This window comes from Parus major, chromosome 3 (assembly GCF_001522545.3).
Source record: "Parus major isolate Abel chromosome 3, Parus_major1.1, whole genome shotgun sequence".
Taxonomy (NCBI): Eukaryota; Metazoa; Chordata; class Aves; order Passeriformes; family Paridae; genus Parus; species Parus major.
The window spans coordinates 4335976-4479490 of NC_031770.1; the positions used below are offsets into that span (position 1 = coordinate 4335976).

General features: G+C 42.0%; 3 protein-coding genes and 2 long non-coding RNA genes across 11 annotated transcripts in view; 3 read left to right on the forward strand and 2 right to left on the reverse strand.

Annotated features, from left to right (window-relative positions):
- Positions 1-23742: 23742 nt before the first annotated feature.
- HAO1 (hydroxyacid oxidase 1) lies at positions 23743-45893 on the reverse strand. 2 transcript variants are annotated; one of them, XM_015621627.2, is made up of 8 exons: positions 45700-45875; positions 39271-39422; positions 32631-32886; positions 29586-29761; positions 29038-29129; positions 26338-26496; positions 25990-26059; positions 23743-25617 (listed from the first exon to the last, which is right to left on the reverse strand). In XM_015621627.2, exons 1-8 carry the CDS (start codon positions 45834-45836, stop codon positions 25547-25549), a joined length of 1113 nt encoding a protein of 370 aa, XP_015477113.1. In that variant the 5' UTR covers positions 45837-45875; the 3' UTR covers positions 23743-25546. The 2 variants fall into 2 exon arrangements, with proteins under 2 accessions (XP_015477113.1, XP_015477114.1); XM_015621628.3 differs by lacking the exons at positions 23743-25617; positions 25990-26059; positions 26338-26496 and adding an exon at positions 26529-26872 and having other exon boundaries at positions 45700-45893.
- A 4147-nt stretch (positions 45894-50040) lies between these two features.
- TMX4 (thioredoxin related transmembrane protein 4) lies at positions 50041-70680 on the reverse strand. 2 transcript variants are annotated; one of them, XM_015621629.3, is made up of 8 exons: positions 70465-70680; positions 61910-62025; positions 58771-58816; positions 58028-58156; positions 57279-57324; positions 55747-55848; positions 54012-54075; positions 50041-53576 (listed from the first exon to the last, which is right to left on the reverse strand). In XM_015621629.3, exons 1-8 carry the CDS (start codon positions 70647-70649, stop codon positions 53290-53292), a joined length of 975 nt encoding a protein of 324 aa, XP_015477115.1. In that variant the 5' UTR covers positions 70650-70680; the 3' UTR covers positions 50041-53289. The 2 variants fall into 2 exon arrangements, with proteins under 2 accessions (XP_015477115.1, XP_015477116.1); XM_015621630.3 differs by lacking the exon at positions 70465-70680 and adding an exon at positions 69991-70158.
- Positions 70681-70806: 126 nt separating this feature from the next.
- Positions 70807-75663, forward strand: LOC107201183. 2 transcript variants are annotated; one of them, XR_004496636.1, is made up of 4 exons: positions 70807-71089; positions 71916-72086; positions 73067-73264; positions 74838-75663. It is a non-coding gene; the product is annotated as an uncharacterized LOC107201183 (long non-coding RNA). The 2 variants fall into 2 exon arrangements; XR_001520075.3 differs by lacking the exon at positions 73067-73264.
- A 4456-nt stretch (positions 75664-80119) lies between these two features.
- On the forward strand, positions 80120-107779 carry LOC117244127. Of its 3 annotated transcripts, none has more exons than XR_004496629.1 (3): positions 80120-80208; positions 80282-80365; positions 107480-107779. It is a non-coding gene; the product is annotated as an uncharacterized LOC117244127 (long non-coding RNA). The 3 variants fall into 3 exon arrangements; XR_004496627.1 differs by lacking the exon at positions 107480-107779 and adding an exon at positions 99251-99578; XR_004496628.1 differs by lacking the exon at positions 107480-107779 and adding an exon at positions 92604-93925.
- Positions 107780-114578: 6799 nt separating this feature from the next.
- The window catches only part of PLCB1 (phospholipase C beta 1), a 331414-nt gene continuing 302477 nt past the window's right edge, over positions 114579-143515 (forward strand). For both annotated transcript variants that reach the window (XM_015620526.1, XM_015620527.1), the window contains exons 1-2: positions 114579-114677; positions 125647-125724. In XM_015620526.1, coding sequence (XP_015476012.1) covers positions 114579-114677; positions 125647-125724 — 177 coding nt within the window. The remainder of the gene's footprint in view (positions 114678-125646; positions 125725-143515) is intronic.

The following is a 143515-nucleotide window of genomic DNA, read 5'->3' on the forward strand; positions in this document are numbered from 1 at the left end:
CATAACCCTCTACATTTCATCACAGGGAATACGAATAATGTGTGTGTTCATTTCACAAAAAGTATTAAATTGACAGGCTTGAGTGCCTCTGCAGCATGGAATGTGGGGCAGCACCACCAGCACCCTGATCCTTAGACTCTGCCTTATGGTTGACTCCTGGTTAAAGCTGGACTAGAAACAAACAGGGCTGAAGGCATCTGAAAAAATACTGTTCCTCAGCACTGAGGTCATCTCCTACTCGATCAGCTAGTAGGTAAATTGTGTAACAGGAAAATCCAAGTTGAAATATTTCAACTGCCAAAGATTATGAATTCTTTGTTTTGCTTTGGAAACAAATGCACAGTTGAGACCAGAGTCACAGAGCAGGGAAGACAAAACAAAGGCTTTGTTTGTAAGGGGATGGAACCACTGCTCTCTGGTCAGGGATGAGGTTGGCTGATGTGTTTTCCATAATAGTCAATTGAACAATCTCAGCCCTCAATCCCAGCCAAATACTAATCTGCTGAATTTATTACATTTGTGTTTTCAAATTAAAATTACCATCTGTAACTCTTATGGCATACAACACAGAAATGTGACAACAGAAAAAAAGCACCTCATGACAAGGTGGGCAAATTTCAGGATCTTTGAGGAGCCCAAAGATCTGCACGATGAACTTTTTCTTGCTGAGCAAAAAGTGTAGCAGTTTAATGAGGTTATTTGTTAAAAACCTCTCCGTTCACCTCGGTAATGGGCTGTGCAGCCCAGGCCTGGAAATGTAGTTGGTTTGACCAAAGTGATACTATCAACTCAACAAAGCCAAATTGCAGGGGAAAAATGACATGGTAGCCAGAAATAATACATATGCACACAGAGAGAAGAAAATACCCAAATCCCTGCTTGGGTTTTGGGGGTATTTGTCTTGTTTTAGATTTCTGCTCTCACAATCATAAACATTCTCAGGACAACGAAAACTGATTCAGAATGCTGTTACAGTGTCTGAGTTGGGTGAAAACCACTGGGTGTTTGGAGTCCTGCAGGCCCACAACGTCATCCAGCATTTCTGGCCAATCAAGCTGCTGGTGATGACTTTATGGTCTAATTCTTAGCAAGGCTGAGGGCTTGAACCTTTTTACTCTTTCACTGCTACTCTGAGACAAGTGAACTCTTTAGAAAAGCAGTCTGCTGGAAACAGCAGCTCCATTCATCTCCAGTTGAATAAACTACAAGGTATGAACTCCACTCAGGTACCCACCCCATGCTCTCAGTGTGCCTGCTGCCAAACCATGTGTTTGATAGGATTTCTGCACAGAAATGTAGATGGGTCCGGGCTTAGTGGAAATGTCACACTGCACATGCACAAAGAGGTGCAAATTACCTGCAAAATGATGCAGAGTAAAGCTGGCTTTAAAAAATGTTTTCAGAACAAGTCTGTTGCCAGAAATTCTTTTTTATTAAGCTTTTGTCCAAGGGCCTGAAAATCATGTAGGTGACTATTTGAATTCATTTTCTAATCAGGGTATCACACAATAAGTGATTCTGTCTTACTGATCCCTGGAGGGTAGGAGTCTTAGGAGCTACTCAAGATGGGGTTTTCCACCCCTCCCATCATACCACTGCTTCCAGTTCATGTTTCCCAGTACAAATAAAACCAGAGCTGGAGCCCAAACATGCAAGGTGTTGTACAGAGAGTCCAGCTTACAGTACCCTGTGTAGGCATAAGGCATTGACTGAGGGCATCGGTCTCCTTGTACAGTTGAAGGAGCTGGGCACATTCAAATGACATCAATGGGATGGGATGTAGGTGCTCATCTCTCTCTGCTCTCTGGGAAGAGGTTAACTTGGAAAAAAAACATTAATTTTTTTCAGCCTTTTAGAGTTTTATTGATGACAAGAGCTAGATAAGAAAAAACCCATGTATGAAGCCAACAAAAAGAGACTTCCTATCCTCATTTTGGCAAAGAGAACAAACAAGGCTAAAATAAAATCAGGTCATTGATCAAAGACATGTAAAAAGTTACTAGAAAAACTAGAAGTCAAAATTCATTTAGTTGTTTTTGTTTGTTTGTTGGGGGCGTTTATTTTGTTTTGTTTAGACCTTCCTCATGGTGAAGTAGGGAGGAAAAAGTCTCCCACTGTTTGCAATAAACAGCAGTGGAAAGACATCGTTGCCTTATTTCACACTTGGTGATTCCTGTCCATTTCTCTGTGAAAAGAACAGTCCCCCTTTTCTTTCTTCCTGACCTAAGCCAAACACAGAAATTTAGACTACTTTTCCAGTTTTCTTGGCATTTATTCCTCGAGACATTGTTTATGTTGTTAATTTCACTGTGGCCTGATTTTCCAACTGAGATTTGAGAAAAATTTGCAACCAGCTTGATTTAATTCAGTCAAGGTCTCAGACATTACTGCTTCCAGGCAAGAAGTAGAAACCATATCAAAGTTCTTAGGGGGAGGGGTTGTTCTGTTTTTTTTCAAGCCTCTAATGTGAATGTTGTACACAACTTTCTTGCTATTTCTGTGTTTAACAGGTTAATTTTACATGCAAAATATCTTCAAATAATGTTTTTCCCTACATAAACAGGAATGCCAAGAGGTACAACTAATAAAACACTTTGGTGGTCTTTTTGTGCATTATAGTTTAATTTTGAATGCTATCTATGTGCAGTCCAGGATGATGAACAAGCAAATAGTTAGCAGGTACTGAGTGAAATTAAATATATTTTTCATCCTTTCCCAGGATAATTCAAATTCTACCAAGTTTTAATGGTTAGGAGTCATAATGTTCTGTTAAATAATTGCTGTGCATATACATAGAGATAATACTATAGCAAAAGAGGTCAGGACCAAGGATAAAATTTAGTTGAAATACAAACTTTCAAAGATGTAAAGGTAGATATGAAACAAGGCTGAAGTGGCTTATTCAGTAGATTACTGATCCTATTTAAAATCAGAAAGGAGATCTTTGCCACACACTGTTTTCCAGCAAGCAGCACAGACTCTCAGGTGCACAGCAGAAGTTTCCTTCTCAACTCCCCACAGGCAGAGAAGCACCTCTAGGGATTTTTTCCACCCCCCAAAAAAGAAACATTCAGAAAACACAGTTCAGAGGGTTCCTAGTCTACATATCTTTTTCTCCCTCCATCTCTGGTGGTTTTTTGATCACATCTACAAACATAGTTGTCCTTCCTCTCTCATAAACCTAAAGATTCTCCCTTGTCTGTCATGCTGTTTCAAACATCTGCTCTGCAGCAATCACTCCCTGTCCCACAGAAATCTCAGCAGGAGTCAAAGGAACTTTTTCATTGCCACTGCCAGTATTTCACATGATTTTGCTGGCTGTTGTTTGTTTGTAGATGCTCTGTGGAGCAGAGAGAGTTACCAAGATTGACATTTGTGTTTTTAAGTTGCCATTAACATAATGGAAATGATGTGTAACTCCCATCTCCCCAGCCATCAAGGGGCTGTCAGCCTTAGTCAGTGTCCCAACGCCCTCTCACTCATCCTCCTTAAAAGCAAATGAGTGGCTCTGTGTCTGTTGTTTCTTCCAGAGGCAAGCCCAGCAGGGTCCTCCTTCCCTCTAACTCACTCTCATCCAGAGGTTTGTGTTTTAGTAACTTGAAACATCCTGTAAAATCTATCAGGATTAGTTTCCAGTATAGAAGCACTTGTACTTGATCCAAGCCAATCAAATGTTCCTCAGATACTAAGCCCCAGGGTTTAAGGGAGCACACCCAACATATTAAGCAAAAATGACCTTCTTAGTACGGCTACTACATTCTCCTTTCTGACCCCTTTTGACACAATTTTGGCTGAGACAAGACTGAGAGTTAAAGCCATTGTGAATAGGCCAAAAATAATATAGTAAGAGTGTCTCTGATGTCACCAGGATGTTATATCCTTAGACAAGAAAAGCAGGGTTTAGATGGAACTGGACATTTTTTACATATTAGTAAAAGAGGCTTTTTAGTAGATAACATTTGGCTTGCAAACTCATTTTTCAGCCTTTCCCAATGGAATTAGTAACCAAATAAAGGGTTTCAGGAGCTCCCATGATAATCAAACACAAGCCAGAACTTACAAGTCGTGTATGACCTGGCAGTCCAGAGGTTATGGTGAGTAAGAAGTTAGACCACAGAAAACCAAAGAACAGGAAACTTTCAGTCTAGTGTTGATGGAAAAGCTTTGGATTAGATGGATGCAGTACTGAATAACTCATTTCAAAGCAAACAGCTCTACCAGAAGTTTCTGCCCTTTTTATGGAGAAAAGGCTGAAGATGTATGATGTAAGAATTCAGGAGTTACATTAAGCTGCAAAGTCTTACTTTGAGTTATGTACAGCAAGAACTGGGTTTACACAGCTCCAAGGAGTGACTTCCCCTTCTGCTATCCGCAGGCTCCATTGACTGACTGACTTCCTCAATTTCTAACCCCAGTACTTATTATTCCATCAAAGCTGGTTTGATGCTCAGTTCATCTATAGGTACAGGCAATTTAATGGAATTTCTGGAAGGCCATGCATGTACAATACTTAAACAATTCATTCCAGTCCTCTGTCAAAATCACTCTTTCTGTGCAGCCACGGAAAGAACTTTTTTTTCCACTGGTGGCAATTCCAGAAACATCCAAATGCTGACAATTTAAAAAATAGCAAAGCTTTTCAGTGGGATTAAAATCAATTTAATGCAACATTCCCCCATTCACTAGGAGGGGTCTTAAAACTGGAATATTGCACATAAGCATGAGCTTCTCTTGCTGACAGATATCAAGGAGCAATAAAAGAACAACTCAGAAATGTCTGTATTCTCAGCCACTTATCAGACTGTGCTGCCTTAGTTTCAGTGTTAGCCTGGGTCCAGGTGAGCAGGTTGTTAATTTTAATCCTGACCACTAAAATGCAGCACAGCTTCTCAAAGAAAAAGGAGGCTAGACTGAAAACAGGAGCTGATTTCCTTGAGTGAACTTAGGCTTGATTAGATTTCTGAAAATATAACGTAACACTAAAAACAAAATTAAACTTTGACTGAGGTTAGCTCTTTAATTTCCACTGGAATAAAGGCAAAGAGATGTCTCCACAGTAAAATGAAAAAAACAAAAAAATATTATGAATTGGACAAAAAGTCCAGATCTCACTAGGGTAGTTGTACATTTAGTTCCCATTAATATTAATTGTAAGCATTCATTTATGACAGCATGTGTCATCAGCTGCTGCAGCTCAGCTGATGAGTGGCAACTTGGTGACTTGAGGCCAAAATCTACTAAGACAGCCTCTTTGTGTTGCCTGATGTTTAAAATAATGTGGATTTCAATTAATATTGAGGGAGCTAAAGGTTAAAGTTAAAGGTTAAAGAATGAATATTTAAAATAAAGCTGACAAAACTCAAGAAACATTCATTCCAAGGAGCAGAGTCCTCCTCACTCTTTCCATTTTGCATAAACCTGTTCTGGTTACCTTTAAGCTTCCACTGAGCAGGCTCCTCATGACAATGACGAGCCCCAGCTCTGCTCTCTTAGGAGGTAGAAATGAGTTACCTGAATTCAAAAGAATCCAGTCCTATGTCCAGACTAATATCACAGAGACATTTCAGTCACTCCCACAAAGCTCAGACTAACACATACTGACAAAACTGGGGACCAGGGAGAGATAAAAGAGGTTTCCACAATGCCTTGCTTGAGTCCTTATCACAGTTTAATTTTCACATTCTTAAGGGAAAAAGCCCCCCCAAAAAATGCTCAGTCAAAAGCCCAAACCACTAAGTGGCCAGATGCTCTTCTGGTGTGAATTAGCAAAGCTCAAACCCATGTAGTGCCTAGGCTTTTTAGTAATAACTCAGGTACATACAAGACATTTGAGATCTGATTCCTTATTCCAGACAATTATTAGATCCATATTATGATATACTTACAATAATATCTTTTTTGTTTTAAAAATATTTCAAGATTTTGGTCCAAGGGAAATGAAAGGGGGTGGGGTGGGGATGGGGGGGAATTGATTTTTTTATTTTAAAACCTCCGTGCTATCTTTTGGTCTTAACTTTGTGGTTTTCTGACATGACATATATTCCTAGATATCAGATGTTGAGAAACATCAGATCACATTTGGAGGCAAATTAAGTTCATTTTCTTCACAGATCTAGATCACCTGACCTGGACCACAATTACTAAAGCCAATACCCTGTTCTATCATAAAGGTTAGTATTTGCTGATTACACCGATTTTTGCCATACTCAGCCTATAAAACTTGCTTTAAAACCTCTGAGAAAACACACAGTTTGTTTGGAAACGTAGAAATTGCATACTTGGCTGTCACTTCTCTAAGCCTATTTTATAGAATAATTTAAATATTGTGGATGACTCCCTGCTTAAAATCATCACCAGAGCACAGCAGTAGTGCAGGAGGCGTTGGGATAGGAGACAGCAGGACCAACACCATGGTACAATTGAGCCACTGGAAGCAACACAGGGTTATTGTTTGGAAGGAAAGTTTAGTGCAGAAAGGGAAAGGAGGGCATTCCATTCTCTGGAACAGAGATTGGTGTCAAGGGGAAATCCTGCTGCGAGGAATGTACTGAGCCCAGAAACTGTCTCTGTTTTTATTACTATTTATAATTATAAATAAATGATGGTAAGCTTTCAAACTTTCCTTTCACAGCAAAACCCCAAGGTCATGGGAATCACCAATGCCACAAATAGATGAGTGAGATGAAGACATGAAAACCTGCCCTGCACAGGGCCTGTCAGCTACAGGCTCCCATTCCTTCACCCTTGTCCCCCTCCTCCCAGTGCTCCTCACCTCCACCTGACAGACTCACAGTAAGGTGAGCACTACCTCAACGTTAAGCTCCAGCAGAACTGGCAAATTTAAGAGTAAGCCCAGGTTCAGCATGCACCAGAGCACCAGGCTTGCTGCTTCCCAGTGAGATCCCGTTGGATTAGTGCAGACATTCATTTGAGCTCTGCTCTCAGTGCTGCTGGTGATACAACTGAGACTGAAGCTCTTTGCTATCAGCCGAGGCTGGGATGGGAGCCCATCCTGAATGAGAGCCGTGCCTGGAAGAGCACTTCAGCTGTGGCCCTTGCAGTCTCAGAGAGGAAAAAGAGGAGTAGGCCAGGAGAAAGAGACACATCTGCTCTGAGTGATGGCAAGTAGAGAGCATCAGAACACAAACACAATTAATACAGCTGGGCTTCCCTGATGGATTGTCTCCTTTGCTGTCCATCACCTTTCAACCTTTTTATCCTGCATGTCCCAGTCTTTTAAGATCTTCATATCTTTCATCATTAGAACTCCAAGACTTCCCCAGACAGTCAGACCAAGCCAAGAAAAGATTCTCCTGCCATGTTCTGCTTGCTGTTGTCCTGGCTACTTCCTTTCACATCCACCTTCCTCTTTTTCTGCTGATGGGAGGTGCAGCTGCCACTCAAACCACACATCTCCTGTAAGCTCTAAAGGTTTCTCTTTGCCAGTATTCAAATGTGTAAAATCATTTTGCTGGAAATTTGGGAACCATTTAAATTTGAGTGAGAGTAAAAGCCCACAAACTACCTTCAAATCATGTAGAAACTCATATAATTTTGCTATATGAATCAGTTTCATTCTTTGCAAAAACAACCAGAGCTTTTTTACTGCAGGCCCTCAGCAATCACAGCTGTTAGATCACACAGCTCAATACAAGGACTCACATTAAGAGAGTTATTATAGATAACAGTAAATTTATTATTGAAAACAAGGTGTTCTGTGGCTGCTCCTGAACAGCACAAGGAGTTCTGGAATGAAAATTGCTTGTCTAAAAAATAATTTGAATTTGGACAGCTTGCAATGAACACAGCCATACGCCAATCCCAGGGTGCTCTGCCTGCACAAGAATTACTGAAATAACTTCACTGTCACTTGGGAAGCTCACTGAAACACAGTTTCTTTTGAACGTGTGGAGCTGGTGGGAAATGCTTCCATTTAAAGCAACCTGCAAGTCCCCCAGTATGATCCCCTCCAAAGCTGGGCTTTGCTTTCCACAGAAAACTGCAACAACTTTCCATCAGAAAGGCTAAAATACACCCAGCAAAAAGATTTTCAGCTTTTCAAATTACAGACATTCCTCAGAAAAATAAAATGTTTTCAACATCAGCACCAGGTAAAAATTGCCTGGAGCCCTAGGACTAACTGGGCTACTGTTTCCTGCTGTAGTCATTCCCTCTCTGGAGCACTAATCCCAGCTGAGCTGCAAGTTTAGAAACTGCACCACCCACCATGAGTAAGCATTATAGCTGAATGAAAACTTCCCTCTGCATTTGTTCCTTTGTGCGTGACTAACCAGAACATAACTAAAGGTATTATTTTTCTTACCCTCTCTTTTTACAATGCAGGCAGTACAGACAGTTACATTCTAGTGAAAACATTACTCCAACCTCCACCATCACTAGTAAAGATACACATGCTCCTTTTTCCTCTGATCTGTCCTGAATGGAGCAGTTTACCAGCAAGTGCCTCTGATTATTTTGTCCTTGGAGCTGCATCCAGCTAAGAACCAACAACTGACACAAGTATCACCACAACCACCAGTTCCTAAGTCCATATTACCTTCTGTCAAAAGGCTCTTTCTACAGAAAAAGTGCAAACAAGGTGCTTGGAGAGATTAAGGATCAGCTTCTCAAAATTGTTGAAGCACAGGAAGGTTCTCAAAGGTCCTTCCAAAAGTTAAGGATCCAGATCCTTTTGGTAACACAAACATTAAGAATACCTAGATCTCTACTGAAACAGTGAAGCCACAGAAGCGTTCAGAAGGACACAATAACTTTCACTGAAAATAACATAACACTATGTAAGCCCATGTGATAAATTAATGTAGTAAAAAAAATAACATAGATGTCATTTCCACTGGAAGAAAAAATATCTACCTTCTGTAATCTTGGCAGCCAATGATGCTCAAACCCTTACAGAGAAAAGCAGTGTGATCTTTCTTACATGACCAAGAGCCTACAAACACTGGAACTCTGGAGATACAGAAAGTGACATTTGCTGTAAAACTCTGCTGCATAATCAAAGTTTATGATAATGGGGTATTTTGCTTCTGTGGCTACAAAAAGGCAGTTTAAAATGTGAACTGAACTACAAAAAGAATTTTCATTTTGTCAGGACTACAAATTTTGCTGTTTAATTCCATGTTCAATGCCCAGTTGCAGCCAAAGAACAACAACTCTGCATCTTACAGTTTGTAGAAACATGCACAGAGCAGTGAGCTCTAGCTGTACTTTTCTGTATCTGAGGTGCTTACTTCAGAAGCACCATTTTCTTCTCCATTTTACAGTTAAATTCTCTGTTATTTTCCCCCTCTGTTCCTTAAGGCAGTTTGGAAAAGAAAGTCCCTAACTGTGTCATGCACAGTGGAGATGCCATCTCAGCAGCCAGCCAGCTGCAGCTGGGCCAGGTGGCAAACAACACCTAAATGCTGCCTTCAAACTTCTCTCACTCTATCCAGGGAGCCTTTTCCTCACACCAGATAAAATTCTGGGCACAGAAAAGGCCTGGCTGAGGGAGGGAAGGAGAAATAATATGGGATTTCCAGCTTCTTTTTCAGTCACTATGAAAATATCCTTTGAAATAACAACCTTTAAGGTGAAAAAACACTTTTGCTGCTCCAAGATGTGTTTCTTACAAGTTTTTTTCATTTTTAAAGCAGAACAGAACTCTTGCGTGCTTTGGTCGTTTGTGAGCCCTGGCAGTTTTCAGAGAGGTTCAGAGCTATGGGATATATAGTTTTATCCCTGTTTCTGGAGGCTTGCTGCTGGAAAACCTCTGAGGGCTGAAGGGGCCTTTCTTGTGCCCTCACACAGGGTCCAGGCAGTGGAGTATCAGGGAACTTGGAATTGCGGATGGTACAATTAAATCCAGTTCTCAGTTCCCAGACCCACAAAGCCCAGCCATGTCACAACTGAACACCCTGAACAAAATCTGTGCTTCTCAGAGGACAGAGGACTTTGCTGTACAAGTACCAAAGCCTTAGTAGTGACTTTGTTTTTCTCCCTGTCAGCCAGGAGCTGACCCATCCATTACCACAAAGGACACTTATTCAATGTTGATGGAGAAGGAACCTACCACCTACTGAGTCACCCATGCCACATCCTGACACCTGGCTGTGGCCTTGCTGGGGCTTCCACTTCGACATGAATCTACCCTGAGTACAGATGTAGAAAAAGTCTATAAGGAAACCTCAAACCACATGAGACTCTCCTGGATGGGAGGATAAACTGAGATCTCCTAAAGTCCATGGACTTCCAGAAGAAAACTGAAATTCATCTGCTTTGCTCTTGTCCAGTTTCATGGGTAACAACTGTGCATGTCACATCCCAAAGCAAAGTACAAAATTAAGTCTCCTAAAAATCAGAAAAAAAATCATGGCTACAATTTATTTTTTCCTTTAAATTGACTGCACAAAACTATGGGCAAATCCGGCATGGTGGTAGAAGCCTAATCTATCACTTACCTTAACTACCTCTGAAAGTTCATTTAAATTATCATTCTCACAAGACTTTTGAACATAAAATACAGGGGTTTTTTTAAAGCTAAACTACAGACACCTCTTACAAATTAAATTCTCGCCCGCCGGGCAATGAATCACTCGCCATCCACAGTACACCCCATGGCTGACAAACAAAGCAGTATTTGCCACCCTATTGCAAAACATGGTAGGGCTGTATTTTGGGAAATGATTCTTCACTAAAAAAACATCGTCCAGTGCAGTACAATGCTACAAGAGTCACAGAAATATGATGCTACATCCTGTGACTGGCTCTGAAACAAGTGAAAACAGTCCCATTTTGGGGCTGGTGGAAGCACACTCTTCCAGGGAGCATCAGCTCATGGGTGAGTTCACTCACCTTTGGAGTGCCTCAGTCAGACCACAACCCTTTAACCCTACGCTGAGGAGCTCAGCCCCTTAGCAGCTCTCCCACAGGCAGGATGATCCAGCCCTCACCCTTCAAAGGCACTTTCTCCAAAATGCTGCCACATGGTTTCCCCAACAAAATCAACGTTTACCTACCTAAAGCTTTGTGTCCTTCTGGATCTTCCACATGAAGAAATGAAACAGTTCCATGCTTGAGCTCAGGTCCCAAAACCATTAATGTGAAGTATGAGGGAAGGAAGAGGTAAGCTCGGGAAGAGAAGAACAAAAGGTATTTCTGTAATTAGCTTTTTTTTTTTTAAATCTGAATTGCTTGCCTCTTTTAAAGGAATGTTTGCAACATTGTAATTTTGAAAAACCTTAAGTACTGGAAGTACCTACAACAGCGTGCTTCTTCATTTACAGAGTATCAAGAGCATCACCCAGATTACACAAAGTATCAACAGTATCACCCACACTGCTGCATCACTGCACCTTAGAGAACATAGTTCCAAAAGAGAAATTGCCTCACTTCATATGGCAAATAAAATTGTTACTAATGCTTCACTGAATATAAACTTAAGTCCTCTGGGATACTCACTGAATTTCCCCACAACTTGCCAATTTTCCTACAGAACAATTATTTTTATTGTCACTCAGCTCTATTATGAAATATAGATGTGACAAGTTAAACATTTTTTGTTCTATTGCACAGAGCTCACCTTCTCAAAACACTTAAGGTATGGCTGGATGTGATCCTGAACAACCTGGTTTAGTGGAAGGTGTTTTTGCCCATGGCAGGGGGGGTAGAATGAGATGGTCTTTAAGGTCCTTCTCTATTTAAGCTTTTTATGATTGTGCAGACCCTGCACAGGAGAAGTTCCTGCAAGGACCCATTTTTCAAATTCTGATTTGCAGCCCCTCAAACCATTTGGAGAAGAGATATGTACAGGCACGCTGTAAAAGGACAGAAAAATCACCTCACAGCCACCTTATCCTGCAAAAGGAACACTAACATCCATTCCAACACAGAGATGAAACCAAAATCTGCACCATACATCAAATTCAAGAATGGCAGAGGAGTCTGGCAAGGAGGAAAAGGTGGGATTACTTGGCAGGTTTTGCCTGAGCCACAGCAGGAGCCTCCAGCAGGGCTGCAGGCTGTGACTCTGTGAGGCCTGATTATGAAATCCACCTTCTACTTGCTAAATCAAAACATAAAGACTACAGCAGAGATCTCCCAATTTTGTCTGTAATAGGAATGAGCCACTTAAACAGCTCCTTTTTCTCTAGCTTATGGACTAACTTCAGTGGCTTTGTATGCAAAGCCAGAGCAGCCTGGCTTCAGGGGAACTACTTCATGTTTCAGCCTGATGCTTCAGACTGAATTCAAGTTGAGGGGATGAGGCTATCACGTCAGCAGCATTCTTGCTTAATGTTTTGAGTCACATATTGTATTAGTCACAAGATTCAGTAATTGTCTTTCCATCCTTCTTCTCTCACTGAGATGAATAACCTCTCTTATGGAGCAGGTTTTCCTAGGTGCTTTTGATTAGAAACAAATGGGTCACCTTCCCAAAAAGCCAATGAGCAGATAAAAAACCCAGCCAGAAGCCTCCACACACAAACACACACACGACTCCCAATGATCAAATAATCCTGCAGTGAAAAGTTTTGCTATTTACTTGTGAGAGGAACGTAGGCAGTCTCAGTCCTGGGAGCTGCAACTGCAGTCTGTGGAGCATCAGTGTGCAAACCTCTGGGTACAGCCCCACATTACCTGGATGAGAATCGTTCCAGCTCCATCAAGGCTATTCCACTTGCTCCCCTGCTGTCCAGTAAATCATGCACAGGTTATCCTTCTTGTCCCATCTGGTTATTAATTTATTTAACTAAAAGAAAAAAAGAAAGNAAAAAAAAAAAAAAAAAAAAAAAAAAAAAAAAAAAAAAAAAAAAAAAAAAAAAAAAAAAAAGAAGAAAAAACAAAAAAACTGAGGCCCTTTCCATGTGCAGCCTCCACACTGAAGTAACCTCCACATTTTGGATTACAGCAATTAAAAGATGGGAGCAGCCGGGCTTTGCTTCTGTCCTCAGGTCACTCTGGTGCAGGTCGGTGCCAGAGGGATCAGGAAAAAGGCTCCACACTCCAAGTTGTCTTGTAACTCTTCCACTTCTGCAATATTAAGCCATCAAAAAAAAACGGGGAGGGGGGGAGGAAAGTTCAATTTACACAGAATACCCCAAGCGTCCGTAAGCAGGACACGCCAGTACTCCTGGCACATCCCTTGCTTTTCAAATAATTTCTCAACTTTACAGCTCGGTGGTATAACAAAAACAGCTGCACAAGGTTGTCCTATATTGCTCCCTAATCTGTGCCTCCCTATTTGTGCCTTCTCTCCCTGCTGCTTGCTGCTGAGCAGCTCCTCCACCCCCTCTCCTCACAGCACACCATGAGTTTACAGGTGCTGGTGGGACAATCTCACAAATAAACACTTAATGTTTCAATTAGTTGCCTTTTTTCCACATAACTCTTTCTAAAAATAAGGTATCACATCCACATGGGTCTTAGTTCACCCTGCCACGTTTTGCAGGTCTCCTGCACATGAGTATGCCCTGTTTGCTCATTGTTCTTACACGTGTTCCTGCACCTCAGTCCAAATTTCCCAAGTCTCTCTCCTGTCCTTTTTTTGGGCTCTTCCTCACTATTTTCATCACAGGGTCTGGAGGCAGGTGATGGAGACAGCAATTGGGTGGCCCTCAGCACCCTGAGAGGGGAAGCACCACAAGATTCCTGCTGGGCTGGCCGCAGGGCTGGCCACAAATTCAGCATTATTTCTTGTGAGGCTTAGATTTATTTTTAAATTTTTGAGGAAAACCTGGACTTTTCCTACGCCCCAAGCACCTCCACTCCAAGCCGCGGGTACAAACCCCGCTTCGGCAAAGTGGCGGAGAAAGAGTCAAACATGGCTGCCCTCCCTGAGGGGAGCCCGCCGAAACCCTCCCCGTGAGGGCAAAGCGCCGGGGCCTCATGGCTGCCTTGCCGCCCCCAAACCCCTCCCCAGACACCTTCGCCTCAGTCCCAAAGACCCCTCCCCACCACAAGCTTTTTTGGATATTAGGAAATAGCGATGGGGACACTCGCTCGCCCTCGGGACGGAGCGGAGCTGCACCGGCTGCGTTTGCAGTTGCACGGGGCTGCAGTGGGGGGAAGGCGGGAAGCGATTTCCCTCAGGGGCTGGAAGAAGCCGGAGGCAGCCGGAGCAGATCTAGCCCAGGATTTCCCTTTCCAGGGAAGTAAATACTTGGTGTATTGCAGCACCATCTGCTGGTTCCTGTAGATGGGACACACAGGGATCTCCCAAGGGAGTAGACAGGAATAGAAGAAAGTTGGAGGGGGTTTTGCGTAGTTTGTTACCGTGAGCTTTTCCTGAAGATTTTCCTTCTTGTAAAGGCATCGGGTGTCTCTAAATAAGCGGTATAAGAATCGCCACCACTCAGAGAAAAAGTATACATATTAGTGAAAGATTTAGGGATTTTTTTCTGAAGAAGTACCGTAGTCAAAATCCAGGTTTCCCCCTATTTATTCCTCTGAAGCAGAGGGTGGTGAATCTGCAGAGCTCCTGAGGGAGGATTTTCTGAGGTGACCAACTGGTTGTGGGCACTTTGATTCTTTCTGTATATCAAACTAGGGCTGTCTGCCCTTATTTCTTTCTGCCTCCCCTTATTTCTTTATGTTTGCATTTCATGAAGCTCTAAACCTCTGACCCTGTGGTCCTGTGGAGGGGCTCAGCCCGCCCACCCACAGCCACCATCACTTTGCTAAACCCTTACTCCCTTCCAGTGGTTCCTTTTTCCAGCCGGTTTCCTTCCTGGGCTTGATCTGTCCCAACACTTGAGGTCATGTTGGTGAGCTTTATTGAAAGTTGTTCCTCGCTGTTAATTTATAGCCTGGTGAAGGCAAAAGGAAGAGGTTGGGATTTTTTCCCCTCTCAGTGGTTGATTTGAGATAATACAAATATGAAGAAATACATTACTTTGAAATTACGTTCTACAGAGAGGGATGGCGCTCACATATTTTGCTTGTTTAAAATTCAAGTACAATACTAAATTAAACCATGACTAAACAAAAGAAGATTGGTTCAACCGTGTAGAGTATTTGAAAAGAAAAAAAACTTCCCTTTACAGAGCCCAGCAAATGTCCAAGGTTCAAACAAAGTACGAGGTGCTAACGAAAGGAGTCTTGACAAACCTTGTTTTCCTGCACAGGGGCTCAGTACATAATGATTTCATTCAGCAGCTACTGTTCAAGCATGGAAAGTGTTGGTAAAGAAATCCCACAGAGATCAGACAACCATTTTCCTAACTTAAGCTTCCCCCTCCGCTCCTCCCCCTGTTTGCCTTTCGGGCCTCTGCCAGTCATAACATAAATATTCATCAGCTGATATTTGCAGTAGCTGTGAAGTTATGAATGAGGCCAAACGCCTTTCCCTCCTGCCCCATCTGCAAAATGGCAGCTTCTGGTCTTAGCTCATGGTCAAATGACACTTTCCAAAATCCCCAAAGTGCCCTTGCAGGCTTTTCAAATTCAGTCGGGCTTTTAATGCGCAAAGCAGAAATGCTGTCTACCTAATATTTACCCTGGGATTACTGAAATATATATATATATATATTACTTTGCTATGCTTTAAACTTTGCGATGCCTTGACGTAATAGACAGAAGTGTTGGCAGCTCAAAATGTTGGTTGGTTTATTTCAGGGGACATGACTGCTGCAGGTTTCCTTTCTGAATTGAATACCAGACACTTGAACCATTTGTTGTGCAGAAAAGAGAAACGGCTTTTATTCTTAATGCTGGTTTCTTAACCACCTGGGTGCTGTCAGAAGGAGCTACATGCACGGGAAAACACTTTTAATAAGACTTCTTTAAGCCTGTCTTAAGCCCTGGATCCTGAAAAATGGAATCCCCACTGCCTGTCATATGTGTTTTCTCTCTGCAGATTAGTGAGGGGCTGCTGCTTTAAAAATGTTCCATTCTCACAAAGCCTGGAATTATGTTCTCAAACCTACCGAGGGTCAGCAGGACATCTGATGAAGCTACACCAGCAAAGTCAGAAGCAGAGACATTAGAAAAACAAGGTGACAATGCAGAACTTTAATGAGTCTAATTCAGCAAGGTATCAACACTGGATCATAGAGGATTAAAAATCCTAAATTCCCAGAGCCATTGGGAAGTCCTGGTGAAGAGGCTCAGCACCATTCAGGATCAGGAAACTGGAATACCTTTTTGTAGCTTGGGTTGCACAAATCAGTTGTGCAAACTATTCTGTCATATCTGATTCTCATAGATTCAGCCATAAATAAAAAAATTACTACTAAAAACATCACCTTCTTAAAGGAAGGTGATAAGACTTAGAAAGCTTTAAAGATGTTGCAATCATCCCATTTGATTCTGACCATGAAAAAACAGAACATTTCATTCAACAAGTCTCCAATAGTCTCCAATATCTTTTGGCCAAAATAGAGCATATCTTCTAAAAAAAACAAACTATATTTCATTTAAAGACTACAAAGGACCATTTACCACATCCCTTGAGAACACTCATTCCAACACTCATAATCCTGGTGGCTAATAAAAAATCCCCTCATGCTTTGTTTTTAATACCCCATGCTTCAACTTTCAGCCACAGCACCCTGTATGTTCTTTTTTGAGATGAAAGAGCCTCAAAATTATCTCGCTTGCCCCTCCAAACCAAGACTAAGTACTCTCTCCATTTTTTACTGATCAGCTGTGTACACTTCTTGGAATATTTGCAACAGCAAAGGCTGCAGAAGTGTTGGGTCCTGCATGGCAAAAAGGTTTCACCTCTGGGAAATCAGACACAGGTTCACCATCAGGACATAAGTGAACTCTAAAATGTCGTGATCAGGGCAGGAAAAATTATAAGACAGATGTTGAATACACACCTTAGCGTGGCTGCTCTGCTCCCATATACAGGTAACTGATTGGGGTGGGCACATTACACACAAGATCAACAGGCAGCCCCTTAGCCAGACACCTGTGCAAAGTTTTGTTTTACAGACCTAAACCACGTGCTGGAATGGACTTAGGATTGCTTGATTTGGAAAATTTAAATTCACAAATGGGAAGACATTTCACTAGGAATTTCTGCTTTTGACAACAAGTATCCCCTAAAGTTACACTCTGGTTTTTTTACACTATACCCAAAAATCCAACATTCTTACAAGGCTGATGGTCCTATTTTTATCAGCTGTTTCCATACTGTCGAGCTGCTTAAAACCATCTTGTTGGGGCAACAGAAGTGCCTATGTGACAGCACAAGTGAAGAGTAATTAATTGACACACTTCACCAAACACTCAGATATTGGGATGTGCTGTTCTGGCATTTACCATGATGACGTGGCACAGCAGGCCAGAGTAACTACGGCCAGTACTACAAACAAAAACAAGGGAGGACAAAACTAATCACAGTGACACCTCCTCACACCCAGTGAGGCCATGGAGTCTATGCTAATTACAAGTAGAAAAGGAAAGAGAAGATTCAAGGAATTTCTCCATAGCCATTTTCTTATGGGACTGGGAAGATGGGACTGATAAAGGCTAGCTCAGGATGCTCTCTCCTGTATTCCCATATATTAATATCCATAGTAATAGGCATATTGCTTCTCCTGTGTTAATAACCAAAAATCTTCTCAAAGGTAATAAAAATCCTCCGAGGTAAATTATCCAGTGCACAAATTCAGAATGGAATGATTGTGCTGCAACCACAGCTCCAGAAACCAAGGCAGCAGCCACAGTGTTGGCTGAGACACACTTTATGTTGCAGCCAATATCTTTGCTCATCACATAGTCCTGAAGATTTCCAAGCACATCAGTAAACAGCAGCACAAATTTATAAAAGAGCTCAGGGGCTGGATGTGCTCTACAATTCCTTGTTCTTTGGATGCACTTGACATCCTCTATAATAACTTGACAATATGGTCCCATCCATATCAGAACAATAACAGAAAAAGGATTGAGAACCAAAACGAAACACTTTTTTCATCTTTTTATCTTTATGGTAAAAGGGCCTTTCTGCAATACATCAAAAGTATGGTTTTATGCTTGCAGAGGGGACATGTACACCCAAACCCAACATACTTGAAACCCATAAAAAGCAGAGCATGCAGATGGCTGAACTGTCTGGGTTGATGCTCATTAACATGCCAGCCAATTATTTCAGTCGGGTGTGGTTTTATAATCTGTTATGCAGCAGCTACAGGCCTACACATAACTACTTCCAAGTGACTGTCCCTAGACTAACAGGAGAAGGACTGACAGTGATACCAGAAGGTCTTCCCAGTGTCTCTGGCACCACTGAATAACCAGAACATAAGCTGGAGCTATCAGAAATGTCTCAGCCTGCTGTACAGCTGTGGCAGTTTTCCAGATTAGCAGGGAGCGCACAAAAAGCAAAGGTTGGGAGACCGAATCTGTTTAAGCTATAATTTATGGATAAATAACATGGAGAGTGAAATACAGCAATCAAAAGATATTTGGGTTCTTTGTATATTAAAGTGTGCATGTCATGCATTGGAACTGTTCATCTTTCTGTCCACAAAAGATGGATTGAGGGAAGCTCTGAGCAACCTGGTCTAATGGAAGATGCCTCTGCCCCTGGCAGGAGGGTGGGAACCAGATGAGCTCTAAGGTCCCTTTCAACCCAAGCCATTCTATGATTCTACGATTCAGTACCAACTCTGTAACAGGGCAAGTTTGTCTGGGAAATACTGGCAGCATTTAGAAGGTTACTGTGCAGGCCTTGCCAAACTAAGAACAATCACCACAGCAGCCTTCCCACAGAACTCAGTGCTTTCCTCCATCTATGGCCTCAAAATTCCTGATAAAAGCAACCTCACATTAAAGCTGCAAGTCCTACCAATTCAAATACTATGAACTTGATGGGATACCCACAGAACTTCCAGTGAAACCTATGAAAACTTTGGTGTCTCTTGGGAAGGTAGGTAGAGCTGAGCCTGTAGGTTCACTTGAAGGTCTTTGCCAGTCTCCTCTTTAGATTCCTTACCATGGCTGTAGATGGTGTATGGGAGACAGGGACTCAGCGCTTTCTCCGCTGACATAAAGTGCTGCTGAAGCACCACAGGCCACCAAAGTCCCACCTATGCAGGTCCCTTGTCTCATCTGGCAAACCTTCAACTTTAATCCTGGGTAGGGGGGCTCTTGAAAAATGAAAATGAGCTCTTCCCTTCTCACCAAAAGCCCCCCAGCAGCACCCACACCTGTCCACACCTCATATCCAACTATTTGCAAAGGACAAAGACTCTGCCTAGAAGTACCACCCATCTTCCTCATCCCAGGTTCCCTGTGTGATCCAACCCAAGGATGTGCCAGCAAAGGCTGGTGTGGGCAGGGCAGTCAAAATGCAGGATGCAGAGAGATGAGATGCCACAGCCGAGAGATGGATGCTGCCACCCCCAGTCCTGCAGCCATGGATTAGGAGCTGTGGAACAAACTCACCAGCAGGCGGTAAGGAAATGAGGTGGATCATTGCCAACTCTTACTCTTTAATTGCAAATATATTCTGTTGGTCACAGTCTCAGGAAAGCACGAGTTCCCTTTTCCTAATATACATTTCTCTGTTTGTAATTCCTTCAAAGAGTTTGCCAGTGTAGTTTCTTGTATGAAGGGCACTTCTTTAGTTTTTCCAGGTTCTTGGGTAGCGACATAAGCTTGTCAAAAGGAATTTATACCAAATTCAGTCATTTCTGCTGCTTCTAACTGCCTAATGGGAAGGCTGCAGACATGTAACTCCTAAGTCAGTGACAATTTGTATTAAAATTATAACAGAGACCCCCACCTACACCTACACTCTTCAGCCTCTCTCTTTGATAGAATATGTGTGCAGACCCAGAGGAATGAAACTTAGATATGGGAGATGATCCTGATGTTTGAATTCTCATCTCTGATCAGCGTTCAGGTCTCACCTGTTAGGAATATTGTTTATCTCACACCCATGCTAGGTTTCTGGGTCCAGGAACAAAACATGCTGAACTAATTTGATGATCATACTATAGAGATGTGTATAATACCCATCCTGAATTTCTGTAACAGCTGAGTTTATGCCATGTCACGTTTTTGTAGGATCTTCACACCTTTCTTTGAAGTCTTGGTGGCTGTTCTCAAAAATGAAACTCATCTCACATGAAATAAACCTAATGATGAGTATCTGCTTTGCAGGAACCTTTTTTATGACAACTAAGTGTTTAAAATTCACTACCTTCAGTTCTCCTAAAATTACCTCTGCTCTGTTCACCTGTGGACCTTCCCCATGGTTGTTGAGTATTTGTGGTGTGTGTTGTTCACTCCAGAGTTACCTGCCTTAGGGAGAACAGCAAATTTAAGGTAGTGGAAGGGAAAGTTAAGGGACTTAGCTGAGAGAATCAGTTTGTTTCTGCCCCTATTTTAGAGAGAGACTTTCTCTTCCTCTGCCTTTCAATTTACCCTTCTGACTGTTGAGCAGTGACTGCTGCCTGCAGAAAAGCATCTCTGCAGTGCACAGCGCTGCCTTGACATTGGCTGGAACTTACAGCTGCTGCTGTCATAAAATAATAACCAATATTAATCACTGACACTCCAGTTATATGAATGTCTTCCCTTTGGCTGAATAATCCATCTGCATGCACCTCCCAGCCTTCCACACCACAGAGGTGCCAATAGATTACTCAGTGTGGATAATTACCTGGGCACCCTGCAGGATTGTGACAGAGGTGTATTGATTGTCTCAGGGCAGTCCTGTCAGGGTGCTCTCAGACACAATTCATCCTGCCTGCCTGAAATGATGACTTAAGAGCTGGAAATCCCTACGGGGGAATCAGATCTTTGAAGTTCCCCTGGGACAACCTCTGGGTGCCCCTCTCCAGAGCTCCAGGCCCCGAGGAAACATAGAGTTGCCCTCAAGGGCATTCTTATGTTGGCACATAAATGATGTACCTATGCAAAGGAAGTAGCTGAGCTACAACACAAAGGCACTTTGCATCTGGAGGACATGTTCTCAACGCAGCAAAACATCTTTGTTATGAATGTAACATATGTGGTACTCTTCCTCTGTTTGGCAGGAGATAAGAAAAACAGAAGCAATTCAAAAATGAAAACAAAATGGAGCATATAAGCATCGTGAAACAATTACAGTGCTGTGTCTCATTAGGATCTAAATCTGGGATTGCCAGTCTTGTTTTAAAAACAGTTTTGTTCAACACCCAGTGACAGAATTTAAAAGCTGACATATCTTGCTGTATTGTGGGCCGCAGTCACAGCTGGTGTAAATCAGTATAAACTAATGAAGTCAATGGAGCTTCTCTGATTTACACTAGCTGAGGTTATGGCTCAATAAGGTTAGGCTTGCTTTCTAGGAGTGTTCAAGGAAGCCAACTTCTGTGTGTCCTGTGATGAAGTGGTTATTTATAATGGCCTTCAGTGTGGTTTGGAGCCAAATTTCCACATCAAAAGTAGCTTTATAAGAGATATCCTTACAGTGAGGTTCAGTGCAAAATCATGACTTCAGAAGCCAGCTTTCCTCATGCACTCAAGTATTTGATTTCAGCCTGAAAACCATTTGAGAAGCCAAGAAAAGCAGAGCCATTCCTGCCTACTTCCCCAGCTCTGCTTCATCTTTGAGTCGCCTGCATATCCAGCAGGCCCTGACCTACACTGCCCATTTATCAAGGCGAGTTACTCTAAGTGTCTGTTTATTTATGTTCAGAAATTCCCAGTAAGACAGACAAATTTCATGCTCAACCTGAAAAATTGGGGATGGGGGGTGGAGTTCTTACCAGTTCCAGAGCTATTTGTTGGACTTGGCCACTAGTGAAAATAAAACACAATAACGTGTCCCGGAGTCACAGCGAGAGGTGGAGGTCACAAGAAAACAGATCATGTCTTTCACAGCTCCTCAGCTTCAGTGCACTGAATTATGACTCCTATTATTTACTCACTGGATTCTCCACCCTGCATGCACGCTCCAAGCATTCAAAAAGCAGCAGGTCTCTGCTTACAAAGGACTGACAGGCAAGTGAGAGAGAGAGGAAAATCTGTCCTGAAGCTACAGTAACCTCCTCCTCCTCCACATTTGATCTGAGAGGTCAGATGTTCTCAGAACCCTCAGCTAACTCCTGCCATCTGCTGAGCCATGCCTGCAGTCCTGCACCTCTGTGCTCTCCTCTGCTGAATTAAAATGCCAGACTCTCATGGCAAAGATGTCCCCAGCACAGCCAAACCTGCTCAAGGTGGACTTTTCCAGAAGGATATTGTTCTTTTTCTTAGGAGAACCCTGTTCCCTGCATGTCCAGCCTCGATGTGATCAGAAAACATCACAGGCTTTCACTGACCTTGTCACCTTGAAACAGATTGATTTATTTAGAACTTAGTGCTAAAAATGCAGTTGTCTTGATCTCAGCTGTTGAGATCCCCAAGCAGGGCTGAAGCCTCTCCAAACCTCCTGAGTGGTTTCTACATATCCTGTGGAGAATGCCGCCCTTTTCTACACACCCTTCAGTGGGTTTAATCCTCCAGGAGCTCACTGGGGCTGAGGAGAACTTTGTGGCGATGCTTCCAAAAGGGAAACTTCTGAACTGCCAGCAGCAGAGAAATCCACACACAGACTGAACATGAAAGTATGTATGTAAGAGCCTGCCTCGCATCTGAACCTCTTGGGAAGTACCACTTTCTCCTAAAAAAGCACAGGATCATCCTCTTCTTTCATATCCTCAGGTTTTGCTTTTGGTCTCTTCTCTCTTCACAAAACATGTGATAAATATTTTCTTATTAAGAGCTGCAATCTCCTTTTCCAGGGAATGTTCCTGGTCCATCTTGGGAGGTGGTTAGAGAACCCCATTCAGTTATTGGTAATTCACCAGCCTCCCAAACCAGTTGGGATTTTTCTCAGTACCCAGCACACCAGCTGAGTGCTGTCTTTCTGGATACAGAAATATCACTCACTGTTCTCCCCTTATTAGGTTTTTTCTATGTAGATATTTTTTCTTTGTGATTGTGATTTAATATGGAGCCAGAGTAAAGCCAGAAAATAATTTCGCTATTAAACCCATCGGGTTTGTTATTTGACATTTGGGTAGGCAGTTACACTAAAGAATCAGAAATGCAAAACACTCCTGCTCCCCTCTACTTCTGTGCCTGGATCTAAGGACTATGACTAAAAGTGTGTTGGGTTCACTTGTTACCTAAGAGAAATCATTTTCTACTTAACATATTTCACAAAGACCTATTTTTTTTGTTACATTACTTATGTTCTCCTCAGAAACACTCTCACAAACTATAAAAAGGTTCCACTATCACCTGTGTGCTCTGTTTTTTTTCTCAGCTTCTCCAGATGAAGCAAGTGTGGAGATAGATTTTTTTTTTTCCTTTGCCTGGACATTGTTCAGCAAATCTCTGAAATATTTTCAAATGAAAAGTTTGAAAAGTTTCAAAAACTTTTAAAATGGTTGAAGGCACTCAGTCTTTCTGCTTTTTAACCCAAACCAAACAGAATTCCTACCTTTTTTTTGAATTTATTTAATAATTTCAAAAAGTAGTTGTGTTTTTCTGTCTCAAAATCAAAATAAATTCTCTTCACTATGGAATATTTTAAAAAGAGAATTCAATGAGACAAATTAATTTACTTTCAGTTAACAGTCTCACAGCCTTTAAGTATTTGGCTTAAATTCTAGTTTTTTATGCTTGTCTAGTCTTACTAGGGTTGAACTGGAAAGCAGTCAGAAGATTCTCAGATAACAGGCAGGAAAAAACAATGTAAACCCCTTATCCCAGAGGAACTAGAAACAGTGAATTACGCACAAGTAATGAAACCGGTTTCTTCACCATCAGAACTTCTATTGAACCACAGAGTTTCAGAACTTTCCTTGAATCTGGTTGGGGCAAAGACAGGAAACTGCATCTTCTGAGCTTTAGAAATAGATCTTAAATATGTAAACATAAGATATTATGCCCCTGTCTTTTAAGTAACATTTATATTATCTCAAATAAACAGTCTTGCCGAAGTTAGTCCGTAATTGACATCTGACAGAGTCCACATTGCAACAGATATGATAAGTGCAGTAAACAGCAGAAATTATGCTTCTCTGTGCTCTGAGAAACATTCATATTTCCTTGCACAGATAAACTTTATTTTGTTGCTACGCAACTCTCACACAACAGACCGCATTCTGCAGTAAATAAGAGTACAAATTTTACAACTGGAGGGCAAGCATGTGGCCTTTTGGGTTTTCTCCCCGTTTCGAGTTCCAGCCCCAGCTTTAGTTCACATTATAATATTCCATCATTTCATTACAAAGCTGCCTCTAAAGCTCAGCAAGGGATATTTCAAACCAAGCAAAGCGGGAGAGTCAGAATGCATGAGGCTGATGGGAAACAAATGGTGGAGCTGGTGATGTCAGTGAAACCATGACATGAGGAGTTTTTTCTCTTTTTCAGTCATCTTTAAAAATGAACATTAAATTTTCACAGCAAGATGTTCAAAACCTGTGTGGCCTCTCCCTGCTCCCTGTAATACTGCCATACCTGCAAGGGATGTGAGGCAGGTGAAGAGCTACCCTTGGTTTTACCCAAGATGAGAACAGTATAGTCTTACCTCCTTTGTTCTTTACTGTTGCAAAATTTATCCTGAATTCAGTGGATATTTGGATTGTTTAGAGAACAGAGGCACAGATCCTCTGTGTCTCTGCATCCTCATCATAAGCAGAGTAAAGAACACTAAGATTTATCTGACTTAAGGGTGTGCATGGAAACTCAATAGAACCACTAGGCTCTTCCCAGGTCATGGGTTAATGGCTCAATTATTCAAGTTTCCCTTTTTCACATGGCTGCAAATTCTACAAACTCCCCCAGGTAGCATCAGCCTTCCCTTGCCACTGTTAGCAAATCAATCCAGGTGAAAAATGTGACTTGGAGCTCCAGGTGGATGCAGCTGGCACAGTTTGGGCTACAGGGATTTGCATTAGCCTAGGAACTGATGTACATCCAATGCTTGTACATAACAGCTGTCTGGTTGCAGAGGAGCTTGTGCCAGTTAAATGGCTGAATTTCCCCAATTTTCCCCAGTTTTGCTTTGCTCTGTGGTTCCTTACAATGAAGAGTCCTCTGGGCTCCTAAAGTCTACGTGCCACAAGCCCAGATGCTTATAAAGTCACTAGGGAAAGGACACTCTGTTCATAAGAAAGCAAGATTTAATCTCTACAATCTACAGTCTAGTTTCTCTAAACACTGAGCAAGAAGCATCTTTTCCATTTAAAATTTCAGCATTTCTGTTTGCTATCAAAACATTTCTGTTTATAGTTTCACTTTAACAGCTAAATTACTCCTAGGCATGGAAATTAATTATCAGCATTTGTTGCATAACAGATTGAAGTGTCTATGCTGGTCTTGTATAAAGGTCCATCTCTAATCACACCTCCCAGTGTAGCAGCTTTCCTTAAGAGCCCAAGAGATTTGGTAACACCTGCAAAATTTGCTTTGAGTTCTTTCTTCAACAAGTGATCTCCTACAGAGGAGAGCATTCCCTCAGTCAGGATTGCAGGAGAGGGATTCCACAGAGGGAATGCAGTTGGATTTTGTCTGGAAGCACAACAGGCAATGCACAAGGCAAGAGTCTTCAGACCTAAATCTTGGAGAACAATGCTTGATGTCTTCGGATCAGTGTCCTGCCAATTTCTTCTACTCTCCGGCATCCTGGAGGAGAATTTGCAGATCAGTTCAAGCCCCTGATTTTCCAACCCACTCTAAGCCTTTTCTTTTTCTGCCTCATAAAAATCTACATTCTGTCACATGAAATTCACCCCTTACCAACCAAAGATTTGCCACTGCTTGTCTATGGATTTATTGCTCTCCTTGTGAAAAAAAATCCCAAAATAACATTTTCACCTAATCTACTCAGTTCCCCATTTACAAGGCAGGGATAACAAGTCTTTTTCCCATTTCTCCACAGACTAACCTGCTTAGATTGCAAACATTCCCCTCATGCAAGCTGCTATAGCATCTTGCCTGGGGCAAATGAAAGCTCTGAGGAAATGAGACTACGGAGAGGAAATGTTGCTGTCCCACCTGTCAGTGCCATTGCCAGGCGAAACTCTTCCTTCAGCATCTGGAGAACTTCTTTTGCTCCTTCTTCACCCTGGGAGATTAGGAGACAATGTGAACTATTATGTGTACGTGTAAGTGCGTAGGTATAGACACGTATACGTGTGCCAAGAAAAGTTTTATGCACAAACATAAATCCTGAGGGTTGGTCGTAGCAAATTTTAGCAAATAGCAAATCAGATGATCTGGATGCCCACAGAGACATCATACACACACTCCTCTGTGCACACAGACACAAATATGTGCATAGAATGAGGCTAAAGAGTGAGTCTAGGGATGTAAAGTCATGCAGCTGAGCTTTTCCTCACTTACTTGATAAGCCAATCCCCAGAGAATAGGTCTCCCAATGAAAACAGCTTTGGCACCAAGAGCCAATGCCTTGAGGACATCCGTGCCTTTTCTTACACCACCATCCAGGAACACCTCCACCTTCCCCTCCACAGCCTCCACAATTTCAGGCAAGACATCAATCTAAAAGAGAGAAACCAGGAACACAGCTTGGCTGCTCCTGAAACCCTGTTTATTTTTTGAGACAATTCTTACACACAGGATCCAAGCTTTACAGCAGCTTAATGAGCAGTTGTGTACCTAAATCTATACCCAAATAACACAGCCTGGAATTGAGAACCAGCAGTGACTTTGCAGGGTAGAAGGTACATGCAAAGGTCAAATTTATTTGGAGAGTCACATAAACAGAATGAGAATCAGCAGGGTCTCACTAAATGGCCGTCTGACCCCATGACACATACCTGACACAAGCCAGTATCTGATTCTTATGCAGAATATACGAAACAGCAGCACTAAGGAAGCCTTTTGGTGGTGTTACCTCCCAAACTTTCAGTCTTCCCTAGTTTGGGGATGAAATTGAATCAGTTCACTTTTTAAATAATCGTCTTTGCTTCCCTGTTTAAATTTCCCATTCATTTATCCTGAGGGCCATCTGAAGAACCCAGAGGCAGGTTATACCTATAGACAAGGAGTGAGAGAAACATGCCTGAAGGAACTTAGAGTTGGCTGAAAAATTTTAATTAATGTATTTTCCCTTTTGAAAATGCATCTAATTATAGGAATGACCATAGAGAAAAACTTCTTAATGTAAGAAAAAAAATAACTTTCCTCTAAGTTTTGAGCAAGGTGGGAAATAATTTCTTTTAATGCATATGTATGTTGCTTTCACTGAGCTCTGCTCATCCCCTTTCTCAACTTATCCCCTACACCAGAGATGCAAGTAAAGGGGGGAAAGTATTTTACTGCTCTCAAGTTACAAGTAAGTAACCAGGGAATTAAGTCATTCCTCTTGCCATGCAAGAGGTCCCAGTGAAAGGATGAGCCTCCTGAATTCAAGCCTGGAGCATTAATTACAGGGCAACTTTTCCTATAAGGCCACCTAAATAGTTCCTATTCATGAAAATCAGGAAAGGAACACCACCAGGAGCCAAGTATTAAGGAGACTGGAAACAGTGTGTGGAAGAGAAAAGACACACAAATTCACATCTTTCAAATACGGATGTAATTAATTTCCTTTCTAATGGATAAAAATGACTAGAAGATGGGGGGGGGGAAATACTTGAAAGTGCAGTTTGTTTTTAGATTTGGATTAAAATTTTCTCAACGTTTGGCACTTGCTGTGATTTTCCCCCTCCCTTTGGTTTTGCTCTCTTGCCAGACATATTTTGGATCTATTTCCATATCCAGAGACCACTTTCTACATCCTGACAAACTGTACCAACATTAAAGTGCTCTAATAACTAAAGCATGATGCAAACCATAATTAAAACATAGATTTCCTCAATGTGTAACTAGACACTAGAAATATTGACCAGCTTGGGTTCAACTCACGATCTGAAACCCCACAAAACTGAAGCAAATTATTATGTTTCTAAATCAGAACCATTTAACGTGATCTGATACAGACACATTATAAAAACAGCATTGTGAAGTGTTGTTCTCTGTACCAGAAATCCAGGGAACACATCAGCTTCAGCAGTTCTCCTCTGCCCTGTGGTGTGGCAATGGAGTAACCCCTAACAAGGAGTTTGCAAATTTCTCTTCTACTGCAGCTCTCAAAAATTAATTTGTATTTCTTGAGCTCTCCCATGTTCCTCAAAATGATGTTTTTAATAACCTTATACATTGTTGCTGTTGAATTACCTCACACACAGGCTTGCCCAAGAGTTTTGAATACTCTCAATGAAATTGGGAATACATTCCCAGGAGGTGACAAGAGGACCTGTTCCCCTCTCCCTTCAGGGAACCATCGTGGAAAACAGGAGGTTTTTCATCATGAACCTATTGGAAATACTCAGAGAGGCACAACTGGGCTTTGATTCTCCTCCCTTTCATTCTCTTTCTATTTGTGCAGCTTTCCCTCACCAAATGAAGCAAGATGAGTGATGACTGGAATTTTGGGGTTTTTCCTTCATCCTGAGCACATACTTTTTCATTTTCCTTTACTTCTTTATTTTTTGCCGACTGAGAAATTCTCAAATCCCTTTCACCTTTGGAAAAGTCATGGGGTAGCACGACAAGGAAAAGGAAAAAGGAAAAACTGTAATTTAACCACTCTCTCCCTTTTCCAAAGGTGAAAATACTTGAAAGGAGAAAAATGGAGAGTTTCATTCTGCCTTTAGCTGTTCCTTAACTGTAATTTTTCAGAAGCCTCCAAAGAATATTAAAAGAGGGAAAACAACCCTAATACAACCTTCAGTGTGCTGCAAATGGCAACGAGGGTTTTTCAAAAACAGAATGAGAAAGAAGAAATTAAAGAGGAGAGTGGAAAAAAATTCTGAAAGGTTTTTCAATTTGATCTACCAAGGAAAGGCTGTGTCTAGCTCAGAGTATATAGAGTGACATACATAGAGCAGTGAAGAGAGGTTATTACTCATGGCTTAAGACACAGAACACTTATTCCAGGTTTTTCCTCCAGTTTCCACATGTTCAGAGAAAGCAAACAAGATGCCAAGAGGCAGAGAAAATTAGAGATTACTGGAGCATATTGGCATCAGTACTCACAGTAGCAGGGACCCCATCAAGCTGTCGTGCTCCATGATTTGACACCAGGATCCCATTTACCCCAATCTTTACAGCTTCTTTGGCATCATCAGCTAGGAAAAAACCCCAAACAGGATGTGTCCTTCCATAAGCGGGAGCTTGTAGACACCACAATCAGGGAATCACTAAAGAAAACATTGTCAGCTCATGCAAAGCCACCTTAGGGCTTCAGCCTTCCAAAGCCTCACCTCAACAGAGACAAAGGTTTTATCTTTAAGTAATAAGAGCAGAAAAGTAGTTTGAAATGTTGGAGCAGAACATTTTATCCCTTTGGATCAGCAACCACTTTGGTTGCTAGCCTTTATTTTCTCTATTATGTTCCAGAACTCAATTTTGTCCCACTGCAAAATCACTGGCATGATCATATTAAGGGTGGTATTGGTGACAACACCAGGCACTTATTTAAACAACTGCTTCCACAAACACCTTCACTGGAGGGTTTCTAACAGTGCAGGAGGAAGTGACAGCTCTTCCTTTGCCTTGTCCCGGGAAGCAGCAGAGCTACGCACCCCTGAGGATCCCTTTCAGCACGATGGGCAGTGAGGTCAGCCCCCGCAGCCACTTGATGTCCTCCCAGTTGACGCTGGCATCGATGGCCTCAGCAACGTACACAGCCAGCCCGCTATTTTCTCCAAAGTCTTTCCCTGAGGAGAATGCCAGGTCGCTGCTGGAGAAGTTTTTTAATCTAAAGTGACAGAAGACACAGAAAAATAGTCTGAGGAAGATTCACTGTAGCCACAATCAGTCCCAAATGGCAGAATTCAATATACCTGAGTTAAAGCTTTGCTGCACTGCAGGGCAGGAGCAAAACCAGCCGGTCCCAGCATGTCAGATCCCAGTCCTCAGGGAGCCAAAACCTTTGGCTGACAAAGTATTTGATAATCAACATAAGCACTGGATCTTTGGTGTCCCTTGCAACCCAAGCCTTTCTATCTTACTGTAACACTGGGGCAAGTTTCTCTGGCCCAAGGTAACAGTCCTGCTTTAGCAAAAGAAATATGGTTGGGTTTTGTTGTTTTTCAAATCTGGGGCATTCTGTTATGAGAGGAATAGGGGATCAAGGAGGTGGAGAGGAGAAGGAGGAAATGAAGTTTTCTTAAGCTCCATGAAATAGATGGATGTGCATGAAGCCCTGCAAAGAATTCAGAATTTTCATCTGTCCAATAAGGCCAAAAGCCAGCCTGTTTACCTTGTGTCCCTTTTGTACATTTCCTTGTAAAATGTAGGGAGCAAAGGAAGCAGATGTGAAAGCATTAGCTGTTATTTAGGTTTTTCAGAACAAAATCTCACAGGTTCTAGCACATCCATGTCCCAGCTGCCCTGCTCTTCTGAAACTGTGTCCTGTTCCACATTGGGCTATTTAATACTCACATTTCACATTTTGGGAAGTGCATGAGTGTTTTTGCATGGAACCTGGCTGGTTTCACTGCTGATTTCATGCCTGCAACAAGCAACATTTCACATGGCTTCTCTGTTCAGCTCCAGGCCCAGAAGCAAACAAGAAAGGAGCGGGCTCTCAGCAAGATCCAGCTTTTCAGCTGTTGGTTTGTGGAGGGTGGGGTGCCCAGAGGAAAACAGAACCATGGATAAGATTATATAAATAACTGTTGTTTTTCTTGGCCTGGGAAATGCAGATCAACACTTGGATGAATGTTGCCTTACATACATTTCAGAGCACAATGGCACCTTGTTGTTGCTTTGAAACTTTGTTGAAAACCCGAAGCCAAGAAAAAGTTATCACATAAATGAGCGGAGCCCCGCGCTAGGAGAGTTTCACCGCGGCCTCTGCAACAAAGCGCTGCCCAAGCGGCGCTCAGGAATCTGCAGTGATTAATTGGAACCTTTAAGGATTACTCCAATTTCATGTGATTTCATACAGTTCACTCGAAACTTTGTTATACTTGGGCAGGTGGGGTCAAAGTGCTTTCTTTCTCCCGCTTTCCTCAAATGTCTTTGGGTTATTGGATTCAAAAACTCCTCAACCCCAAGCCTTAAAATTCTATTGCCTCTAAAAAATAAGCTTTTTAAATAATTGTTTAATTTTATCTTTTAGAGCAAAAGGTCAGTGTATATTGATAATATGTCAAACACTGATCTCTAGCACGATTACAACACAGGGCTTATCGGTGTGGTGGTACATTTTCATATTGGATGCTTTAGGGCTTTTTTGCTTTCTGGTGCTTTCCTCCTAAAAGTGTACTTTAACACAGAAATCAGGGTAGAGTTCAGGTTGCTCTGCCAACTTTCATCTCTTAGTTGCAAGTACAAATGCATGGGGGAGAGCCAACACCCCAAGCTCTGGAGGAGTTTTTGCCAGTGAGGTAGAGAATCAGATTCACTGCAGAGCCCCGTGGCTTCTCTTCCTTTTGAATGGTATGGAAATTGAGAAAAACCTCGAGATGCGATTCTTGCTAAGTACATGTTACATACAATGTGTGCATAATATAACACAACAGTCTTTGGAGACATAGGAAGAACAATTCAATTTCATCGATAATATTCAAAACCAGCTTTCACCCAGAACTCACCTCAAAGTTTATCTGCTTCAAAATACATTATGCTGTCTTTTATTTTTATTTTTCTTTCTCTCTCTGTTTCTCCATTTTTGTGTTCATTTTCATGCTCTAAATAATTCCAGCATTTACCATGGTAGGCTGTGGTTGTTACCAAGGCCCATGTGCAACAACCTCACAAGATTTTTAGCTTCAAGTCCTGGATATTCCATCAAGCAAATATTCTTCCAGCAAGTCTTTGGCTGCTAGAACTGAGCCAGAACTTCAGCATATGTTTATCAGGGGAGTCTCTACAGTCTATCAATTCATACTTACAAAAGGGCAAGCAAATCAGCACCCTTAAACACCATTGTAAGGTTAAAATTCTGGTTTAACTCTGCTTAAAACTGAATTCCTCATTGGCGCTGCAGTGGGGAGGAACTAGAATTAGTGCTGGTCAATCATGATGCCAGAAATTCTGAGACACAGAAAATGTCCCAAAATACACTTTGGGGTAACAATTGCCCTCATGGAGAATTTAGAAAGACTGATATCCACATGTTTCTGTATTTGAGTAAAAGAAGAGTTGAAGCTGCTCAAAAAGGAGCTCTGCAGTTGATAGCAACGTGGCCCTGGGCCCAGAGCAACGTCATAGGACAACACAGAAGGAAGCAGAACATCTTTTGGAAGGGAGTTTTGGCCCACTAGGTTCAGGGCCCTTTTGGAGCCCAGCCACTTCTGCTGCTGGATCCCAGCTCAACATCAGAGCAGACCATTCCGGGCTGTGCCCAGCTGAGGTTTGAAGATAGCCAAGAATTCATTGACAGGTGGATAAGGAAATGTCCCTCATCTCTTCCTTCAGCAGCCTGCAGCCTCACATTGCCTGGCACCGCACCTTTTACAGTGTGCAAACAGCCAGGAAAGCTTCACTTTGACCCAAAGCAGCTCCCAGCCCAAGCACAGCACGAGATACACGCACAGCTCCGCAGAGCTGTTGCCCAGGACAGAGCCCTGGTGGTGCCCAGGGCCCTGGCACGGTCCCACAGCCGGCAGCAGAGGTACCTGAGGTGCGGCGGAAGCTGGAACTTGTTGCGCACGTCGGCGACGCGCCGGCCGAGGTACGGGGTGTCCACGGTGACGAAGATCCCTCTGTAGCCGGCTCTCTCCGCGCGCCTCACCAGCGACTCCGTGACCTCCCGGTCCTTGTACACGTACAGCTGCAGCCAGCGAAGGCCGGCCGGAGCTGCCTCAGCCACCTCCTCGATGGACGAGGTGGCCCAGGAGCTCAGCATCATCCCTGTCCCCACGGCCTGGCAGGCTGGAGGAGCACAAAGTGAGATTTTCCAAACAGGAGCATTAAAATAATGCATTTAAGGCTTCCAACTTTTCAAACGTTGCCACGTTGCCTCCCAAAAATCACCGTCCGCACACGCGGCTGCCAACGCAGGCTGCACCGGCTAACCTCACACAGATATGTTTTTATGAATCTATCACTTATTCTTCTTGGAGTAATCTGTCACTTATTGTAAAATAAAGGAAAACATGCCGTAAAACTCAAAAATATTATAGAAAGCCTTGCTTTCCTTGGTCTACCACAGTATGCATATTTTTAATGTAAATGGACCTCTGTTTCAAGACGTCATCCCCAGCCCATGGAGGAATTAAAAAGTGGTCTTTATGACAACATTTTATTAAATAAGGATTACAAGCCTCTTGGAGTGGAAACTTATGAACAGCTTATTCAAACAAATTGGTTACACCCTCCCAGGGCCACCAGCTAGTTTTCCCTCACTGGAAATACAGCAGCAATCACTCAAACCTCTCTGGTTCGTAACCATTCTGTTCCTCTCCTTTAAACTACTGGACATAGTTCCCTCTGTATCGGGAATGCACGGGAGGGTTGTGAACCCAGGAATTGTGAAACCCTCACATCAGATAAGGGAGAAATGTAAATGTTTCATCTGCCTTTAGGTATGCATTTATTTCCATTTTTTCATTTTATTCCCAAGTCTACCTCTATAGCCCTATGGTTGCAAAAGCAAAAAATTTGGCCAGCAACTGCACAACAAAACATTTTTGGTGAAGAGAAGATATAAGTCACAATATATCACCACATCCTTTCAACTTAGCTGCATACGTAGCAACAGAGTAAATAGTGTTTTTCTCTTATTTGAAGCAGTTTGGTTCAATGAGAGTTCAGCCATCCCAAACGGGGTTCTGGAATTTTCATGCAGGCATGCTCACAAAATTCCCCTCGTCTCTCCTGTAAAGTTCGCAGCTCTCTAGTGAAGCACCAGCTCAACACACATAGTTTAGATCTCTCAGGCAAATCCAAAGTTCACAGACAAAATTTTTCAAAGTTTTAGAAATTCCCAGTTCCAGTTTTGGTCGCTCTATTTCTGATCTTGATAATTTTAAAGCTTATTTTGACAATTTTCTAGACTTCTAAAACCATGAGATACAGAGGCCTGCAGTGCTGCAAGGTTTGGTTGGGGTTTTTTTCCACCTCAAATTAGGTTTCTCTAAAAATACACTCCCACTTCTCACACATTTAGGTGCAGCTGAAGAAAACAGAAGCAATTAATTTCCTCTAACAACCACATTTTACTACTTCACTTTTGGGGTGCTGCAAATTATTTATTATTTCAAATCAGTCCTACTACAGCCATATTCCCACAGGATGCTCTTGCTGCAATATGTGACATTTACCAGAGTTTAAGCATGAGATGCTTTTGTAAACCAGCCTTTCCTCTTGCCATTTCATGATTGCTTTTAGTTGTTTGGCTTTTTATGTGGTTTTTTTTCCAGGTCTTCTTTTAATCCTGAGCATTGCCCAAAGGACACATTCACTCTTGTACACCCTGCAGGCTCCTGTTGGGCTCCACGACAGTGCAGAGAGAACAGCAGTAGCCACACACGGGAAGCTGGGGAAATCCATGGAATCACAGAATGGTAAAGAGTCTCTTCCTCATCTCTAATCCAAACCTGCCCTCTGGCAGTTTAAAGCCATTCACTCTTGGGGAACTCAACTGAAGTATTTTATGTAGCAACAAATGGGATAGGACGCACTTGGGAGCTCCAGTGGGGAACAGAGCAGGGACCTTTCTTAGCCCTTTTCTCATCCTGAAGCCTCAGAGCATCCTCCCTCCCTCTGATGGGGCATCACTTCATTACGTGGTTTGGGAAGGATATGGAATTTGTCCCTGTGGGCAGCTCAGAGGGAGAATACTTCAGGGAGGGCACTGGAGAGGAGCCCAGTTCAAGCTTGCAGATTTTGTCAGGGTTACCTTGTATGGGAATGGGAACTCACTTTTTCCCTCTAGCTGGGCAAATTCCCATCATTTCCCTTTTAGGGGCATTCCAAAGCCCAGCAGTCACACTGCCCCCACTGCAGGCATTTTTTCCTGAATCCACCAGTGAATCCACTGTCCCCAAGCTAAGGGCCAGAGGACATTCCATGGGATCAACACGGTGTCCTTTTGGCACAGTGGTATTTCTCAGGAGGAGCAGCTGTGTTCTTGGAGCTGCATCTCCCAAGGAACAGAGCTGTTTAAAGAACTTCACATTACTCTCTTGACAAACCACATTTGGCTGAGAGATCCCTGTCAGCCTCTCTTCCCTCAGCCCTTGCAAAACCCTGTGTGTGAGCGGTGCCTGCCCTCCTCTCGTTGACACAACGCGTTTTGTCAGCTGTGCAGGAAGGCTGGAGGGAAGGGACAGGAGGCCAAAACGGATCTGGGATCTGCCTGGCATGCCAGGCTGCCTGGGCACACTTGCAGCACGAAGTCCCCTGGCCATGCCACTCTCCAGGAGGAATCCAGGCCAGGGCAGCCCAGGCCATGTTGTCCCATGTGAATGCTGTCCCCTCCTTGACTCTGGATTGACATTCATTTGCATATCTCAAAATTAACCTCAAGTTTGATCACCACGTGGGTAATGGGTGTTTTCACTGCTGTTTTCACTGTGGCTGAGCACAAAATATAATAAATGGCCGAATGCCTCCTTCCCAGTCACAGCCATGTCTAATGGGCACAAGAAACCCAAACTTCATTGCTCTGCATCACAGAGAGAAAAAGCACGGTAGCAGCCTGTTAAGAGCCAAAGGAACAAAGGTGTTGCTCCCTCTCTATTGGGAATGACAGAGCTGCCAGAAACTCAGCTGAAACAGGGGTGGAAAACAGCTTTCCAGTCAATATTCCTGTTCTCCATTTGGCAAAGCAAACGATGCAGTCACGTCGCAGGTGATGGTGAAACCCTTCCTGCGTCAGCAGCAGCCTGGAGAGCGGCTTGAGTGCAGCTGCAGAGGGCAAACACAAAAACTTCAGCCCTGAGAAACTATCAGTGACAGTTCTCAAAAGACCTGGCCAAGAAATTTGATTTTCAGCCATTCATGGAGAAGCCAGGCACTGGAGTTTAAACTATACAGTAAGTGCAATATGGAATAAGCAGGAATATAAACACAAGTCTCAATAAAATAGTGCTACAAATCTGTTTGATTAATTAAATTAAGTAAACTAAAGTTGCAAAAGGTTGAAAAAAACTGCTATTTCTTGCTGAGCAGCTGGATGGTGCACAAGATTCTGAGTCAGTGTACTAGAGGTGGGTCCTGTTGACACGGGGATCATGTTGGTTTGCAATAACTGCATGAAGTCAGGGTGGCAAATGAATGCCTTGGCATGGAGGAACAGTGAATCTGCTGATGGACAAGCAAGAAAAAAGATCCCAGAGAATCAGAAGGGTTCTATTGAAAAGTGTTTAGAGAAAAACCTTTTGCACTTTAGTGGCTAAGATTATTCATCAAATTTGGCAAATATTTTTAGTTAAAGAGGTTGAAATTGGAATGGGAAGGATGAGAAAAAAACACCTAAGTCAAAATGTCATGTGTTGATCTTTTCAAAATGGAAATGTTTTCTCCTGAGCTGACACTTTTGTTTCAAAACAGAACTATAGCTAAAAGCATTAGCCAGTAGGAAAATGAAATAAAACATTATGTTTTGGATCAAATGAAACATTTCAGTTAATCCAAAACAATTTTCCTCCCAATTTTTCAGTTTCTACTGAACAGAAAATCCATTCTTTGGAAAATTGCCACATACACTGATGAGCTACAACTAAAATGCCAGGGAATATACTTGAAGGAAGACCTAGAAAAACTGGGACAACTGCCAAGGTGCATGAAATTGTTTCAAGGACAAGAGAGCTTTCTCTGCAAGGAAGGACTCCTTGCTACATTCAGACGTGTCAGAGAAAACTGAGGACCAACCTTAAAAACCTGCATAGATTTTTTTTATAAATTAATTTATTATTTTAAAGTCTAGCTAACAGGAGTACAAGTAAATCCAACACCTGGATTTGAGGCTGTGGAAGGTTTGCCCATGACTGCAGTTCATTCTGCTCAGAGTGGGGTCACCTAACCTTTGGATTAACTTACATGGTGTTGTCTGGCCTGGCACCAGCAGCTCCTAAAATGACAGCTGGTTGTTTTTTCTATGGAAGATTCTTTACCCATGCAAAAGAACTGCCCACAAAGGGGTGTTTCAGGTGAGCTGACAGAGCCTGTCCTGCTCTGGGAAGGTGCACCCTCCTCCCCACCACCTTGGTTACTGCAGGAGAGCATCCCTCAGGAAGCAGCAGCCCCCAAAACCCTGAGAAGCCCCAGAGCAAGGGGCTGTGAGGGCAGGGAGTTCTAAGGGACACCATGATGTGCCCTTGTCCCTAGAGGGGACATTTACCCTACAACACGTGGGCAAAGCTGCCGGGAGAGCAGAGCAGTTCCAAGCACCACGCTGTCACTCCAGGAAATTGTCCAGGAAATTGCTCGAGCATTGTTCTCCAAACACCCTGAGTTGAGGGAAGGAGCTGTCGGTGCTCTCTTCATCCCCCTGCTCTGCAGGGCAGCGTGGTGTGAGCCAGGATTATCTCTTGGGGTTCAAGGCCAGCCAGGCAGACTCGTGGCACACAGAGAGGCTCCTTTGGGAGCTGCTCACACCTGAGCCAAAAAAAGCCAGGCTTATGGAGCATGCCAGGCTTTGTGGGACTATGGATCAGACTTCCTTGGCTTGTGCAAACTGGTGCAGCTGAAGCAGAAGACGAATTAAAGCAACTAAGTTTGCTCACTTAAACTCTGTGCTACCTCTGGAATAGAAGAGAAGTTGGATGTGGCAAACCTCCTGATCCTGAGTGTCCAAGGTTTAAGAGAACCTTTAAGCTAAATGTGTACTTTACAGCTAATTTCTGTCATCTTATAAGGTCAAACCAAAAGCTTGGCATTGAGTGCCCCGCTCCACCTCTAACAGCACAAAACCAAAGCCTTTTTTTTCTCCCCCAAATGCCAATGCAATACAGAGGGTGTGATTTTAATACTACCCTCCTTTGAAAGCAATGAAGAATTCACCAGCTCCAATGGATAAGTTTATTGAACCACACATTCCAACTAGTGCCAGTACACTGAGCTGTCCCAGCTTGAAAACCCAGGAACATTAAATGCAATAATCACGTGTTAAAGTTTGAAACTGTGCTACTCAGCCTTATTATTCCACTCAACTTTGTGTGCCATTGTGGATTTACGTCTTAAAATGTGGCTGGGCTGCAGCATCAGCGTGAATCTTTGCTGAGAAACATTCTGAATTTTGTGTTGCAAATCTCGCTCTCACCATTGCATTAATATGTTTGCACTTAGTGTTTCAGAGTTTCCTCCCGGCACAAGCTGGCCCAGAACAAATCCGCAGGAGCTGCCAAAGGATGGGACAGCACCGAGGAGCTTCCCAAGCCCATCCGAGGTGCTGGAGCGCCATCGCGTGGGGTGCGCCGGCATTCACAAACAGGGAAAACAGCGACGGCTTCCTAACAAAGCTCTTGGGAAGGGGAAAACCGCGGCCCCAAACACGCTGCCACACTGGAGAGGTGTGTTTTTCAAAGATAACGCTGGAGCTGTGCTGTAACCCACCCCCGCGCACATCACAGCGATGAGAACTGAGAGCAGCTCCCGCTGCAGGGCTGAGAACTCGACTCACTTGACACCAGGATCTGCTACACTGGCCATGGAAACACTATTAGATAAAAAACCCAACCATGCACAGGATTTTTTTTTTTTAAATATCAGCTGTTTAGGTTTTTTGCCCTTTTACTTTCATCACTGAAGCACTGAAATGCACAGCCCACACCTCCTCCTCAGATTTGGTGCCATTCTTTAGCTGGGGTTGAAGAAGCAGGTGACAATTCCCCATCTGAATTCTGGTTAATATCCTTTCAGGCTGCAGCCTCTGTGCTGGCAACATCTTTGTGCAGCTTCTAGCCCAGAGGGGCCCTTATCTCACTGCTTCCCTGGGAAGCTCTCAAAGAGCTCTCTTCAAAGCAAGGATTGTTCCCAGGCAAACAAAGGCCTCAGCATTTCTAAAGTCAATTCTCTAACAGGAAGAGCATTGCTGTGACAGTGTTTATAGTTACATAGAATGTATAGGTAGGCAGATGGATGTTTTCAATTTTATATGTGAAAAATTATTCCCCTCTTGCATCCTTCATTTCCCTCCATTTCACAGAGAGAGAAACCACACTCAGGCGAGTGAAAGGGTAAAAAACAAAGGCAAGAATCAGCCTGGTTACCCTGAGCAGGAGCTGAAACCCACAGAGGAGCAAGGCACCCAGCTGGGATGGCCAGGCAGCAGGCACAGCACTGCCCTGTCCCTCCCCACCCAGGGCTCACCTCTGGCAGTCGCCGTCTCTCCGTGGGGGTGAGCCATGCGCTGCATTGCAGTGGCAGCCACGCACACGGGCACTGTGACCCTCTGGCCCAGAACTGAGGTGGACAGGTCCATCACCGACACGTCCCTGAGCACCCGGGGGTACAGCTTCCACCTGGCACACACACAGATAAACTTAATTTCAAATAGCTGCAGCGTGGGGGGAATTTACAGTTCCCAATGGGTAAGAGGAGGTTTTCCTGCTGTCACATGGTGGAAGCTGTGTTGGGGCTGGAACAGAATCCCACTGTGTCACCTAGAGCTGCAGCAAAACTCCTGCAGAGCACAAAACCTTGAGGGAGCAGGCAAGGAAGGACCAAAGAGCAGCGAGGGTGAAAGATGCAAAGACCTCTTGAACATTTTTGGGCTGGTATTGTTTGAAAGACAGGAGCTGTAAAACAATGAGGTTCATGATGAGTCTAAGCCTTCTGAAAGCCTTGGGGCAGAACTGGGTGCCAGATGCTGCCTGCAAATGGGAAAAGTCATCAGCCACCCTCAGTTATCCCATTGATGGATTAGGGAACCAAAAGACATGGGATTTTTGGATAACCAAGCCTGACCTGTGTGCTTGGAACTCCCTTTTCCAAACCAAGAGCAAACTAGACCACACTTAATCTGAAATTACAGTTTACTGCAGCCAGGCTGGACACCACATGTCTGCACACACAGAAATGTACCTTTTTTTCAACCCCCACAAAACAGCATCAAAAGATCATAATCCCTGTGATGGGGTTGCATTCCTGGGGATACCTGTGCCTTGGGACTTTTCCCCAGGTGCTATCACAGCACTATCACCACTAGAAGCCACAAGAGGAGGTGCAACACTTGGGGCTGCCTCTCATGAGCTCAGCCAGGCCAAAGCTCTACTCCCTGCAAGCACTGACCTCTCACTGAGGCCTCCCACCCTCCCTCGGGCTCCCATGGCTCCTGAACTGTAATTACAGAGAAGAATTAAAAAATGTATGGTCTAATACTGCTTAACTTGAGCAACTGCTCAGCACCAGAATGCTCAAGCTGATAATATTTTAGCTACCAGCACGGAGAGAGAACCAGAGCCACTGCTACCCTCTGACAGGGAGTAGGGGTGAGCTTGAGCTTGTGTATTAAAATTACAATCCAGGGGAAAAAAACCCAAAATTTCTGTTTTATAGAAAGATCAGGAGATGTTTCCCCAAAAAGCCTAGGGCAGAGCGTGGCAGAGACCCACCTTTCTGAAGGCCTGGAGCTTGGGGCTGTGCCAGCTCCCCAGGCAGTGCTCCCCAGGGAGGAGAAGGACAGTTATGATGCTTGGAAGGAGATGTGTGGCTGTGGAAGTCAGCTGTGCTGCTCAGTGCCAAGACACACACGGCAGGAACATCTCCTCACACTTGTTTTCATGCCATTGTAAGTTTGTTATTTTTCAGGGGAGGATGGGCTCAGGGTGGGACAAAGAAAACATGACTTCTTTCTCCCCATTTTTTTCCTAATTCCTCATTCCGAAGGCTTCCACTCTGAGGCATCTTTTCCCAGCAAAGAAAACAAAAATCCCTTTGTAACCTTGCTCATTTATACAATCAAACCCAAAAGCATAAAGGATGTGAAGCATCCCCCTCTTCCCCAGGCTCCTGGTTTCTGTGACCTGTCAGATTGTTACCTGCCACTGCCATCTCACAGCCAGCCTCTGAGGGTCAGTCCTGAGGTACAACAAACATCCCTGGTGCTTTTAGCTGGGAAGAGGAACAGGAGGAGCCAAAATCCTCCCAGCAGTGCATGCAAATGAAAAATGAAAAGAAAAATGATGCAGTCACAAGCAGAGATTCCTTATCAGGTCACATCCTCTCAACCAACATCCAGGCAGTGCTCCTGAAACAGAACTGACTTGTCCCACAAAAACACCAAACAGGTTCACTACCTGAGGATCATCATCCTTCAATAAAAACTGATTGCTTGGGAAACTCAGGTGTTTCCAGCTCTGAGTTTGACAGATACTTGAAAGCAGGCATTGTCTGGCCAGGGAAATGCCCTTAACAGCAGCAAGGAACCCTCACAGGCAGCGTTTCCCAGTCACCAGAGCACGCATTCATTCAGCTGCCACACAGCACCTGCTTCCTCCAAGTCTCTCAGTGAAATATTTCCTGCATATTTTAGAAAAAAAAATTGGATTTTTTTTTAAAAAAAATTTAATTCATCACCTCCTCATCACCCACATCTTTTTTCAGCCAAGTCCACACTCGTGTGCTGCAATCAGCAACTGAGAGTGAATGCATCCTTCTTCCCAGCTGGAAGCGGGAGATGCCGCAGTGGGGAAGGCAGCGAGCACTCCCAATTTAGGCAACTCCAGCTAAAAGCTGTTCTGAAGGAAAGATTAAAGGAAGGAAGGAGGATTAATCTTTTGGGTTTTTTCCTTTTTTCTCCATGCTCAAAAAACACTCTGATTGTAAGTTACCTTGCAGTTGGGTAAGAGGGAAGCACTGTCTGCTTTCAGCTGAGAAAAACATTGGAATTTTCAAACTGCACCATATTTTCAAGCAGCTCCTCTTGTTCCTCTGCTGAGTTGTCCCAAATCCCCTCATGTTGTAAGGCAAGAAGCACATTTAGGAAAAAGACACTTTGCTTAGGCCAAGCCTCCATCCTAAACCCAACCCAGCTTCCTGCCCTTCTCCCTCCTACAGTTCCCTTCAGAAGGAGCAGGGGCTGGTGCTGTGCCAGGCTAAGCAACAGCCGCTTTTCCTTGGGGAAAATTATCTTCCATCCCAGCACATCTTGCCATCCACACTCTTTTCCTGGTGCACTGGGAATCCCAGGTGAAAGACATCACAGCAACATACCTGAATTATTCCAAGCATTCCTTTTCTCCCCCTAAACTTCCCAAACTTGTCTGACCATGTCCCACTCTCAGCCTTGCTTTTTTAACCAGTGTTTAAATTATTTCTGTGGCCATTTTAATGTCTTTAATTGCTATAAGGTAACACCACGTTTGCAGAAATTGCATCATCTGCATTGATGCTGGCACTGCTGAAGCAGCAGCTGCTGTTCCTTGCACACAACAGAACAAGGCAGCTTCTCCCAAGGCCTGCAGGAATTCCGTGGCAGGGTGGATTAGCAGGAGCCTGCTCCTACACACACCAACATCCCCCTCCTTGGCATGCCGAGAGGGGAGACTCCAGATTGATTTCCTGAATGCCATCGAGCTAAAGGTGTCCTGACCTTGTCACAAACATCTCTTCTCCATTCAGGCCTCTTGCTTCTGTGACAACTTGAGAGGGGATTCCAGCTCCAGATGGGGCTGGGAGGACACTCAGCATTCCGGGATGCAGAGCAAAGCCAAGGTGAAGGCAGGCAGAGACCCCAGGGAATGACATATGCTCTGCCATCCCAAATCATCCTTTCTGGCCTTAATGCCTCACTTCTGCCAGGGCCATTTGAGAACTATGAATAAGAAATACTTATCTGGCCTCAGCAGGAACACACTGATATCAACATCTGAGTGCTGGTTCTTCCCTCAGTCCCAGAAGAGCTGGGGGAGAGTTGCTGTGCCTGAAACTTATCTTAAACACTGTCCTTGCAGAGGCAGTTTGTACCCTGATATGTGATTACACAAAGTACCTCAAGGTCAAAAGGCCAAGAGATTCATTTGATAATCCAATGAGTATGAATTGTGCTGCTCCCAAAATTGCATGGAGTGTTCCAAAGATACTGCAGGATCCAGCAACACAAACATCCATTAGGGTTAGTTCTTAATAACAATAGGAGTATTAGTCCTTCATAAGAACATCTATTTGTTTCTCCAGAAATGAAACCATTTGTTTGCCAAAAAAATAATAACTCAGATGAGCCCAGAACTGCTTTTCCACCCTCACACCTCACCTGACTACTCCTGCACCATAAAGGTACAGGCTAAAAGTTCCTGCTTCTGGTTCCGTTTTCTGCTTTCTCTTCCATTTGAACTTATAAATATTAAATAAACTGCAAACTTTTAAATACTTTTACTTGCAGACTGAACCCTGCAACTAAGCTTCTGACAGGGGAAATCAATGGGAAATGAAGCTGAACATACTCCTATATTTCACAAAACTATCTGACTTGGTGACCTTTGTGCCTCAGGGGTGTAAAGTCCATTTGACTTTATATTTACCCCCAAGCTGCAGTCAGAAACAGGCAGAAACAGCAGGACTGTGTGAGGGTCAGAGTGAGCAGCACTTCCCCATCTCTAACAGCTGGGCCATGCTTCTCCCAACAGCATCCAAGAGAAAAAGAAAGGTTTTTCAAAGCCCTTTGTGTCAAATTGGTCTTATAAACCAAAATATTACAAAGTCTTTATAGCAGGTTCTACCTTTTAGAGATGTATTCTGAAGAAGCCATTGCAAATATGATCTAAGGACTGTTAATGGCAGCATGTGCTGAGAAAATGGGATCTTGTTTTTCTTCAGATAAATATAAAGGGAGGGAGAGCAAAGAGAAACATCTCCCAGTCCCTTCATCCCTGAGGGGCAGGGACTCAGCATTAAGGGACTTTCAACCACAGCAAATCTCTTTGATTTCTTTTAATGTCTCAGGCCATTCAAGGCACCGCTAATGAACATCTCCTTTAGTCCCAGGCTGCCTGCAAACATCACAGTTTTGAACACCTAAAACTGGAGGGTTTACTGAAAATCTGACAGAAGATCCAGGAAAGATGAGGTAAGCCTGAACCCCACAGGCAACCAGCCCAGTGTAAGGGGGTCTCTTATCAGAGGAATCCATCCCTGTGCAGGAAACAGCTTCAGAGCAGAGCTGCCCTTATCTCCCAGCTCTGCTGATGCCAGCACAGCAAGGGACGTGCCCAGCTCTTTGTTAGCCTGTCTCTGGCAGCTTTAGATCCCACCTCATCATGATTAGCTTCAGCAGTTCCAAGTAGAACATTCACTGGTCCCAGAGTTTATTACCTACAAGTACTTCCTTGAGTGTTCTTTCCTTAATGTCTCATTTTGGTTTTATGAGGGCAAGTAGCATCAGAGCATCTGGATGCATTAAAAAAAGTACAGTAAAAATCAGGTGAGTGCTACTCCATCCCCTCCTGCTCCTATTCACTCCTCAGGGCAATCTTTTTTGTGTTTGTGCTTGTGTTTGAGCAGGGAAACTTCTGTGATGGCAGCTTCTGCATGGAGCTAGGAGGTCTGGAATAAGCAGTGGAGGTGAGTTGTCTTCTCTTAACATTATAAAGCTTTTCTATGTGTGTCCTTAAAATTAAGGTTATAGGCCCATTTCTGACCTTTGAGATCCTGCTAAATGAATTATCACAGAGTTTTCTACAACCTTCAACTCGCATCAGACTTCCAGCTGAATGGCCCATAGACACAGTGAGTAGGATTGCAGAAAAGCAAAGCAGGGAGGGAAAAAGACTGAGGATAAAACAGAAAATCGTGGTTTGGTTTGTTAAACTCAGAGGAACTAAAGACAAAGCCTTTGCAAAGGCAAGTGCAGGGGGTTAAATGTCTGCATCAACACAGCCCCTGAAGGAAAGCGGTGTCAGCAGCTGTTTCAGCAGCTTCACTGGGCTCAGCTGGGCTGAGGGGAGCAGCCTCCAGCTGCCTCCTTCTTTCTGCCCTGCTCAGGGATATTTAGGAGTAGGGAACCAACTGATGTGATGGCAGTTGTGACACTTCCACCGAATCCCACAGCAAGTGCCCACTGACTTTGTGTTGACTTTGTCCTTCTGAGGCTAAGGGTGACCTGAGCCCAAGTTTTGACAACAGTTCAGGAGGTCAGTCTAGGTCAAAACTGGTTTAGAACTGTTCCCAGCATTTACAGTATCTCCTGGTAAAGGGCTGACCTCCTGCTGGAATCCCTTGAGCACAGCTGGGCCGCCCAGGACTGAGCCCTGGATTTCCCAGCTCACTCCAGAGCTGGGAAATGCAGCTCCTTCCTGCAGGGCCCTGTGGCTCTCATCTGGGAAGGCTGTGGAACTAAATCAGTTTGGGAGAACTAAGGAAAAGGTAAAACTTACTAAGGACCTAAAAAGTACAACCCCACCCCAAGAACCCCTTGCAGGCACTATAACCTGAAACGAAGAAGTTTCAGTTTCATTAGCTGATTAAATATTGGAGCTGAAGGACTCTGGAGAGAATTTCTGATAACAAAAGAACCCAAATGCAGGCAAAGATTAAAAGGTGCTAATGGATTTTAGGGACTGCTTTTTGACAGAGTATGTTAGGTGGAGGAGTGAAAGGGGAGAGAGAGTTATCCTGAAAATCAGTTCTTTCAGAGTCTTTTTGCTAAAATAGAAAGAAGTTGCAGAGTTTTGAAGAAAAAATAGGAAGAAGTTGCGGAACTGAGTTTTGTCACAGAGAAAAATCTAAAATTGCACCACATCTACCAATAAAGAAGAACTTACACCCCCTGCCTCCCACCCCAGCCTTCAATCATCCTCCTACCTGGAAAACGCTGCGACATTATCAGCCAGTGTTTCCTGGTCATCCGCCCCAGATCGGTAATAATCGTACACGGATTTGGGCAGAAAGGTTTTAGCATACTCCTCAAAATCTGCAATGCACACTGGCTTGCCAGACATGTTTGCCAGATCTCACTGGGTTACTTTGTTCCCACTTCCCACTCTTTTAAACTCCGGAGTTTTGCCTGTAAATCATTAATATGGGACTTCATCAGGATTCAATTTGTCTACATTCTCCCCCCCAAAAAAATAAATACAGCAACTTCTTGTGTCATCCTGGACTTCAGCACCATCTTTTAGTTCATATGGTCAAGGCCAACCTAGAACATAACAGAATAAAATATGGTAAAAAGAGAGAAAATGATTAAGCAAGTTAAGAAATATGTAGTTAAACCTCCAATGACAGGAATGTACATTTCCCTCTGTCATCCAAAATATCCAGGAGACTGAAAGCAGAGTTTTCTCACACCCAAAAAGCCAAAATCTTGATTTAGATGATTTCTAAAAGCAGGTCCCAGCCTGCACATTTAGGGTAGCACCTAATACAGGTGAGATTGCAGTTATTTCCATTAGAATCCTGGATACTGAGGCCAGATGCAGAGACCCAGCTTCCAGACATCCTTGGGCAAACAGCTCCTGATTTTCAGGTAATTCCACCTCCACAACCCAAAGGGGTCTCGTTATTCTGAAAATGTTAAGAGTCAGATGCACCCATCAGCTGGAAATAAAAATATCTTACCAAAGAGACAACCCTCATCCAAAGTGTAACAGACTTGGCTAAAATTTCTTAAGTTCTCCTTGTTTTAAATTTTAAAAAATATGCAGAGTTTGCAACAGGTTTGTAGTAACTGTTTGACAGGGAAATTAAGAGTATATCATGTGTATATAATTCAGTTTTTCAGCTGCAGACTGCACATTAATATCAATTTACACACAATTACACCATGAGGCATTTGTTACTTATCAGTGTCAGAAACAATTCAAATGCAAACTGCTTTAACCTTGGCATTTCAGTGCGCTTGCAGCAAAAAACTGGGGACATGTCTGCTTGCATTTATTTAAAGTTTGCATCATCTGTGCTAAAAACAGGTATTTATCCTGGAGCATGAGACAAGAAGTGCTGCATGATAGCTGAATATTTTAATATGTGCAGCTGAACTCAACCTTAATAAACTCAAAAGGTTTTTATGTTGGGAAGCTGCAAACATTTCTGGATGTAACAACAGTGTTGCACCACTCTCTTCCCATTCTAGAATGTCTGTATTCTTCAAAACTCTTCTCACCTTGATATATCTTTTTCCACTTAGAGGCTTCTCTGCTGCATTCACAGGATATTGGTGAATTACTTTAATTGTCATTATTTGCCACTGGGGCTAAAAGCTCCTCTTCCCTCCCCCATTGTGAAGTTTTTCATGTGCCACCCTTTATGGATCCTTCCACATGTGACAGTCACATCCCAAAGCCCCTCTGTAACCACTGAATTCCTGCTGTAGTCCAGCCAACACACTTTGGGAAGCTCCACAGAGCTCAGGGGTCCAACTGGAACTGGAGTCTCCAGCAAGATCCACCACTTCCCAGGCTGGCTAGTTGCTGAGCTGGGGTGAGGTGGAAGATGCCAGCACCGACACAAGGGAAGCAAAACTAAGGAAAATGAGAAATTGAATGTCAGGTCTCCCCAGCACATCTGACACAAACACACACAGCTTCTCTCCAAGTAATTGGCTCCTCATTTTAATGAATCTCTCTGAATGAGATTTCCTCTGGCTGCTTAATGAGGCATCGCCTGTCTGACCTTTAACCCTGGAGCCAAGGAACTGAACAGCAGAGTCTGCCTGAGCAACCACACAAACCTCACCGCCACCATCGATGTCAAAACCCAGCAGAGTCAGGGTAGTGTGAACATCCCCTCCCACACCTCCTGCTTCTCCCTTGTTCTTTTGGCAGGAACTACAAACAGAATGGGGTCACACCTGGAGCTCAGCTGAACCAGGCTCTGAAAAGGAAACTTTTCACTGTGGTTCAAAAAGGTCAATCACAAATTCCGGCTAAAAAATCCCACAGAAGGTTACTGAACAGAGACACAACTTGTGGCTTAGAAAACACCACTTGCAAAAGCCAAAATGATTTCAGAGAAAAACCACAACCTGCTTTTCCTGATGTCTGTTACTTGCTACAAAGGGGGACTTTGCACAGCTTTCCACTCTGGACCTGTGTCCTTCTGCAGGAGCAGAGAAACAACAACAGTCTCACATGTCAGCACATGAAAACCTCTGCAGGGGAAAGATGACCCAGCTGGGACTTTCTCCCTTCAGTTAACTGCAGTAAAGATTAACTGGAGAAGTTAGCTACAGCATAGAATTCAAATATCTTAATGTTCAAGCCATTGCCCATTTCCCAAGACTGTTGTGCAAAGCTGTTTTATCAAGTACCTTACGTAAGTAAAACAGTTATTTTGGCTTCCTAATTCCCCACAAACCATTTCTCCAAATAAAGTCATAAAATACCCATTTTTTGAGTGCTTTGGGACAGCACCTCACATCAGTCAAAGCTAAACCAATTAATTTTGTCCCCTCCAAGCCAGCCAGAAGAACCAACAAAAAATATTTGTGGGGTTTTTTACCCCAGCAGCCATCTGGCAACTGCACTGTGGGAGTCAAAGCTGATGGATGCTGCAGGGATGAGCAGCTCCTTGGCCACTCAGCGATGAGCAGGTGGCTGGAACAGGCCCCTGGATGTCTATTTTGGGGAGTCAGCTGGGAAGTCTGGAGACTGCTGGGATGGCAGGAGAGTGCAGCATTGAGCAGAGGACTGATTCTCTTGGGAAGAGCTGGATGGTTCAGATACAATGAAACCAATCCAGGGCAGATTTACAAACAAGATCTCAGTGTTACTTTTGTCCCTGCAACCACAGCAACAAAGACATAAAAAGTGCCCTTATCAAGGGTGATCTTTTAATTTCCTGATGTGTGACTGACACTTGGAATGGCCACTGTGCTTTCTGCACCTCTGAAAGCACCACGGTGTGCAGGTTCAGCTCCCACACTCCCCTGGAATCCAGAGTAACAGATGTCAAAGTCTGAAGTACCAGCAGGCTCCAAGTAATTCTAATGAGCCATAAAAATCAAACTTTCCATATAAAATGGAAATTTGAATGAAAATATTAGGATAACTACATCCCCATTTGCTCCCTGTGTGTTTAAATACTGAGCTTTCCTTTCTCCTCAGGAAAGATGAAGTGAAAGTAAAAGCACAGAGGTTTTTTTAGGTGTTTTTCTAATGGGAGAGGAATGAAGATGTTTGGTTAAAAATAAGCAATCACCACAGTGCTCACTGGAGTAAAACACAACGTGCTCCCCAGCAGGGAAGGGAATGACAGCACACACTATGGGCAGCTGCATTCCCAGAGCTGGGACTTACCACTGGCCTGGTTCCAGACAGAAGATCAAGCCTTTCTACCACTTCAGTTCAGCCACCAGAGACTATCTTCAATATTCCTTCTACAAAACTAGAACTTGGATTTTTCTGATGGCTTGAACCTGATCAAAACCTGATCCCTTTTTGCCTGTAGTATTCCACGTGCTGTTTTCACGGAGAAGACTTCATATTCTCACGTCACAAAAGAGAACAAGAAGCAGCTGATGAAACAGCAAACAAAATGTTCACAAGGATTCATTTGATACCGTTCCAAATTCCCCTTTGCATCCAGAGATGAACACAGTGGAAAAGAAGAAAACCAGAGTGAGTGGTGAACGGCCCAGGGCCTGCAGTTGCTCCGTTCACAGGGAGAGGCAGCTCAGGTAACTCACCTGAGCAGAATGAATCCACGTGCCAGATCAGCAGCTGCTCTCATCATCCAAGGAGGTCACAGGGATGGTTCCTGGCACTCCCTTCTCCCTCTGGCACAGGTGCCCCATGGCCTATTCCTGCAGCACTGCCTAGAATGTGAACCACAACCTGAGCACGCCTCACTTAGATCTGTACATTTCTTGCTGGCTTCCAAATCCCACAGGGAGTCAGCACAGCTTTGGCAGAGTTAGGGGATTTCTCAGGGAAGGGAAAGAACCACCTCATGTGGAGGTGGAGCAGTTATATTTTTCTGCCCAGCTCCATTCTGAACCTTTGAGAGCCCTGGGTTCCTCCAGGGAAACCCTCCAAAAGGAAGCAATTCATTGATGTCTAGGTTCCTTTTAAAGATTTTAAGGAATCTTCACAAGTTACAACCTCTATGATTAACTGAAGATCAGCATTATAAAAAACCCAAACCTTTTGTTAATGGCAGAGATGAGCCAACTCTGCACAGAAGAAATGAAAATGACTCCAGGCAGGTCATAAATACAAAATTTTATGTGGCATTTCAGTAAAAATATGCCTAAGTATAAATTTGCAACACTTTCATGTAACAGACAACCCTGTGTAACATTTCCAGGAAGAAAACCCATATAACACATGCCACACCCCCACAGGGCAGTAGATACAGAGCATTCCAAGACACACATACAAGTTTCACACAGATCCCAAGGACAGGTGGTTTGGAATGCTGGATGGATTTCCAGCATCTTGAAAAAGGAATCTGCCAGATTTTTTGGGGACTTGCTGTTGAGCATTCCCATTCCAGTGGCATGCAGCCCAATTAATATTTAAATTGCTTCTCAACAATCTTAAATTAATTTTGACACACAGCTCTAGTTCCCAAGCCTTAAGGCCCTGTCCTTCATCAAAACATTTTGAACAGTGCCAGCAGCAGCTTCTCCAAGGCCCTTTTGTCTATTTTGAGGTTGCAAGAACAAGTTCAATTTCTTCACGATTAATCCTAACAGAACAGAGATAACAGAACACCCAGATTGCACAAAAGGTTGATCCCAACTTTTTGGAAACACACCAAGTTTAAAACTATTGTAATGGTCTAATTAGCACTACTCACATGATTCAATTAAAATGTGTTTTAGTGGAAAAAAACCTGATCCTGGAAGGTATATTAACATGACACTTCTACTGCACAGCTAATTGTTTTTCTGTTAAACACAAATTTTGCTTTTACAGTGTTTGCTGCTCACTGTTTCCCAGATAAACATTAGTCAAAACTGAGCATTTCCAGTATCACACTACAATAATTTTCCTACAAACATAAAATTAAGTTGGAGAGATCAATGGCTGCACAGTATCACCTTTTCTAAGCAAAGCCTTAACCACAATTTAGTGATCTTTGTAACAAGATACACCAATACACATCAAATATGGTCAAACCCAGTCAGCATTAATATTCCCTGCTTTATTCAAGAAAACACAGAACAACATCCATCCTATGTTCAAGAACCCTTAGAAGCCTGACCAAGCTCATTCCTAGATTCACAGGACAATCTAAGCTGCTGTCACCTGCTGCCTACTTATTATCATCAGTGATCTTACAGTTCAGTCTATCATGATGGAAAACAATTCACATCTTTGGTTTAAATAGTCCAAACCCAACTGTGACATGCAACAACGGAGGAAATGTGAGCAGAGAATTCAGACACACCACACAAAGGGGTTTCTGATCTCTCCCACAGCATCTCACAAACCATGTGCCTTTTAGGACAAAGTGCCATTTGTGGATTTGTTAGCTTTTGAAATCCAAAGACACCACTGGGAAACCCAACTCTTGTCAGAAGACCTTTTTGTCTTCAAAGTGCACAGTTCTTCTCTTCACACTGTAGTGGCCACAAAGTTTTCTTGATTTTTTCAGATAAAAGTGTAGCTTTTAAAAGGCTGCTGTGTGCCTCACCTACTGCTGAGTTCTGCGGCTGCCAGCTTTACAACTGCTCAGGTAGATGGGACAACACCCAAACATCACAAACTGTTCTCAAGATAGTGCAATGTATAGATACTATCAAGCCTGTTTTCACCTATGTGAAAGCACATTTAGAGGTGTCCACTATATGGAACTCAAACTCCAGACTGGGTGTATTCCTTGAGAAATTTCCATTTCAGGATATGCAGTGTAAGTTACTTCTTTGAGCAGCTCTACCAGCCAAATGCAAAGTTTCTACCTTATAGTTCGAAAACATATGTGACAGGACATAGATGGGAAAGTTGAGCTTCCCTGGAAAATATGTTCTTCATGAGCATTAAGAAACAACAAAATAGCTTTCAATACAAATTGGCCCTATTAATCACAGTCTCAAAGGAAACCAGCATTTTCCTCTCAAAACTTCTCTTCTAATGGGAGATGATCTCATCTCTGACTACTCTTTGTTCTTGAAGAACAAGATTAAATTCATGCATGTTAGCAAGGTTTATGCAACATATATATATTAAAATAATATCAAGATTAGGACACATCTTACGTTCATGTTTGTACATCAACAAAGTGGGAAAATACAGGATCTCACTGAGGGCACTCCTGACCAAAAAAGACTTGCATATTAACCCAAAGGAGTGATACACTGATATGTTTAATGACCCAAGTCTAACCACATCTAATGCTGTCTACCTGACGAGCCATTTTCACTTTACACAGTTCAACACATGCACGTTTATTCTGACAGAAGTAGCAAGACCCAAAGCTTCCCACCACTACCCACCTGTGCACCCTCTCTTTTTCCAATGTGATGATTCCAAAAGTAGAAAAGTGATCAAAGGTAAAAACCTAAGTGCCTCTTCAGATAACATCACTAAAGCAGCTTGAGTTCTGCCAAAAGCATCCTGAGTTGGCAATGGCAGGACTGCACTGTGCATGATGAACTTGTACTGGCAAGAAAAATACAACTTACTGACTCCAAAGTGAGTATTTCCTGCTACAATCTCCTGATGGGAACAAATTACCAAAAAGAAAAAAAAAAAGCAGTAGTGCTTTGGCAAAATTTCCCACCGACCAAAATAATTTCCTTTAAACCTTTCAAAAGTTCCAACACACTTTACACATTTAGCTGCCACTCTCTTTCTGCCTGAGGTTTTTAATTACTCCAACTCCTAGGGTCATACAACTCAAGCTGCACAGCCTCTGGATCACCAAAAACTGACCCATCTGGGGGTGAGCTGCAGGATCAACTTCCAGAACAAACACAAACAGAAATGGAACAGAAAGGTGCTTCTGTTTGAAAGTGATAAAAATAAACCTGTGGTACACAACATTTTTGATAGAAGACCAGTAAGGTGCCTCCTTTCACTAGTGAATCGTCTCTGTGCTTCTGTGGCATTTGGGAACAATCAACATTCAGACAGAAAAGTCATAGTCCTGCCAAGCTACCGTGGAGTTAAAAGCCCTGATCTTGCCCAGGTCAGTCCTTAGAGGAACACACACACAATGATCATTTCAGAGCTGGTGAACTGAGAATGACACCCCCTTTTTCTCTGAGAGGACATGGAACAGATAAGACACTGATTTTGATTGTCACGGCTAAGGTCACACAAAACACAGCAAATGTGCTTATCAAAGGAAGTAAGCAAGTACTAAGCTTAAAAAAAGAGGAGCCTGCTGGCAGAGCAGAGCTTTGCGTAAACACCAACGACAAATCAAGTGTAAGCTCCAGCTTCAGACCCTGAAGGGGTCTGACACTTCTTTGGTCCAAGTGTACAAGATACACCACTGGGAAAACTATAGTTCCTTCTCAGCCCCCTGACTTTTCCGCTGCCTCACTGTGCTTTCAGTCTCTGATTCAGCTAAAGGCTGCTCACTTAAGTCTTCCATTTCTTCTTCCCCTGATTCTTTTCCAAGTGCTAAATCCTCCTCCGACTCATCAGCACTTGAATTTGCTGCATCTTCTCCGTCTGAGAGATCTTTCACATCTGCAGCCTCTTCCGCATCATCCGCGGAAAGCTCTGCAGCCTCCTCCGGCTCCTCCAGCGCCGCGTTCTCCGCGTTCTCCTTGGTAATTGCTTCTTCTAAACAAAGCAGACACTGCAGTTAGACCCAATCTCACAACAAAGCTCTTGAGAGTTGCATCACCAGGGACATACTCTGAAATACTGATGAACATTATAATTGATTATTATTCCAACTGTGATTGGAACCAGATGACACCTCAAGTCCCTTCCAACATGAACCGTTCTGGTTTTGTGATTGAAATATTTTCCTTATTTTTCAGTTATTTCATTAAGACTTCAGTGGATTTCTCCTCCACTTCCATTTATTTTCCTTGCATGTCAGCCACAGATAGACCTTCATTTTATTCCACTGAGATACAAACCAAAGACAAACCAATTTTACTTGGCTCCTAAATTATTGGTTCACACCTAAGATCTGAACAGTGTATAGCCCATCCTCCTACAAATTTACACTTTAAACTACAGCCTTTCTCCCTCTTGAAGAGTTCTTACCAGGTGTTTCAGCTGTGTATTTTGACTTGGCTGGGCAGAGGCAGTCTGAAATCAAAACCAGGATCTGTGGAAAGGAAAAAGGCATTTATTAGCAATAATAAAACCAGCAATTATTAGCAATTGTAAAACACCCCGCATTCTTTTTAGATAAATATACACAATAAAATTTACAAAATTATATTATCTTGCTTAGAGATAAGAGCTAAATAAAAACATGGAAAAAAGTGCTTTCTCAGTGTGTACTAACCAGCATTCCCTGCCTTCTACTACCCATTTACTGCCTCCTACTTTCCTAAATTTATTCAGTACTGACACTGCTCGCAGCTGAAGAACAGCTCAGAACACAGTTGAGAATTTTTGTTTTCTGAAAATTTATGAAAAAATCTTGACCAAGATTTCCTGTATTTCGGGATGTTAATCCATTCCTACCCCTGGCTCCCCAATACAGATGTGTATTCCACCTTTTGTGCTCACTATTTAACCAGCCCAGTGCAGAACATGGACACTCAAAATGCAAGGAAGACATTTGTGCCTCACTGTCACATGCTAAGAATAGTGCAAAGAAAAAGACAGAGCTGACACCATGTCAAAGAAATATATTTCAATCACTGAAAAGCTTTTTGGAAAGAGCTGGGAGATTAACTTGACATTTTTTTTCAGCTTTTTCAGTTTGGGTTTTTTTTAGTGAAGGAGTAAGAAGAGTTTCCTTTAAAACATGATATTCCCTTGCTCCTAGTTATACTAACTTGTTTTTCTCTCATTTGGTGAAAATCTACTATCCAGAAAAATGCAGTTGTTGAAATTGAATAATCAAAAACATTTTCTTGTATATAACAATTCTGTATGCCCATCAAATATAAAAACAGGGTTTTGCCTAAATTCAAATTCCAATTATTCATTGAAATCCCTTCCCAGTACTAATGAGAAATACACTGACAAAATGTTTCTTTATTCCATTAATATTTGGACTGAAGGGCAGAGATCCACATCCCAGAAACAACTTTTACACCTCTTACAAGGAGAAGTGACTTAGCAGCAGGTTAAACCAGCTACCAGCAGAACTATTTGAACAGTCCTTGCAGTTGCAGAACACAACTTGTGGAACAGCCAACTAATATAAAAGAACTTAAAGCCCCAAATCTTCAAAGCTTTAAAAGATATTTTCATCCTTTGATTTGCATTAACAGTGTGGCAGAATCCTTACACTGCTGACTCCCACAAAACCAATTCCTCTGTGGTTAATAAAACTCTCCACAAAATCTGTGTTCTTAGAAAGTTGGAGTCTTGACCAACTCTGAGCACACACATTCCACCCATAAGTAGAACAGTTTTAGATACAAAAAGGCCAATACAAGAATTGCTCCTTTTAGTGGATGGACTAAACAAATCTAAACTGAAGCATTTCATAAGAATTCGATTTCATAAGAAGGTGACCTGATTTGTATTGAGGGCCCTGTCCAAATGCTTTTTAACCAGTGACAGGCCTGGGGCACTGACCACCTCTCTGGGGAGCCTGTTGCAGTCTTTAACCACCCTCAGCTTCCTAATGTCCAGTCTAAACCTCCCTGGCACAGCTTTAATCCACTCTCACACATTCTGGAGGTCACAGGGAAGAGATATAAGTATTTACCAATATATTATTAAAGCAAGGTATATTTAAGTATATCTTATGAGCGAAGTTGTTTGGGTTTTTTTCACAAGATAAGGCACAGAGAAAGAAGTAATGTTTTCTTACCAAACCCAGGAGCAGGCCAATCAGTAAGGTAGCTAAGATGAAGATGGCATAGGAAATCCAAACATGAACTCCAAGAGTGCCAGTGAGGTAGTTATGAATTTGCTGGAAATTAGAACAAGATGCAGAATAACTTCATACCTAAAACCACTTAGAATTTCTACTGCCAGCACCATTACATAAATTGCTGTCTGATTAAGCCCTTTCATTTAATAGTATTTATACTGAAGTCTTCCCCTTTTGACACCATTAAATCTTTGAGTTTTTCACTAATTTTTTTACATTAAAAGGCTTTTGAAGCAGAGGATGAACAATTTCTTCTCCCTAAGACACTCAGCATTACAGATGCCATACACAACCCTTACTGCAGATGGATGGATGAGGAGCCTCAGAGCTTGCAGGAAAGTATCACAACATCCTTCATCCTTATGTAGCATCTGTTCATTAACTAAAATTAAGCCATTCAGCTCTTACTGAAGCTTTTTAGCTCTTAAAAGGAGTCACACACTCTAAGTGTACACTAAATAAATTATTTCACTTCAAAATTTAAATATAATAACCCAAATACAGTATTAAGATTTCTTTCAAACTTTAGTATGTTCCAGAAACCTACAAATTCAACTGGCTGATTCAAGCAGCACATCGAGTCAGACAAGCTGGTAGGAAGTAAATTATGACATTAAATCTCTTTCAAAACAAACAACAATCAACATTTACAGGAGTTTAAATACAGAAATTCTAGAGTCTTCTTTTTAAATGTCAGAACATCTTTTCATATTTATAAAAGCATAAGCAAAGACAGCCGAGCAGGAGGAGTGAGGAAATGTAACATTCATCGAAGTGGAAGACAAATGGGAGGTTTTTTCACAGGATAGTTAATCTTTCAGGAAGGAGACTATAGAGAAACAACACTATTTCAGAGCAACCATGGAAAAGAAACATGAGAAGGCTATAAAAAGTAAGTATTATCCAGTGAAAGGACCAAAGACACACAACTTTAGAGCTCTGCTTGATTCTGTTAGTTTGATTCTTAGTAGAAGTGATACAAACTTGTTCCAACTCTCAACTACGTTTCTTTTCTGAAGCACATGTTACAAAAGAAACATACTTTGCCACAATCAAATACAGTCTCTCAATCTCACTGGCCAAAATCTGAAAGGTCTGAAAATTCTCAGGATTTGGATGCCATGGAAAAACTTGGATAGCTCCCAAATGAAAGCATCTTGAAATATTTTGAAGTAAAGTATCCTTTCATATTTTAATGCACATTTCAGTATAGCTAAGCATTCCTCCTTTACTTCTGATAATTACTCTATTATCCAAATTCCTCACATTCTTATACAAGTGTTGCCAGTTTGAACCCCAGATGCAGAAATTATTACTAAAAAACCCCCTTGCCCTCCCTTATCCTGGGCAATACAAGATGCAACTCTCATAAAAGGATAATAAAACTATTCAGTTATGTGTTAACTTTTAAACATATGATTATTCTAAGCATAAAAAGGGAGTATGGAAAACACTGTACAGTTACTTACCCTGATCCATCCTGAGAAGTGAAACAGTCCTGCCATGCCATGCATCCTGGAAAACAAGGAAATGGAAGGACAGGTTCACAGCAGCCCTGTAGCTCCTCTCCCCATTCCTAAATATCCTACAGCTCCTCTTCCTTCTCACATGAGAAATAAGTACCCTCTCTGGATATCTTTGATTTGAATTTATACATAAAGGCTTCTGCCAGACTGAACTGCAGGCCACTCATATGGCTGGTTCATCCTTTGTATCATACAAGCTTTCTACAATATTCCTATCCCTCTCCCTATAAACAAATGCTTCTACATTCTGCAAGCACTACGCTGCTTGCTATTCCAAAGGGAGATAGAAGTCTTTCTTATAAAGAAATAAATGAGAAATCCTTAGAGCTAAAGGCTGCCCAGTAGCCAGAAGTCATGAAATAATAATCTACATAAACACACACTTGATTCCAGGACTCAGCAAAAATTGGAAATGCCACTTTAAATAATGCTCAGTGGCTTTATTTTTTCTCTTAATCTTTTTTTCAAAGATGATATAAACAAGCCTAGCAGGCACAAACGAAAGCAAATGCAGAAAATATGCTGCCTTTATAGGTGAGAAGCTGGGAATCAGGCTGTCAATACTGATTGCCTCTGCAAAGCCTGCAAGTCTAACAAATAAAGGCCTTTTGTCTTTAAACTGTCAACAGAGGACCCTTAATTAGTAATGAGATATAAAACATTATTCTTTTTATTAAAAAACCAAGAGTTACATTATAGAAGATGGAGATTTCCATCCTGCTACAGGCTCCACAGCTTCCCATTTCCTCTCCAAGATGTAGCCTTGAAGATCTTCCAAGGTCCGGGAGCCGCGGTATCTGCGGAACACCCCATCGTTGGCACTGCAAAACAAACTCCCATCAGCACAGAGAGTCTCCAAACTCTGGGGTAAAAAACCCAGCCAAAACCTCCCCACACACATTACAGACTTCACTTGCTCTGAGCTGACTGTTTGTGATCAGTCCATGATGGAAAATGTCAGTTTTTAAACGGCTTGGGATTTTGCCATTTATAAAGCTGCTATTTTTCTTAAATACTCACTGGCACAGCAAATACACAAAGCACATGAGGTTAACAACCAAAGCATTTCTAAATACAATTCAGAATTCGAGGTGCACATACATATGTATTTGTCTGTACATCTGCACGACTCATAATACTCTGACTTAACGATGGGTTCAATACTTTAAGAATGACATCACCTCAATGGAGAAGAGATACAGCAAATATCTTCTCTGATCCATTTTTAATAGTATGGATAACAGGAAAACTTAGTAAAGTCACTTAAACTAAAGAAAAGCCTCAGATAAGGACTTCATTACGCAATCAGTGCTGCAATAACCTGAGCTGAAATAAAAAGTCACTATTCCTTCATTTTCCCCTACTTTTCAGTTACAGATTAAATAAAGTGACAAGTAGGAGTCAACAGCTGCAGTTTCCAGTATGACACACTTACTGGTAAATTGTAGGAAGTGTTGTGACAAAGAAACGACCACTCAAGCCTAGAAAGGGAAGAAAACAACACAAACAGTTCAGTAACAAGGAAATTTCTCAGCATTCTGACTTATCTATAAAAACCTACATATCTGTATTTTAGAGCAGGCTGCACAGCTTTCGCCATTGTTTTGTAAATACAGGTTAACAGTTTGTCTTCAGATATGCGACAAGCAATAACAGATACTAAATATTGGTTATAAACTAAGGAAAAATGTTTAACTTGAAGAGTGTTTACTGAGAGGTAATTTTCCTCATCAATGGATTTGTCTCCTGAATATTTTCACCCAGCTGAAGTTTTGGACCAGCCCAGCATTAGAAGCACTCAGAGCCCATTAGGAAGAGCTGAATTCTTATAGCCAGCAACTGCAATTCATATAAAGTACCAGTGTAAAGAGTGTGGTTATTTAACTTTGCCTTTTATATAATACTGTGAAAATCTTCTGGGAAATGAAGACCTTATTCAGCCTTCAATAAAGCAAACAGCTCTAGGCAACAAGAATAGCCATGGAAAAATATTGTAGCAGAAGAGTTTCTGCCTTTAGACACAAAGAAGAGCCATACTGAAATAAGACAGGTATTTTTAAAAGTTTCAGTGGTAATGTTTTCCTCAGTTTGAATTCCTCTATGGAATAGGCAAAAAAGGGTTATGACTTTTTTTGTTGTTTGGTATTTTGTTTGAAGACATTTAAAGCAAATGATCTTTATAGTTCCAGAAAGGAAAGCTTCTTCACTTCAACTTTTCAGCTCTCTGCCTTTATTGCTGTGAGAGGCAGGGTGATGAAAAATATTCTGAAACAGCTAAAAGTTGTGCCAGCACAGGGAGATCTAAAGCAAACAAACCCACAAGTGTAACAGCAGAGTTAATAAAGCAGATAGCACAGCTGGCACAAGGAAAACTGGGTGGAGAGTCACAAAGAACATAATTAGCTTAAGAACAGAGAAAGTCATGGGAACGAACACTGAAAGGCTCTCTGAAGTTCTTACAAATACCACTCAGGCAAAGGAAATAAAACAGCTCAAACCTCCCACCTGTGGCCTATCCTAGAGTGAACACCTCAGAAGCAACTCTCAAATCTAAAAGTTACGAAATGCATCTAAGCACCCCCAACATTTTAGGTTGCTGGTTATCTAAGGCCCCTCTCTAGATTGGTGAAACCAGTGTGAGTCAGCTACAAAATTTAAGAACACATTAAATTGTTTTTGTGCCTGTTCAATACAATCTTGAATTGGCTAGAGTTAAGCATCTGACTCTGCCTGCAAATCAGAAACTGACATCCACTATGAAATCAACAGTTAATCAAAACTTAAAACCCCTATTATTTAGTGTATCTGTTATCTGTCTGTACTAAAAAATGTACAGAGAATAGAGATGTCATTTAAAACTCCAGCTGCTTTCAGCCAACAACTACTCAAAGAAGACAGAAGATCCCCTTGTTGTAATTCACAGGTACATGTTGTGATCAGGAGCTTAAAAAAGGAACCAAAAATATGCAGAATTTAAGGGTCCAGAAGCATCTCCGCTATTTACTTGTTCCACACTGAACGTTTCAATGAAGATGAGGCAAGAGGAAGCACTTTAAGGCTGGAACATCAAGTGACTGAAATCTGCTGTGAAGCCATTAAGACTCTGGTGGATTTATTCTTCAGGCATCTCCTGCAATTAGGCACCATGAATGGCCACTTTCTCCTGCCGGTTTGGGAAGTGCAATTTTATGTAACTCTGCACTCATCTCGTGGTTTTCCCCTAATTTAACACATTTTGACTACTTTCAATTCAATGAAGGGGTTACATAACTAAGACTAATTAAAGTACCATTGTGCAAGCAAGAAAGGAGACAGAGCACTTAAACACAACAACTGAAAGGCTGATGCAAAGCCCGCAGTAAAAATACCTCAGTAACTTTGGAGAGCTCCATAGAAACTCCTATCTTCCAAATTACATCAGCATCAAAGGTCAAATACATAATAAATGTTTGTTTTCCAGTTTGAGCATTCCTTAGTTTTAGAAGTGCCTGCAGCGTCCAGTGCTGAACCGGATGTTTATTACATGAGCTTTGGTACAAATTCATCATTTTGGTCAGTCCTTTGACTCAGAAGTTACCCATGCTTAGGGGTTGTGACTCTCAGCAGCATTAGAAATTCAAGTATTACTTTTATATCTATTTAAACAAGGCAGTATTAAAACTAACACTTTATAAAGATTTGTATATGCAGCTTTTTGATACCAGGTTTTTTGTGTACTTGGGACTTTTAACAAGACATGAACCTACACAGGGTCCAGAACAGCTGGCATTTTCTTGTCCACTTAGATTGCTGATTTTGAGACAAGAGCTTTGATACAGTAAATCTGTTCAGCATGTTTTCAACTAATAAAACACATTTTTCACACACTTCATAAAGCAAAAACAAAGAAAAATCAATCGTTTGGCCTCTTCTTTCTAACAACATCTCATCTTTCAGTCTTTTGATACTGCTAATAAAATCTTTTATCCCCTTAAAGCCCAAATAAGCATCCCCAGGAGATGCAGAGATTTATACAATATTAATACTGCTTGTACAAAGTCACATTCAAAACTTTGAAGGGAGTCACCAAAAGAATAAATTAGATTGCACTTGTGCTTCTCTGAATAGTTAGGAAAGTGTTTATATAAACATATCTGCATATGTGCATCACCAACAGGAAACAGCAACAACATCTGGAATATAAAGCATGGCCACAATTAAACCAGTCAATAAACCAGCACCATGCTGGAAACAGTTAGAAACGTTAATTAAAGCAGGCTTGCTCTACCACACCCTGAAATTCCAGAGCTGGAATCTTCTGCAGACAGGTTGGAGGAATGAGACAGGCAACAGCTTCCAGGGAAGAAGATTAAAATAAAGAATAAGCCTCTTTTAAGTCAGTATTAAGCCAAATCACTTCCCCCCCCCAGTTCTTTAATCCTTCAAATTGAGTTTATAAACTTCAGTTCAGAAATATGAACTGTATGGAGAAACAAACTGTGGATAACATTATTTTGACTTTGAAGCCTAAATAAGTAGTAAATGGCAGTTGTATTGACTGATTCCTGTTATTAAAACACTGTTTCATGCTGTACCTGGTTCCTGAGTGACATCCACTTTTCCCACAGTGATGCCGAGCTGTTCGCTCTCCTTGGCAAAGCTCTCCCAGGTTGCCTCAATCTGCTGACAGGCTGGACACCAAGGAGCGTAACTAAAGGGGGAAGGCAGGGTAAGTATTTTAATACTCTTACACTTAAAGACATTCAAACTGATTTATCGTACAGAGAAAATACAAACACATCAATCACAAAGGGAAATAAACTAGTTTTTCTTAATTGAGTCTACTGAATAAGACAATCAAAGTTTTTTTATCAATCCCTATGTTTCTCTCCATGTTATTAAAACAAAACAATTCATTGAGAAATTCATATCCAAACTCCTCACCACTTGTGATTTATTCTATTTACATGGGAAATAAAATACATTTCCATGGCAGCTACCTGAATTATTGAAGCCAGGCTGTCCTCTGAAGCAGTATCCTTCATCACAATATTTTGTATTGATTTCCCACACCTCACAACTTCCCAAAATTGCATTTGCCTTAACCCACTACTCCATACATCACAAAATGCCCTTTTTGATAGCAGCCATTAGACACTTAAAAAGAGCACATACCAAATTCCTACTTGCCATACTTATTGTCTGGTTTTTACCCAGGATTTGTTTCAGAAAAATAGGAGTGCACTTTTCAAGAGCTGAATTTTCTATAGTCTCAATCAGAATAATTAAACTAATTTTAATATCAGTCTGGAAACAGAACACCTAATACAAAGGATAATATCAGATAAAAATCGGTGATAAAATCCCTTTCGCCACCTTTCTGTATTTTAGCCTAACTTGATTGACCAAATCTGCAAGAAACTTGCACAGCTTGCCTTGTTCTGTCAGACACACTGAAGGGAACCAGGACTGGGAGTACAGACTGAGCTGGGGCAATTGCCCATGCACAGACTCAGCCTTTTATTAATGAGGAGAGACCTTTAAGGGGTTTAATCTGATTTACCAGCAGGGGGATGGAGGTTTCCATCCAAAGCAGTGAGTCTAGGGACACCCTCCTCATCACAATGCTCCACAAATGCCAACATGCTCCCCATCCATTGTAAACCACAGAAACATATTCCCTCCTGGGCAGAGTCCAAGATCCTTAGCACAAAACCACCACTGGGAACCTTCACAAGGTTCTCCACTCCTTTGGTTTGTCTGCCACCACTGCTATCTGAGCTAGGGACTGGCAATTCCTGTTCTCTGGCTGTCAGCAGGAATGCTTACTTCTGTACTGGCTGCAGACAGAAATATCCCCAGCCACCCCCAGATGTTTCATAAAGCTTTATGTAAAACAGGTCATTTCTCACCAAAGAGGCAGAATTAAATTCACTCTGAGTGTTTTTAAATTCCTGCATTTAAAAAAGGGAATCTTGTCACTTTGTAGTTAAAAGGGCACAAATTAAAAATACTTGTTGTATTTAACTGTACTAGAAATTCATGATTTTGTGAAAGCCCATATCTTGTCTTTTTAAGTCAACATCATTCTGTGTGAAAGCAGCCGAAAAAAGGACATAAATCTTATCCTGCCAAAAAGACAGCCCCTCAGTATCTTTGCAAAAGATGCTGGAAACAAGTCTCACACGCAGCGATGTTCTCCATTGTGCTGCTGGCCCACAGAGAGCTTTTAATAACAGTCTGACAGATACTGTGTGCTTTACACACAGGATTATTTTATTATAGAAGCCTGACTGATAAATAAGAAACTGCAAACATCCATCAGATAATGCAGCTGCTATTGATCTAAAATGAGAGAAGTTTGACAGTTTTCTAAATCCAGCTTCTCTACATGTATCAAATTCACACCATGAGATTTTCAAAATTAATACATCCTTTAGCCTGTTTAATCTGATTTTAGAATAAAAATTTCGACCCCATCAGAATTTATGTTTACATTTGACATGCAGGAGCATTTCTCCTGAATGAAGTGGAATATTCAATACAAAACTAACACTCATATGACTGAAAATATTTCCTTTAGTTCAAAGAGACATGAAAATTTACCCATGTCACAGTTTAGCAGTGATAGGATGTAACAAAAAGCTGTAGTTGTTGGCCCATTTTTAGTATCAATATTGGACATGGGATGGCAATACTTCCATATAATGCTACAAGATCCAGCTACTCCAGCTGAACATTGGACAAACAGTCTTGGCTACACTTTCCTGAAATTACACATCCAATTCTTGCTTGTCCCCACATGTTCAAGAGAGAACTTGCAATAGACATCAGATTTCTGCTAGAGTTACCACTACTGTTTACCTCAACACCCTCACTTGCCTGAAGCTTTCATGTCTGCCTTTGTTGTGCACCATTTGAGGCATCAAGGAATTCATGACTGCCTCCTGGAAATAACAAAAAAATTACATTACCAAAGCTTTATTGTATCTCTTTCTCAGTCTTAAAATACTGAATGAGTAAGCGTAATGGAAGGTAAGTTACTGAAGAGTAAAATACTTCACACTTAGGACATCTTTATCAAAAGTTTTAAAAAACTTTCTGCACCCTGAAGGACTGAGGCAAGTACATGATGTCAACAGGGTCCTCTAATGAACCCTTTAGAACTGTGGCTGATTCGTATTTCCACAGAAATTATGGTACAACTACCATTCTTAAATTCATTAAAAAAAAATAAAACTCTGTAGGAGCAGGGACACAGACCCTCGTGTCTGCTGTGGAACCAGTCTTTGTTACTCTTCAAGTCACAAAACACAAGAGCAGGTCCTTGGCAAAGGCAGATTTAACCAAATTTCTTCTGCCATACTCCAGACAGGCCAGGAAACAATTAGCACTTTGTCAACACCACCAAATTTAGGGCTGTCGCTCCCATTTCTTCTCCCTGTGCACAAGGGGGTATCTCCATAAATTTGTAGGGCACAGAGTGCAGTGCAAACAGATGTGCCAAGAGAACAGGCCTTTCCAAATGAAAAATCAAAGTCTGCTGGAATTTAAATCAAGACTTGGGCACTCTGTTAGGGAAAGTGAGCTTTCAGTAGCCTGTTCCACATGAAAAGGCAAGTTGCTGATCTCCATTATAGCTAAAAGTGACACACTGCCAAACTATTCACTGCAAGCAGGTATTGCACATTCCTCAGCACACACCTCATTCCTGATGCTTCCAGACCCCTTCCACAGCACAGTTTTACAGCTGAAATGCTCTCCCACGCAGGCAGCCCTCCATAAATACAGCTGCAAATATCTATCACTGCAACGATTGACCTCAGTGGACTAAAATCACTATTTCCAAGTATCCAGGTGTTTTCTCCTGCTCCTACTCCATTACAATACCTAAAGCTTTTTGAAGAAGGCAAAAAGAAAGCAATTGAAAAGCAAAGTTTGAAGCTCTCAGACACAGACTTCTGACTTCTATTTATCTCTGATCTAAAGCATAAAAGAACAAGCTTTGGTTTTCAAATACCAACAACTTCACTGAGGCAATACAAAACCACTCAAGTTAAAACCAGTCTGAGCAAAGGTGTCATTCAGCCATATCACCCTGAGTAGATCAGTAAACACAGAAGGACTTTGCTGAGATGTACTGATACACAGTTTCCAGCTCCAAGCCACTTATCTCTCTTCTTCTACCTGCCTGGCTACTGAATTCACCATTTCACTCATTTTCAAGTACATTTAACTGGTTCTTTTTATCTGCCTTTTCACTACCACTACCAACAGCAGTGGTGAACAGATGCAACTTTGAGTACCATTCCACACTGCTCTATTGACAGTTTCACCAAGTTGCACAAATCTAGGAAAAAGGAGAAACAGCTTATGGATACAGGCATGGGAGGATTTGCTAAATAGAAAACAGCAAAACTTGCTTAAGCCAAGCTGCTTGATGGAGTTCATATTGGAAATGCTATTAAAATGAGAGCAAAAAACGTTGGGACAGCATCCAACAGAAAGGTAAAAGCAGTATCAGAATGAAATTCATATTTTCTTTGTTTTAATAATTTTGCCTTATTGCTGCAGATCTCACAAGCATAGGAAATGGAAAAAAGACACTTTCTAAATACAGCAACGTCTTAAGGCAGGACAGGCAGCTTTGTAATGCCAACAAAAGAAAAGCTCCAGATCAACTGTGTGGTTTAATGACTTTTCAAGGGAGCAGGTGGCAGCCAAAGATACAGAAGTTGGTCCCTGTCATTTACCCAGATCTGTATCACCACGACACAAGCCCTGGAAGCTGACAAGGAGCTTCCTGCAGAGTGCCAAACCCCTCCAGACCAAACAAGCTTTTTTGGGTTTTTTTTAAGGAGAAATTATTTTTAAAATAGAAAGCAAATCAATCAATGAAAAATTATGTGAATTATTCTAGAGCTTCGGCAGATTAAGTTCTACAATTCTACATATTTTTATGCCCCCTTCTGCATCTGTTTTGTAGCATCTGCTACATAGTGTATTTCAGTGTCTCCTTTCCACAGTTTTTGTCCAGCCAATGCCCAGCACAGCACTCAGCTATGTGTTCAGTTAGTAAATAACAAGTTTGGTCACTTCCTCTGGACCCAGCCAGCAGAGCAGCAGAGGCTTCAAATCCAAAACAGAGTTTTGATAACTTGATTTTCATTCCACCTGCTTTCTGGCTTTTATTGGGCTTTGGGTTGTTGGGTATTTTTAAGAATAGGACAAAGAAAAGCCTGGACACTAAAAAGAAGTAAGAGACTAGAAACCCTAAAGTGACAGAAAATTCTCAATCTTGTTGAATTCGTAACCTCACAGTAATTGTTAAATTTTAGCAAATCCTTTGGGATTTTATTTACACAAAGTATTTCAAGCCAACTGACTAAAAGCTGATGAAAAAAATAAAAACTATGGGCCTGCACTATAATAAGCCTTGGAAACATGAGTATTAACTGGTCTCCTCATTTTCACTTGGCTAGAATTAAAATGGACAATGAAGACATTCTTTTTCAGGCACACAAAGCAGTAAGTCTGTGCTGAAACAAAGGGGAACCAAAACATTTAACACCCTATGTGGGAAAAAGCACATGAAGTACTGCAGATACACCAAGAGCACAGATAGTTTACTTTGTAACCAGAGGCACGAAGACAACAATTTCATTGATGGGTTGGGGCTTTTTTGTTTGTTTTAATTTACTTCAAAAAGAAGAGGATGTTAAATTAAGATAAATGAAGCTTGGAACAAGTTTTGTTTACAAATGTAAAATTCACTTTTAAGTAAGCAGACCAGAAATTAGTTTTCTGTGCTACAAACAGACACGATATTAAAGACAAAAAGAAAACTCCTCATATTAATGAATCATTATCTCACAGCTACAGAATAGAGATAAAGAAATAGGGAAACTTTTGAACACAGCTCATTCCAGCATCACACTCACAGCACTCCAGCCCAGACCTGTGTGCTGCGATACTAACAACATTCAAGAAATGGTGCAATGTCTGGCAGATACAGAACCTTCTCCAAAACATTTTTATCAATAAAATGCAGCAGCGCTTCCAGGGCCTGTAATTTTTCCAGCTATGAATAACCAAATATCTGCAAAAAGCTAGCCAAGTACACACACCTCAGCTAGAAGGGATGAAGGAAGAAAAATCCTATTTCTGCTACTGATGCCACACACAAGTAATTTCAAATTTTAGTTTCTCTACTTGTGCACCTGGGAACAACAAAAAAATGGAATTACACAGTGATTTTCTACTTTCCCAAATAGAAAAACTGACATTAAGCAGCAGCTGTACCTGTTCCTACCAGGGCAGGAGGCTTCAAAAAGCAGCTGATGAAAATAATTTTCTTTTTCATGAAGATGCTATAGTGACATTTGCATTATGAAAAGTACTGCTCAGAAAACGAAGGTCTTATAAATAAATAGGAGGTTCTTCAAACGAATGAAGTTTTAATGAACATTATTGCAGTCCTACCAACAAGCCTGAGAAGAATCCATGAACTGACATGCAGGACTCCTGTCTGGATCACTAACTAAACCAGATAAAAATTGGTAGAAGCCAAAATCCATCAGAATGGAAACTGCTGCAAGAATTAGATTAGTCTGTGTTTGCTGTTCTCATTGAAGCTACTTGGGCTGAGAATTCTGAGAAGGAGTTTCTGCCACAAGCTTAATCAGAAATATTTAGGCAAGAGGGATGCTGCCCATGGAAAACCTCACTGGCTGTAAGACACTGCCTGCCCCAGCTTCCCTCCCAAAACAAAATTGAGTTTCCTGCCTTCTCTTACAGATATTTTGAGGATGAGGACTGAGAGCAGGGGTGGGAGGAAACCTGGATCAGATTTCACCCAGAAAGCAGAGAGGGGAAAAATCCCAGACAGGATTCTGTCCAGAAAACATCAAAAAAAATCTATCTTAGAGCTCAAACTCTCACTAATTCCACACCAGCAGCATTGAGTTTGCATCCTCATTAAAGACAAAGGTTTCTCCTCAGGAGAAAAGCAGAGAGCCCAAGTAGTGAACCACAGGAAATAGCATGGAGACCCTGAGGATCTTTCACACACCAAACACCACATAAAATTAATTAGAGTCTGATTTATGCAATGCAGCAACATGTACCATGCTCAGCTAACACTGAACTAACTCTGCCACCATCGCTATTGTCAGCAACCTCTCAGTCAGAACCAAAGACCGATTTTTCAATTGGAGTAAAGGCTCCCAAAGGATTTTAATTGCTTGATATCCCAACCACTTCTGATTTCAGCCAGTTCCTCTCTTTTTTTTTTTCTTCAGAGGCATGCACCACTAGTTATTTAAAACTTTGAGTCACCATAAATAATCTTCCTCCTTAAAACTCACCAACCTTTGTATGAATCAGTAACTTTATAACAATTGCTTCCACATTGCACTAAGATGTCCCAAGTGAAAAAACTTCAATTTAAAACATAACCTTGGAGTGGGAGAAAACAAATTTGTATTTTCCTCTACCTTTTAGATCACAACAAATGGAGACACAAAATCCATTATAAATCCTCAGCCACAGCAGTTGGCATCCCTGGGTCACTATCAGCTGTTTCAAGATTGTTACCACATATTCACTGATTAACACCAGGTGTTTTTAGCACTAAAGCCCTAAGAGAGGTGACAGTCCATCTCAATAAGAAGAGACTGGAGATAAATCAAATTTAAGAGTACAACAAAACTTTAAGTAGCTAACTAAGTATCTAGGAGGGAGCATGACTTCAGATGTTCAAACTGTTTTAAACTCAAGCATTTGCACAGAGTAGCACATGCCACAATAAAAACCTATTTTATAGCTGCACGGCCTACAGGTACCACATGACTACTGCCTACTTAACTACTTTTTTATTCATTGCTGTCTTAAAAAAAAATCCTCAAGCTCTTTTCCCGCCTTCTAAATATAAGCAGGTGAGAGAAGCTCCACCAAAAATAAAGTCACGTGCATTTCCAGAACTGTGTCATGTCACAAGCCACCACTCCAGTACAGTCAGGCAGAAGTTAATGAAATCTGATCCATCTCCCTTGAATGAGAACTCCGAGCTCAAGTCAAGGCTGGGATATTATGTAATACCTCCTTGGAAGCCTACTCCTGCTAAATATTCCACTCCAAATTCAGCCCTCTTGGAGCTCATGCAGAACCCAGCGCCAGCCCCTGGTGGGGGAGCAGAGCAAGGAGCAGTGCTGGACACTATTCCCAGAGTGACCCATTTCAGCTTGGACACTCAGATGAGAACCTGAGGGAAAGCTGCTTCAAAGAATCACTGACTGGTTTGGGTTGGAAGAGGACCTTGAAGACCACCCAGTGCCAGCCCCGTGCTATGGGAAGTGACACATCTCTCTGGACCAGGTTGCTCGAAGCCCCGTTCAACGTGGCCTTGAACACTTCCAGGGATGGGGCATCCACATCTTCTCTGGGCAACCTGTGCCCAGCTTCACCAACCCCACACTAAGTAATTTCTTCCCCAATATCCAATTTAACCCAACTATCTGTCAGGCTGAAAGCACTCCCCTTTGGTCTGTCACGACATGCTCTTGTAAATAAGTCTTTCCTTGTCTTCCCTGTAAATTCCCTCCAGGTACTGGAAGGCCTCAGTCAGGTTACCCAAAGTCTTCTCTTTTCTAGGGTGAACAATCCCAATTCTCTCAACCTTTTCCCAAAGGAGAGATGCTCCATTCTTCTGATCAACTTGGTGGCCTGCTCTAGGTTCGCTTCGACAGCTCTATGTGCTTCATTCCATATCCCTCATTCCCTTCTGTCCGGAGTGACCCGTTTAACCTTGGGCACTACCCACACAGGACGGGAACCTGCGGGGCGGGCAGCTCCTTCTATCCGGCCATCCCTGCAGAGACCAGGGTGTGCCCGCCGGCTGAGGGCGGGCAGAGGGGACCGCGGGCACCGCCCGCCGCCTCCCTCACGCCGAGCCCGGGCAGCCACCGCCGGGCCGGGGAAGCTGCGCGGCCCCTCCGCAGGGCGGGAAGGCCGGGCCGGCCCCCTTCTCCCCACAGCAGGGCTGGAGTCACCGGCCATGCCCGTCCCTCGCAGGGAACTCCTCGCAGGAAACCCCCCTCGCCCCCCCGGCCACGCTGCCTCCGAGGCGGGCGGGAAAGCGGCCGCTACTCACAACTCCAACATCCACTGGCCCTGCAACACCAGGCTCCAGTTGGAGCCGCACAGCACTCGCACGCTGCTCCGCGGCTCGCCGGGGCTGTAGATGGAGGAAGAAGAGCAGGCGGCGGGACCCAGCAGCGCTACGAGGAGCAGAGCGCAGAAGAGCGGCCGCCCCTGGCGCCAGCGGCCCGGCGCCATGTTCGGCCCGCCCGCCCTCAGGAAGTCGGGGCACGAGCGGCCGCCGCGGGGGCGGCGCCTGCGCGGGGCAGGGGCGGCTCCTCCCGCCGCGGCCCCGCCCGCGGCCGCTCCCGCCGCCCGCCCGCCCTTCACGGCCCGGCACAGGCCCCGGGCGTGCAGTGCTCTCGGTCAGGTTTTCTGACCTTTCTTGTAATTGGGCGCGCTCGCTGCGTTGTGGGAGCTCGTTGTGTTGTGGGAGCTGGTTAAACAGCGGTAATGGCTCCGCTGGGCTGCCGTGAGGCAGCGGGTCTGAGGGGTCACGTTAATGCAGGTGTTGCCAGTTCCAAGAGACTGTTGCGGACTCAGAGAATCCCAGAACAGTTCGGGTTGGAACAGAGCTCAGTCCAAGCCCGCTGCCAAGGCAGGGTCACCCAGAGCAGGTGACACAGGAACACGTCCAGGTGGGTTTGGAATCTCTTCAGACAGAAAATACTCCGTGATCTCCCTAGGCTGCCTGTTCCAGTGCTACATCAACCTGAACATAAAGAATTTATTCCTCATACAGAGATGAAACTTCTTGTGTTTTAGTTTATGGCCGTTTCTCCTGTCTTTGGGCACTGCCTCTCTGCCCCAGGCAGGCAGCCCATGCATCCCAATGCATTCTTTACCCCATCCCAGACATAACGCTGCATTTTCCTTGGCTTCAGTGAGATTCCTGTCAGCCCCATCCTTTTGCCTTGTCAGATCCCTCTGAACAGCAGCCCTGCTGGAATAAATTAAGAAAATCGACTTCTTTGGTTAGCCTGGTAAATTGACCAGGAAAAGAAAAAATTAGAAGAGATCACTGTACAGGTCTAGGCTGCCTTCTTGTCTGTTGTGGAAATCCTTGTTTGGCTGGAGATTATCTGGGCATGGAAGTAACTTGTACTGAACAATTTTCTAACAGTTGCTGAAACACAATGCTGATAAGGCCTGTTGGTAAAAAAAAATCACATTTTTATTTTCCCACAGAAGAAGAAATAGTGGTATTTACCACCTGTGAATTTTGTTGCACTTTACCAGTTTATTTTATGAGGCTCCTTTACATCACTCCCATATTTCCCCATAGGATTCTGGGCTTAATCAAACCATTCCTTAAAGCCCAAGTATTGGTCTGACTTTTATTGTCACTGAAGCATTCTCAGGGTTAATATTTGGTGACAGAAGCAGAAGATGCCCCTAGCACTGCTCTCACTATGCAGAAATAGAACCATGACAGAATTTTTTTTCTCTTTTGTTACTTCTCAGGAGTAATGAGACCTCTCCCAATGACTCAGTGATACTCTCCTCACCAGGTATTTCAACAGGACCTGCCCTTACCAAAGAAGAGTTTTGCTGACAGCTTCCCAGCACTGCAGAGATCCCTGACTTTCTGAGCCATCTTGCCACTGCAATTAATGCCAGCTGAGGATTAAATAAGTAAGAGCCTCTCAGAACACGATTCTTGTAATATTTACTGTGTGGTACAGGAACTCTGAGTCTCCATATTACAATTTTTCTAACCCTTTCATAATTTGCAAAAGAAAAAAAATTCTTTCTCTAATTTATCATTGCCCTTCCTAAATGGATAATGTAAAATTGGATGGTTTAGCAGTGTTTACACCTGGGATGTGAAGAGAAAAAAAATAGAGCAGTAGAAATTATTTGAGAAGATACACACTTGGCTGAAGTTCCTTTGTGAGAGGGTAATACAAAAAGGACTTTTTTTTTCTCTTCTGCCAGTAAAAACTTGGAAAAGTTGAGGGAAACATGCTAATCTTTCTATAGATTCTCTAGGGAAAGAGGAAAAAGTGATTGGCCAAAGCAGAGAGAGGGCTGAGATCTGGTGGAGCCAAATTAAGAGAATTTATGTGACAAAGAACTGATGTGCAAAAGGGAAGGCTGAGGAACATTTTATTTGGTGGTGGTACAGTGTGGTGAATAATTATAGTTGTGTCATTAAAGAACATGCAAATGAAGGGGCTGAGAAGGAACAACATGTAAAATGATGGCTCCAAATAAATGGGAGTGTTCCTGTGAATTCCAAAGAACAAGGAAAGAAAAACTTACTTTGTAACTAATTTATCAGTAATTTCTAGCCACATTCAACATGGAGGAGTTTCAGGCAAACGCTGATCAGGAACAAGGCAGAGTTGGTTTCATTCCTGAAAGAGAGCAGAGTGTTCCTAAACCAGGGGAGACATGTCATGGAGCTGCTAATCCCTGTGAAGTAGGTCAGGCTTGCCAAGATGAAGATGGTACACCTCATTTGAACCTGATTAGGAACATCCATTAGGAAATGGATAAAAAGAGAAAGCAAGGAAGGCCAGTTAGAGCAAACAAGTGCCTGGGCCAGACCTTCTCTTGGTTCTGTGATGTCGTCAATTACTCTGTGCCTTACACAATTTACTCTCCTTTAGCTTCAGTGGGCTTCTGTTAACCTGTACTGCTCCAAGTTCTACACTGTGTGTGTGGTGCTCTGATGGCTCTGCACAGACCTGGAGAGTTACAGATTTCCAGCTTCCATACTCCCACTGTTGGTACAGAAAAGCTTCAGGAATCAAGCTGTCACTTTAGGTTTCCACAGCTGTTTATAGAAGTGTAGCCATGAGCCCCAGGTAAGTTTTGGACAGAATTTGATTTAAAGGAAAAAAAAAAAAGAAAAAAAAAGGTAATTCTAGTCTGTATTTGTTTGCTTTAATCTCAGTTATAAAATGTAAAGTTCAACTACGGTATGGAAAGAACAAGTGAAGCTGCATGAAGGGAAAGATACCAACCTGTCCTTTTGTTTAGTGACAGCTCACAAATATTTCTGTGCTGGAATGATAATTTATCTGGGTGACCAGCCCTTGCTCTGCACAGAGGACAACACCAAAGTACATTTTTTTCCTAGACTTCCCCATCAGTAATTTCACTATTTCTCTTGAACTGTATGAGAAATACAGGGCTTTGTGTTTTGCCACTATTTTTATATAGGGAGGTTGAACTAGGTGACTTCTGAAAGGTCCCTTCCCACTCATACTTTGGTGTCTTTGTGTTCATTGAATTAAATTTGCCTCCTCTGATAATGTGGTTTTCTAGTGGAAAAAGAAGGGAGTTTAAAACTTAAGAGATTTTAGGTGTGTGCTACAGAGGATGAAGTTGGAAAATTCTTTCTGTATCTTGGTTTCCATTAGATTTATTTTCTACTTTGTTGAATGTTGTCCTATTATTAGTTTGTGTGGGTGTCTCGTGGTAAGGAAAGGTATTCCAGCATTCTTGACATCTTTTCTTTCCCTGTGTGCCATGATGGATTCATGACACTGCCTAGAGCAGAATAAATTACTGCAACACTGATTTTCCTAAAATACACTTGATACCACCAGCTACAATTTTTTTACCAGTTCTCTACTGGATTTCCAGAGCTACTCTCCTAAACTTCTGGAATTTGTTCTCGATGGATTGGTTGTGAAACTAGAAAACAAGAGGTTATCCTCACACAGACAATAAGAATGATGGTATTTCCAATTTTAATTTGTACATGTGTGTAACGAAACAATGCAAATAACAGTTGCAATATACTTTTCACTATGTGAATGCTAAAAGTGGTTTATAACTTAAATAATGTGGTAGAGAGTAAACAAGATGTGGCCAAAAATACATATTCAATGCATTTTCTAAAATGGATTTATTGAGAATAAAGCTTGTTATATTTAAGGAGAATGGCTTAGTTTAGAACAGATAAATCAATAAATACACAGCACTGTAACAGTTGGGAAGTCACCATGGCTCTGCCTTTGATGTCCAATAAAAATGAACAAAAGCTTTTAGACAAAACTTTGACTTTTGAAAAGGAACATTCATATCTGTGCTTCAAAAATCAGACTAAAGAATTCATTGGAATATTAAAAGAATATACATGAAGAGCCTTCTTGTTCATATTCATCAAATTAACGTGAATCTAATGACTACTCACCAAAAGGTAGGTATGAAATGAGAGAAGGAAATCATATCTGCAGGGTACTGTCCCCAGAATACATCCAGTTGAATGTGATACTCAGTAACATCTCTGACTAACTTGGGAGTTTTGAGAAATGTGAAGAGCTAGGCCTGCCAAGATTTGGAGACAAGTTATCAAGGGTATTCAGCATTGAAAAATGTATCTTACTATTAAAAAATATATCATCTCTCGCTTTTATACTTTTTACACAGGGAAGTTGATGTGCACCCACCCTCCTGAGTGGCTCCTCTTGATCTTGTAGCATGAAATAACATTGAAAAATCTGCTTTTTTCACCTTGCCTGCATGTCCAGAGGTGGAGTTTGTCATCCAAAGTCTGAAACAGAGGCGCAGCAGAGTACAGCAGTGCTCAGTGTACTTCCTGCAGCCAGAGATGTCCACAAGCTCCAGGGAGCAGGGATAATACCAGAGCACACCTTGTCCAGGAAGCAGAAATGCCCCCGTGGGAGCAAGAGGAACAGCCTGCTGCCTCTGGAAAGGTGGCTGCTCAGCGGGAGAGCTGGCACAGAAAGGACAAGGGTGGAGCCTGCAGGGCAGCCTGTTCCTCCGGCAATGCCTCTGTGTCAGCATCTTCCCCCTCTCCCGAGGTTCCAAGGGAAGGTGGGGGGGAAGGCATTGCCAGGCTTTATGTAACCTCCAGCCCTGGAAAGAGGTGCATGCTGGGGCTCCCTCTCCCCACACAGCACCCAGCATGCAGGCACGCCTCCACACCCTTCTCTTTGCACAAGGCAGGAGAGACCTCCCACAAGATCATCTCCCACCTCTACTGTGCATCTGTTCATTTTCTGCCTGTCAAGCCTTCTCAGAATTTAAAAGATCTTACAAGAGATAGGGGAACAAGCTTTCAAGTTTGAGTGCATCAGATCTGGACAGATCTGATATCAAATGTGAATTTTTATTGCTTTGGCTTACTTTTCTTACCTTTTTTATTTTTTCCAGAGTGGAAAAGAAAGAGAACTGCTGTGTAAGGAATTGTTGCTTGCAACGTATTTTTCTGAGCAATAAAAATACCTTCAAGACAGCAGTACAATTCTCTTTTTAGCCTTGACACCTCCAAATCCTAATACACGTGGCTGAGTTAGATGGAAAGGTATTATTAGGTTTTTATTAGATTATGATGCAAACTCAGTCTGGCTAGGCTCATCAGGCAGTAAATCTAGTGTCAACAGCTGTGACCAAATTCTGCTCCTGTACCTGTTACTGCTTGTGGTCAGTTTTCCTCTGGTTTTCTGTCAGTTGTGAGAAAGGCATGCATGTACCAGGGCAGGCTTCCAGTACAACCTGTATTGACAGAGTAATTGTGATTGTGCTCCTAAATGAAATCAGGAATAATTCTATTAAAAGAAGAAGAGTTATTCTTCCTCACACAATGCAGGATTCCAAAATTCAGGCCTTAATCACACAAATAGGACTTTTATGATACACCATGGGTATTAGACATGGCTTTTACCATCAGTGACTTCTTGTTTCAGCAATAACCTTTTTTCAGCTCCTGTGTGGCAGCCACATGTTGTGCTAAAGAAGTGAATCAAACTCTGTTAGCCAGGGAGACCTGGAGATCTGCTGTTGTCCTCCACAGAGACTGCACAAAAATTGTCACTCTGAAAGCTGCCCTGGATCCTGTGAACACAGCAAGAGCTGTTTCCATTCCAGGCAGTGCCACAGTCCCACTTCAGGAATGCCAAACTCACTTTAATCCTGCTCTGACTGCTGCAGGAGCTCAGCAGTGAAGCAAAGGTACAGATGGAAACCCAGGCCAAGCTCACAGATGTCCTGTGGCAGAGGAGCTGCTGTGCACTCTGTAACACACAGAATAGATGCTGTGATTTTAAAGGTTGCAATACACCAAGACTTCCTCCAGAAAGAATAAAAGCTCACCTGACAGGATGGCAAGTTTGAGAAAATGAAACTCTTGCATCATAAGCCAAATTCTTGCTTGTAGGCAGCTCTTGGATAGTGTAGCAGAGCCATAAATCCAGATGCCACTGCATGTAGTTCTCAAGCAAAGCTGCCAAAAATCCCAACCTCTGCAAATATCCTTATTTATTAATCTGAATTTGTGCTGAATTAAGCAACTTCTGATGAAAGCAGCAGGATATAACAGTGTATATAACAGTACCTTCCAATGTATTGCTGTATCCACACTACCTTTTCTGAGTTTGTAGCCATTCTATCCCCCACTAAGAGAATATCTTCACCTAAAAGCAGTGAAAAATAATATTCCTGCCCCCATCTGAACAATTAATGGATATTCTGCCTTAATATTTATTCCAGGTATTATTATACCTGGAATAAATATTAATATATTTATTAATATTCTCTAATAATTTTCAAACTTTGGAAAGTAATGTTAATTTCCAGGTACTTCAAAACAGGTATAGAATTGTTATCCTGCACCTCCTGTTTAACCAGATCTCCTGTTCCTTTCCCACTTACCAGTGGATGATGTGCACCAGGGACAAGTAATGCTCAGCCTCTTTTTTCCTTTTTCCCTGGCAACCATTTAAACAAGGTAACAAGTGCACAGGACGTTGCAAGGCACTGGAAAAATCTACCTGTACAGAGAAACTTACTGAAATCCCCACTGAATGTGAGAAATGTAATTATGTGACTATATCGTGACTGTAATTCTCCTCCCTCTCCCTTTCCCAGAGACTGTTGAAAATAAGTTATTTGAAAGAAGAATTACATGCAATATGATCTGAGTTTAACTCAGCACTTATCTTGAATCAGTAGTGTCCAATAGACATTTCAGGCCATTTATTCTTGGGACAATGATCTCAAATTGTTCCTGGAATTTTAGGAACAAGATCACTTTCAGTTAGAGCAGAAAATCTGTGGGGTAATTTTATGATAAGTTAGTAGAATGAAAATTGGAGTCAATCCAAAAAGTTTTTTACACTGCAGTGTAAAGCAGGTGGAGTTCCAAATTCTTGTTCCAGAAAATACCTTTTTCATAACCAAAAATCCAGGTGAATGATGAGCCAGGCGAACAAAGGTGATTTTATTAGGCTGCAGAATTCCTACAAAATGAAATTTAAAGATTGCTTATGTGTCATATTAATTTATGTGGTCACAGAAATAGCTCTGCTCAAAAAAAAGAAGTACTGTACAGATCAATAATCCTGGGCAGGGGTGCATTTACATCCCCTCTGCTGCTGGTGAGCAAATGCCTCTCTACAGGTGCCAAGGAAAATGGGCCACTCAGACAACTGCTTGCAGGCCAGGCTCCATCTGGTACAGAACATTCCCAGAGCTCGCTGTGCTGCTGCTGGGGCTGACAGTTGCCAGAGGCCCAAACACTGCTGCTGTCTAAAGAGCTTTTTAGGCTGTTTGCCACCTGGGGTGGCACTTGTCTTTCAGGTAGTAGGACACTGATCTGTGGACTGCTGTATCAGTGCCTCTTCCTGCAGGGCTGTTGGATTTGGCAGGAGTCTGGCTTGAGGAGTCACTGCTAGGTTAGGCTGCAGATCAATTGTTCAATGGAGAAATTGTATCTTGTTGCTGTGCCACATGAAAGCAGAAGTCTTTTAAAATGCAAATTGTCTGCAAAAAAAAAAGAAGAGGGTACTCAAACTTCCAGGAGGCTGAAATCCTAGTCTTTTGTTTGCCAAGGCCACAGAAGTCTTTGCATATACAATCAGCAATCAGTCATTAAATGCTACTTCCAGAGTGTCCATAAATATTTAAGCCTATTACAACTTTCAGACATACAGTTTGATAATTAAGGTGATCCCCACAAGGAAAATGTTTGATTTTGATTTGGGGGGGATTCCTGAGCAGAGCACTTGTGATCCAGCCCGAGAACATGAGGGTCTCAGTCACGAAGTCAAGATATTTTTCTTTTGAAAGAACAGGAAAACTGTAGAGGGTGCACATTTATCTGAAGTGTGGGCTGATGATACGGGCTAATTTAAAAGTTTCTTTCAGAGCTACCCTTTTGCCAAGGAATGCATTAACAAATATCTAGAAATAGCAGGCTTTATATGGAATATGTTGAAGTTGGTAAGTGCTCAGAGGCTCATTTGCCATCCTTCTCCTGTTAAGCACTGTTCAGCTCCACAAGTGGACAGTGCAAACCAGTTCTAAGAAGTGGATTATGTATGGTAACAATCTAATGGATATAAATACATCATTTTATATGGCTTATTCCAGAAAAGCCCTGTGCTGAAAGTGATGGATATTCTTTAAGCTGATATTTTATGTTTTGTTGTCCCATTTCTGTGACTTTTTCCATGATAAATGAGTAGGAAAAAACGGGACAGCATAAGACAATGATGGCATTCTCTGTTTATGTCTCAGATTCCACAGGGAGATGTTGTGCTTCTGTTTTGGAGATTCATTTGTGAAAGAAAACCACCAGGAGTGTAAACCTGAAGCCAAAGGCATCTTGAAAGGAGCCACATTCAGTGACTGAGCAGACACTGACACTCATAACACTGACAGAGCCTTGGCCACAAAGATAGGGGAAGACTGCTTCCTGATTTGACTTCATAGGGAACTGTACTTTTGGCAAACCGTTAAGGTATTACTAGAAATTTATAGTTTATTTTTGATTTAATCAGAGATCCATGCACAAGAATCATGTCCTGGTAAATGGTTCTTTCTGACAGCACTCCCAGTCCTCCTTTCACATGTTTGGGAAGAAGCTGAGTTAAATGCTTCATTGAGATAGAAGAAAAGAATACTCTGTTGCAGTTTAGAGAACAGTAAAAAATATTTTAAAATTAAAGAACCCTCCAAGCAATTTCTGAAATGCAACCATGTGATTTCTGTTGCAGAAAGGAGAAAAAAAGCCATAAGAATGTGCAGGGAGTCAGGCAAGTCCCACCACACCCTAAGAAATGAGCTCTGTTGTCATTCTCTAAAACGGAGGGCTGTCATTTGGAAATGTAACAGACATTTTTTAAGTCTTCCTGTCTGCCTACCATATTGTATTGCTTGTGGTTCATCATTTCCCAGTAAAATCTGGGCTGTGAACAAAAGGCCAGACAACTACAACTTTTTTGGCTGGTAACAGGTACTGGTTACTTCTGCCTAAGAAGAACTCTGGATTTTATGTCCAGAATTTTTTAGGGCTCAGCACTATCCCTTAACATAAGTACCAAAAAAATAGCAAATCATGGGGGATTGTAATGAAAGTATAACCCCTCCCTTAGGGTTACTGCAGCATCAATCTGCTATTTTCACATTGCATTCCTGTTTTCTAAAAGTCTCTAGTAAAAGCAGATAGCTTTTAACCAGCCTGCTTGTTTCTCAGCAAAGTAAGAACCAGAACCTTCTTTGGAAAGAAAAAAAAAAAAAGAAACTGCACCAGAGCCCTGAGAGCACCAATCAACTCTGTTGGTCCTGATCAGCTTCACCTGGGCCCCTGCCCACACCCTTCCCACTCCTTGGGCCCTATTTAAGCTCAAACTTGGGATCTGTGTGGTGGTTTTAGGTTTTTTTTGTAGGGATGGTGGTCTCTAGCTGTGCTTTCTGATTGTCTTTAGTGCTTAGCCTGCCATTTTATCTCCTAGCTAGGTGGGACCTGTGCCTGGTTCATCTTCTTGCTGTGTTTGAGGTAGGTGATGAGTTTTGTTGTTTGTAACTGGTTTGTGTTGCTCTGGTTAGTTCTGTGCTGGGGTCTTCCTCAGGTCCTGCCTCAGCCCTGCTCAAGCTTTTGTTGCTACCTGATATGAGAAGATGGATAGATGAGGACTGGAATGAAACTTTGGGAGGTGAGTGTGGTAACTTTAAAAGTTAAACTTATTTTTTCTGATGCTTTAGTGACATTGGGAAGCATCTACCCTTGCTTTAAAATCTCTAGATGTGGGAAATTCACAGTTTTCTGCATGAAGTAGTTAGGCTGAGTTTTTTTAGTTTGATTGGCCTAAGCAAGGGGATAAAGGTTCCCAGCTGGCTGCTCCTCCATCCTGTTTCTCTGGGATGTGTGCTTGTCACAGGCTCCTGTCACTGAAACCAACAGGATTAGAGAGTAGGATTTGCTTCTGTACTTCAGAATAGTCTGTTCAGAGGAACAGATTACTGGATACTAACCTAATCTTCTAAAAGAACCATTCCTCAGCCTGCAGAGAAATGGAGATTACTGGTGGTTCCTCAAGAGAAGAGAGCTGAGAAGGGAGATATTTAATGCTGTCTATAGCTAGAGCTTTTTGTGTATCTTGTATGTTTGTCCTGAAAGCATGAATACAGGTGTCATATTCAGCTCAAACACCCTTTTGCAAAGTATCTGATTTCTGTGAATTGCTATCAGCAGGCTTGTGGAGAAATCAGATACAGAATGTAGATGTTCTAGTACACCTAGGCCAGATGCAGTTAAAGATTTTGGAAGTGTTGCAGTTTCACTTCTCATTGGATTTACCCAGCTGCTTATGGTTGGATTCTAATTAGCCTCACTTTGTATTTTTCTGCAGGGTAGCATAGCAAACCTGGCATAGTTAATACAATTGCCATGCTGCTTTCACAGCTTTAGCTGTCAGCCTGCTTTTGTTCTGAGGAAACAGAAAGATTGTGAAAATCCAAGCTGGAAGGAGGGAAGGAGTTAGAGAGGATATTTGTACCTCTGAGCATTCATGCAGCATGAAAAAACAATGGGAGTGTGTAGCTCTACTTCATATGGATAACTGTCCTGTAGAAATAGTTCTTCAGATCAAAAATTTCCTTCTTCTCTGGCTGAAAATGATCATCTTTCTCTCTGCCAGTGCCTCTTGCTGTTTTGTAGCAGTTTGCAATATGTCTTGCTGTCTTTGAGACGCTTTGCAGTCTCACTTCAGTTGTTGGTTTCTCAAAGCATCCAGGGGAGTGTGTCATTATGAGGGGTTTAATGAAGGTAATGGGGAAATCAAACAGTTTCTTTTGCAGCATCTCATTTTAAGAGGCTTGAAAAGGCCTGTGTGGCCTTTTTATATAAAATACTGTGTGTACACCCCAAATACAAACATACTGTTGTCCTAATTACCTCGCTAAAAGTAGCGAAGCTGATGCAAACAAAGAATGACCGATGTAGCCCAAGGCATTCAAGTTTGTCTGAGCCGAGTTAAATGTGCTTCCTAGACTGTTCTAACAGCTCAGTTGTGTTTTCTGCATTTCATTGTGGTGCTTTATTCATTTGGACACAGCAAATACCTCCTGCTCTTCCATTTCTGATGGACTAGTCTTCATGTGAGGACAAAGGTTATATCGTTGTGTTTGGTAATAAGAATTTTGTAGTCTATTTTTTATTTGGAAAGATTTCCCTGACAGGGGCAGGGGGCTGGTTGGAAACATTCTGGGTTTTTTTTTTTAAATTATATTTTTGTGTTCAGATGTACTTGATGAGCTATATAATACTAAACAGAAGCTGAGGGATTTTCCCCATGTCTTCCCTTTATTCCTACTGGTCACAAATGCTGTACACATCACTAGTGCTTTGTACAGATGACTGCCTTTGAAAACACCTGTGTATCAGAATAACCTAGTGAGGAATGTTAATATTCTTGCTGTAATAATTAAAAATTGTAGTAAATACCCTGTGCCAACTTATCCTGAATTAATGGTGTTGATAGAGAAAAAGTTGCTAAGATTGAATTTGTGGAATTTCTTGGTTCCCTGTTAGGACTGTCAGATCAGGCCCCTCTTTCCCATCTGATTAAATTTCAATATAGGAATTAGAAGGCTGGATCTGACAAATATCTGCCAAAATAAGGGTTCTGTTTCAACACAGGTTAATAATTTCCTGAGGAAAGATTATGAGTTAGGGCTGTGTATAATATTTTTTTATGTTAGAAATACTTGGCAACAATAGGGGCTTCTGGAGCATTTAATTTATCTTTAATTATCAGCAATGGACTTATGTGAATTTATTTATGCATCTTTGAACTTGTTCATAGTTCCTGGATCCTTTAGCAGGAGTTCCAGAACTTAACTATGTTTCATATTACAAAAGTAGTTCCTTTTTTTTTTGCTTTAGCTCTGTGGTGTCTCAGATTTAGCACTGTAAGAACTTAATAACTCTTTTTTTTAAATTTCCTTTCTATTTAAATATTTTGTAGACCAAGTGCTGCTCCACTGACTGTGGTGGAAGCTGTGCTGATGTTTTATAAAATAGAAGTAAATTCCTGCTCTCCATGTATTTCCCACCTCTCTCCCAGTTAGCTGGCACTGTAATATGTTAATGACAGCTTGGAGCAGGTGTGATTTCCATTTGTGTGATGAACCAGTTGTGTACTTGTCCTTTGCAAACGTGCTGACAGATTGGGAATGCATCCAGTTAGACAACCCATGTCCTCCTCAACACTTGCTTGTGTTGGTGGATGCTGAGTTCCAGGCAATTAACAGTTTGTCAACAGCTGATTACAGGATGGCAAATTTAAGATAGAACCTCCTGCTGAGTGGATTTTGCCTCCCTTAGGATATCAGTCCCCTGGTAATGATACTGTTTTCAGGCTGAGATTGGTTTCCTTGCTGCTGCAGAGCCTGAACAGCAATTTTGTTGAAGTCTTGGAAACTCTGAAGGCTTTTTAAATTTATTTTTTTAAAAAAAAAAGGGAAAGCAACACTAGCACTGAAGTGTCTTGGTGACAAATCAAGCCTTAAGTCACTATAGAAAAATACTATTTCACAAAAAGTGAAGGGGCTGTTTTAGTAACTGAGTCACAAGAGAGATGAGGTTGGAGAGGGCCTCAAAACACCCTGTGGTCCAGCCTGTCATGGCAAAAGGAGCAGAGCAAGACCCTCAAGGCCCTGTCCAGCTTGAAAACCTCCTGTGATGGTGTCTCCACATCCCTGGAGGGAAAGGTGAGCTCTCTTGTGGGGTATAAGCTTTTACATGAGCATTACATGTGCTTCCTCTTTAGCAGGACTGCAGGCTTTTGGGAACTTGCTTGTCCTACTTTTGCCAAGGATTTATCCCAAATGTGCAGCTGTCTCTTTAACCTGAGGTATGTCTATAGCAGCAACAAGAGTGGCTGGCTCTTTCTCCTTTCATTGTTTGCTTCTAAATATCTGTTTAGCTATATCCATATTTCTAGAGACCCTTCACATTTTCCTTCAGCTGTTTTCTGATGCTGAGATGATGTTTGGGTTTTTTTATCAATGTGTGCAGCATCCTGTGTTTATTTGTAGTGTTTTAGGGTGTGTTCTTACAGATTCAGTTCTCTGTAAGGTACAGGGACCAGGCAACTCATGCATTTCCTTAGCTTGTAATGAGAGACAAATAGAGGCACAGAGTGCTTCAAGGATAAATAGTAATAAGTTGTCTTGACACTTCCATTTCTGCACTTAATGGAAAGCACTGAGAGCTGTATGTGAGCTAATGCTATGGCAAATATTTCTCTCAATGTAGGGTGGGGGGAAAAACACCACCAGATCAGAAAAGCAGGATTCAATGCTCACTTTTTCCAGGAATGCCTAAGTGCCCAGGCTTCCTGGGAGGATAATCAGTCTGAGTGAACATCATTAGCTGACTCTGTGTACAAAGGAAAGATGGTTTTCTCAACTTGCTTTGCTCCCCAGTTGTAGGTCACTAGCATAAATGGAGTGTACAGGCTCAAAATGAGATCACTGCTTTTCTGCTCTGCCTCTTCCATGTTGCCAGAGTAGAAGTGGGAGAGGGGGGAAACTTAAAGCCTGGAACTGGGATGGCAAAGGAAGACTCTCCATGGATATTTCCTCACTGTAAAAGGAAGGATCATAAGTTGGAGGCAGAATGCTGAACATTAGGCATCACTCCAAATTCTATTGTGTTTTAGAGATACTGCTGGAGTTCAGGCAGCCTCTCAAGGCCAAGTTTCCTAGAGAGCTTTTTTACATCCATCCTTCCATCTCTCCATGGCTGAGGCAAGAAGTGGGAGCTATCATCTGTGTGATTCCTTCCTTTCACTATTTATGCCATTATTACCTTCACCTGGCTTGCTTGGTACCATTTGCACTGTGCTTTTGTTTGGGAGTAGCACAGGGAAGAGAGTCTAGAAGGAATGTTGAAGGGAAATATGCAAAGAAATAATTTAGAATTGTTCATCAAATATGATCCCAAGTGTTTTAAGATTTATTCAGAAAGCTTAACATGAAACAATTAAAAATGTAAGATCAGGATGCCCACATGAAAGTGCATTAAACAAATTTGAGTGTACTCTCCTTCATGGATAAAAACCCCAAATATGGGGCTAGACCTCTTTCAAGATCCGTCAGTTCCAGAAAATATAGTATCATTCTAAGCATTGAGATTTGACTTGAGTTTTTTTTAAATGCTGGGAAATTTTCTGCCTTGATTTTGCTTTAGTAAGAGAAATGTGTGTGGTGGTGAACCTTATTTCAAGTCACTTGATAAGTGTGCAGCCCAATGCTCTCTTTATTGGGTACTTGACTGATGTCTCTCCCCTGCTCTCCCTCTCTTCCCCAGTTCCTTATGGCAGAAATCACTTCTGCAATTTACTTTAATGGGACTTTTCCAGGCCAGAGACAGTTGCTATAGGACAGATGTAAACCTGAATGATGTGTCATGCTGCGTGCTTGATGAACTCTGTTCAGAGACACCTCACCTTGACACAGCTTCACTGACTGCAGCAGACTTTCTAACATTCCTATTTTAGTGGCATCAAAGCAATGGGCTCTGTATCATTACAGAAATGAGACTTAAATTTTCATATGGACTGGACACTTTTTTATATTTGCTTTTTTTTTTTAACCATGTGTTCTGGGGAGTTGGAACTTCATGGAACAATTCCTCGTAAGTCTTGAACTGCAGTTATAGTTTGACTTGAACCACAAGGAATGTAAGAATCTTACTAAAACTAAATAATGTGTTGCTAACCTGCTGTTCTCCTCTTGGGATATATTTGAGCCCAGTACTGGACTCTTGGTGGCTGTCACTCCAATGCATATTTTGAGTTTCTTTTGCTGCCTCTTTAGAAGTAATTGACTTGTCACCTTGTGCCCTTTTATGTATTATAAGTGGCAAAACCGACTAAAAGTGAAACTATTAAAATCACAAACTGAATTACCTGCCTGCATCTTCAGCAGCATTTTTAGTTAGTTTTGAAAACGAGGGGAATAAATCAAATATAACAAAATGTGCTGTGTCTGGATTTTGGAAGTTACAGCTTTTCACAGTCAGTCTGTTCTTGGCCCAAGAGAAAAATTCAGCTGTACATAAACATGGAAATAAAATTACTTCTTGGGGGCCCTGGTGTTAAACAGCCTATGTTGGCTGAAACTTGGCAGCATCAGCCTGTTCACCTCATTTATGGAAACAAGATCTGTCATTGTACTATGTGAAAAAAGAGCTTTCTTTCTGGAATCATCTCCATTAATTACCAGGTTAAAGATCAGATTTCCTTAAAATGAGTTTGGGCTTTGATAATTACTTTAAAAGGAACAGTTCTATGCTTTTGTCTTGACTTTTCTTGTCAAAAAACTTCTTCTTAATGCATTATTTTTAATGCAGTAAATTGAAGGAAGAAAATGCTGAAAAAGGCATGGTGACAGGTTGAGATTTGAATTATTGTACCTTTTTTGGAAGGAGTGAAAATGCCTGTGTTGCTCTCTGCCACCAATTCCCTCCATGATGTGCCTGGAAGCATGGAAAATGCATTCCTGCCTGTTTCTTTTCCTTTGAGGTGAGCAGCCAGGGGCATGGAGACAGTAGGAGTAGGAAGACCTTCAAATTGTTCTTCTACCCTCTGGCCCAAGAGTAGGTGAGCAACCAGGAAGCTCCTGTGGGAATAAACTGTGGTTTTAAAATGCCCTGTGAATAATGAGCACTTTGTGTCCTGCATCTCCTTGAAACCCAAGAGAATTAGGCTCTTAGCCAGGTTTAAAAAGGTAATCAGGCTGAGCATTGGAAATCAGATGTTTTCCTATGTGAATTTAGGTTCTGAAATTTATTTTTAAATCAAGCACTGTTGACTTTGAGTCTGTTACACATGGACACAAAGGAGAAGGAAACAAAAAAAATATTGGAGGCTTCAATAAGTTTTGAGCTGTAAAGCTTCTGCAGGCTACTTGTCAGGCATGTTCCAGCTGTAAAATAACTGTTACTGAAAATATCTTAAGATCACTGTATAATTTAGTCAGCTTTGAATGTCAGATCATACAATGGAGCACATGTGCATATTTTAAAAGAAGAGAACTGGTAAAATTAGCCTGTTTCTGCTGAGATGCTGCTTGAAGAGATGCTTGCTTTGAGTTGGCATTGTCTCAGGTGTGTGGCAGGGTGGATGGAACTGCATGAGGAGAAAGAGCTCTGCTCCCTTCTGGCATGGAACAATTCCCCTCACATTTGCTTCCCTGTCCGTAAATGGATGGAAGAGCACTGATAAAAAGCTTTCTCTAAAAGATAAGAGCCAATTCTACACTCCTGAGGGTTTTACTGTTGTACTTGAATCTTTTTCTCATTAGAAAAGAGTGTTATTGATTAGCAGTGATGTGGCCATTTAGCATTTTTAAGGTAGATGCATATTATATTCTTTCAGTAGTTGTGATTCTGGGGGCACCATAATTCAGCTTTCATTGTTCTTGAAATACCTCTATAAGAAATCATTTAAAAAAGCTTCAGTACAGAGGAACTGTATTTCAATGCTTGAAAAAGTATGTTCTGTTTTATTGACATCCAAATGCTCAAAGCATCCTGTGAAAATTCATCATTTCCTAAAAGCAGCTTTCTCCAAAAACTGCAGTCAGTTTTTGGGTAAATGTAATAGCACATTTACTGAATGACATTGTTAGGCCCCACATTTTCTGAAAACCAGAAACTCTCTTTGGAAGAAGCAATGAGTTTTTACTGCTTCTCTCCTGCAAATGGATGGCACAATTCATCCCAGATTGCTCCAAGTGATCCAATTTTCACTGTTACTAAAGACAAACAGTCACCAGTTCCCTTCATGGTGTTTTCTTAGTTGAGCAATCTGGGACTGATAGTCATGCTGATGTGCTGAGCTCGTGGGAGAAAAGAGAAATACCCACTCCAGTGAAATCCTGTGTGCAGATGTTGGAATGAAAGGAGTGCTGAAAAATGCCAATTCTTTCCTTTTAGTCTACTTTTTGAATATTCTATCAGTTCTGCTTGATTTGCTGATGAAAACAAGTTCCTGCATTACACACTGTGGATAAGTACTTAAAAATGAATAAAAATTGGAAAGAGAGATGTTGCCTCTGAACATCCAAGGAGAAATGAAAGCCAGCAATGCAAATCTGTCCTGTCAGAGGCCTTGCTGATGAAACAATAGCTGTTTTTAATAAATCACATTATCTTCAGAAGGGTAGTGGAGCTTAGGGAACTATATTTTAATTGTGAATATATTAATTTATGTGCACAAAGCAGTTGCTTAAATGGGAATATCAAAGCATTTTTTCCAAACCTAAGTGAATAAATGCTTGTTTTTAATTAAGGGATTTGAACCTAATTCCATTCTGCCAAGGCTGCCATGTATTTTAGGAAAAGGAGAAAAGCACTCAAATGGTGTAGGAAAAAAAACAACCCTGGAGCACATGGGAATATATTTTATTTAATTTTTTGGCTCTTGGATACTTTTGAAGATTTGTGTGGGAGAAATAAGGGAATGAATTTTAGGTGTTCTACAAATCTCAAGAACAAGAGAGAGGAGCCAGGAGTGGAGCAGGAGGGATCAGGGTCTGATCAGACTCAGAATTGTGTTTTTTAAATAGGAAATGTATTCTGGATGCTTTTATTCTTGCCTTTTGTTTGTGTATCCACAGACACCAGTTTAAATTCTTAGCAATTGCTACATTAGTATGAGTTTCCAAGGATTTTAATATTTTGGGTATCACTGACAAACTGTAGGTCATAGTTGCAGCTCTCCTAGATTGGCCATAGCCCTGCCAGTGTTTTAGATTGTGAATGTTTAGGTGAACTGCAATCTGCTAAGACTGAAGTTAAATACTAGTTTTTAAAGCTTTGAACTTGTAATCAGTTAGACCTACAAAAGAAAAAGATTATGGGGCTCAAAAATGAGTTTTATTGGGTTTTTTTTGTTTTGGATAATGATAAACTTTTTAAAGTTTAAAAATTCCTTTATAGAAAATGTACAGGTCCAAACTACAATGATTGAAATTAGTGCTTTGAAGGTCAGTAAATTAGGCCTATCTTCACAAGGGAAGCTGAGATTTGATAAAAGCATTTCATCCCTAGATGATGTTATTTCAGCTGTGAATTGTCATCAAAGTGCCTCAAAGTCATTTCTCCCTGGTCTTTTACATAATCAAAGGTGTCTAGTGGAACTTTGTCTTGTATTTTCATTTTAGGCTAATAGTTACCATGATTCAGGGCTCATTCAGAAACTGACATTTCTGCCAAAAAGCCTCCGTGAAATTTTTCAGTTAAAGACCTGGCTTTTCCTTGAAAAATTTACCTTCTGGTGGGTTTTCTTCCAGAGTCACAGCAGCTCTGTTAGTTCTGGATAGCAACAGTGTTCAGTGTTTGTGATAGTATGGACTTTTTTTGACTACTTAGGCCACTGCAGTTGGAGTTGAAGGACTGTCATACCTAAAAATAGGAGAATGTTGATTCAATAAGTGTGAATAACAATTGGGAATTCTTGTTTCTCACCTGCTCACTGCTACACCCAGAGAAATGCAGTTCAACATTGGACCTAAAAGCAGGTTGAAAGTACTGAAGGCAAGGCAGCTCTGTGTGCATGAAAAGAAGAGAGGCCACTGGAAAATGTCTTTCAGTGGAAGTTCCCCAGAAGGAAAACCTGTTCCCACTGATGTGTTTGTAGCAAACCCAAAGGGCAATAAGTGGTTCAAGCAGGCCAAGAAAACAACAAAGGGAATTTGAACTGGAAGCAGGCCGGCAGAGTGATGGATAGCTACTGGATTAGTCAGTGCATGGAAACTTTATTTGGCATTCGTGTAGTCTTAAGCCTCAAAGAAGAACCACAATGTTCCCTTGGGAGATTATTTTAAGATCCCAAAGAATGTATGTGCCATTCCTCAGTATCGAGCAATTTCATCGTGTGCTCACCCAGCCTGGGTTTTTTTAATTTAGGAGTGAAAGTGCAGAGCATCCCCTGAATGCAGAGCTATTGCTCTTCTATGAGGGGGATGAGAAAAAGAAAAAAAAATCTCATTTCCACATCCACAATAAGTTATTTTCCCTCAGGATCCATTTTGCAGCATACTACAGTCTTTGGATCTCTCACTTATTTTGTAGTCATGAGCTTTCTACCACTAGAAGAGGGACTAGAGATCACATTTGGCATAATGCCATTTAGAGGAAATTTTTTAGCTGCTAATTAGAAATTTAATTCAAATTAATTGTAAAACTGGTTTCAAGGTTAACTTTCAAATGGATTTCTTGAGGCTTACTTTTACAACGTGGGGATTTTTCAGGTTTTGTTGTTTTAGGAATATATTGCTTGCATAATCAAATGAAAATGAGGTTTGAAGTGCAGTTATGCATAGTGTCAGCATTTAGACATGAATATCTGGGCATTTATGCTATGAAATGTCACTTTTTCTTGTGCAATACACATCCAACAACAGCTAAATTAATTATGCCAATAATAGTTTGCTATTAGTGTATAAAAACTATGTTATTGTGGAGATGATGCAAAAAAATAAATGAAAAGATTCCCTAAGAAACATCCACACAAGTTTTTTTTTTCCATGTTCTTGCAGGAATCAAATGGGATGTAGAAGCAAGCATTAAGTGTTCCTCTGAGCCATGCATGTTGTAAGCCTTGTTTTACCTTCAGATACACCTGATTCCTGAAAGCAAAACTTTCAGTCCCCACAGAGTGCAGAAGTTCAGTTTTGGGAGTTTGCTTTTAAGTTAAAATTTGGCAAATGTGCACACTGTTCCCTTTCCTTTCTCCACTGGTTCTTCTGCAGATTCAGTGACTGCCTGTGCCCTCTCCAGCAAGAGAGGTTTCCAAAGTGTGGTTATTCTCTGAGTGGCTGTATTTCCAATTCTCTGCTGCTGTGAATGTCAGTGGCTCGAGCAGAGGAATGGTATTCTAGGCAGGCAGTGTACTCCTCAAATGTAATGTTTGAGAGAGATATGTGGATTTATGATTCCAGGACAGCTGTGCTAATTTCCAGGTGCTGAATAAACTTCCCATTCTACATTTCAGTAGGTGAAGGCTCTCTATGCAGGACAGATACCCAGTGGAGACACTGTTCTAATTTTTGAAATCATGAAAGGCTTTTGACACTTGCTCTATTAATTTTCCACTAAGGACAATGAGTCCTTAAAATAACTGTTTAGCTAACCTCTGTATGGAAGGGCTCTGCCTGTCACTGCTAAAATTGGAAGCACTCATTGTGCTAATGGATTTTGGCTCTTCTCTGCAGCTTCACCTTTATCTCTAAAGCGTAGATGTTATTGTTTGAACATTGGTTTTCTGAGTAAAAAGATAAAATGTACATTTTAAATTAATCCTTATCTTCTTTGCTGCCCTCTTCCCTTAAAGTTTGCTCTTGGAAACTCAGAGCTGCTGAATGACAGTGCAGTTGCTATTGTGAGACCCTGTCAGCTGAATCACCACCACAGAGGCTTTGCCTGACTTTTCCAACATAACTGTCCCTAGGCTGGGGCATATTTTAGTTTGGCTTCCCTGAGTTTTCACTCTCAGGACATAACTTTATTAACCCAGCTCACAGAGTTGTGTATTGTGAATTGCTGAGAGGTGCATGGGCTCAAAGTTTTATGCTGTTGGTGTATTACCAATTATTTCTCTGTGTCAAGTATTTTATCCTATTTTGATTTTTCCATTACACAAGTTGAAAAGCTGAATATGAAGGCTCAGGAATGTTTTGATGGACAAAGTTAATCACTTGGTGATTCAAGCCATCAAGCCTGATAGATCAAGCTTCAAAGATGTATTTACTTCTCAGCCTCAAATCCTAAAGTCCCAACTGAAGTGTTAGCAGCAGACTTCAAAGTAATTTCCTGACTACCTTTGAGGGGACAAAAAATCAGCTGCAGCTGTATACAAGGAGGGTGAGCTGAATCTTGGAATTATGCATTTGCATGCGATAAATTTTCATCTGGTTTAAGATCTCAAAGGTTTTGAAAGGCAAAAAGATTTCCCTTTATATTTTTTTATAAAATTGCTTATCTTCCACGTGTCTCTATGAGGGGGAGAACATTTGTTGTGGAACAATCTAAGTGTATTCTGTGAAAAACCTGTATGAAGCCATCCTAGCATGACATTATTCATTGACTCAAGAAAAGTTAGATAAAAATATAGAGGATGAATCTGTTGTAATTTGGATTAATGGTTATCTAAACGTTATTTTTACATCATCCATTTGGAACAAAAAAAATCCCAAGGTGTGGCAACTGATGAAAAAATATGAAATTAAGTTATACCTACTGTTCCTGGTGCATACTCTGAGACTGTCTCAAACACTCCTAATGCCTTTTTTCTCCAAGATACCTCTTTGGAAGTGCTGACATGTTAATATTAGGTCTGACAAACTTTTTTTCCCTCCCTTTTAAGTAAGTCTTTAGTGCAAACAATACTGTGAGGAGTGTTGCTGGTTCTGTCTATGCTGAGGCCTCATTTGTTAATTTCTGTTATGTCACTGTGGAATTTCTTTCACACCTGGTAGTATTTAGACAATCAACACATGGCTGCTGCCTGATGGATTTCAAAGTGTTGATATGAATCTTTTGGGATCTTCTGGGTCTATTTATAGCAGCACTGGTTGGCTTTTGCACAGTGCTTATGGATGGCTCCTGGAACGTCCCTAGATATTGCATCCAGGATGTTCCCACTTTGTGTGGATGGGTGGTGGTATGATGGCCCAGGAACTGAGGAATTTGCATTCCTCTTCTTGCATCCATGGTGATTTTGACAGCACAGCTCTCACCTCTGTGTGCTCAGATCTGTGACAGGACATTGACCACTTCTCGAAACTCATAAAGACCTTTTTGTGAGTATAGGTGGAGGTGATGCTGAAATCAAATGGATGCCTGTATGTGATTGAGTGATAGATCCTCTGTGATTTCAGGAGGACCAGTGCTATGAAACAGGACTTTCCAAGCTGACTTTGACTGGATTGCCACTGATAAAAATATCAAATCTGAAATGGCTGCAGTACCTGGAAGGGGCAAAGGCTCACGGAGCAGTGTTGGGATAACCTGGGCCCTCTGCAGTACGTGTGCCTTGGCCATCCATTGCTGTCACGAAGTGGAGAGCTGGAAAAGCAGCTCCCTTTGGAGCAAAATCCCCCACTGGCTGCTGTGAGGTGCTTGTCATCAAATCCTGCACTGTGTGAACAGAACCAGTGCATGAATAGCTGGGCTATGAGCATATTGACTGCTTTAGGTGTGGAATGAGCACTCGGTTTCCAAAGTGAACCAGAGTACATTTCAGCAGTGCTAGCAGTCCCTTAGACACTATTTACAAAGCCTGCAGCTTCTGTGATACTCTCTACTGTTGACCCCTCCTTTTAATTGTGCCTTCCCAGCTCTTCTGTGATAAAAGAGCACTGAATATCCACTGTTCTTCCTGGAGCAGAAATAATTTGGAAAGGTTGCAAGCAAACTGCCTTAAATGTGTGAGCAGGCAAAAAATTTCTATTGGCATTGAGTAAAGAACTGCTTGACTTCTCCTGTGCAGAATGTATTTTGAGACACTCTGATAGAAAGGCAAACAGAAATGGCCCCATTATGGTGCTGTTCATTCTGAAAAACTCTGCTGTGACCCTGTTGCACCAGGAAGAGCAGCTGTTTTAGAGTCCCTTGCCCACACAACTAAAGCTGATGGAAAGATGGATTTCTTTAGAATAAAAATGTTCCTGCCTGCAGTTCAGATGGTTGATGGAGCAGATGTCATGTTTTGACTGCAAATCACAATAGGTTTCAACTGGAAGCAAACCCAGCCTCCATGGGTTTGTTGTGATAGGAAACTTTAATTCTCCAGTTGGATGTATTAAGATGCTAAGAGTAGCAATTGAGCTACTATTTGATTCTTGAAGTTTAACATCCCAAAGAAGAGGTACAAGCCCTTGACCCCTGGGTAGCTATGCATGTCTGTATTGGATGCTTTTCAGTTTTCTTACTCTGAGATTATTTTCTGAGACACTTAGTGAATGTATATACATGTTTTCATACGGTTCTTAAATCTAAATATCAAGGTGCAGTGTGGGCTGATGGCTGGCTGGGGAACCAGGAGCTGCAGGCTCTGGGCATTCCTTGTCAGCCAGGCCCTGTCCCACTGCCTCTGAGGACATCAGGTCCCTCTGGGGACAGGCCATGGGATGTCAGTCAGTGGATCAGGGTTTGGATCAAGGAGCTTCACAGCCAGGAATGGGCATGGCTGTGTGACACAGCTGAGACAGACCCCAGGCAGGGGATGAGGGTGAGAGCCTCAGCTTAGGAGGGAGCTGAGGGCAGGAGGGAGGGAACCTCTCCACAAGGTATCTTAGCAGAGCTGTTGAGGCAGCTCCAGGCTTTATTCACAGAACCTATGAGCCTTTGGAAGTTTAGGGAGGAGGGAGATGCTCTAGGTCCTGACATCAAGGGCCTGTGTAAACAGGCAGAAAATAAAAAGCAGGTTCCCTGGGATAACATCATGCTTCCTCCTTGCACAATGTGTAGAGCAGTCATTATTCCAGCAGCACAGGCACTTGGGCTGCACAACTTTGCTTTGCTAGTATTTACTGTACACAAATCATTGTTGTAGCTGTACTAATGAGCTGCTTAGTTAATTAGTGCAGCTAAATGCATTAATTAGCCACTCAGTCAATGCGGCAGCTCATGTGGCCTGGGCAGCCATTGGCTTCCAGGATGACAATCCTGTTTCCTTCAGGGTTTATCACAGTCAGAGGCTGGAGGGGAGCTCAGAGTGGCAGTGACCCACAGCTGACAGCAGTGGGTATGACCAGGGTGAGAGGTTTTGGATGGGTTGGAATTAGCACACCTGACTGGTGATACAGGTGTTGGACAGGCTGAATGGCTCCTTTCAGTGGCACTGTGCTGGAGCCAGGAGGGGAGCTGGAGCCCAGCTGCATTTTATCCACACCTCCCACCATATTAAGACTATTTTGTGTTTGTAGACCACACAATTGTTTGACAAGCATGTTCTCAGGCAGTACATCTCAAAGTATAAATAAAAGTGCCATATGGTTTGTCAGGAAGGTCTCTGCCGCCTCTTGCACATGCTGAGTCAGAAGGATATTGCGTGCAACCCTTGGCACGTGACAGGAGAAGCATCTGCTTTGTGACATGAAGACATGTGAAATGTAAGTAAATCACTTGGGTTTGTATTACTGGAATATCCATTGGCCCTGTTTGTGTTGGTGCTGCACTCTGCCAGGCAGTGCACAAACAGAACAGAGTCCCAAATCCAAGTGCTCAAAAGCCTCTCCATGCTGGATTGGAAAATGTATCAATATGAAAGCCTCTTGCATTACTGCACTGAGATCAGCTCAGAGTGCTATAAAATATTCAAATATTCTCATCTGCTGCAAACCTGGCCTAACTCAATTGAAATCAAAGCTATCACAACAAGACTTATCTCATTAAAATCAATGCTTTTTTTCTAGTGTCCAACCTCCTCTACGTTGCAGCTAACAAGTCTGCAAAAAAATACATTGAGAATCAGCCTTTCCTTAGCAAGCCTTAAGAAAGCAGCACGGTTGTTTTAGATGTTATTTATTAAATATGGCTTAATTAAAAACTGGTTTAGCTGAGTTTGGAGCCTGAAACAATTCCCATTAATTCCTTTGAGAATATTTTATTCAACTTTATTAGCAATTAAATCTAGCCCTTAACCCTTTGGAGACTGCCAACAAATTGCATATTTGGGGAAAGCAGTTTAGTGTTCATTGGTCAGCTATCTGGAGACTGTGAATGTTCCAAGGATTAAATAGTTTTTGGTTTTTTTTTGCCACTGGGCAAAATTGTCTGCCAAGTTTTCACCCAATGCCCGTTAAGCTGGGATTTATAAACTTAAAATGCAGGAATCAGGGCAACCTGAGTGACTCAGCTGCTCCTCTTAGTCCTCATTTGAGCTGAGATGTATGCTGTAAGCAAATTAAAGTATTAATTGCTAGTATTCCTTGAAAATGGTGAGGTTCAAATCCATTCTCATAGCTGACAAGAGGCACATCTCAAAGGATCCGTGTAGTTTACATTACCTGACTCTCGGGAATCCTCTGGAGCAAAAGGTCATGAAGGATTCATTTCCTTTGTGGCACCAGCAGTGCCCAGCTCAGGCTGCAGTGCACTGCCAGCAGCAGATGGGAGAGGTGCTGTTCCTGTCTGTGAAAGGTATTCTGGGCACTTGGGGTGACACTTGGGATGAACATTCCCTTCTGAGCACGGCACTCAGGCTGGAGTGGTGTTTCCTTTGCCAACAGCTGCAGACTCAGAACACCCTGCAAGGAGCACCAGTCCAGCTGAAATTTAGCAAAAGTCTGAGAAAGATAAGCCTAAATAATTCCTGCTCTAAAGGTTTGCCACTCTGAGGCTGAACTTGTAGCAGCTGTTAACTACAGATACAAACCGAGGGGAGCAGGGAAATTTAGGAGGAGCTCAGGTTCCTTTCCAGCCCATTTCTCCTGACAGGACAGCAAACCAGATGTGTGGGGGCAGGGCTGTGGAAGGTAAGGATGGGAGGAGAATTCCTGTGTCCTGTTCTTCCTTTCCAGCACTCAGAATGCCTGAAATTCATGAGATGTTTAATTGCAGTGGCAGAGACAAGAGCCTTCTGTGACTGCTGTTTTTTACTAATGGTGTGAATGAGGGTCCTAGAGAACTCATGGGAAATAGTCCAGAGCTGAAGCAAAGTCAGGAAAATCTACCCCCAAAATTTCCTGCCACTGATGGCTGCCCAAGAAGAGAAATTTAAGTTGGTAGAGGAAATATTGCTCCTGTGTGGCTCCCCAAGTGTTTATGGTCTTATTTTAGAAATGGACTCCCTCCTGGCAGCCAGAGCTGCAATTGTCTGCAATTATAAACACAATTTACTGTGCATGATTGAGGCACCAGATTTGCTTGTGTTATCATGCAAGTGAAATAAAATCAGAGCTTCCAAGATTATGCTTCCTTTCTTCCAGGATTATTTTTTTTATTGGCCTTGATAGCCCAGAGAGCTTACTGCTGGAGACTTCTTCCCACAAACATTTGTGTTCTTGTTGTAAATTCATTCTGGTGTGTTTTGTGTTGTTTGCTGCTCTTCCACTAAGTTGTCAGAGTTTTTAATATTAATAGCTACTTCCTTCAGAGCTGTCTCTCCATGTGACCATTGTGGAGATGATAATTCTTGACAAATAACAAGATACAACAATAGCTGTATCAGAAAGGAAATCCTTTTGATAAGACAGAGCTGGAGATTTGACTACTAACCAGCAAATTATGAGACTGTGTTTCTAGCTCAGTCTGGCCCTTTATTTAATCTTGGGCAATTTAATTCACTTCATTTCTTTCTGTGCCTTGCAAGTGTGGGGATAATGCCCAATCATGTGGTAACTTGTTAACTCCTATAAAGTTCTCAAGCTGTGTTGTTGCATAGTATTGAAGTAGAACTTATATAATCAGAACAGCATTATTACTCCTATTATTAACTATTTTTGCACTTTGTCTAAACTGAATGAAAGCCAATTAAGTCTTGCTGCATGTGAGCCTTTCACAGTTCATACTCATATATAATGCATAATTCATATATTAAAGAAACAACTTTTATTACCATGCTAAGTGCAAGCAAAGATAGGGGAGAAGAAAGATATGTGTTTTACAATCTATTAATTCTGGGCCATTTTAGAGAGCAAAATACTGAGTGGATTACTTAGGCTAATATCTGTTCTGCAGGCTGCTCAAGGTCATATATAATGGATGATGGACCTTTCTGTGTGTGATATGCATTATGCATAGTTTTTGGACAAGTTGTAATCAAGTCTAGGAATTATGCCAATTCATTATTGGAGAAATTTATGGCATTCAGCACTTACGTGGCATTTTTACATTTTTCAAGGGGGAATTATAACTAATTAACCCTTGCATGTCTGCAGAGTACAGTTGTCACAGGTGTGAAAATATAGTTACAAGAAGCTGTTTTTGAAAGTTAATACCAAAATCAGAATTAAAGCTAAAGTTGTTTACCTTTTGTAATGTGATCCATTTTATAGGCCTTCCTTTATCTCCAAAAAGGAGTTCCCTAAATGAGTTGAATCCAAGGATATTATGCCTTATTGGAGGGTTTGACACCCTGGATATTAATATGAAGCTAGAGGTGAGCAAGTCAACTTTAAATGTAGATCACTGGGTTTTATACTGAGAACATCCTGCTTAGCAAGGACTCACAGCTGCCAGGAGAGTGGGGGTTTGTTTTTTTAATAGATTTTCCCCTTTTGATTGACTTGTGGACTCCAAACACATGAAACCGTGAACTGCAGGTGATGGTGGAAAGTTGGAGGCTGCACCATGTAACAGGAAAGAGGGATGAGGGAGGTAGAGAGAGTTCCTTGGCTAAAAAATTTGTTATGAGTCATTATTGCCTGTGCTTGCCAAAATCTTCTGACAGTTTTCTGTTTGCTAATTACCTATGACTCTTGGAATGCAGCTCTTATAGAGCCAGTTTGTCTTCTCTTGTCTTTCTGGGGAAATAACAATTATGGATTTACTGAACTAACTTGTGCTGTACTACCAAAGTGAGAAAGAACAGCTTTAGATGAGGATCCTCGATGCTTTATTGTTCTTGTGCTCAGCACCAGCAGCCCTGCCGCTTTAAAGTAGTGCATAAAATGTTCTGAAAACCCTCTGGAGCTTCTTGCTTAGCTCACTTCTCCAAAATGCCCTGCTGTAGGCTCAGGACTGACATGGGAGTAAAAGTCTGACTTTGTGCTCTTTGTGTGATTTCACTGTATGATTGCACTTGCCTGTGGGATTATATTCTTTGTTACCTTCTATTTCTACTTGTTTGTAAATGCTCATAAGTGTTGTATCATTTGTGACTGCTCTGATTCTTTTCATCTGTGAAATTGTGTGAGCAAAGAGCTCCGAGAAGTCTCTCACAGTCTGTATTTTGCTTTTCAGTCAATGTATCTTTGGAAAATTGGGGCAGTGCAAACCAACTGTATTGGGTTCTATTTTGCTGTTTTATTGAGACTGTCACTACCCCTCTCTGGGAGGACATTGGGTGAATGGCTTTTCTTCATTAAATGCTATTCATTCTAGTCAGCATGGCTGTGGCTATTCCTCTTCCCATTCAAGTCTAATTCCTGTTTTCTTACAGATTAGATTTTAAACTAAATTGCATGGGCAGAATAAAGGAAGTTGTAATGAAAGCTAAAAGGCTCAGGTTTTGATGTGCATTTGAGGTCACTCTAACCCCAGGTGCTGATTTCAAGTTTGAACAATGAGAGAATGACAGGATAATGTTACTGTGAAAGCATAATTCATCTGGCTATCTTTCACTTCCCCACACTATTAGGCCTATTAAGAATCTGAAACACTCTGAAGAGGCATTAGGAACTGTTGATGAGAGAAGTTCCCATCAAAGTCCATTAGCATAAGTGAGTGGTCAGAGTAGCTGGGTCTGACATATTTCATATTATTTTGCTGCAAAAGTAAGTTTGAATTTCTGAAGAGCTTTCAGGCTCAATCTTATTCAAGATGATCTCACATGGCACTTAGCATTCCCATTGCTTTTCAGGCACTTGTGTGAGGAGCAAGCATTCTGAGAACAAGGCAGGCATTCACTTCAGTAGATAAAAGGAAGATGGGAGGAAGGAAAAGACCTGAAGCATGGCTGCAAGGGAAGACAGATTCCTGGATGATCAGCTGTGCATACAAAAGGGCCTTAAAATGGTCACTAGATTTTCTACAGAAAGGAAAGAAAAGCTCCCTTTCTGCTGTCAGAACTAGTAATAGCTCCTTGGATATTGGAACACCACATGGATGCAGGAAACATCAGAACTTTGTGGTTTAATAAACCTGATATTAGCCATGGTGATGCTTAGCAGTTCAAAGCAGGAAAAGGAAAAATCTTTAGCTTTTTAAAGAAAATAGAAATTAGAGTAGCCAATCATAATACCCTGCATTATTGCCTGCAATATACTTCACTTCAACCAATTTTGTTTATAAATGTCAGTGTCCACAAAAAAAGAGTGTGGTGTGTGGCTGGGCTTCCCAAAAGTGCTCAGAGCACACTGGTTCCAAACTGATTTTCTGGAAGTGAGGTGGCCTGCAGTCAGAATGACCAGGAAACTTCTGAAGTAAAGGCTGGAAAAGTAGTGTTAAAAAAAAAAGCATAAAAAACTTGCAGCATTGAGGAAGAGACTAGAACTGGATTTGGCACTGCCAGGAACTTTCCTGTGGTATCAAGACCTTCCCTCCCACCTGTCCCTGGCTGAGCATCCTTTGTGGTGAGCACCAGGAGTAGCTTCCAGCAAGGTAGGCCACTCTCATTTCAGGGTGTGGCCAGTAGGGATCTCCCCTGGTGTGGGGTGTTTGCGTGTTGGGATGTGTTCAAATTATGGATTGTGATGTTCTGGTGGATCACCAGTGTGAACACAGCCAGTGGAATGTGGAAATCAGAAGGATTTTAGAACTCCATGCTTTAAAGCAGATTTAAGTTGAATTATAGCTGCTTGCTCTCATCTTTGAGGTGGGTAGGATGGTAAATCAGACACCGAATAGTTTTAGCTCAATTTCAAAGAGTAGCTCAGCATGCAAAACAGAGCTAAATTTCTCCATGCAGTCTAGGCAGTTAAATACCTGGCTGTGTTTTCCTTTGGATATTTTAGCATTGAGTGTTCATGAAGACACAGACCTTCCTAGGGGATCCTGAACTGGGTTTTGGAGGTATTGGGAAATTTTTGGTCAAATCACAAGGCATGTGCTGATGTAGTCCAGTGTTTGCTTGATCCCACTTAGCTGCACACAGGCAGATCATTATTTTGGGCTGTTTTACAGTGATTACAGCAGGTTTTGTGCTTAGTTAAACCATGCAGTGTGAACAAATTCTAGAGGAAAATTCTCTTCAAATAACATATAAAAGGATTAGGAAATGTAATTTTTACTTTTTGTGATGGAAGTTCAGAAGTATCTAACAAAAAAATTCAACATTTTAATTGTGTATTTAAGCTGTTTAGACTCTAGGCAAACTTAATTTTTTTTGTAATTATGTATTAAAATTGTTTGCTAAAGGAGGAGAAAGGTTAAATCACTGGTATGTTAGAAGGCACTGCTTATTCATGTCAGCAAAAACTTGTGAAATAGGGAATGAAACTCTAACCTTGATAGCTGACAGTAGAACAGGAATCTCTGTAATCAGGCTGACATTTCTTTTCCAGTTGGTCTTATCATTCTGCTAAATGACATGAAACTGGAATGGTATCTTCTGTGGATTAGCTGCTGACTGGAGTCTCAGTATTCCATATGAACGTGGATACTGGAGAGATAAACATCCTGCATTTTTGAAGGGATGTCACAAAGATGACAAAAAGCAATATCAGTTACCAAATGTTATTCTAAACTAGGATATTCATCAATGTAGATAATTTTTCTTTCTCCCTGTTAACATACAATTTCATAGATTTAGGTTATCACAGAAATTGTCCCTTCAATGATTGCATATGATGAAATATTATATATTTCAGTTTCTGTTCTTTCAAGTGTAATAAATGAGTAAAAGATGGGCAAGAACTTGCCTTGGTCACTGTTTCCACTTGCATCCAATGAAGGATGGAGATTCTCCTTCAGTGTTGCTCTGTTCCTTTGTACCAGTTTGTATCACTTGGTTGGTTCTTGGCTTACCCCTAAGTGGCAAATTAATGGTGAAAGATCTAATATATTACAGGAGGAAAACTTGTGGAAAATGCTCATCCTCTCACCTCTTGCTTCCTTTATGAAATTCTGAAAGCTGCGTGTGCAGGCATTTCCCAGACATACTTTTACCATAGCTCTTTGCTCTTGCCATCTCACAATCCTGAAAATTATGGGAGTTACTATCTTCAAGTAGTTCCTCTTGCACAAGCTCTGTCCCTACAAGCACCATTTCTTGTACCTTTGAAAATACATGTGTCAGGAGTTTGTCATGTGAAGCCACTTATGGTAGAGCCTGATTAAGCAGTTGGGAAATGTGCACTGTTAATGGAAACAAGCCCTGGTTATCCATCTTTTCTTTCTCACTTCACGCTGCTTCTATGCAAGGCTTGTCTGCTCTAAGTGCCTGTTGACTGACAAGGTATCCACAGCAGATTTGCATTGACTTCTGACTTTGACCTGAAAGCTTCCTTAAGGACAAAGTGATTTATGAAAAACAGCAAGACTGGAGTCCAACCTAAAAATAATATATGTTAGAATTACCCTACTAAGACTTTGATGATTTGAGAATAAGCTTGACTGAAATGCAGGTGCCATTGCTAGGAGACTGATTTCTGAAATACTCTAGTAATAATTCCTTTTGTATTTTAGGAGTATACTGTAATTAGTAAGGATCTTTTTCTTTTAACCTAATCTATTGTGCATGACAGTTATATTTGTAATACAATACTTGATGAATATTCATATGTGACTCCTCATAAAGTTCTCCTAAAATCGATACTAAAAGGCTGAAATTGTTTGAGAGGTGGCAATTACTGACTGCAAGGAAATTATTCTCCACTGAACACTTGCAACAAGAATTACTGCCAAAATGCTGCTGATGGAAAGAGTATTAAATAGTGAGTGTAAATCACAAAGCTATTACGGTGGTTTATACAAAATAGTTCACTAATGGATCACAAACTGTGGCAGTTACATTTATAACGAGCAGGCTCTTGAATTTAGACAAATAATAGGGAGTTTTATTGCATGAGAGCTTGAAGATCACTATATTCCTTTATTACTGGGCTGTTTAACAGTTACTAGTGAAGCCTGTGAATTGTCTTCACTGGGTGAATGCTCCCTTGCCTTGGATATTTGACTATGTTGTTAAATCAGGCACATCTTTGAGACTGAACTCTTGGGGGTTGATGCAGCATTGTCAGCTGGATGTATTTTCAGGAGTGCACCAGAGCTGTTTTTGGCCACAGCCAGCCAGAATTGTTTAGAGGGCTGGTGGGGCAGAGCTTCCAAAGGCAGCCTCTCCTTTACCTGTGGGCATCCAAGCAGTTTCTACTTGCTGTGGTGAGTTAAACTTGTACAGAAGAACATCAGGTTTTCTCTTGCTCACTGATGTGAGGATGGGCAGATGGTGTGGAGATACTAGTTTGCTTTAGAGCTTCTGGCAGCATTCCACATGCACTTGGTTTGGTACCCTCTCTTTGTTCCATGTGGAGCTTAGCTGTGTCAGAATAGTTGGCTTTTAAATTACAAATTTGAGGGGGAATTTGAGTGTATTTTGCAGACAGTCAGATTTTTATCCACAAAGCTGCTTATCTGACATATGAAACACATTTTTGACTCAAATGTGCCATCCAGGTAAGGGAATCAGAGCTAATCAAGAATGAGCAGTAGTGCCATGGGAAATGAAATTGTTATATTGCATTTGTAATCTTTGTGTGTCTGGGGAAATTCATTTGTATGCCATGGCACAGACAAAGCACCCCTGGTTTGCCCATGTCAATCCTCGTTAGCTCTTGAGAGCCTTCATGGATTAAGTACTGCAGCAGAACAAATCCATGGAGTGCAGCATGGTCTCTATGCATGTAGCACACCCATTTCTGAAAGTCTGCCTTCAGGAAAGGCACAGAAATGTCTGTGTTTATTGCAAACAACTAAATACCCAAGAACAGGGAATTAGAAAGAAAACCTGTCCAAAGACATAAGGACAGCAACTCCATTATTTCCACAATATCTTCACTAGAAACAGTTTGCTCTGATAATGTTGTTATTTTTCATGCACAGCTGACCTTGCATCATTTGGCATTAAGGGACACATAATAGTCCTTTAAATATTAAATAGTATTTTCATATACAGAGACCTGTTGGTGGTATTATATATTATGCATAAGCAACCTTTCCTTTTTCATTTTCCACCTATAAAGATGTTTCCCCCTCTTGAATTTGAGATGACAGGTTTTTTTCTGAGTAGCTGTAGATATAAAATACCTAGCAGCAAGATGGCTTTTAACTCATTTTTATAGCACTGCAAGGCAGTATCTTTGTAATAGCCTTTTCTCAGACACAGAAATGCTGCCATTAGAGGAGGGCTGTGCCTGTCTCTCTCTTAGAAAGGATATTGTCTTTCACAGGGGCTAAAACTCTTCATTACAGCTTTATATATACAAGCAAAAAATGAAGTCCTGTCTGTTTGGTAAGCTATGAGATGTTTTAAAGAAAAAAGTGATGCAGAAAAGCCTCTTGAAGCAAAACTGTTGGAAGCAGTATGGGCCAAATTCAAATAGCTGTTCCATGTGGTAGGTGCTACCCAAGCATGAATCCTCCACTTTTGCCAAAATGTCAAGTAACTCCAAATCCATTTCCCAGTTATCTTAACAGGCAGCCTCTCACTCAGACTTTAACTTGATTGGTGAGACAAGAATCTCACCAATTTATTTGGGAACACAGACAAAACTTTGCAAATACAGCAGCTGTGCATTGCTAAGATGACAACACGAGAGGTGCAGCTCACAGGGAAGATGGGGCTGTGGTGAAGGGTCAGTTGCTGCCTCCTGACAAACCAGGAGGGAGGAGATGAAGAACTGATGGGTTTTGTTTCATTTGGGAAGTGGTGGCTGGTGGTTTCCTGAACTAACAGCTTTATAAGCTGCTCTGAGCTGTGATTTATCTACTGGTCTGTGCTGCAGTCTAGCTGGCTGGTTCTTTAATGGCAGAAATGAATTTTAAGAGGTTGGCAAAAGCAGCTGTAATTGGGCTTGAGGATTTAAGTGTTGCAGTGAGGGAAATTAGTGTTCCTTCTGTTGGAAAGGGATAATGTTGCAAATAGCTTGATTTAGAAAATGAAGAAAAATTTCAGTGGGATGTCTAGGAGGAATACTTGTATGTTGTGCTGAAAACAACATTTTTAGTTAAATATAAGTAGGAGTGTGTACATGCATAGAGGGCATATGTGTAACACTTATTTTATCCACATAAAGGGGGAAAAGCCTACCAATTCCTTTTTTCATACCTCAGAAAATTCCATATCCAATGTTCTTGTTAAATATCTAACAACACAGTGTGCTGAGAAAATACCATCCCAAAATGCTAATTCTTGCAAAAGATGTGTGCCTGAGAACAGATTTCAAAAAAAGGTTCAGCCACCAGCAGTGTCTAGTTTTATGCAAAATGTGGTTTTTTTCAAATGAAAGAGTAAACTGTATTTGTCAGATAATGATACTGTTAATTTTGGTTAGGTGGTCTTGAAGTCCCTTCCAAGCCATTTTACAAATCAGAAACACACAAAAGTAGCTGGGAGTACAGAATACACTGCCTTGCCAGAAACAAGCCATGGATCACACTGGAAATCTGCCGCCCAGGCCACTCGGTGCCTGCAAACCAGTGCTTCCTAAAGCTCTTCAAATTCAATGCCCACCCTCCCAGAGAGATAAAATCTGAGCAGGAGATGAGTGAGAAGTTGCTCAGGCTGGTGCAGCACTGAAGAACAGTGATGTGCCCACCCTGAGAGAATGGAAGATTTTTAAAGCTCTTCCAGCTGAAGTCTGTGGAGATGCACTGGATTCCAGAACAGTTCAGGAAGGGAATGAAGAAGATTGGTGCCCCAGTGGCACACTGGAAGTCAGCTTTCCTACCAGTGAGTGACAGAATGTTAGAGCACTGCTGGTTCATCCTCCTGGGGCTCTGAGCAGTTTCTCTAGTCTTGGATCTTTGCAGTTTGGTTTGAACTTGCTAGGTGACTCCAAAGCTTTTCCATGCTCCCAAAATAACTGAAATTATTCCCCTCTATTAATAATCTGGTATTAAAACACTTCTAGCACAAAGTGAAATGTTCTTATGCCAAGTACTGGGGCATGGACTGAGGTGTACAGGGATTTCTCCAGTGTAGGAAGGTGATGAAAAATTAAGTAGGGGGGTCTTGGGTGCAGAGACTTCACCCACAGAAGAGACAAGGCCACAGAGCTGATCCTGAGGGCATGGAATCTGGGGAAGGAGTTCCTCACCTTCAAACTTTATGTAAGTGAAAGGCCTTTTTTAAAAAATAATAACGAAAAAATAGAGGGGAATGATTTTCTACCAGGGAAGCAAACTAGTCCCAAACCAATGCCTGTACCTCCACTGCCAAAACTTGGTATATTTTTATATTTTTCTGCAATAAAGCTGACATTTTTTAGCAATATTCTGTGGTACGGTTAGATATTTGTTATAGCTTGCAAGACCCTTGTCAGGTAATAGTTATGTCCATTTTTTAGGTGATTTTCACTGATGAACAGTGGTAGAGGAAGGCAAGGAGCTCTGACTCTGAAATAGCTGCTTGGCAGGCTGTAGAGCCTACCTCTGTGACAATACAGACATGTGGTAGCATTTTGCATCTCCTGAAAAAATGGATTCTAATCATTAATGTGCATGTGAAAAGGCCTACGTTAATGGTCTCTCCTATGTCCCATTTCTGTCTGTGAAAATCACCTTTGCTGAACAGATCCTGAAAGGAAATCAGTACCTACAGCTCAGTGGAAATCAGTGAAGTGCCAAGGAGGATCAGTGCTGTGTGTGATCAGGCACTGGGGTTTGAAGCAGGACTCTATTGCATTGGCTTTGTAGTGATGAGCTGCCATTACTGAATTTGTGGTGACTTGGTTAGGAATGCCAAGCTGAAGTCACATTGCTGTTTCCCTTCTATTTTAGGTGGCATTTCTAAGTTAGTTTGCAAGGTAGCTATGCTTTAATTTAAATCCTTCAATAATGGCTCCTATTGTGCCAGTTCTGAGATGGCATCAATGACTAGGATTTTATTGACAGACTTGGTACCAGTATATTAAACACTACTCATTGATTGATATTTATATAGTGCTACTCACAGGATGCTTTTTCTGCACTGCTCTGTTGATTCTTGCTGTTGTATCATATCTAAAACATCTATTTTTTTTAATCAGTGTTGTGAGGTGTGTAGGAAAACAGAGAAACAGTACTTGATTAGGTATCCTGGAAATCTGGACTTGGGTCTCAGCTTATCAAAGACTTCTTTTAAGATCATGTTCTCTTAGGGCAGTGATAATCCTTGCTCTGAGCACACTTCCTTTGTGTCACTGAGATGGTAACAAACAGTCCAAACTGCTAAAAATGTATGTGTGCAAAAGGAGGCTGAACTCCTGCTTGAATCCTGGTGCACTACAAGCTTAGAAATCACTTTATCATATCCTTGGCACTGTAAAAGTAAATAACATCTATTATTCCTTGTTTTCTGAAATAAATAAAAAGATACTTCTTAAAATTGGTATCTACGTTCAGATTAATTTTATAAGCAGCCAACCTGCTGGTAAATGATCTGAGATTTCACTGTGGTAACACTGGTGGGGGCATGTTAAATCAAATGAGTACCTGTGCTAAGTGTTCCTTATGACTGCTGCAAATCTCACTGTGTAGAGAAATCAAGAGGTGTTTTTTATTGCAGCCTGTGACATTGACTCACCTTTGTTTTGCTCGTAGTTCTTTAGCTGCTGGCTGCTCTGAAACATGAGGTTTCCTTACAGTAATTGCTTTTCCTTATTTGAGATTATATGTTGTGATCTTTTATGTGTTTACAAGACTACTGGGAAAATGGATGTTGAAACTTAAATTCATCATCAGCTGTTTCATCAAAACTGTTGCATAATCTCAGAAAAAAAGATAATTACAAGATAATTTACTTGCTTTCAGAGCGCCTTTTTGAACTTGCACCAAAGCTCATGGAATTACTTCAACCAAAGTATGATTGGGGCCTTTCAGTTTAACCTAATAGTCCTTTTCTTTTCACTTTTCCAACCTAATAGTCCTTTTCTTTTCACTTTTCCTGGAACAGGAGGACTTTTGGCTATTGTGGAGGTGAATATCTGATCCAAAATGTGAGTAAGGCAACCAGCACTTTGGTGTGATCCTGCAGTGCTATGGAATAGGGACAGTGGCTGTTCCTCTTCTTCCTCCTCCTGGCTGTGTTTTGCTGATAAATATCAAGATGTAGCCCATGGTGGCCTTATAAAAAGTATCATTCCTTCCCCATTTAACCTCCTCCCTTTCTCTGACAATGTCTCAATGCCTCCTGGTTGGGAGGTTGGTAAATGATGTTTCTGATTGCTCAGCAGGCATCCTGTTAGAGCAGATTGCCTCCCAGCCAGCCAAGAACTGTAGTTAGTGCTTCTCCTTGCCACACAGTGACAGAACCATCAGCAGAGCCTTTCCTGAACCTGCATTTGGAGCTTTGTAGCTCTCACCTAAAATCCTAGAAAACTGTTAGTTCCTGGTGAAGGGTTCTGTTTTTTGTCAAGAGAATGCACTACATGTTGGGAAATGCTTATTGTGGATATTAATAAGAGCATAAGAGTTTGGATAGGCCATAATTGCTTTCAGCTTATTATTCAGCTTTATGATTATGGAGGACACTGTTGTGCTTAGACACTGGAGGTTGGGCTGGGACAGCTCACAGATTGGAGACTGAATCCATTCTTCCATTTGATGTGTTACTAGTGACCAGAGCTTTATTCAGATTAGCAGTATTAAGAACTGAATTAGATTTAAACCAGCTTCTCTGGAATGTGACTGGGAATTGGTTGGTTGGTTGTTTATTTTTTAACCATTAAGAGTTTTAATTCACCCCAGGAGATGTGGCTCAAAGACCTACCTCACAAGAAAATTGCTCTAAGTTTTAGAAACATAGCTGAAAGCAAGTGTTTTCAGCTATGTAAATGGTGTTCTATTGCTTTCTGACTAATGTTTTGTGAGTTGTGGAGTTTCACCCTTTACCAACTGCAGGTTCTGTAAAATAGCCAGAATGGGAATGAAAGTCTGATGATTCAGGGGAGAGTATTGTAAGAATATTTCTGAAATGAACTTAGAGAAAAGTGTTAGTGGGAAAAGCATAAAGTTTCAAATTACCTGCTTCATGAGAAGGCATAGCATGAAAATCTTTTTGTATTAATTTAGGAGTATCATGAGATAAAATATGGAAATTCTAAAAATTCAACTGGGAGATTGGAAAATTAAAAACATGTCAAATTTCCCTTGCAAGAAATTCAACACAAATTTCTCCTTAAATTTTTAGCATCTGAAAGAGTTTTAAACATTTTTTCTGTGAATGTTGAATGGAAATGCAATATTCTTGATGGTGTACAGACCCTTAATTTTTAGGGTACTTAAAGCAAGCCCTGGTGATCTTCAGAATCCAGGGTGTATATATATGCTGGGCTCTTTTCCTCTAGGAATGAAATGGGCAACAGCCATATAGAAGGACCTGAAAAATGAATTCATTTGAGTTTAAGGAAAGAGGGTTGGGCCAGATCTATGAACACTTTTTCAGACTCATAAGATCCTATCTTTCTGAAGACAAACCATCCTGCCACCAGCTTTTACATAAACATATATATGTATATATGTATTTTAACTGCACTGAACTTGTAAGCTAGGCTTAAATGAGTTAGCTACCATGGGACATGACTCCACCATAATGGGAGCAATGGGAAACACAACTGAGAGCTGTTAGTTAAATATTGCACTGTCATTGCAATACATGCAAAAGCTTTTTGGGAATTACGGATGGGAATCCAGAGAAAGCGTGTGCTGACTCTCATGATGTGCATGCTGGGTATACATGTAATATAGAAGCATCTCTGTGCCTCTGAAAGATACCATGAGATTTCTGTAATTTTCAGGCAGTGCAAGAAAAGCACAAACCAGCATTCTTCTCTTTGCATGAAGCACAGAGCTCCCATTCATGCAGCAGCTACCTCATCCAGAGCACATAATTTCTGCTCTACAAAAGGGCTGGGGATTTTCAAGGCAATTTCTGCTTTGAAGCCCATTTGAAATCTTTGTCTTTTAGTTCACCTCGCAGCTCAACCTTGATATAAATTAAAGCAGCTGAGAAAATCTGCTTTTTGAGATGGTTCTAATCTGCCTGTACAGCTGGGACAAAAGTTAAGAGCTGGAAGAGAACAAAAAAAGGCAAAGGTGCATATATTACACTGGGATAAACAAAAGCACAGCTTTGAAGTCAGTGAACCTTTGGCAGTTTACCCCACCTGTGATTTAACAAACCTGGTAGGCCATGAAATCTTTCATAATTAACTTCAACGTTCTTAAATATGTTGTATGTTTTATGGACTGGTTTTAACAATCTGTAAAAAAAAAAAAAGCATTATGCTGTAAATTTAACAGGGAAGCAGGAACAGATTATAATATATAAAAGGTGAATTAACATTTCCTAGGGAATCCATTACTGACTTTTTAACTTGTCATTTTAACTGCTGCAAGAATGGCACTAGTTTTTGGGTTCTTCTGGTAATAGTTTGGGTTTTTTTAGCAGAAGTAGGCAGGGAGGGTCAGGACTTGCAGGGGGACATGGAGAAGGCTCCATGGGATGGACCTCTCAAGGCAGGGCCCATCCCCAGTGAAAGAGCTGGGTAAGAGGTCTTAGTGGGTGAGGAATTCTTGTAGCAGCCTCTTCTGTCCAAACCATCTGGGGTTCATTCTTCTTCACACAGGGTGTTTTCTGGACTGTTTCTAGTGACAGGGAGTGCCACAGGTGCCAGCTGTGCATCAGGTCAAAATCCATTTGAAATAAAATATGGTCCCAGTGAGTATAGCGGTGACCCAGCCACTTCATTTACACAAAGACACTATTTGTGTCATAATTTCCATCATTGTGCATTAATCTTTATTCTCCCAGTATTTTAAAGCCATTGTGATTCTAATGCAAGGGGAAAATGAAAACGATTTGAACAGGAAATGGACTCTTGTACAAGATTCCCCTCCTCTTCCAATTTCTGTGTAGCAGCTGCTGTTGCCAGGCTGTCTTTGTTGCTATGGTGGTGGTTTGTGTGCCAGAATTTTATATTCACTCTTCAAGAGTTACCTGATTGAGTAGCTGTGCCACAAAAGTTATCAGGCTCACTTGCAAAGATAAAGGCTGTATCTGACTGCTGTTCTGGATGTATGGCAGGTTAAACATAAACAGATTCCAGTGGCCTCTGGCCATGAGATTAGGGAAGAATTAGCAGGTGAATTCTCTCAGTAAATGAGTGACTTCTGCATTTGGAAGGTGTCATTTCTTAGCACACAAAGCAGCTTCACCACACCTTGTGGCACTTCTCGTTGGTCAGGTGTGAGCTTTGCTGTCTGTGTGATGTGAAAAAACTATCAGGAGGACTGAGCTTTAATTGGAGAGAGAGTCACATTTTCTATATTTCTTTTCTAGAGAGTTGTTCCATAGAACTTAATGATCCTGCTCCCACTGATAATTAGAGTATAATATGACCCAATTTAAAATGCTGTTAGGGTCATAGACTTCTGGTGAAGCTGAGTTTAATCCCAAATCCTGTAAACACTTAGGTTTTACTCTGAGTAAGTTCAGTGCATCATTGCAGCGAAGCATTTGCAAGGCTGAGGCCCCTGCTTCTCTTCAAAATCTAGAATTGTATCAATAAGCTCAGGATAACATGTGAAATAGAGATTCAATATATATTTCTCTGAACCCAAATTTAAAATAGTAACTTTAGGTTTTAGTGCATTTCTCATATAGCACTTCACATATAGTCTTGCTGTGTCTTCGTTTGACCTGACTTTGGTCAAAGCCATCTGTTATTTAAATCAGTTATTGCTCCCTTCCTGATTTGTTTACACATTTCCAGATGTGTATCTAAAACCTTGTGTATTCAGTTATTCCCCTGGAAATGAGATATTGGTACCTAAGCCCCTTATAAAAAAAAGAATGCTTTATGGGTTTATTGCATTCAAACAACTAGTATTGCCTATGCAAGGCAATCATTTTACTGTCCAGGCTGAGTTTTTTGAACCTAGAGAAATGAAAATAGCCTGAAATAGTTCTTGCAGCAACACGAGACCAGCAGGTATTTTCAAATATCATACAAATACATCTGATTTGTGTGATTTGAAATAACCACTTGAATAAAAGCCTATTGCTGAGTAGGGTTTTCTTTCTAACATTACATCTTCCCTTCATTCTTGGAATGGAAAGGGGCTGAGTGAAGAAGAAACAGAAGATAAGTGTTTAGATGTTTAACTGAAGCTTTGGAGGAAGAGGTCTGGCTCTTCTTTTGCGAGGCTTTATCCAATCATTTAATGACAAGATCTTTGTACTCTTTCTGGGTGTAACAATTCTGCTGAGTGCAGCTGATTTCCAGGTCACTGATCCCAAGCTGTGGAAAAGGAACTAGATAGAGACATGAATTTGTGTTTGCAATATGTACTAGGTACCAAGAAATGTGCTCCTTGCTGGAGCAGATGCCAGTTAAGCAATAGCAGGAACACATGAGCCAGCGATCTGGGTTGAAACTAAAATTCCCACTCATTTCACAGAGCCCAGGATTTCAGCACAGGCTGAATTGTAAGCACTTCCCAGAGCTGTTGTTAAAAAGGCTCAGGCATAATACCATTTCCTTTTGTGCTGCTTCTTCCTTTTGATGGAAAATCCATTAGATACTTGCTATAGAAAAGGCATGTTTCTCTGTAGACAAATGTTATCAAATTAAAGTACTTAAGTCTAAAAAACCACAAAATTTCTCCAGACAAAACTTCATATCTGTAATGACAGGCATCAGTATCAGAGCCTATCCTAATCCATAGGCCCACTTCTTCTGTGTTCAGATTGATGGCTGCTGGGAGCCTATGGCATCATCATGAATCCTGAGGTATCAAAAATTGTGATTTGTTTTTCCCTAACAAAGACTGTAAATAAGGCCAGGCCAAGTGCAAGTAGATTGTGGATTTGTGGAGAAAACTGCCACAGAAGTGCCATGATCCTTGGCAGGTTTAGATCTTCCCAAGATCTGACTTCAGTAAACTACTGGGAATGCAAGGGCTTAGGGATCATGAGTAAGTACTGTAGCATCAGTACTCTCTGCTCTTCTTTTCTGGGGGATTTTATTAGTATTTTCATTCTTATGTATGCTATATGAAATGAGATGAAAAGGCAGTTGTGAAAATGGCCCTGAAAATCTCTCCCTTTTCCCCCATCCATGGAGCAACCCTATACATCAGTGCAGCCAAACATAGAGTTGGTTATTGTTTCTTTAAGTCATGGCAAATGGCTGGGAATTAAAGCACAGCAGGGAGAGAGAGCAGGCTCTCATCCTGACTGAAGAGACACCCACGTTTGCATGGAAGGTTAATAAGAACAAAAAATAGATCAAATGGGTTAATTGGCCTTGAAATGTGTATGCTGCGTGCATGGGCTATCGTAAAGGAGCACATTCACCTCCCACTAAAGGCAATCAAAAGTTTTTCATAAAAGGGGGAGAATCTGGAAAAGGCCCAGAGGAAAAGCTTTAGCAACTCTTTATAGTAAGAGCAAATCAGCAGTCCAATTTTGTAGCTTTTTAATTATAAAAAAATAAAACCAACATCTCCACGCTCAGATTGAAGAAAAAATAGTTAGTTTGGAGGAATGATATTTCAAAATAGAACTAAGTTAAAAATACCTACAAGGGCATTTTTTTTCTGTCATTTGCTTTGTCTGTAGCAGAAGTTTGGCCTGCTGCCCCTAAATCCCAAGGGTGAGTTGGAAATCCCTACAGAGAAATTAGAAATCTCATGTGTCGTGTCATCTGATGCTTTCTCTCTGTGACTGCACAGAGGCTCCAACAGAGAGGAGGTCATTGGTGGAGCACATATAACTTTGTTCTTCAAAAACATTTCCTTAAAACCTCTGCATTTAGAATTTTGCTGGGTGAGAGGATGTTTTGTCATCTTTATGCCTTTTGAGTTGAGTATACCTAAAACTGAATTAAGGTCACATGCCTTTGTTCTGAGGAAGCCTCTTCATCTTATGAGATCAAAAAGCTGTGGTAAAGCAATTTCTGTGTATTCAAAGCATGAAGCTTTGGGAATTGTTTGTGCCACTCTTTCAATTAAAAGTTGTTCCTCTTTTGGCATCACTGTGCAGGCTCAGCGCTGTCCCTCTGCTTTTGCCCTGCTCCCTCAAAACTGAAAGACGAGAAGTTTCGCTCAACATGAGGGAGAACTGGTGTGTTGAAGGTGGCAGAGCACTGGAACTGCTGCCTAGGGAGGCTCTGGGATCTCTCTCTCTGGAGCCATCCCAAACCCACCTGGACGTGTTCTTGGGTCCCCTGCTCCAGATGCCCGTGCCTCGGCCGGCTTTAGGGACTGGATGATCTCCAGAGCTGCCTTCCAACACCAGCCATGGTGTGACCCGGCGCTCAGCCCCTCTGCAGCCCGCAGGAGCGCTCCTGGCCGCATCTCTCAGCAGGACGAGACTCGCTCACCCTCGCTCCCTTGCCGGGCATTTCGCTGCGGTACCGGAGCCCCGCACGTGCTTGGGATCTCCCATTCCCAGCGTCTCCCTGCCGTCCTCCTGCCCCGCGGAGGAGCCGCGGCGGCTGGCCGGCACTTCGCTCTGCGGAAGGCAGGCGCCGCTGGCCGGGGAGGTGGCCCGGCGGTGGCGGTGGCCGGGAAGGTGGCGGTGGCCGGGAGGTGGCTGTGGCCGGAGCGCCGCTGGCCCGGCGGTGGCGGTGGCCGGGAGGTGGCGCCGCGGCGCCGCTGGCGCTGCCCTGGGCGCAAGGGAACCTCGGGGGCCGAGCCTGGCGGGGCGGGAGGAGGAGCGGCGAGGAGGGGAGGGAGGGAGCGGAGCGGGCAGCGCCGCGGCTCCGTGCCCTGCGTGCGTGCGTGTGTGTGAGAGGAGCGGGCGGGCCGGCGGTATATAGAGGATGTGCCGCCGCATGGCTCGCCCCGGCCGCTGCCGCGCCAGCTCCTTGGGCCAGCGCCAGTGAAGCCTCTCGCCCTCGCCGCCCGGGCGGCCGCCTCCCTGCCCGCTCCAGGCGCCTGTGCCGGCCTCTCTCCCGGGTTTCCGGCGCCCCGGCGTCCCTCCTGCAGCGGCCGCTTCCCGCGGCTTCTCCGCGCCGGGGCAGAGCGGGCGCGTCCATGCGGTGCAGATGGCCGGGGCACAGCCAGGGGTGCACGCTCTGCAGCTCAAGCCCGTCTGCGTCTCCGAAACCCTCAAGAAAGGCGTCAAATTCGTCAAGTGGGACGATGTGAGTACCCCCCCGGGTGGCTTCCCCCGGCAGGGACGCGGCGGGGTTAGGGATCGATGGGGGTGGGAGGGCTCCGGGCCCTGCCCTGCTCGGTGCGGAGGGCAGGTGCGGGGCGGTGACAGAGGTGTCCCCGCCGTGTGCCGCCCGAGCCGAGCGGCGTGTGGAACCGGCGGCTGAATGCCGGGCAAACTTTCTCCGAGGGCTCTCCTGTCTAATTGCGCTTGGCCGCTGCGAGCTGTGTCGAGCTGGCTCCTTTCGCGAGCGTCTTCCTCTCCCGCCTCCCGTGTTTCAGTGTGCGTGTTGCCATCTCTGTCCTCGTAACATAGTTGTTTGAACCTGTTCTCTCGCTCCATCTCCCGTCTCCTCCTACCAGCCTCTCCTTCTGGCTCCTGCTCCTCTCGCTCTATCTCTCGTTCTGGTGGAGTTGTCAAGCTTTGGATGTGTTCTCCAAGGGCTTGTAGTTTGGTACCCTTGGTCACTCTTACTTCCTCTGCAGAAGGCACTCTTCTTTCTTGGCTCATTAGGGAATGAGCTCAACATCACTTTTGCTTTCCCCTTGCTGCTTCCCAAGCCTGTACGTTTGTATGGCCTCAGGTAGGACAGGAGTGCGATTTCCACTTCACCTTTTGTAGAGCAGCTGTTCGGCAGCTGGGATTTCTTTCTCGGCATGCTGGCTATAGCTGGGGCAGTTTTGGAGGAATGGGGAGCTAAAAGAGTTGCCTTGTTCAAAGCCTGCAGGGAAGGAAAGCGAGATGAGTCCTCTGCTAGCTTTTGCTCCAGTAGTACAACACTGGGGGTTTGTGTCTCAGTTGTGCATGGAGGAGCAGGTGCCCCAGAAAGTCTGTGAGTAGTGTCTGGAGGTACAGAGGCATTCCCAGACTCGAGCTGTGGTAGAGAATTAGTTGGGAAAGAAGATAGGCAGTCTGAATTGTTGAGATTGAGTTGTTTTCAGACCTCTTTTATTTTTGCTGTGAGCTTGGCTGTGCTAAAGACTTCCGCGGCAACAACTGGAGGGACAGCAGCAAGGGAGAAGGAGCAGTTTGTGTGCAAGCACTGTTCTTGGTTTGTCTCGCTTTTTTTGCCATTGCTTTCAGCCTGTCCAGCACCCAAATGTGAGCCTGACCTCTGCAAACCTGTGATAAACACTCTCAAGGGGAGAGAGAACATCAGAAACCAAACAACTTGTGGTGTGAAGTTTTATTTACAGTAATAAGCTAACACATTTTTAAAAGGCTCAGCAATCTGACCTTGTCCACAGCACCAAACAGTGGCTTGATACAGGTTCTTCATGTTCAGGAACTAGGCTTGAATGACTTGATGGAGAAAACGTTTTCTTTTGGTTGACATTTTCCTTAGGGTAGGAAAAGGCAGCCTTGTCATTGCAGTTATTGTTTTATTTTTGGTAAGCTACCAAGGAATTTCCGTGTGTATACGCAGAGGTCAAGTTCATGATGATTTGAGTCTCTGGACTGAAAGTCCAAGGCATCAGGCAACAGTTTAGATTATTAGAATGCTATTTCCCAAACAGTAATGGTATAGATGGAATTAAAAGATGAAGAGGTGTTCGCCATGCACAGTGGATGTTCACTGGATAACCTGTCTGTTGTGGGCTAGTTGGTAAAAAGATTTAAATTTGTAAACCTAAAAGCTGCAGTAACAAAACCATGGCTAAATTCTGGAGAAAGACCCTTTTTTTTTGGGTTAAAGGTGTTACTCAGCAGTACACAGGTGTTACCTGGAAGGAGTGATTGAATCGAGACCTGTTGTGTTTAGTAAGTGCTTTTATTGGCAGCCCTGTGAAAGTTGATGCCTATTTAGCCATGCTGTGATGAAGAATTCAAGCATTAACTCATTGTTGACTGTGCATTGTGTGTACATCTGTGGATTTCCCACCCCTCAACCCTCCTGTCTTGCCTATAGTGTTCTCAGCAGTGAGAAACCCCACAAAATCCAGAGTTTCAAGGGAAGGGAGTCTCTTCTGCCACTCTGGCTGTATGAAGGCATTCAGACAAATGCATGGTCAGTGGCTTTGAAAAGTATTTGCCATTGAGTAGCCATTAACCACTTTGGAGTTTTAGTTTTCTATGAAATTAGTCTGCTGGAGGGTTTTTTAAAAGGATGCTGATGAATGTGAGTCTGTGGCCTCTCAGATAAACAGGCTTGCACAAAGTCACTAGTGAAACAATAGGTTCTAATAAGAAGTAATAAACTATGATATGTAACTGTAAAACACGATTGACCCTAATGAGCACTTTGGTTCTGCTGTGCCACCAGGGCTCTTCAGAACAGCCAGGCTCACACACTGATGTTTATTATGCACAGTTTCTTTTCACAGTGTGAGAGTGGGAGTTCAGTTCTTGCACATCACCTGTGTGCTGGGGCAGCCTCTGTCCTCTCCTTGTTGTTCCCATCCCTGCTGTTTTAGGTTGCCGTTTAAAGACTATCCTACTGAGTTTCCTTTGCATTTTGTGAAGCAGAAGTGGTTGTTGTGAATTCTTATGACTTGTACCAAGTTGCAGCCCAAGGCAAAGTTTTTCTAGCTGAGCTTCAAACCACTGAGAATTTCAAAGTGGGAATGCTGGAGGCATTTAAACCAGGGCATGAGAGGCGTTTCAGGAATTTTGTGTTGTGTAGAGTAAGGTTTGTTACAGAAAGTGTTTGCCAGCTTTGAGAAGGACACTGTGGCAAGGTGCGCAGACCAGTCTGACAAAAGCTGTGGTGATGCAGACTTGAAAACCATTCCATGTATGGACTGCTCTTCCTGAGCCTCTCGTAGCTCTGTGCCTGATCAGTAACTGAAGTGCTGATAGCAGATGTGGTACTGATAATTCACATGAACCCCGCTCTGAGGAGGAGCACCCAAATCTGCTACATATCTCCCATGGGCCTCAGCCGGTGCCTGCTGCCCCTGTGCTGTGGGGATGATCCAGCTGCAAAGAGAAATGCTGTGCCTGAGCTTGGTGAGGTGGGGAGGAGGTCACATCAGCCACTCCAGATCACAGGCAGGTGGAAGGCTTGGAGTTGCATTTCCTCTGCAGACCATCTTCAGTTTCTAAATTGAAAAAAAAATATTAGGATCAATTAAGAAGTTCTGGCTTTGCAAGACAAGTCACTCTTTCATGCCTTGGGATTGGATGTAATACTGCTCCAACCATCCAGTGCCTAATACACTGTTCACAAATTCCATTTGAGATCAGGGTGCAAAGCACTGAAGTCAAACAGATCATCGCTGTCCTGTAACTCTGCTTTTCCTCACACTGTTGCTGTTGTGTTCTGTAACAATATTGCAGGTCAGGAAGCAAAGTTTAGAATGATCTGTTGCTCTTGGTGTGTAGCTCTGGATTCACAAGGCACTGAGCAGAAATAGCTGCTCTTATTAGCTATGGAAGATAAATGTGGCTGGTTGCTTCTTTTTTGTGGCTGCATCCATGTGTGTGCCTGGTTCAGACAGCAGCTGGCTGAGCACTTGCTTCCTCAAGTTGTTTCTAGAGTTGAGCCTCTGTAGCTGCTTCTCCCTGACTGCTGGGAGAGACTCTGAGTCTCCTGACTGCTGCTCTGGCTTTAAACAGCTTTGTTCTTGTATTCCTAGAGAGAAATGAGAGAGGGGGAAGGCTTGGGAAGAACTGGCTTGATGCCCTCTGCTGTGGTGATACCCAGGTTACAGCAGCTTTTCCTCGTGAGAGGTTAAAATGGTTTGATAAATAAATGTAATTAAGTTAACAGGTCAAATTTTTTTGATAAGGGGTTAAGCTTAATGTAGCAGAATGTGTTGCTAGGCTGAGAAAGGTAAGGAGACTTGAATATAAAGAGCCATTTCTCCCAGGAATTATCTGTCTTGAGGGCTGAAATCTGCCCTGGCTGACTTCTTTTCTTGTTTTTGTCTGGCCTGTAGTGGGAACAAGATAGGCATAACTGAGACTTTAAGTAGCTCAACAGCCAGAGCACAGCTGAGCTGATATTTTCTGAGAGCTGTAATTGGCACGCTGTAGCAACTTAATATGATGGTGTATGTTCAAAAATAGGTTTGTTTTCATTTCTTGCTTAAAGGCTTTCTTATCTTCCCTAGTGATAATATGTACTTTGCATAAAGATTTTGACTGATCTCTCTGTGGCTCACACTATTTACTTTCACTTTTAAGTTAACTATATTGCTAAGGTGAATTCTACCTAAATTGGGGGCCAGGATTCCAATTTTCTAGCCATATATTTATTTTTTTTTCCTAAGCATTGCATTACTGCAGCAAACCTGCCAGGTAGCATTGCTTAGTGACTACAGAACTTCCCATGTGAGCAGCAAAATAGAACCCAGGTCTTTTAAGTTTTTTTTTAATGCCTTTCTCTTAGAGCACTTTGTGCTTAATAAAGCATTTTTGAGCTCAGAGTGAATGCTCTAGAAATTTTCAGTCTTCTTTATCTGTTGAGAATGTTTTAAAGAAGATTATCAAGAGTATCCCCTTTAACCTTACAAGTAAACATAACATCAGAGCATCTTTATTATGGATAAGCTGAGATAAAACAAATAAACAACTTGGAATTTTTCAGAAGTTATTTTAAGTAACTTTTTATTCCCCCCTGCCTTTTTTGTTTGTTTTTAAACTGTGCACAAACCTGCCACTCCAGTACATTAGCGAGGACATGAAAAATGAGCAACCATTGTTCTGTGTGTATAAAACTAAAACAATAAGCTGAAGAGTTTATTTTTTTGTGAGCACTTTCAGTCTGGAGCAAAGAGGTCAAATCGGACATTTTAGAGTTTTTGTTGTTTCTTCTTGGTTGCTGATCTTTATGTAGTAAACAAATGTCAGCTCTGGGCTATTTAAAAGTATTTTATCTAAATGAGTGTAAGTTGTGGTTTTTGGTATTTTGCAACACAGGAGAATGAGTTTACAATTTTTAGGAGTTAATATTTAGTAAATGGGAAAGCCTGAACTTGGTTAACTCAGTTGGAAAGCTCTTTCTAACTTAAGTGTGGTGGGAAAATAAGATTTGGGTCTGCTGAAGATTGGTTAGATGCCTGCCTGGGAAGATCTGATGTTCAAGTCATAGATAACATCTCTGTTAGTGGAGTTTTGGAGCCCTTTGGAGTATTGGTAGATAGATGGGAAAATGAAAACCAGAAAACAACTTGTAAAATAAATGAGCATTCTTTGGGAAAGCGAAGTTAACTGTGAGTTTGGGTTGTGCACTGTGTGGTTTCTTTGGTATTTGACTACTCAGTACTGTTTTGATTTTTTTGACAAAACCTGGAGTGCAATAGTTAACACACAATTAACTATTGCAGTTGTTGATCTGTTATAAATTGCTTCATATGCACTTATTAATTTATTTTCATGTGGCCCATTAAATGACAAAATGTTTCCAGTTGTACTTTTGCAGCTGCAAAGAAAGACCAACATTAAAAATCTCCTATTTTTTAATCTGTGACTAGATACATTGGACATAATTTTTAATCTGTGACTAGATACATTGGACCTAATTTTTGCCTGTGGTGCCATACTGTTGGATGTTCAGGATGCCTCCACAGTGGTTTTGGATGAGTTTGAGCTCTGCACCTCTGAAATTGAGAAAATGAAATGTAATTCCAGTGTTCTCTCAAAATCAGAATGAAGCTGATGAGCAGATTGGTTTAAGTTATATTCTTAGCATCACCCAAGAGTTCCCTGGCCATGGTCAAAATCTTCCTGGTTGGCATTTCACTGCCTTTGTTCTAAAGTTCTCCCTTTTTTCTGACTTTCTTGACTGTTTAGCTTGCAGCATTTAAGGACTCATGCAAACAAATGCAGTAGGAGGATCATTAGCTTGAGTGTGAGGATATCCTGACAAATGGGTTGGGGTAGGACAGACTTCTGAGAAATCCCACTCAAGGAAAATCTTTGCAACTTGCAGTCTTTGATCAGCAGAATGATGATTTCTGTCCTGTGGTGCCATCACTAAAGTTTCTCCGGGGTTTAACAACCCTAATAGTGAAGGATATCTTCTTGCATGTCCTCATTGAACAAGTGGAATTTCATTTTACAGTTCTGTGAGATCAATTCCAGTTTTGATTTTTTTTTTTTGTCCTTCCAGCACTCGTTTCACCTTCCCCAACACTTTCCTCTTGCAACCTGTTCATTTGCAGTAGACTTGGTTCTCTGCCCTCAGTAAAGCACCTTTACCCTTCCAGATTATTTCAGGGGTGGGAACTTTATCCCTTTCACTTGTAAATTCAGCTGTGAGCCTGAAGAAGTTCGTAGTTCTGATTGGATAATCCTATTTAGTTCCAGGCTGAGTACACTCAGTGTGTTATGGAATTGACAGCTCATGTGTCTGCTGGCCCTGTGGAAATGGGAGTTCTGCTATCCCTTCTCCTTTGCTCCTTCTCTGCTTCCCACAGGCCTGGAATCCACCTGGTTTGTGGGGTGGCAAGAGAGCCTTTTTAGGAACTGTCCCCACAACTTACACCTTGGCTCAACCAAATTTTAGGCCCTTGGCCAGAGTGAAAGCCATGTTCAAGCACGTTTTGCCTCTGGCAGAAAGAGTCCATATTTCTTGGCTTCGTGTTTCAAAGCAGTTTGGCAGAAATTTTCCACAAGATTCAAACAAGTGAAATAATGATGTATAAAAGTTTTCAGGTTGTATTTGGTGATGTTCAATGTCTCTGAAGATCTGAGGCAAACCCAGGAAAGCACAGTCAGCCTTGATAAGGCAGTGTCATGAGCCCTATCTGTTAGAAGAACTGAGGACAGAGGCTGCTTTGCTTTTCTTTTGAAAATCTGTTGATGGGAATTTTGACTGCAGAAATTTCTAAGAAACATCATCATTATCAATATGTGATTTATTAAAACAAAAGCTCTTCTGGCTCATGATCATGGAGTGAAAGATTTCCTCTTGTACACAGCCAGGTCATGGTGGTGCTCTGATATATATGGTCAGAAAAGAGCTAAACCAAAGTTTTCACCTTTTTCACTGATTGTATGATGATCTTTATTGGTCAGCAATAATGGAATGGAGGTGACACTTTGCTCACAGGTGTTACATGTAGCCTGAGGGACCCACTCTTAAAATCAGACCTTGAAGCAGTTACCTGGCAGTCATTTAATTGTGGGTTTGTCCATTGATCCTCTGTGCTTGTGTTCTGCTGGGCCTGGCTGGTAAAGATCCCAAAGCTCTTTGTGGCACTTGCTGGGCATAAAGTTGAAACCTCTCTATTTAAAAGTATAAACCAAAGAATAGTGCTAATGCAGGATCTGAGGTTGGACAGCCAATTAGGAGGCAACTTAATGGAGTAAGTATAGAACAGCCACATTACCCATCTGAGGCTGTGGAATTGGAGCGAAGTAGAGTATTGGCCCTAAGTCAGCAAATGAAAAGGTGGAGGACTTTTAAAGGTGAAATTAAAAGCCCTTCAAGAAAATTATTTTCTTAAGCTGAGACCAATGTGATACACAGCACATTGGGGCTGCCAGAATAGGGCCACTCTTTATTTCAAGGAATTTGCAGGAGCAGTCTCTTGGAAACCAGGCCAGTACTTGGCATCAGCACCCACAGGTGGCATTTATACAGCCTGATAACCCACAGTCACTTGCACCATTGACTGGGACACTCTCCCTTTCTTTTTCCTCTGTCCCTTCTGGTCACAGCTGATTTTTGCCTTGGTCATCTTCTCCTCTACCTTTATCTGCTTGGAAGTGTCCCAGGAATCCGGCCTGCTGCTCAAACAGCTGCTTGATTTGTTGTTATCCACAGGAATGGATATAGGCTGCTCTCCTTCTACACATTTAAATGTGTTTATTTCCAAACCTTTCAGCTTAAGAGATGGGCAACACATTTTTGTTTTCTGGTTTATTCTCACTTTTGGATCTGAGTGGGTTAGGGGAGATATGAATATCTGCCCCTGATCTGTTTGTCCTTGAAATTTTGTTTATTTTATTTTCCTCCTCCTCTATTGTGTTCTGTCCATAACTCTCTTCTTCAGAATTGTGTGTGGTTGGTCAATCTGTTCAGGAGAGTTATGAGGTCAGCTCTTTGGGTGAGGAAATTGAATTAATGGACTTCAGGATACTCATATAAATGACTGCAGGTGTGTCTTATGGATCATAAACCACAGCCATTCCCTTGTAGCACAATAATGTTTGTAAATAAATGTACCAGACCATTGTTGGTTGAAGCAAATACCAATTTCAGAGCCTTGAACTGCTGCTTCTCTTGAATGTGTATTGCAAAAGGAGTTTTGCAGGGGTCTTTTTAATTGCTTCCTGCCTTGCAGAGTAGTATAAAAGCAGGAGACCTGTCCCAGGTGACAGAGGATTCTGCTTTACTCTGGAGTGGGGAAAGACTTGCAGAACTAACTCAGTTTCTGTTCTTCCACACCCAGAACTGAGTGTGGCATTTGATGTCAGGGATTTACAAGAGTGATAATTAACTTGTATAACATATAAAGCGTTATGCACATGGCTTTTATTGCTGCTGGCTGTGTGGAAGAGTTCCTAAGACACGTGTTGCACAAATCCACGTGCAAAGTTATTCTCAGATCCTGTGTGACCGTGCGGGGTTCTCATGTTCATCAGCACATTAATTGCGCTGTGCCTGATGTCAGAGTAGTAGAGATAATTAAAACAAAACCAACCAAACAAAAGCCCCAGTACAACCAAACAGCTTTCTGGAACAGAGATTCCCAGACTAAGACTCATCCTGTCAAGATAAAGTTTCCCTTAGGCCACCCGATAGATATTGAAAGCTCTTTCCCTTCTTCCCTGGCATTCTTGAGTCTGATTTTAGTCAACATTTTACAGCCCACATCTACAAAAGTATTACTCTGATAGCTGTGTGTCATCAAACACACTTGGGTTTGAAGCAACTGATTTGAAATGATGAACCAGCAAAATTAGTTAATCCTAGACATAATTGCTTTGTGTCTGCTTCCCATCACTTCCTTCTCTTTCCCCCGAGGTTCCTTTCATCTCACCCAAAGACAGGAGGACACCTTGTCTTTATCTTTCATCATTTTATATTTTCATGCACAGGCTGCACATGACACAACAAAATAAACTAAAAAAGGAGAGTAATGTCTCCAGAGCAGGGATTTTTTTTTTTCTTTTTGAGTGGTGGAGGCCTAAGAAACCTTTTGTAGGTGCTTGTGGGTATAGAAAGATTTCTTCAGGACCTGATATATTTTAAAACCAAATTTGCATGTCACATCAAACTCTCAGGTGTACATAGAGTATGTCAGAAGCTAGGGAGAAATTATGGGGGGGATAACATTGTACAAATTCTGCATGTTCCCTTAGGGAGGGGCAGTGTTTTAATGGAGGGTCGGTTGTGCTTTGTGACAGAGCTCTGGGTCCACCTGGGACATTCCTATGGCACTGGCACTGCCACACTTGTTCCCAGCCCCTGAAAAGTCCTGTGGCACCATTTCAGTGTCAGTGCAAATCCAAAGCCTGCATCTTCCAGTTATAAAAAGGCCTTCTACGCTCATTGAAGGGTTTGAGCTTGTATTTCCTCTTAGTGTAGAACTTGCCCTTCAATCTGCATTTCTCTTGTGCTGAGATAAAAATGTGCTTGATGCCATTTTATTCTTTCACCTTGTTGTCCAGTAGGCTCCTGGCTGTTTCTGGGCCTGCCACTGAGCTGCCCTGGCTCTCAGTTTTTGGAGCTGGAAACAGTTCAACTTCCCTATTTCAGGAATGCCCATTGCTGGGAGTTTAGTGCTGTGGCACAAAGTATTGTACTGGTGACATGATATAGACAAGTGTTCTTGCATCAGAAATGACACTTGGAGGAGTTTAGTTTCATTTATTTATAATAGTGTCACTTCCATCAACTTATTTTGTGCTTATGCTTTGCACTTAAATATATTTGATTTAAATTTGAAACTATTACAGCCCATTTTTTTTCCTCAAAGCAATCTAGACTGACCTCACATGCTACTACTTTGGAAATAGGTGAATGTTAAAGCTGTAAAATACCTGCAGAACCTCAACAGAAATATAAAACCTCTCTGAGGAGGAGCTGTGTCTTCAGCCTGGGTTTCTGGGGAGCTGAGGCTTAGGTAATTTTTCTGTACCCTTGTCTTTTTCCTTTCTGTGCCCCTTCCATAACTTCTTAATTGAGTGTGAAAAACGGGTAGCGGTCTTGAGACAGCAGTATCTTTACAGATGTAATGAAAAATAGAAGAGAAAGAGAAGAAACCCTACTAGGAGCAGGCTGCACTGATGTCAGTTATTGTTAGGCACCAGGGAGCCCTGATGTGAGAGATGTGATGAACTCCCACCTGTGGAAAAAGCTCAGTTTAAAGCTTGTGTCTCCTGAGTCAGGTAGTGCTGTCAGTCAGAAGACATGAATTCGTAGGTAACAAGGCTGCCTTGCTCAGTGTACTTAGAAATGGGTCTGTTTTTAAATGACCTGAGACTAGACAGGTTTTCAACCACTTTGAAAGTGAGGTGGGATATAGATATATTCCCATGACTAAAATTTTCATGGTTTGATTAAAAAAAAGATGAATTTTAGCAGAATGTTATTGATAAAAGTCTTAAGGTAAAGAATGCTGTTCCGTGTTTTCTAGGAAAATTCAGACTTTGTAAAAGTAAATTTTTTAGGTATTTAGTGTTGGTGTGTGAAGGTGCAGTCAGATCAAGGTGTGGGCAGTGGGCACCAAACGACAATGCTTTACTGTGTGGGCTCTGGTTTAACATTCAGGGGTTTATGCCTGTTTAACTTCATCTTCTTCCAACTTTTCTGGGTTAACTCTGCATGTTGGCAAGCCTGGAGTTATTAGGTGCTGTCTCCACAGCAATGGAAATACATTATGTCAGGAAAATGGAGATGAGGCAGGTGATACTAAATTCTTTCAGTGACATCTTGCTAGTGATACCTTCAGGGTAATTTCTAGATGTTGCAATTCATTAATACGGATGGCAAAGCAGCTTGTGCATAATTATGTGTTCTGTGTGCTGACATGGATTTTTTTTGTTTGTCCTTTCTCTGCCAGGACTCCACTGTTGTGACTCCAATTATCCTCAGAACAGACCCACAGGGATTTTTCTTCTACTGGACAGATCAAAATAAGGTAAGAGAATAGCTTCCAGCTCCAGAATGGTTCTTCCTTTTCTCTGTGGTGATGTGTGCAGTCCTGGCACAGCAGACAAGCATTTTATCAGCATATCTTCCTCTGCTCTTGTGGAGAGCAAAGACAGTGGGCCTGTGGCTCATCCCTGCTGCACAAAACTTGGAGATGGCTGGAAGATTTGGTAAATTCCAGCCATGCTAATGCTGGGATGCCTGGTGAGGTGTGTAATTGTCCTGGCAAGGACAGGAAGGATCCATTTGGGAAGCTGTTGTTGTTGATAGTTGGTTTCTCTTGCCTTCTGCACATTGAGGATTTTGTCTGTGGTGCATGACAGGCCCAGAATTTGCAGAGGCCATAGCTCTCTTTGAAATCTTTCTCCTTAATAACCACGTGCTCCATGGCCATGCCTGATGGGCCACATCACCAAGTTCTTCCTAATCCTCACTGGCCACTTTCAAAAACATTCCGGTGTGCTGAGCTCACTCCCGTGGCTGGGGAGCAGTTGGGAAAGCTCATGGCCTGATTCATCACTGCCTGCTCCAGTTTCACATCCATGTCACCCCTCAGAGCCACCACTGCCCTGTTCCCAGCTGCTGGAGGCTGGAAACTCAAGGAAATGCAGGCAAAGCACCCTGAGCACTTGGGTACAGTTTGTTTCATACACAAGTTTGTAATAGAAAATTAGTGCTGCAATTGTTATTGTAAAACTCTGTATCGAAACTGGGGACTGAATGAGTTTCTCCTCCTTATACAGATGAATTTTCAAGTTCTTATCAAGCAAATGCTTGTACTGGCTCCCTGTTGAAAATGGTGTTGAACTTGGTAGTGCTTGAGCTTTGGCCTTGTTATGAGTATCTGCCAAAAAAACTGAATGTGTGCTTGTAGCATTCTGGCTGCAGAAACCTGGCTTACCTGTTGTATAGCTATTTTTTAGGAGTTCTTGTTGATTTGATGTTTAGATACCAGGACAAAAATAGCTTGAGGAGATAACAACCACAAAATGTGCAATTTGCTATTATATTAGGTCGTGTTTATCTTCTGTGTTTGCTTTTGAGAGGAGACGGAGCACGGTGTTGAGTGATTATATTTGTAAATCATATCATGGAGTTTATAATGAAAATCTTGTCTTTGTCTGTGCAAGGTTGTGGTGGGTAATAGAGAGTTCATCTGTTGACAGTGCAGAGTTGTTTTAAATTACTGCCCAGAGCAGCCAAGTGAGTGCCCTCAGAAGCTGAAGGCTGTGGCTGATTTACACTGACCCAGTGGCTGTGCCAGGACACAGTGCAGCCTTTTGGCTTGTTCCTTCCCTTGCATAAACTAATTGTATAGGCTAAAAAATAACGATGAACTTTGTAAGAATAAGTGGAAACCCAGAGTTGATTGGAGAGTTTATTTCACTTTTAATATGTTTGGCACTAAGACCTCCTTCAGTTTCCTACTGTTGTCTGTAAAAACAATGTCTTGAAGCAATTCTGTGAAGAATAGCTATTTATAGAATTGTTGTTCTCATATTCGTGAAAAAATGTATTTATAATGCTCAGGGCATTTTTTTAAAGGTTGGGTATTTATACAAGAGCTTTAAGTGTCAGTTTGATTTTTAAACTTGCAAATCAAGACTCTGTAAAGAACAAGTGAGATTTTTTTTTCTGGTTAATAATTCATGACAACTAGGTGAAGTTTATTTCTAAACACCATCCTAGCTGTGCCTATTTAAAGAAAGTAAATTTATATCTACTGGGGTGCTGATAGTGCAGGGACCGGAAAGGAAGTGCCATTTTCTGCTTTTACAGATTATTTGGGTTCACGTCGATTGTGAAATTGCAAATACATGGGAAAAAAAAAGGAGGTTATATAGGATATTCTCTTTCATTTCCTTCTCTTTGTGTGAAGTGATCCTGTGATGATAGTGGAACTATGTGAAGAAATATGAAGACAATACAACCTCTGTGTGATCACTTTCTCTTTTTTCCCTGGGTTATTTTTTTTTTAAGCAATTGCTTTTGTCACAAGCAAGGCCTGCTATTTTCTGTGTGTGCAAAGATAAGCCTTGCTAAACAAAGTGATGAAGTGGGAGAAACCTGCTGCCAGCTTCCTTGATCAGGCACGTTTTTCTGGGAGCTGACTAGGGAAGGTGTGGAGATGAGGCCTGAGCAGCATTCACCTCTCAAGCCATTTCTGCATCCTGTTTTCCAGACACTGTGTGAAACAGTAAATCACTGCCTGGATAATGGTGTGCTGCTTAAAACAGGAATCTGCCTCCTTTGCTTGTTGTTGCCTTATCAGTAAAGTTACAAAAAAAATTGCATGAATCACTGGGAGGGAAAACCAAAACAAACAGAAAACCACTCCCCTGTGCTATATTTTTATGTAGCTCAGAGAACTGGTGGTTGCAGCCCTGCAGCTCTCCCTAACTCGTTGGCTGCTTCTGGCATTGTTTTCTCGTTCCCTTTTCTGTTTCTTTAATGTTGCAGGGAAAGGCCAATGATGTGCAGTGTCTGCTGTCTAGCAGTGGGTCTGGAGAGTCTTTGAGGTTGCTGTTGGTGCAGTCAGAGCCCAAAGCTGTGGTGAAGATGCCTGTGGAGAGCAGCCCTCCCTCAGTGTCACTGACCCCATCTTGTAGCTGGCCATGGGCCGCTGATGCTCGCAGGGTTTGCAGTGTGGTCACTGAGCCTGGGAAATGCTGCAGCTGAGCAGATCAAGGTCCAAAAGGCTGCTGATGGTCAAGTTATGTACATGACCAGTGTGCACTGCTCACCTGCTTTCCCTTGCAGCTTTCTGATAAATAAGTTAGTACCACTTTCCAGTTGAGTCTCGGGAGCTGTGTGTTCCTCATAAACAATCCAAGATCTGTAGTTTCAGCCCCATAGAGATCCTTTCCACTGAAGAATATGTTGCCTGCGAAAGACAATTTCAGTTGGGTGGCAATTTTTGTGATGTGAAGGTCTGTTAAATAATTTCACTTCAGCTCCAGTCTTGCAGTTAGGTAAGACCCATGTGGTATTGTGCATTTTGACACGCTCGCTGTGTTTGCATATTTCAGCTTACACTGCTGTCATCAGTAAGGGAAATCCTCCAAAATCAAGGCATCCATAGCATTTCCCTATTTCCTGCTAACAGCAAGAACATTTGATACCTTTTGTTTTGAACAGATGGCAGGACAGCTTTCTGATGTTAATTGTATTTTCAAGTATGAAATTCTTTTGTTGCTGAAGATTCTGGAATATTTTCTTCATCTGTCTGCAGAGTGCTGGCTGATTCCATATTATTACTTGACTGATTCTCAACATGTGCTTTAAAAAGAAAAATTAATTAATGTGACAAGCTTATGTCTGTTACTGATCTTATTGTTTAGGTAATGTTTCTTAACTACAGCAAATCCAGACAATATTCATTGTGGCGTTGTGTTTTTATGACCTGACTAAAACATAACTCAATGTCTTGATGCTTTTTTTTCTTAAACGTGTAATGCCATTTCTTCCATTTTTTCTTATTCTAGTCATGAGCATGGAAGAAAGAGAAATCAAAATTTAACCAGGTGAAGAGAGTCTGCTAGAGTAAAAAGGAGTGATAATCAAAAGCATTTCTCAGGAGATGAGCAGAGGCTGGAAGCGTTTGGTGTGTTTAGCCCAGCTAGCAAAGCAGAGCTAGACAAAGACTGATTTCTGTCTATGGATAAATATATTAATGGATGCATAGGCAGACTAGGAGAAGAAAAAGCTATTGTCAGGCAGTTTGTGTGTTATTACTCCTGCATCCTTTGTCTGGAAGTTGTTATGCAATCAAAAGGATGTTGGGAGAAGGCACTTAGCCATTGACTCTGAAATTGTGCAAGAAAAGGAGGGAAGCAGCTAATTGCGTTTGTGGTGGATCCATTTAGAGGTTTAAAAGTATGAGGTTAATATGCTGTTCTCTCTCTCACTATCACATACTGATTTATTCCCCTTTATTTTAAAAGCTGGGCAACTGCAGTTGGCAGCACGCTGAAAACACAAAAGATGCAGACCCAGTCTCACCCCCTTGCACCACAAAAAGAGATTTAACAGTCTGTGTTGTGAAACTCAACATAAGTGCCCAGTTCCTGGGAGTCAGCAGCAATTTCTGATGCCTGTTGTAAACAGATGATGATCTTGTTTGTCCAAAGGAAGTGTTTGTTGAGAAGCTACCGTGAGTGCTGATGCTCTGTGGGAGGGGATGTGAGGCTGGAGCTTCCCTCCTCAGCCCAGCCAAGGGCTTTAGCTGCAGGGAGATCCAGCTTCAGGGTGTACATGGCACCATTCCTACCTCAAAATTTTAAGTGTATTTGAGGGAAAATGGAGTGGTGAAGCCACAAAAATATCCCAGGCAGCCATTCCTGACAGGCTGATGGTATCCTCAAGGCAGAGAGACTCAATCTGCACAGTTTTTTTTTTTAGTTTTTAAGGGAAAAAGCGGGGTAGTTTCTCCTCTAACAGGAGCAGGCCTGTTTTTATGTGTGAACATCACTGGCAGAGCTGGTGGCAGCACACTGCAGCTCTGGATGTGAGCTTGATACAAGAGCCAGAGCAGCAATCCTGTGCCTGGAGCTGGAGCTCTCCTCTGCCATGAGGGTGCATGAAGTGGTTCCTTATGATAAAGGATGAGAGGATTTTTGACTTGGAAGGTTCTCTCCCATCTTGTGTCCTGATGTGATCCCTTTGAGCCTGAAGACCCAGCACAGATGACAGAGGGAGTGTGGGAAGTGAAGCCTGGGGGCTGTAGGTAGGATTCAGGAAGATTAGGTTTGGCTTCAGCATGTTTGTAAATTCTGTGGCAATCCCATTGCCCTCATCCAAATGGAAGATGATGTGGCATTTTTCCAGCTCTGGGGGATTTTGCCTGTTACGTAAGAGTTCCTTTGTGTCTCTTTTGAAGTGGGGCTTTAAAACAATTGGATCAGTATTTGTGTTGCCCTGTGGGTCAAAAATGTTTACATTATGTCTATATATGCTTTATAGTACATTTGAGAAGCACACAAGAAAGACTGGAATTAATATATCAATATTTAAAATATGCCTAATAATTTAATGAGAATGGAATATTTGCTAGAACCAGGCTTAAAAATACCTGCTCCAAATCTCAACTGTTTGGCTTAATTTATTCAAGAGCAAGGTTACTCAGTCATGCATCTCAGAGCTGAAAACATGCAAGGAGTGCATCATTAAACATGTATTCACACTTCTCTCTGGCATGTAAGTAGAAAAAAAGCTAAATAACTTAAACCCTAAAAAAAACTTGAGATTGGAAATGCGATTGAATGAGAGAAAAATAATGCACGTGTCCTTCTAAAAGGGTGTTTTAATGTGTGCAGGGAAAAGCTCACATTTTTTGCTCATTCTTGTAGCATCCTTAGCATTTCAGCAATCGCCTATAAGTTCTGTAATTCTGTTTCATGATGAGTATTGGATACATGGGCTTCTATCATCTTTTGCCACATGAGCAGATTTGCTTTTGCTTCAGCTATAGAAGACAGGAGTTGGAATTACTTGGGTACATGTCCTGGCATTCTATCAGGCATGGACAAGACTTGTGGAGGGTTTTTTTGTTGTTGCTTTTTTATTTTATTCTGCATGAGGTGCCTTGTGTTCTCAGTGCTCTCCTACTTCAGAGGCTTTTCCATGGACTTCTGCAAAAACAAAAAACACTCTAATTTGCACCTGCACGTTCTCCAGTGTCAGATGGGAACAAGGGGTAATAATACTGAAACTGGGCAAGTTTTCTATCCATTGGACACGTCTGATATCGGATTGTAATTCTACTGAAGAGAGAGGAAAATGGATTAATGAATGGTGTTGCTCTAAACTTGCCCTATTCCTGCATGTGTGAGCTGAGTACAAAGCTGGGGAGTGGATTTGCCCTGATTTTTGAGAGCAGGGATGGCTTCTTGTTGTTTTCAGTCAGAAATGTAAGGAATAAGGGGTCTCAGGCTCTGGACAGCAGAGATGGTTCTGTGGTGTTCTTGCTAATACTTCCATTGGGAATCTGGATGAAGACTTCCCTGGGACAAGGTGTGGTGATATGAGGTTTTGCTTCCTAATGATGCTGGAAATTGGGAGTGAGCCTGAAGCAGACAGTGAAATAGTAGTGGTGGCACAGCAAATAATCTGGGTTTTTCAGTCTTTGATTCATGGATTTGAGGTGTGACATCAGGAGGCACCATGGTGGCATGAAGAACTTGAGAACTGCTCGTGTTTTTTCCCCAACAATTTAAAAATCGGCATGTGAGCGGAATGAAAGAGGACAGGGAAAGTGGTAGGGAATTGCCACAGACAGTCAAAATGGGAGGAAATATTTCATGGAGGTCAGCTTCCCATCAGGCTGCTGATTTAAAGGAAATCCCTCTGCTTTCAAAACATGGAAATTGTTCAAGGCCCATTAGGGAAATGGTACTACATCAAACACAGATCTCTAAGCATTTCCTACTGCTAAATATCTCCCTTCTTGTGAGGGAGGCAGGAATAGAAAATGAGGTGTTGGGTTTAATCCACAGCACAGGTCCAGTTGCTGAAGTGAGGAAACCAAAGAAGCTCAGAAAGGGAGGATGACTCTGGAGTCAACCAAATTTGTCCTGCTGAGGTCTCGGGCCCTGAGAACAATCCTAACATTTTATTTCATGTGAGAATGTTATCCTTGCTGTCTTTTGAACATGGGTTGTGACTTTCCTATGAAGATGAGATGGTGGGTTGTAATTTGTTTAAAAGGACTGAGACTTTGTAAGCTCTGGCTGTAGATGTAAAATGTTACAAAAATTGGAAACTTGAATTTCTATGCTGGAGATTTGTATGATCTGTCTGCTGGAGACAATTTTGCTGTTACAATTTTCAATTTAAATAGCTCAGTAAAATTGCCCAAGTTGACCAACATCCCCTAAAGTGCCTTCCTGGGCTGGTGTCTGCTTTCTAGCTGAGCAACACTTGCACTACATGGAGCCCCTGGTGTCATAAGCCAGCCTGCAGCCTCTTTTTTTTGCATCCTTAATTAAAAAAAGCCTCTTGTGTTCATGCCTGCAGCTTGTACATCGATTTTGTTGAATGTGCAGCATCAGCTTTGCTGACTGACCTATTATTAGCATAGTTCAAAAATTGGCTCCTAGCACATCGGCTTTCCTGATCTTTGGAAGGATAGCTGACCTCCTGGTGTGCCTGTTGGATTGACTGCTCTGTAATGCTTCACATCCTGGCTGTTTCCTCTCCCTATTTCAGGGTTTTTGGGTTTTTTTTTTTTTGTGTGGGTTTTTTTTTCAGCTGTGTAAGAGAGTGCACCAGAAATAACAATCTTTAAAATAAGATATATTCTGTCTCCATACATGTGATCTTCCTGTGTGAACATATGCACTCCCCTGCTAATCAGTGCTATGGGATAAATGTGTTAGAAATTTGGGCTTTTTTTTTCTTATTTGAGAATTTGGAAGATGCTCTTGAAATACAAGTGAGTGGCAATAAATGACAGTTTTGCACTAATCCTTGCCTTTATTTAGCTTAAGGCTTTTATCACTAAAAATATAGACTTGACCCTGCTTCCCTCTCCTGCCTGCTCCTACCACTCTGGCATTTTACACACTCTGCACACTTGCAGCTGGCGTCACACAGGGCAGAAATGCCCCTGGCCTGGATGTTCAGTGGTACCCAAGTGCTCCATTGTACCAGACTGCCTTCCCTTTTGGTTTGGAGTTAGTGTGTAAGGACAGAAGGCACTCTGTGGCTTCCTTTCCTAGGGAATCATCTCAGCAGATTTGTCTTCATTCATATCCCAGGAGCATTTCCAGTGTCTGGGTTTTTATTGTGGAGGCTGGCCCACGCCTTTATCCAAGGTGTGCTCTGCATCATGTGAGAGGAACAGGGTGTTCTGTTTTCCCAGAGAACTGCTGGTGGCTGGAGAATGTCTGTAAATCCTGACCCTGTGGGGCATGTCAGACACTCAGCTGCCCAATTAGCCCAATACACTCGGGGGTATATATAGCACTGGTATTTCAGGGTATCAAAAGTGAAATTCTAGCCCAGTGCCACATCCCAAAGAGCTCTTTTGCTGCCTGAGGCTGGGGATTACCAGAACCTCCCCCTTGATCCCAAGGCCGGTCACAGTGTGCCTGCAGAGCTTTACTGAGCCTTTTGTCTCTGCCTGTGCAGACACTGTTGGGGTGTGGCATCCCTGGCCTGGGGTGTGGCATCCCTGGCTGTCCCTGGCCTGGGGTGTGGCATCCCTGGCNTCCCTGGCCTGGGGTGTGGCATCCCTGGCTGTCCCTGGCCTGGGGTGTGGCATCCCTGGCCTGGGGTGTGGCATCCCTGGCTGCTCCAGGTGACAGAGCCTGACCCAAAGCTGGAGAGCTCCATGGCTAGGGGGCTGTTTCAGGTTCTGTTTATTGACAGCCAACTTGCCATTGGCTGAGGTGGACAAGCTGTGGGAGTTTTAACATGGTTGTTGCACAGTATTTCTCACTGAAGGGGCCTGTGGATAATTTGGACAGGTGATTCTCTACCCAGGGAGCTGGTTATCTCTGATTGATAAACAGCAGTAAGTGCTGTAATGAGAATCATAAGGAAAATATTGATGAGCAGGGTGGAGCTACTTGGAACTGAGTGATGCTTGTTGAAGCCTTATTAAAACAATAATGAAATTCTAAAGGAGGCTCTTTTTCTTTAATTCTGGCTGCCCTGTGTTTACTCAGGACAGTTAGATGTTGGGCCTTATTTAATAAAATGTATTATGAAGTGCAACATTAGTGCTTGGAAGTTAGGAGTACAGCCCAAAATTTAGGTAGTTTGTCTTGGCACTTTCAGCTTTGAGACTGGGACACTTAAAACCTACTCTGTATTTAAGGCAACTTTTAGAACAATATATAGAGATGGCTTTATTCTTTACTTTCCCTAAAAATAGAGATAAGTAAAATAAGGGGTTTTTTTTCTTGCTAACTAGCAAAATAAGGATAGGATGTGGTTGTTCACACAGATAATCTCTCTAAATTAAGGCAACATACCACAATAGAGAACCAGGCAGAATCATTAAAAATTATAAATGCTTTCCCCGACACAGGGTTATGATGATTGTGAAATTTGAAGACAGGGGAACTTTGCCTTTCAGATCTTTGCTTGGGGCTTTTCCCCTGAAGCTTTTTTTAGGTGCAGATCCTCAATTGATATTTACTTAAAAAGCAGCATTTCCTTAAAAGCAATGTGATTTGTTATAATGCTGCAATGGTCCATAATTCACTGAGGTGTTTGATGAGTAAGTGGTGCTTGGCAGCAAAGGAAAATGCTTTAGCAGCTGTTTTGAGTGCTGTGAAAATGGTGTTCAGAGGAGCTCAGCAGGCAGTGCCCTTTCTGTGGGTGCACAGTCCAGCACTACACTGCAGTGTTTGGCTTTGAGTTGGCTGTCTGGAAAATACTTGTTGCAAAGCCAGATTATTGACATAAAATAGCAAAAAGAGTCATAATTTAAAATGATCTCAGCTAAATCCCTGCCTTTGCATCGTTCCCTGTTGCAGGCACCTGAAGACACAAACCTTCAGGGATTTTTTGCCAGTGAAAATTGCTGGGAAGGGCCTGTCAGAGATGCTGCAGCAGGAGTCTGTGAGCATAATGCCATACATGTGAGATGGATGAGGTGAAAAGCTCCTCTCCTTAGACTTGGGTGCAGTATGTTCTAAAATATGGAAAACCAGTTTGAAGAGTGGCACTGCTTTTCTCCTGCCAGAAGGAGATTTTTTCAGTGTACTGACTGCAAATTTATCTTGTCACTGACAACTCATACCAGTATCTTTTGCATAGCTCTGTGTTGCATACCCAGATTTAGATCTCTCTTTTACATATATTGCACTTTCAATCCATGTTCCTGCTGAAATCAAGGACCTAGGTGGTGGTGGGGGTGGTACAGGTAAGGTAAAGAAAACGGGAGATCAGCTCAGCTGTTCTGACTGGCAGACTGAAATATTTGCACTTTCCTCCATTGTGTGCCTGCATTTCACCAAATTATTTAGACTTAGTAGCCTTGGTGTAAGGGGAAAATTATCTAATTATCTGCCTTTTGGTAGCCACAGCGTGTGTGTGGAAGTATCTTAAGCCTTATCTTGGTCCTGTTGCAAAGCTGATTGTTGAAATGTCTCTTAATTCCTTGAAAATGTTTTTTCTCTTTGCTGACAGCTGACATGAGACATTTCATAATGCTGAGTGAAGCTTTTTTCCTCCCTCTGCCTCCACTTTTCCCTGGCATTTCATTCAATATTTGCAGGGGTTCAGGCTAAAATTGGGGGGGTCTTCTTCCTCTCTTTGCTCTTCCTGCCTCAAATTCTGCTTCACAGCTCTGTCTTGAGTGGTATCTGAGTTTCCTGGGTCCTCGTGCAGGAGTTTTTGCCACTGCCAAAGGATGATTTTTGGCTTTTGTTTCATTCCTGGAGTTGCTGTGCAGTGCAGATGGACTGTGCCACTCTGATACATTCGTGTTACGTTAAAACAGCTCTTCACAAATTGCCTGCAGAGCAGGTTTAAAATGCTACAGAGACTTGGGTATGGTTGGATAGGCAATTACAAGTGTAACTGTATATGTCCTGTCACTTTGTGTCACCTTCTTTAGAGTGCTTAGACACTTTGATAATATTGTAGCTAAAAATGTGGGCCTGAAAATAACAACGTAAGGCTCCTCCCAGCGAAGAACGCAGGAATTTAGCTCCAGCCATCACTCAAAGTCCTTTAAATTTATGCTGGTACTTGGTCTTAGCCACTCAGCAACTTCCCTGGACTTCTGCCAGGAAGATGGCTAGTGGAACAATCTTTTTATGATCTGTTTAGCTAAATGGCTGTAATAATGTGGGATATTAGAGTAACAGACGCTGTTGACCATCCTGCAGTAGATCAAAGTTTGCATATACAGGAACTATGTGCTTCCTCTCAGAGTCATGCATATAATTTGGAGCTTCTCATTTGTTGCCATGGTATTATATTATCAGAACAATGAGAAACAGAAGTGGTGATTTTAATGAACCAAGTAAAAAGTGCCAGTCTGCAGCAGTGCCAGCTCAGAGATTAAGGAATGGCTCTTGGGTGCTGCTGGTAACACAAAAGGGTGCTCTGTAGGTGGCTGTCAGACACTGGTGGCATCTGAGGATTTCCAAGGCTTGAAATAAGAATCCAAACTTGCTAAAACTGTCCCATGTCATGAGTCTGGAGACATGTTTGGTTCATATTGCTGTTGGGATTTTATGTGACCTCTGACCATGGCCCCTGAAGGACAGCTGGCCAACACCTGGAGCTGGCATTTGGCTGGCAGGTCACTCACATCCTGCTTCCACAGCAGAGGTGGAGGGAAAAGGGAGGGATGGAAGTGAATCATCCAGCTGGTGGCACTGGCCAGATTTGTTCCTGGGATCCATAGAACAAAGTACTTGGATTTTGCTGTTGTGTAAATTGTGATTAACCAGTGTGAGATCCCTCAGGGTCTGGAGAGACTTAAGCCCCCATCTCCCTCTGTCTGATTCAAAAGAGGGATTTGAAGCATATCCATATTTGAGATTTGAAATTGAGCTGTTTCAGACACATTAATTTTGTATATTTGAATTTAATCTGCATGATGATGACACCAACATGAGGATAATCTCTGAATCACGAGGGCATTATAAGTTAACAGTAGATTCCCTAGAGACTAAAAAATGCCAATTTTATGGGCATGACTCGAAGAGTAAGATCTGTGGGAATAAATCACACATAATCTCCATGGACTGTTTCAGAAACTGTACCATCTACTCCATTAGTGTAATATCCTAGTGGCCATAGATAAGTTGTGTAACTGGCTTGCCTTTATGTTGGGAATACAGTGTGTTGGGTGGTCTGAATGTTCATATATTGTTGTGATTAATTTTGGAGCAAGTAATTTACAGAATTAACCTGAGAACGTGGAACAAGCTGTTGGAACCTGATAAAATTATATGCTAGAAAAAGAAGAAAATAGCATAGTTTCAAGTCAAAGACTCAAACTGAGAAGGCAGCTTTTGTCCACCATTGAAGGTCTAGTGGATGTAGGACACAAAGTCTGTATTTGTTACCTGCACAGGTGGAGGGCTCTCCTTTGGCTGGGCAGTGAAGGAGCTGTTCATAAACACCCATCTCATGTGCGGAGCTCAAGTGGATTTACCAGGCACACCCTCGTGTGTTGCTGTGTGAGTAGCAAGGAGAAGGGACCAGGCTTTTGTAGCTCACTAACCTCTGGGAAATATCAAAACCCAGATATGCTTCCTTGATTTCATAGTTGGGTTTATTTAAGTGTTTTTTTCTTAATATTTGATTCTGTAGGTGTGTATAAAATTAAATCGGTGAGCTTGTGGAATCAGGCTTGTTACTCTGAGCTAAGGAAGCTGCCTCGCAGGGAATGGAATGCTTTTGGAAATCTTGAATGTCATGTTTGACTTCAGTTATTGTCATGGGGAGTAGGAATAGACATTAGTTATCTGCTTACTGTCATGTAAGGAGAATGAACAGTTCTGGTTTAAATCCAAACTTACTTGGATTTGGTTAAAGACAAGTATGATGCTATTTTTATCTGCAGCTGTACTTTACCCTGCACTGATTGGTTGAGGTGACAATGCAGTACTCTAACCTGAATTTGCCTCAAGTCACAGGCTGTATTCTGATATACATTAATAAATTTATATTCTGCTGACTTTAGGGGTCAGTTGTATCTCTTGTCTGAATGTGCCTGTTTTTTGTTTGTTGGTTTGGTTTTTTCCCAGTTTGTCTAAAAGGAGAGTCTTGAGTTTTAAATGCCACAAACAGAGCTCTGTGTGCGTGTTTCGTTTCTCTTTTTCCCCCCCATCCTCACCTCCCAAGAAGTTAATGTGGTCTGAAATGTGTGATGTCCTAGAAGTGGCCTGACAGTGTCTTTGACTGGTATTGTGATAGGAATAGCAGTGTTTGCTCCAGAGACTCAATTCCAGTCGGTGGTGACGAACACACCACTGCACAAATCAACAACACGAGAAAAAAATGCACAATATTGCAAGATCCTGCAATGGTGTGACCTGTAAATCTTTAACTCTGTTCTGTCAAACTGCATCCTCTAGGTTTTATTCTATCTTACTTACAGGGCACATGACTCAGTAATGATGTATCAGAGATGCTTCAGTAACTCAGAATGGTGGTGGAGGTGTGGAGTGATACCCAGTGCAGCGTTGGACTGCTGGTCTTACAGTGCTGGTGTGCTCTGTGGAGAGTGGGAATCAGAGATGGAGGAGCTCTGCTGGATACCTGGCAGACTTCTGCTTTCCAGTCACTTCAAAATGTTACACTGATGATAAACAGCTTTTGAAATGGAAACCTTAGATCAGGAGGCAAATAACTAATGAATATTGCATTAAAGTGCAAAAAAATCCTCCTTTTGCAAGCCGTGGGGAGATAGCTTGGAGCATTTTGTTTGAACTCCTGAATCTTTTTCACTTAGACCATTTTTAAAGCAGGCAAGCTAAACTGTGTGGGTTTTAAACTTCAGAGTAAGATGAAGATGTATGGGTGTACAGTTACGCAGCTGGGCATTGGAAAGGTCCTTCACCAAAGGAGGAAAACATGTTTGTTTTTCTCTAGTTTTATTTATTTAATTTTAGCAAGAAGCATAAATTAGTATCTGAAAATTCAAAATCATGCAGTATTTTAAGTGAGTTCATGTTGTGCATGCTGTCAATGGGAGAGTAAGCTAATTATATTGCTTGGTCTTTGAAGCTAAATCAGTTTTCAGAGATAAGCTTTTATGTGTTGTCTTAGATTTGTGCCCAGGGTATTTTTCTTCCTAGCAAGATATCTTCTAAGAAAAGATAATATAAATGATAATTCATGAGTATCCACATCACCAGCACACACTGGGGCAGAGATTTGTGTCCTCAGGTCTTTCACCATTGTTCAGCCTTTTGTGTAAGTGAGAAGAGTCACATTTGGGGGCTTCTGGCTCATGCTGAATTTGGGATGTTGATTTGGTGTCCTGGCATAGTTGGGAGTGTTCCTGTTCCATGCTGGTTGTTTTTATGAGGTTCCCATGGGCTGTCCCTCCTCTCAGCTCCTGCTCATGTCTTGCATTCCATGAGGTGTTGCTGGTGAGCTGCTGACCCTTGAGTTCATCCATGTGAGTTCATTCCTGGGGCTTGGGGCACACCACCAGGTACTCCCACCCAGCAGGATTTGCTTGAGGGTGACCCTACAAACTCCCCTGGGGTATGGGAGCTGGCAGAGGGAGAACAGCCTGGGTGCTGCTGGTGCCAGAGAAGGTGACACGAGGGAGCAAGGAGACTCTCTTGGTTCTGTGACGGTCTAGATGGGCTGCTTTGGCATCCACAGAGGGTGTCCCAGAGCTGTGATACTCTGAAACACACTTATCTTCACAGGATTGCACAAACAGATAGGGTTGGAGAGGATTCTGTCATAGATAAAGTTCTAGGTGATTTTTTAAGGATTTTCATGCACCAGGCAGGTGGTGAGTTGTGTAAAGCATTGTGGCTGTGCTGTGCCACACACAGCCAGCCTGGGCTCTGATCCAACAGCTGAGCTTGCTCTCCTAAGCTCCCTTATTCCTGATGGTAAGAAAAAGGAATTCCATTACTGTACAGCTGTATTAAAATGGAATTCACTGCACATCATTGTTTGGGGAGGGAAGAAACACTTGGTGTTTTTTTTCCATTTTAAATCTCCAGGCATTGTCTGCAGTGTGCTAGCCCTGTGTGTCAGCAAGGCCATTTCTTGTTGACTGATACTGTAGCTGTTGGTTTAACTCCTGCCTCTGCCATGGGTTCTTCCCTGGGATTTAACATTTGGCAGCAGTGTTTTGTTCCTTAACAATTGAAAAGTCAATTAAAATGATGGAGATATTGATGCTCATTTCCTCATCACCTGTAGCTGCCTAATCATGGAGTGATGGATAAGTGGTGGCCCAAATAATTTGAAGCTTCCTTGAAGGCTTTCAAAGCAGTGGACTAAACTTCTTTCCTTCCTTGTAATCCTACAGCAGATGGAGGGAAGGGAAAGTCTAGTAAGCCAATATGAAACATATTTAAATAGTGGTAGATTCTTCAACCCTGAATATAATTTCTCTAGGCTTTCTGGAGTTTTTTTGAAGTTAACTTGTCATTTGGGACAAAGGTGAGGTGGGCCACCAGGCAGCCTCTAACAGAATCCCCAGTTTCTCAGCCAGAAGCCAAGTGCAGTTGTTTGCTGGTGGCATCTTCTGGGAGCCAGTGCTTATCCTCCTACCAGAGAATTTCTGCAGAATCAGGATTTGTCCTACCATCTCCTGTCTGCGTAGAGCACTGCAGGCTATGGGCACAGGGAAATGGGTTTTTCCTGAGCTCCCAGTGCCAGGTAACCCTTCAGTGTCACTCAAAGTATTGCTGTACCACTGCTACAGGAGCAGACAGTGTTAAATAGTCTGCTGTGAGCACAATTGCTCCAAGCCCTTCAAGACTGGCTATAAATGCACTTTTAGGAAGTGGAAATCAAGAGTGTTCTTGGGCAGTGTGGATCTGAAACCGTGTGAGACGCTGACAGCTTCCTAGGGGGACTGTGTTGTTTGCCAGGGTCTGTTTCCCAGCCTTATCACACCTCTGTGGATAATCATTAGCTGTGTCTGAATCTTCTCCCGAGGGCATTGCGTTTCCTGTTCCTGCAGGTGAATAGAAATGAGGCAGAATAGAGCCGAGGAAAGGCTTGCTGCCAGCTGTGGAGATCCACACCTGTTGCTACAGGTGTAATCATTAGCTTGGCCTTTTAAAGCGACTGGAAATAATTATCAGGTTATTAGGTGCTAAGAAACCTTCCAGGCTACTCTTGGAGTGGATGTTTGGCTGATTGTGTGTGTTGAGAAGTTGTGTACTCAATGACGCTGAATTTTTCTCTGCGAGTGTGAAAGCCAAACAAGAAAACTCGTAATCCAGAGAGAGTGACTTCATCTGGTCCTTTCTTTGTTGTTGTTGCCATTACAACTTTCTCTGCAGTTCAGATAATTTCCTTGTGTCGAAGGTGGAGTTGGGGAGGCTACAAAACACAAGCAGTTGTTGCATAACCCTTGTTTGCAGTGAGCAAAGTTAAATGTTTGGATGGGTGGTACTGCAGCCACTTCAGCATCCACGTGGAGTTGCATTTGGCAGTAAAAATGTGCTGAAGTGATGCTGCTCTAGCAGAGATACTGATGTTTTGTCCAATGAAGTAATGTTGTGTTTTAAAGAAAAACAGCAACAGCTCAAAATTTTGAAATAGAAGTACAGCTATAGTGGAATTTGTGGTGATTGTAGCTTTTATAATGTTGTCATTGGAAAAATAAAAAAAATGTGGGAAATATGAATGAATTTTTGTTGGGTTGCTGTTGTTTGGCATCTCTGGTTACTTAAACTTCTAAAAAACCAGGGAGAACAGGTTAAAATTTTGTTTTTAGGTTTAAATTTTGTTCATGGTTTTTCCTCTGTTAGTGTGAGGGGTGAAATGACTTGCCTGTGTGATTACAGAAGCAGTTGTGCTTGCTGTGTGAGCTGGTATGATTCCCAAAGCCCAGGATGCATCCACTGAAGAAAAATTCTGGAATTAATGGGTACATGTGCTTATTTTTTTAGGTAGAACAACCTGTTAATTGACCTTAGTGGGGAGATTAAAACTGAAGCTGCCAATTCAGGGAAGGGGAAAACTGTGTTTGAAATGTGGAGGATTGGGAGAGTTCTGTGAATGAACCACATCTTGCTGGCTTCTACCTTTTCATGTCAGTTTGGGACAGAATCAGTTCTGATAACTAGATCTGATTTCTGGGCAGTGCCCTGACATGTAGGTCACAATCTCACTGTGAGATGGGAGGTTTTGTTAACTTCTGTGTATTTGGAGACAGTCATTTCACTTGAAAGTGATGTTGCTCCACTGCTTCAATCCACGCATTTAGTGAAAAAAAGTAAAAGTATAAGGTAGAAAAATTGCTTTCTCCTTTTTGATTGACTGGAGTAATTAATGAAAATAAATTTCTAACATTAAAGCTGACAGAAATGTAACTTGAAGTCTTGTCAAGTTCACTGGCATTACTTTGCAAGAGACTGATTGACAGTTCTGGGGGGAAAAAAGCTGTAATTGTATTCATATGGAACCTACATCTTTAACTCGTCAAGCAAAAGTTACTGAAAATGTCCCTAGACCTTTCTACAACCCTTGAAGTTGAAAGATTTTTGTGTTTTTAAGGCAAAATGTCAATATAAAAGAACTTGTTATCTTGGACACGCAGGAGTGAGAAAATTCAGGAGTGCAGCTGAATGAATGAAGTTTAAATTCTTCAAGGTGCTCACAGAGTACAGCCATTGTGGCAGATCTTACTGCATCCTTGTGAAATCTTAAAGCTTTGATAGATGGATCTCTGAGAGGTAGAGCAGGAAAATTCAGATCCTCTGCTTTTTGAGGTGACTGGTGGTTTGATATTGGCAGGTGCTTCAAAAGGTAGAAAATGCTTCCAAAAGCTGCCCTTTAATTTCAGTGTGAGTCAATGGAGTGATTCTGTCATTGTGCTTTGGCTGCTGGCTGAGATTTGCCAGAAATGCTGGATTTGGACTCAACTCCTTCCCTGCTTTGTGACAACACAGACCTCAGGTGAAGCAATGAAAAATTGTTTATTGGTATGACATTGAAGAGTTGAACAGAGATACTTCAGAGTATTTTAAGTAGAAATCAGTGTTCGATAAGGTCCACTTTGGTATTTGTGTTCTCATCACAAATGCTTCAAAAGGATGTGATTTACTGTTAAATTCCATGATTTTTAATGAAGTTCTGGAAAATTAATAACCTTTACT

Bases quoted from the DNA above. Each gene is read 5' to 3' on its own strand.
- HAO1 (XM_015621627.2), bottom strand. From the start codon at position 45,836: ATGTCTGGCAAGCCAGTGTGCATTGCAGATTTTGAGGAGTATGCTAAA. The intron at 39,423-45,699 runs GTAGGAGGATGA...TGTGTGTGCCAG, and splicing joins AATGTCGCAGCGTTTTCCAG to GTGGAAGCTGTACCCCCGGG. The intron at 29,762-32,630 runs GTACCTCTGCTG...CTGTCACTTTAG, and splicing joins CAGCTTCCGCCGCACCTCAG to ATTAAAAAACTTCTCCAGCA.
- TMX4 (XM_015621629.3), bottom strand. From the start codon at position 70,649: ATGGCGCCGGGCCGCTGGCGCCAGGGGCGGCCGCTCTTCTGCGCTCTG. The intron at 58,817-61,909 runs GTACAGCATGAA...TTCCCTTTCTAG, and splicing joins GGATGTCACTCAGGAACCAG to GCTTGAGTGGTCGTTTCTTT. The intron at 53,577-54,011 runs GTAAGAACTCTT...TGCTTTGTTTAG, and splicing joins ATACACAGCTGAAACACCTG to AAGAAGCAATTACCAAGGAG.